This window comes from Ambystoma mexicanum, chromosome 6q (genome assembly GCF_040938575.1).
Source record: "Ambystoma mexicanum isolate Mex_15411 chromosome 6q, UKY_AmexF1_1, whole genome shotgun sequence".
Lineage (NCBI taxonomy): Eukaryota > Metazoa > Chordata > Amphibia > Caudata > Ambystomatidae > Ambystoma > Ambystoma mexicanum.
The window spans coordinates 1,608,064,236-1,608,208,414 of NC_090937.1; the positions used below are offsets into that span (position 1 = coordinate 1,608,064,236).

General features: G+C 48.9%; 1 protein-coding gene across 1 annotated transcript; it reads right to left on the minus strand.

Annotated features, from left to right (window-relative positions):
• Window positions 1–16,795: 16,795 nt before the first annotated feature.
• Window positions 16,796–114,955, minus strand: LOC138515385 (plasma kallikrein-like). The gene is made up of 8 exons (XM_069630246.1): window positions 114,851–114,955; window positions 78,067–78,144; window positions 73,400–73,547; window positions 44,524–44,621; window positions 26,172–26,316; window positions 19,896–20,008; window positions 17,462–17,630; window positions 16,796–16,883 (listed from the first exon to the last, which is right to left on the minus strand). The coding sequence occupies exons 2-8, from the start codon at window positions 78,122–78,124 to the stop codon at window positions 16,796–16,798; spliced, it is 819 nt and encodes a 272-aa protein (XP_069486347.1). The 5' UTR covers window positions 78,125–78,144; window positions 114,851–114,955.
• Between the last annotated feature and the right edge of the window lie 29,224 nt (window positions 114,956–144,179).

The window sequence follows — 144,179 nt, forward strand, 5'->3', positions numbered from 1 at the left end:
ACTTCTGCCTTAAAGGGAAGGCAATCAAGAAGGGCCGTCCATTCCCCAACGACGAACGCTACAATTCCAGGTACATTGGGGCTGTAGAACTATTGTAGAAGGAAAGAAGACTTGCAGACAGTATATGGACTGGGCTTGTGATACATCTTTGCTTTACAGGTTGCCCAGGTGGGGGGATCTCCACACAGAACTGTGTCTAGGTAGCGGGGCCAAACAAAGGGGAGTCTGGGAATCTCTCTACCAGCACGAACACAGCCCAATGACCTGTTCTTGGGTGAATAACCCCTGGGAGAGCCTCTACCAAGTCTTTAGCTCACTGCCCCTTTCACACAGAGGTAGCGGGGCCAGTATTCTGCCAATTGTTCCAACCAATCGCTTTCCTCCTATTTTCTATTGCTGGTTTCCTTGTTTTTGATCTGTTTGACATTTTGACAGTATAGTTGATGCACTTTAATGAGGTCTGAAAATACTTGTGGTACCACTATAGAACTGTATATATTTAACATTGTTGATTTTCGGAGCACAAAGTGAGTTATTGTGATAGTGTACATAACCTTGAATATTAAGTATATAAATACTGTGTTTTAACTAATACAATGTGTGGACATTCCTACTTAAGAACCAGCCTGAATCACCTCCTGAGAAGCTAGGCCTTGATTGCTCGACCACGATACCAATAATAGAGAATCTTGGCTGGGGTCCTCTGTGCCTCTCCTCTACCATATAGAGAGCAGGAGTACAGGCACCCACCTCCAGTCAGTCTAGAAAAAATAGACACCCCTCGAACGGAAGGCAATGTAGGATAATTGGTTGGCCGAAGACCAACCGCATCATTCTCAAAGTTAGGAATATATAGCCATTAGTCATTATATAGTTATTAGCTTAACTAGAGTGGGGCCATTTTAATGTGACCAAAATCACCATTTTGTTTTCTCTTCATTTTCTCTAACGCTGCCTCTTTGACTCATGTAAAACTGCTTTGCTGAGATATTATTCTGCTTCAATGGTTCAAGGTTGCTAAAAGACATGTTGAAACATAACGCCTAAGCCAGACAGAAATGCCCGGTTCCCTCCTTCACATATCCTTGGAGGCAAGGAGCAAGGCATTCTAATCAGAACGCAGATGCCAGCGAGTCTCCCTAAAAGAATAGCAATAATGGTTGAATTATGTTCTTCTTTGCGGCCCCCCCTCTTGAGCACTGTGAGGCCTGGAGAGCAAGCTGACCTCCAAAGCGTGAATAGAAACCAGGAGATAGCAAGGCCTGGGATGTGCCATTCCCGTACGCGCAGCTTGTCCATGAAAACAGAAGCGCTGTTTTCTTTTAAATAAAGAATGGTGTCTGAAAGTCCGAGATTGCAAACTGTTGCTAAATATAATGGTCTAATGTGTTATACTCGTCACCATGGTCAATCATCGCCTCCAATTCAAAGGGAATGAATTAGGGGCGGCATCGAATTTGTCTGATTGTAAGATGCTCATTTTGTATATATGTAACTGATGTACGATTCTCGCTCTCTTGCGTCCCCCGGGGTCTGTTAGACACACGTTGCGGGACGTGGGACCATTTGGCCAACTGCGACTATTTGCTTTGCAATAAACCCTAGATTTTGGGAATACAACCTTATGTCTGGCGTATCAGTTCGTGTGTGGTGATTGTGCCTTGTTTCGACATTCGAGGGTCCCTCAGGGGCCCCTTCACTACCTTCCTTATTCTGCTTCCACTTGTAACCATGGTGTCATCTTCGACTCATGACACAACTTCTCGCTCTTCAGCTCCAAATTGGCCTCTGCAGCCAGACTCAATCTCCTCACAATCAGGGACATCTGTCTTCTTCCCTTCAATACTGCTAAACCGCTCATCTTCTCCTTAGCCCTTTCTAGATCTGACTTTTGTGCCAGTCTCCCTATGGCCTTCCCAACCATGCTTTTTCACCTTGGACTAAGTCCTTAAATTTGCGATCCACACACTTTTCAACCTTTCTCTCTCTACCTCTACTTCCTCTGTGTTAGGGAGAATTCTATGGCTAATTTCCCTCACCTGGTGAGTCCCCCAGCAGCTTTGCTGGATTTCTGGAGTTTATTTTTCCACTTGGTATGAGTGTGAGCCCTTTTCCCACACTTACATGTGTTTTGCCATGTGTGTTTTTACTGTTTGTGTGATAGTGGGCTCTGGGGGAAACCACTCCATGAACCCCCCACTTTTTATGTGTGGTACACAGCACCTTCCCTGCAGTAACACAGGGTTATCTTTGAGACTTCCCCCTGACTCCTTTTCTGGGGCTGACGACTGTCCTCCAGAAAACAGGTAAAGTTGCCATTTACTTTACACAGTCACTTAAAACTACAGACCCAGTACACCCCATCTTACATGGGGTACTGGAAAGGGTTAATTCCCATCCCTTTTATTTATTTATTTATTTTTTAATTTATTTTAATTTTTGTAATGCGCCAACATGCCCGTGGGCCTCAGGGCGCACAAAGAACAAGAACAAGACAAAGACAAACAAGCATAAGAGGCAGAAGGAGAAGCGAGTCAGGAGATTATTCCAGGTTAAATAAGTGAGTCTTTACGGCACGTTTGAACGCTCTATAGCTCTGGATCTGCCGTATACCAGCTGGAAGTGTGTTCCATAAAAGGGGACCCTGAGCATCCAATGTAGTACCTCCAAATTTGGCTGTCCTAAATTTAGGATAATTGAGAGTGACCGCAGAAGAAGAGCAAAGGTTCCTCACGTTAGGTTTGATGCCTATACGGGATGACAGATAGGTTGGGCCGCTGAGACTGAGGCATTTATGGGTCGTAGTAAGCATCCTATGCGTTATGCGGTGTTTGACGGGTAGCCAGTGGAGTTTTTTCCTAAAAGTAGAGATGTGTGTGCAACGTGACTGATTGAAAATATTACGCACGGCATTGTTCTGTGCCACTTGTAAGGATTGGATGTTAGAGGCTGTGGTGCCTGCCAGGAGGCTGTTACAATAGGCCAATCTTGAATTTATCAATGCAGTGGACAATAGAGCACAGTTCTCTTCGATATGAATGGTCGAATATATCTAATTCTCTTGTTTATAGCACCACAACTAGATTTAATGCTAGAAATATGGGATTTCATGGAGAGTTCTTCATCAAGTACTACTCCTAAGGTTTTGACTTTCTTTTGAACTATGATGGTGTTATTGGCAATATGGAAAGAGGCGTAGTTAGGATCAAGTTTTGCCCGGATGTTTTTAGATGCCACAATAAGGAGTTCAGTCTTTTTATCATTAAGAGCAAGAGAATTACAAGCCATCCAATCTTGCATGGCCTTATATATTCGGTTAATGGTTTCCGAATCGCTGCTTTATGAGCCACTCAACTGAATAACAACCGGAGTGTCATCAGCGTAATTCGTATATTGCACTCCTAGTTTGTTCAAAAGATCGAGAAGGGGCCGGATGTAAAGGTTGAAGAGCAGCGGCGACAGACAGGAACCCTGAGGGACTCCACATGTCTGAGAGATAGGAGAAGATTGTTTATCACCCACGCAAACCCTTACAATTCTGGGACCCAGAAAGGAAGCGATCCATTTGGATGCAATTGCAGAGCAATTGGTGACCTCTCCGAGCCTTGACACTAGTAAGCTATGATCAACTAGGTCAAAGGCTGCGGAGAGGTCCAATAGCATGAGCAGAGCAGCTTGGTTTTTGTCAGCTATGCTAGCAAGTGTAGATTTGAGATCCAGCATAGCTGTCTCAGTTCCGTGACAAGCTCTATATACCGACTGACGGGTACCCAAGATGTCGTATTTTTCAACATGGGCCTGTAGCTGTAAGTAGGCTAGTTTGTCAAGTATCTTGAGAACATAGGGTACGTTAGTTATGGGTCTGTAATTGTCACTGTTGGCTGGTTTAAGGCCTTATTTTTTCAGTAGAGGAGTGATCCATGCTGACTTTAGCATGTCCGGCACCAGACCCTCATCAAAGGAGAGGTTAACCAGTTTGGTAATCCATGGGACCAGGGTCTCTAAGGACTCCTTAAGAATGCTGGTGGGGCCGTCATCTGCTGGACAAGATGTGGCTTTGAGGTCCTGAATGATTTTGAATACTTCATCTTCAGTATAGTGCGTGAAAGAGAATGGAGGGATAGTATTTTCACAGGTGTTGGGTGAAGTGGTATCAGTAGTGGATTGTGTAATGGCACGTTGCCAAGGGCTTTACTGATTTTTTCTTTATGAGAATCAATCTTAAGTAGAAAGGCATCATGAATGCCCTGACCCCACTTATCATCCTTGATAATATTGTTCGTCGGAGGAGGCTGATTTTGGAATTCGGCTAAGATTTTAAATAGCTCCCCGCTGTTAGATTTAGCATTCACTATTCTTTCGTTATAGTGTGTGGCCTTTGCTTCTGTAATGAGCTTTTTATAGTTGAGGATGGATTCTTTATATTTTGACAGGGTATTATCGTTGGGGTCTTTCCTCCAGGCTCTTTCAAGAGCTCTTTTTTCTTGTCTGGCTGTAAGAATGTCATTATTGAACCACATGTTCTTTGTGGTTTCAGTCTTTATTGTCTTCACCTTCAGAGGGGCAAGGTCGTTAACTGCTTCTTTGATGTTGGTTGACAGATGGTTAATCAATTTTGTGGGATCCACAAAGTATTCTAGGGATTGAAACTTAGTTGACAGTAGTTCAGTAAGTTTCGGGGCTGTTAGATTCTTTAGGTTGCGAGACATTTTTTTGAATACGTGGGTTCGTATTAAGTTTGGGAGGAGGAGGCGGTAGTGAAATCTTGGCTTGGATGAGAAAATGGTCCGACCAAATACACAGTGTGACCAAGATACCGGAAATGTTGGTATTTTGGGACAAAAGCCAGTCCAAGGTGTGTCCCTTGCTTTGCGTGGGATACTCCATCCACTGGGTGAGGCCAAAGGAGGTGATGGTATCCATAAGGTTGGTACCTGCTTTGTCCTGCTGGTCATTAGCCCAATAGTTGAAATCACCCATGACAATAACAGGGCCTTTGGTGGCACAGATCTGGGCTAGGAGATCACTAAACTGTTCTTCAAAAAGGGGTATTATTTTAGGGGGACGATAAATCATGAGTTTGTTTAGCGTAGTGTGTGGGGAAGTTTTTATTTTCACCCATAGACTCTCACAGCCTTCCGGAGAAATGTGGGGAATTTCATGACATTCAAGGCTTGATTTACACATCATTGCAACTCCACCACCTTTGCCCATCAAACGGTCTGCTCTGAAGAGAGTGTAGTTGGCAGGCAAGGAGAGTGTGGCCAGGGTGGGAAGGTCAGGGTTGAGCCAGGTTTCGGTTATACCAAAAAATCAGGCTTCAGATCATTGGTAAGGTCGGAGATTTCCACACCATGCTTGTATAGCGAGCGTGTGTTAAGAAGAGAGAGAGACAAAACTAGCAACGGTGCACTCTTGGGTCTATTCATGTTGGACTGGCTCGGTGTTTTCTTTAAACACATGAGTAAGCAGGAGCAGAAAGTATCTAAAACTTACTTTGTGGGAGAGACGATGTGCGAACCAGCTAGTCACTGGCCCTGTAAACGCAAGAATTGCCTGCAAGCCGGCGAGCTGCGGCGATGACCGGTGAAGACCGGCACGACCCAGAAGCGCCTGAACACAGGAAATATACCCAAAGGGTTCTGGGAAATGTAGTTCAGAGAAAACTACTTTCGGTTTTTGCAATCCTTAACATCACAAAACGAGAGTGCTTTGCTCTCTGCTATTCACACAACCATTCATGCAAGTAAGTGCCTGGATACTCGTATCTAGCAGTCAAAGAAATGCTTCAAAAGTGAAAGTTCAATGGGCTAAATGAAAGTACATCTTGCGATCGTGCACTGTGGGTCTACATGTGCAAAAACGAAAATGCTTTCCTAGAACAAACTGCAGAGCAGCAGTACCAGCAGTTTTTGTCTGTGCCTCTCTGAGCTTTGTTTTGCTCTTTTAACATTATGCTTGGCTGGTGGCAGTGGTATCTACCCTAACTTTTCTACCGCGATTATATTATATAAACGTGGTACTGTTCCAGGCTATCATAATAGCCCCGAACATAAACCCGCTTGACCAAATGCTCTTTCTTTTGGTTCTGGTCGGGTTTATCGCCATTTCTTTTTGTTAAAGTCCTTCTTGTGTTTTACTTTGCGTGGCAAACCAGGTTTGCCTTCTTTGTTCACCGTCTTTTGGCGGGCTTCTTCAAAGAAGCCCTCCTCTTGACGCCTGGGTGTCTAGGTGGGCTGAATGTGAGGGAGGGGTATAGTCACCCCCTGCACAGGGTATCCTTGGAAACCCAAGTCGCACATTGTCATGATTGGCTAAGGTGGTTGTCCGGGCCGGATAACCCCCCTGCTGGGTGATTGACAGCCAGGCTGTGTGAATGGGGGATTTTCGCATAAAAGTCAGGACTCTTGGGCTGGAAGTCAGAGTCACCACTGGAACTGCAAGGAACCGAAGAGAAGCAGAGAAGAAGATGGTTGCTGCAACTACCGAGTCCCGGTGGAGCCCTGCTGCAGTCCTAAGCTATCTACCCTTCGACGACAAGAGAAGATCCAGTCCGGAGTCTCCTTCCCTTGAGCTTGATGGGATTAACAGCTCATCTTCCACAGGCAGAGGATCCTCTTCTTGGTCGAAATCACTGCACACAGCTGTAGTGGTCCAGATTGCCATTTAAAGAGCCTCTCCTGTTTTAAAGGAGCACACCTGTTATTCACTGTTGCTTTTGCTGCTGCTGGCCTCATCCCTGGGTAGTGCAGATTGCTCCAGATGTCCTTCTTCTTGTCCCCATGACTGAAGTCACAGGAACCGTGAGTCTGCAGGAACTACCAGGAACAACTGTCGTGGCACCAGCTTCACTTGAATAAGGTACTGTTTCCGACCTCGAGGAACTAGGGTGAATCCCTTTTCTCATCACCAAAGGCTTGTCCTTATCTTCCGTCCCTCTTATAACTTTTGCTTCCTCTTGTGACAATATCCAAGTACTCCTGGCAATCTCGAATCATGAACTGTGCTAACCGTGTGATCCTCGACAACAGGAACCCTGTTCCACTTGACACTGGTGCAGGCCTATTGACTTTTATTCACTTGTAGGGAAGTGTCCTCTGATTCTATCTGCCTTGACAAAAGTATTGCTTGTGATTTTTATCCCCAACTCTCTTGTGTTGATTCATGTGCTAAGTGTGTTTTAACTCTGGTAACATTTCTTCCTGTGGATACGCGTATCTTTAGTAAGACCGAACTGTCATTACTGTCAAAAAGTGATTGCATTTGTCCCCCCGGTAACGTCTTTGTTTCACAACACCGGTCTGTCAAAACCAAAGGTACTTATCTTGAATTGTGCTGCACAAAGTGAATTGGTTAAAAGAAGTGAAGTGTTTTGCAAACAGATGGTCTAGAAATAAATGTACTTTTAACTTTTCGACCAGAAACCTCGAGTCAGTGTTTGCTTGAGTCACAGTAATTCTGGTCCCTTTGTGTAATCTCTGCTATTGCTCATATACTCTTGAGATAAGCCTGGCTGCTCCGCTACTGCTAACACTTTAACAGTGTAGTACAAGCTTGTATCAAAGGTGAAATTGTATTGCCACTTATAGTCTTAATGTTGTGTAGTGGTCCCTAAGGGCACTGCACAGGATTCTGCCTAACACTCTGCCCATCGCCAGATTGGCTCACTAGCTATGAAACAAAGGGCTAATTATAAACTTCTTCTTATCATCTTCAAACTACCCATTAACTCGCCCCACCCTACCTATCTTCTCATCCCACTACAATCTCTCCTACTCACGGTTACTATCATCTTTGGTTCACCTCCTTGCCACCACTCGAGTGCCCGGCACTCCTTCTAGTTTCTGCTCGCTCTCCCTCCTCGCTCCCCTACACTGGAATGCTCTTCCTCTCCCCCTCTGTACTATTCCAACTCTACCACTTTATAAATCCAACCTCGGAGCACTCCTCCTTTCTGAAGAAATTGTTTCCTACCACTGTACGCTACTGCATTACACTGTTTTCCTGTACCTGCACCCTTCAGGGATAGTTCTACAAAACTTTTCCGACATGCCTCCATCATTAATTCAGCACGTCCTCCACCATTCTGCTCCTATGTTATTCTGCCCTGTCCTCGTCCCTTGGTTATGTTTCCACCTTCCCTTGCAGCATCTGGTCTTCAAGTCACATTCTCTCACACCCTTGTAAAGGATGCATGTCCCCCGCATTTTATGAATGGTCCATTTTTTAAAGATTTTGTGCCACAAATGCATTTCCTTTCTTTGATTTTTATTAATGAAATAAATAAATCACACAGACTATATGTTACTATGTGCTTAATCACTGCTGCAGTTGTTCCAAAGCGCTGATCCTTGTCCCGTGTATTGTGCCCCCACCTGGTAAGTTAGCCCTAAGTCTGCTGATATGTTTATTATAGTACACATGATTTAATAAGCAGGGTCTTTCCACAAAAAGGGAATCATAGCCTGGCACTACCAGCAGGAAGCCATGGTTGCAGGAGTGGTCCCAAAAGTGGACCCTGGGTCCGACTGCCAGATGGCTAGTCTAAGGTGGAAAAAGTCTTCTTGGGATAGTACCAAAATGTCGCCTAAAAAAAAGCGACCAGTACTATTAGTCCAACTGCGACTCACATTACGCAGACTAAGGGGAGCAGGGATTGCGGGGGTGTCATGTGCGCCTCTTAGTCAGTGTGATGTGAGGCAGGGGTTGCAAGGGACAATAAAAGAAAAAAGTACAAAAATAAAAATAAGAAAAAAGGACCTGCGGGTGCCAGTTCAGACCCACGTTAGCGGGAGAGAACTGACGCCGCAGGAGCCGTCAAGGTAAGTGGGAAGGGGGGAGGAAAGAGGGGAATGCGGGGCACAGTGATCTATTTGATCACTGCGCGCTCCAGGATGGTAGTTGGCTTTTTGAAAGTAGACATTATGGGCGGCACAGTGATCACATAGATCCGTCTTCGTTGCACCGGCCCAAGTTACTAAGAGTAGAGTTCTGACCCCGAGCCTGCCTTGGTGTGTGAATGTACTCTGTGTCCTGTCTCTGACCATTAGAACGAACAGCTGATGCAATGCAACTATAGATACCTCTATTAAAGCCATTTCCCCGTGCCTTCATCAGTTTATCCGCTTTGGTATAGATTCTTTAGGCGAGGCGAAAGAGGACCACCTGTTTCCTATTCGCGAACCTCTGATAGGGTTCGGAATGCACTCTGTCCTCTGTGATGAGGTTCAACTTTTTTTAAACAATTTTATTATTCAATAATATCTCTAAAAGTTAATGTGTGAAGAATGATCTTTTTAATATTTGCTTAACATATTTGTTAACACCGGGGTTACCCGTGGCACAAACTAAGTATACACACTAAAAGGAGGATTCCACACATATCAGCTATTAGAGGTATTATCGTATGAAAATATCATCTACAAACTCGAAGAGTTGAATGGCACCACAGAACAAGGGATAGTGTGAACCCCCCAACATTTGATAGGTGTTCGCGGATCTTAAATTGAAAGGGCACAGTTTGAAGTCGCTTACCTTTATGGAAAGCCTAGCAGCTTAACCCCCTAAGTCTTGGCTGAGCACAGGGCCTGCAATCTCTCGTCTACCTCCCAGCCCTTTCATTTCTAGCCCCAGTTCCTATCGCTTTCGAGCGAAGGTGTAACCATGCACCCAGAAATGCAAAATCGATTTAGAAGAAAAATGATCGCCAAATGCATTTGAGGAGATGCTTCGGCAGAGTTTGCACTCATGCAAATACACGGTCATATTTAAAGGTGATTTTGCAGGTCGAGCAAATAGACACAGAAACACCCACAACACCTGCCAGGCAGGCATTTGCTGACATGGAAATGTCAAGGCTGTGTATTTGCATTCCCCTTGTAACCCCTTCTCACTGAGCATGTCTTCTCAGCTGGCCTGTTGGGCTGGTGGACCTTAGCTACGAAGCTTTAAAGGCATAGCCTGAGCACTGACCTCTGAATTCGCGAATCCTATGCACTAGAATCCTTCTGCCCTGCTGTCTCCATAGCCTCCCCTTTTCTGCTAACCAGCCCTATGCAGCCCTTAGTGACTCCTTCTCTCCTCATATGCTGCATAGTCACCTACTTTATGACTTTCAAGCCCCCCCTCCCATCTCAGGATGTCTGTACTCCAAAGGTTATAAGGCACTTCCCGGCTACACCTGCCATCTTCTAATCTAGAGCATTCTTTTCTAACTTAGTCATCATTTTATCAACCCTATTGCCCCCAGCGACATTGACAACACACATGTCACAATGGGTGGCCCTGGACCAAAGGAATGGCAAAGCTCTGAGAAGGCAAAGGACTTGAATCTAGGGTAATCCAGGGCCTGGTGCAGATCCCACGCCCGGGGTCCAGCCGTCGCTCACTCACTTTTCTGAAACTCTGTGGATTTCTTCGTGAACCCGGAAAGGACATGGTCCAAATGAGTCATTCCGCTGGGAATCCCCGACTGACTGCTCCGAAGGGAACAGGTGCGCCTGCAGACAGGTAGAAAAGATGGTATTCAGTTATCCATCATGAACAGTAGGACAGATGCAGATGGTGGCAGGGGGAAACATCAGCTCGCTGCAGGGGAGACTGGCCTCCAGGGAGGATAGCAACTTGGTTCCAGGGACTTTCAATGTCCACTTTATCAGAGCTAGACTACCCAATATGCTTCCACTTGATGCAAAATCTGAGACCAGCATTACTTGGAGACGGGTGACTCAGATAAGTGACTCAGGTATGGGAGAGCCTTAATATGGGCGGGTCGGTGGAATGTATATATGGCACAGTTATATGGACACGGGCTTGTCTCTTTTATAAAAGGTTTTCAGATGTATATAGCAAAGGAGTTACCACAGTAAAATAAACTACCTAAGGGCAATCCTACACACGTGCACATTTCTTATCAGAAGTTCATTTAATGTGTTGTGCAAAAATGAAAATAACAAATAAAAATTCAAAACAATACGTCAGACATCATCGGTGCCACCTGAAAAAGGAGCCAACATCTTACCCATGAATGGAGACATTACAGCATGTACAAATGAAAGGGGTTACAAAAAAGACAATCATTCTTAAGAGCATGGAAATAAAACAGCCGCATTACACAAGGAAAGTGGTGTAAAGAACATTGTAAATTAATAAATGAATTGGCCAAACGCCAACTAGTAAAAGGATAGTATGTAATCCATTGTGGGGAATTCCTCGACTCAAGCCACTCGCGTCTCTGCTGACTGGGTCACTGAGATTTTTTTAAAAAGGACAGCCTTCATCAGGAGGGATAAGAGCTGTAGGCAGCAAAGGAGTCGTAGCCTCGAGAATTAGCGAGGAAAATATCTGTTATGCAATTAAAGGCGTGCGTGTTCCATACTGATAATTTGCCTGTCCCAATTAATGGAGTGATTCATTTCATTTCTCTCTCCTCTTTGGACTCCCTGTCTCTCGCCTAACTCCCCTAAAATCCATCTACCACTCCTCTATTCGTACTCTATGTCTCCTCGGCCCTCGAGACTCCATTTCTTCCTCCCTCTCTCAACTCAACTGGCTTCCCTTCCTCTCACAACTGAAATTTCATTTCCTCTTCCTTGTCTACAAAACTCTCCATGACCTGCCCCCCACCTTTCTTCCCTCCTCTCTTTTTATTCACCCTCCCGCTCTCTCCGCTCTGCAGACCTCTACCTCCTCTCTGTACCACCAGCCCCATGTGCCTCTTCGCGCTTCTGCTCGTTCCAACTCTTGGCCCTCCAACACTGGAACTCCCTCCCCCTCCCCATCCGCTCCTCCCCCACGTACTCCTCCTTCCGTTCCTCCCTAAAAGCCCTTCTTCTTCACTCCCCCCGAATCCCCTTCCCTACCCCTCTCCCCTTCTAAATCTTCCCCTCCCCCTCCTTCCCCTACCTCAGGACCTCAAATTCGCCACTGATTAAGGTCACCAGACCACTTCCCCTTCCCTTCCCCTTCCCCTCCCCCTTCCTCCCACTCCCAGACCACAATACAAACTCTGGAACCCCCTTCACCTTCCCCCACTCTCCCCTCCTCCTTGTAAATTGTTCTACATGTTGATCTAATGACTTGACTCATGTTGTAATATGCTTCTCTTACTCTTGTACCTGTTGTTATATTGTAAAGCACTTCGGCTTAAAGCGCTATATAAATTCAATAAACAATCATAAACATGTAGGCACTCTCTGTTTTAGGTGAAAATCACTGTATGTAGATGTCCTGTCACTCGGTATGCTGTGCCCTGTATTCAGACCAGAATAGTCTCGGAGATAAATCCTGTGTGGAGGATCTGTGCTGGCTTTTGGTGCATGTAGTGTCTCTTAGTGCTCTGAGAGACCGCGCATGTAGCGTCTTGCAGTGTTCAGAGAGGCCGCGCTTGTGTGTCCCTCAGTGTTCTGAAAGGCCACGCATGTAATGTCTCTCAGTGTTCTGAGAGACCACACATGTAGCATCTCTCAGTGTTCTGAGAGGCCGCGTATGTCGCGTCTCTCAGAGAGGCCGCGCAGGGCAATAATAATGTGCTTCAGTGCAGTGTGGGACGCATCATCCTGGCTGTTTTGTGATTGATGAAGACAGAACACAGGGGGGGTCAACGGAGCTGCCCTACTTCCAGTTACTAACACGTCATAAGAACATGTTCTACTCTCCTCAGACAGTCAGAAAGTGCAGAACGCCATCTGTAACCACCAAAAGAGGTCTGAATTTGGGGTCTCTAACCGCTGATGAAGGATGCATTCCAAGCTTGCCTTTATGTTGTGTACACACTGGGCACACGGCAAAGGAGATGTGGATAAGGTGTGGCACTGGAAGCCCCGCATGAGGTCTGATGGAATTAGAACCCTTTACATTGGGGTCTGTTGTGTGCTAGGTGACCTGTGCGGTTGTAGAGACACTTGCTTTCAGCTCTGGTCCCCTAACTTGTGTGGCCGTCACCTACGACACAATAGAGACCCCTGGTGAAGGTCCACCATTTAGTTATACTCAATTCTTCTGCGATCACCTGATGATTGCACTATTTATTTAGCTGTGATGGTAATGAATTCTAGTATCCTTCAAGAAAAAGGCCTGCCTATCATCAGTATTTATATACAAAGGTACCCAAACTTGTTTTCAGCAACTGTTGGGGACAAAGAGACTAAAAAGAATAGGAACAAGTGACAATGTGAGACTGGAGGTAGGGAGATTGTTTGCGGTGTCAGTCATATGCCTCGTTGGGGTGCGCACTTTATCCCTGCACAGAACGGAGTCGTAAATCTCTCGTGCGACTTACAGCTGTAGAGCCAATAGAAATTGGGGTGTATGGAAACAAACAATGCAGGACCAAGTACCTTTGCTCTATGTTTTTGGGTGTTTCTTTTCTTATAGGACATTACCTTTGTACGGTCAGTGGAAACTGCACTAAAAATACTGCATTGAGTAGGCTGGTGATCACATAACCAGGCCCGGTCACTTAGCTGCTCTAATCACCAGCATTTTTTCGCCTTTCAGGCAGCTACTCAGGACTCCAGGCCAGGTCGAGGCAGAAAGCATTTCGTAGATTGTTCACGTGACCAGGCCATTCCACTCAGCTGCTACACCCACCACCAGATTTCGCAACTTCCAGGCAGCTCGTCAAGCACTCTAGCCCAGCTCCAGGCAGACAGTATTCAGTAGGCTGCTGGTCAGGTTAGCAGGCCCTGCCACTCCGCTGCTCCACCCACCTCCAGTTTTCAAACCTTCCAAGCATCTGCTTAAGGGCTCTAGGGCAGCTCCACTCAGGCATCCTTGAGTAGGCTGCTGGTCACGTGACCAGACCCTCCCTCTCAGCTGTTCTGCCAACCACCAATGTTCACACCCTCCAAGCAGCTACTTAAGGATTCTAGGCCAACTCCAGGCAGACAGCGTTGAGTAGGCTTCTGGTCACCAGACTACACCTGGCCACTGAGCTGCTCCGCCCACCAACAGTTTTTATGCTTTTCAGGCAGCTGCTTAAGGACTCTAGGCTAGCTCCATACAGAATTGAGTAGGCTGCTGGCCACCTGACCAGGCCCTACCACTCAGCTGCTCTGCCAACCACCTACTTCACCAGGCCTCCTTAGGTGTCCTCATTGCTGGCGCCCTCAGCAAAGGACGTACAAAGACAAGGACATCACCTATTTGTGCTTTTTTGAGCCTCATTGGGCATCCTTATCACTGGCGTCCTCAGCAAAGCAAAGGATGGACGAAGACAAGGACCCTCCTGGTTTGTGCCTTATTGGGGCCAGACCTTGCTATCCTGCCTTTTACCTGAAAAGTAGTCACTACTACTGCTACTTGTCAAAAGAAATCACCATGTGCCTCCTCCCTCTACTGCTTATCACACCCTCACAAAGGTTTGAATGGCCAGGCGCCCTGGGCAGCCACAGCAAACTACCCTTGCAAACTTCATCAATATCGCCCTTTGCCCCATCTAACACCCAGGGACCACGCACACACACCCTCTCATGATCAATGCTCGCTCAGCAGTCACTCACACTGCAGAGATTGTCTACCTCATCTCGTACAACAACCTTGACATCCTGTTCAACATTGAAACATGCTCTATCCCTTTCTCCCCCTATGTTGTTGACATCCTACTACTGCACGGCTACTGAATCCAACATGCCGACAGGCCAGGAAGGGCAGGGGCGATGTGACAATCATCGACAGGAGTGATTTTCCACACTCCATCATCCCCTCTCTCAGAAACAAGCTCATTCAAGTCAATCACCTGCTGGTTCCCTTTATCTCACAAGGAATCCACCACCTTCAGCCTTATCTACAGGCCACCTCACAGGAGTGTCTCTTTCATTGTCGACATCTCCAACTTACTACCCCCTCTGCCAAATTAGCACACTCTTATAATATCTTTCTCAGAAATGTTAACGCCCCCATGTCTCAAGCCGACCGCCATACTCAAACCACACTTTTCCCTCTAATCTCTCAGCGCCATCTATAGGATTCTTATTACATAGTCCAAAATTGCTTACTACTCCACCACCATCATGGCAGCCTCCAACAGGAGCAAATCTCTCTTTGAAGTAGTAAAGCATTGTACCAAACGTTCACCAACCCCGTGGTACCAGCAACTCAGAAAAAATGCAAAGGAATCAATATTTTTTATCATCAAATTAACCTTCCACAGCATTAGAGCGCCCTGCACTCCAACAGTTACACTGACCCTCTGAGCCAAATGTTCTCCTCTCTTCCCTAGACCTCCTAAAAATAATTGCCTCCCTCAAACCTACTTCCTACTCTGAGGATATCATCCTGGCCTCCATCATTAATCAACTGATGGGCCGGTGCTCAGTGCGCTCCTCAGCATCATTAATGCCTCCCTCATAGAAGGGACATTCCCGGACACTCTCTAGACTGGTCTAATATGGTCTCTTTTAAAAAAAACAACCCTAGACCCAGAACACCTGCCAACTACCAGCCCATTACCAACTCCCTGTTTATTGCCAATATCATTGGAAAAGTAGTCGCTACACAACTACTCTCCAGAATCAAACAACTTCACCTATCAAATGACCATCAGTCAGGGTTCTGCCCCAAGTGTAGCATTGAGACAAATTCCATGCAGTTGGTGGATGTTGCCCTGCAAATCATTGATAAGGGCAACTCACGACTCATCATCCGCCTTGACCTTTTAACTTCATTCAACACTGTTGATCACTGTATCCTCCTCTACCTCCTTGCCCACTTGATGGGGCACTCTGGCGCTGCCCTTAATTGGTTTACCTCCTACCGCTCAGGCAGACACCAGGACATGCAGATGAACACATTGCATTCTAAGCAAATACCAGTCTCCTATGGTGTACCCAAGGCTCCATCTGCTCACCAATCCTTTTGAACCTTTACATGGAACCTCCAAGCACAATCGTCAAAGATCCCGATATAACCATCCACCAGTACTCTGGGATACTCAGTTGTACATGACAGTAAAAAGCCCACATGACGTCAGTCTTCTCTGCGATTACCTAGACATCATCCAGTCCTGGATGTCGATTGTTTACCTCAAAATTAATCCATCCAAAACTGAATTCGCCCTCATTGGGACTCCTGAAAAACAACAATTCATCCAACAATGGCTCAGTGACATGTGCCTCGAGAAATTGGATTCACAACGCTTGGATTCAGCAAAATCCTTAGACTTCACCATTGACAGCAGCTTATCCTTCCAGAAACACATAACTAAGAAGGCCCAAATGGCTTTGATCCAAATCTTCACCCTTCACAAAATCAAACCGTTCATCCTGCCACAGGTCTTCTGGACAGTAGTGCAGGCACTTGTTGTCCTGCACATCGATTGAGGGGGAAATGCCCTCCTGTCAGGGCTCCCAGCTGCTCACTTGGCTCCCCTAAAATCAGTCCACCACGCTGCAGCACGTCTTATTATGGAAATTTGACTGAATCACCCCTCTCCTACGCAAACCTCATTAGCTCCTTTTGCAGTCCAGGGTACTGTTAAAGACTGCTTGTATCATCTACAAAGCAGTAATGAATAGCAGACCAGCATACCTGACAGCTTAGCTCCACATATCTGGTGGAGCATGCTCCTCGTACAACAACTCGACAACCGGCTTGGAATTGTCCGCATAGAGGGGACCTGAAAATAATCCTTCTCTTGTCATGCGCGCACCCTCTGCAACTCGATCCTGGTATAGGCTCAGAATGATCCCACAATTCTCCATTTTCATAAAGCTCTCTAAACATTGGCTTTTTCAACAACACTTGACCAAGAGCGAATCAATGGATTCACACACCGAAGCACAGACCTGCACTCGCATTACTGCGCTACTGTTAAAAGATGCCAGCCCAAACGCTGGCTGCACACATTCTGGACAGAGCTCCGCTGATCGCGAATTAGGCCCGCACTATAAAGAATACCATGAAATAAAGTATTAAAAGAAAAGAAAAATGCATTTGAAAACATGTGGGTTCCCCTCCAATGATCTACTTTCATAATTGGGTCAGGCATTTTGCCGAGGCCAAATCATGGGTGAACTATTAGCAGTACATGGATCTGAGGAGCAAGAACAGTGGGGATGTGAGCAGTGAAGAGCCGGAGGATGTAATGCAATTCTGTTCTTTAAGATCGAAGTAAAGCAGAGAAGATGTCAGATTCCTGTGGCATCTAATTCTAAGGCCGGTGTGCTGGATACCCTTAATTAACTTGTGTCATAATTGATTGCAAAATTGCAGTTAGAGTTGTTCCAGATATCGCTGATTGTGGAAATGGGTGCTATCTGTTTTTCTGTGCACGGGGATGATCAGTCTATATATAAAACCTTACAAAAGGACTATAGAAAAAATGGAAGGCCTTCTATTATACCAGCTAGCTTACACTGCATTGCATGGTGTACATAGAGAGAGCTAAAAAGCCCATTCCAAATTCCAGGACTACACAGATCATCATGTAAAGGCTATACCAATCAGACTGGGCATATCTCACCTGAAATTATTTACGCTCCAATTATTGGTGGAAAAGGTGAAAAAGTGGCAATGAGGGTTCTCTGTGCAGGCCAGCTGGCATTTAACCACATCAGATGCTTGAAACTCAGTGATGAGTGTGCCTTCTAAATTCATGTCAGGAATGAGGACTCCTGCGCACCCCTGGTGACCTGAAACAAAATAGAAGTAAACTCAGTAGGATCTTGAGTCAGGCCACTAGCTAGGAATCAAGCCAATGCGCCAGTATCCATATGAACACACACGCCATACACCTGTTCCTAAAGGCTGGAACATTCAGCTAGGTCCCAAACTCAAGGCCAGGGTCTCATTTATCTCTGGCAAGTGAAGCAGACCGTTTCTATCGTTAATAGGAGCACATTCAGCTAGGTCTCCAACTCAAGGCCAGGTTCTCATTTATCTCTGGCAAGTGAAGCAGCCAGTTCCTATAGTTAGTAGGATGCTCTCTTTTTAGTAGCTGGTCAGAGCACAAGGTTGAACTTCAGAAACGTCAAAACCACAATGTTACAGGTACTACAAATCAATGGAGTTTCAATGAATACAAATGTAAATGTGCACAAACTCTAAAAGAAATAAGAAGTACCTGAGAAAGGGATAAGGGCTACCAATTAGGGTCAGGCGAAATATGAATGAAAGGTACAAGAAACTTTAGTCAAAACAGCACCTCATTAAAAATGTGTAAGGACTCCCTGCGCTCTGGGCTGCCTCATAAACATTTGAATGGATCCCTTTTAGATCTGAGCTGAAGGTCTGGATCCAGTCGAAATAGTTAAGTAACATGCTTGAAAATGATGCGACTGCCGTGTGTTGTGAAGGCTGCGTGACCAGACAATCTTTAAAACTGCCATGGGTCCCCCAGCCCCAGTGCCAAGGCCTTTTTCGGTGATTTCGGTATGGCGCCATTCAGTGCCTTCTAACGTTTTCTCTTTCATTAACCCCTTAGATGCCAAAGGCGAAGTATCTCATCCTTGGCAACAATCCCAAGGACGAGATACCTCACCGCTGGCACTTAAGGGGTTAAGCATTGGCCAAAGTGTTTCAAAAAACAATCTGATTGCAGTGCCGCTCATGTCAATATTTTCAGCTCCATGGCACTGCAGAGTCACTGCAGGGTTAGAGTTGACCCAAGGACCGCTTCATTTTTTCTCTACAGCTGCATTCATGAGGCAGGCAATTGTGCAATCAAGCCTTACGAAGGTTGATGAATGTCTGAGAAGGCCTACAGCAAGACAAAATCAGCATTCACGGAAAGACTTCGCAGCTTCATTCCTCTGACCACAGGGTCATCTGTAGGCTCTTTGCTCTCCATATACATGCCCCACCAGTAAGGAATGTCTTCACTTCAGAACCATCAGAGAGTTTAACAAGGTGGCGGCCCATTATCTCCCCACTATTATTGTCCTTGAGTCCAATGGTGGTGTCTGATGAGCTTTAGGAATGGTCGAAGCCAGGGGTCTGCATCTGCAGTTTGCAACATGCATTGGGCCTATGATTCCCATGATCCCTCAGCATTGACTATGCTGGCTAAAGTTGGTGGTAGTCGTAGTACAACCCATCTGGAGAGCCAAAGGTTGGAGACCCCCTGGTCTAAACCATTAAAGAAATAAGAAAAACTCCCCAACCATCTTCCAATAACACCCTGGAAGCTCTTCTTCTCCCCTCCAGTCTTGATGTAACTTCTTTCTTTCCCAAAAGCTGCAACTGTCACAACCATAGCATTGATGCCCACACCAGCCCCCACTGCATATGTCCTTCATGGGCTAAATATGCATCCGTTGTGATCTGCTTTGTATTGCTGTCCAGTGTAGTGTTCCTGATCGCAAGCTACAGATGCATTGAGTCTTTTGGGCATTAATCTCCCTATCATGAGGATTCTTTGCGCACTAGCGGCTGCGCCCCGGACAACACACCAACAAACATTTAGGTGATAATATCACAGCAGCCGGCTGTTTCGTCTGAATTAATAGGCCTGAGCGAAGCAGAGGCATTTATCGAGGGTTGCCGGTGCTATTACCCCGTCGTTAGAGTTTGCCACAGGGGCATTATCACCATTATCTCCTGTGGTCAGGGGTGCATGGCAAAAATACTAGGTGTGGCACAAATACTATGTACACCTAGTGGCTTAAATTGAGGTGGTATGGCTTACTGAAACACCTGCATCCAAGTATTTAATCTACTTTCACTAAAAGACAGCTGCATACAAGAGTGTTTCAGCAAGTAAAACTGCCGGTTAGCAGAGAAGCGAGAGAGGGAGGCATGACACCACGCTGCATTGTGATTGGCTGCCACTTATGGTGAAGCAGCTGCTAATGGAAGCTAGGAATAGGCAACTCATGAACGTCAGTGAAGTCTAAGATCAGGTGATGAAGTAGCATCAGTACGGTGGGACCGTTATCCACCCACTGCCCCACACTTACAGCCATCACCAGTGCAGCAGTCCCGCTGGCTGAATCCAGACTCGACGCCCAACTGGAGGTGTATGGCAGAAGGAGATACGATGGTGAAATTGAACTTCAGGAAACACTGCGGGCTGGAAGTAAGAGATAAAGAGAACATGGCGTCAAACTTCTCATTTAACGGAGCCCGCCGGTGTGTCTGACCCGGTCACCTGTCGACATAAAGATACCCATTAGTGCTACCTCTTTGCTGGTGCTAATGTGAACATGTGATGAGGTTCAATTCTTTGGACACGTGCACCTTCAATGAGAAGCAGAATCATATGTTACATGAATACATTCATGAGTGTAAAATGACTCATCATGCCAATTGGGACCATCGTAATCCTCCCACCCATCCAGTCCCAGGTCTGGGATGTTATCCATATAGTAGTGCCACAGCAGCCATGCGAAGAATAGCAACATTGAGTTCAGACGTCTGCGATCAAAGACTTGGGGCCTCATTACACGGACGGCGGTAAGGGTTAACGGTCACCGTTAATGGCAACGGTGACCGTTAACCCTTACCGCCGTACTACGAGGTCCCTTAGTGGGTTGGTGCTCTAACGCCTGCTTTTTGCAGGCGTTAAAAACCAACCCGCTAAGGGACCTCGGAGCTAATTACGGCACCGCAAAATTGCGGTGCCGTAATTAGTGCCTTCCCCATTTCCATAGAGCCCTATGGGGCAGAAATGGGAATGGGGAAGGGCAATGGCGGAAGGGGGATTTACCGCCCCACAGACCTTGGGATGGGGCGGTAAAACCCCTTACCGCCAAGGCGGGACCGGTAATTTACCGGCATGGTCCAGGGTGCTAATAGCACCCTGGATCACCGCCTTCCGTGTAATGAGGCCCTTGCTCTCTCAAATGTTCCTCTGCCATTTTTAAGACCTGCATTAGAGAGTGCAAGGAGGCGTGGGCAAATGGGTTTGAATCATATGTCTGTATTGTATGATGGATTAAGCATTCTGGGGTCACCACCATGGTAAACAATGTTGAATCATTGTTTCATCCTACTCCATTCGTCCCGGATCAAGGCCCGAGTTACAGTGAAGGCCTAGGCAGTTCATCCAGTGATAGTTTAGCTGAAAATATTCTTCAATATGACCTGAACAAACTAAGCATCAGCCCGGGAACTTGTATGCAAGGCGTAATGCTTGGAAAAGGATGCTGAGATGGAGATGCAGCTGCCTTACTGTTGCCCTTACTGCCTATAGCTCCTCTAAGCTGTATGTTCACGGAGACGAACACCACCTTCTCAAGCATTCATAGGCACAAGCCACAGCATTCTCCTGCCATTGACTCCCTCTGCTAAGGAAGCTATAGTTAAGCTAGTCTCAATATTGTAGTCCAGCTCTGTTTAGGTTATAACCATCGTGCAAGGATGACCGTATAAACCTTTCAGTTCATCACACCCATTGACACAGACACCTCCTCAATATAACAAGAACACGCCTGCACCTCACCCACCACACTGGACTGTTGAGCAAGCCTGATCCTCAGGCCTCCTCTCCAAACCAATGTGTTCCAAAGCAAGCTTCTCATCTCTTCCACACACTTCATCTTCAACCCACCCAGATCCTCCCCCACCTCAACCCAAGCCACACTCACAATGCTGGAAGGCTTTGAATGCAAAACTATCTCCCTCATAAGGTTCCTACTCCTAGACTTCAAATCTATCCTTGGTCCTGCTTCCATTACCTTACTGAATGCATCCATCCATAGGCATGCTCTCGGACCCTACACTCCTCGTCTCTCAACAAGCTGCCCCTATATCTACTCTGCTATGTCCACTTCCTCACCTTCTCAGTACTTGCCTCACTATGCATGCTCTCGGACCCTACACTCCTCGTCTCTCAACAAGCTGCCCCTGTATCCACTCTGCTATGTCCACTTCCTCACCTTCTCAGTACTTGCTTCACTACGCATGCTCTCGGACCCTGCACACCTCGCCTCTCAACAAGCTGCCCCTGTATCCACTCTGCTATGTCCACTTCCTCACCTTCTCAGTACTTGCTTCACTACGCATGCTCTCGGACCCTGCGCTCCTCGCCTCTCAACAAGCTGCCCCTGTATCCACTCTGCTATGTCCACTTCCTCACCTTCTCAGTATTTGCCTCACTTCCCTGCAATGCAGACCCCTGGGTATGGATATCAAGGCCACTCCATCTGGGTTATTGAGGCTCCACCTGCTAGCAAGATAAGGAGCGTCCCAAACTGCCCCGCAATCCCTTGTTATGGTGATCGTTGCATAGTCAGACTTACTTGCCCCAATCACATTATTTTTCCAGTCTAATGTGGCCCCATTTAAACCCATTATTTTCACTGCCAATATAAACTGATTCTCTCATAGCCATATTCACTTCCCTGTTGCACAGCCCATCCCTCACTTGCTGGAAAGCCAAACATATCCTGCTACTGGTTTCTTTCCATTGTATAAGCATATTTAATTTACATCTATGTCTGCTTACCCGCTGTACAGTCAGAAGCTCCTGGTACCAATTTCCAAATCAGATTGGCATAGCTAAATTCGTGTTATTAATCACATATCAATTGTTGCATGGAGTAACTTACTTGATTACCTCATCAAATCTTATCTGAGACTAATTGTTGCATAGCCATATTGTCTTTTTCTTAATTCAGATCACTTATTGCATAGCCACACTTACTTTGCTGCTGACTTATTGACATTGCTGCATAGTCCAATTTACTCTAATGCTGGTATAAATGTAGTGCCCTGCGTAACCTGATCCACCGGCCCACACCACATACAGAGGTATTTCACCAGTGAGTTTTATTAGTAGATCTATAGCCATACCTTTTCATGCTGCTGACTCACTGATTGCTTATATAAATGAATTAATTGCTACATGGCTGATATATCTCCATGCATCATAACTGCACTTTCTGTTGCTAAACTCAAATCACTTCTTCTATAGAGTTTGCTTAGACTGTTTACTGCATAGCTAGAATTAGATGCACCTGACTTAAATAAACGTTTGTGTAGCCTTGGTTTAGGTGATGACCAGTTAAACAAATTCTTGCCTAGCCAATTCCGCTCTGTTCCTGAACCAAATCATATATCGCAGTGGTTGAAAAGACCCAAATCTACACCTTCTCAGCCAAATCAACAGCTGCATTAGCAAACTCAATCCTTTCTGTAGCCTGATTCGTGTAACCATTGCATAGCCAGATTCGTACCTTTGCTGCTGATTCATGTAACCATTACATAGCCAGATTCGTCCTTTGCTGCTGATTCATGTAACCATTACATAGCCAGATTAGTCCTTTACTGCTGATTCGTGTAACCATTGCATAGCCAGATTCGTCCTTTGCTGCTGATACGTGTAACCATTGCATAGCCAGATTCGTCCTTTGCTGCTGATTCGTGTAACCATTGCATAGCCAGATTCGTCCTTTGCTGCTGATACGTGTAACCATTGCATAGCCAGATTCGTCCTTTGCTGCTGATTCGTGTAACCATTGCATAGTCAGATTCGTCCTTTGCTGCTGATTCGTGTAACCATTGCATAGCCAGATTCGTCCTTTGCTGCTGATTCGTGTAACCATTGCATAGTCAGATTCGTACCTTTGCTGCTGATTCATGTAACCATTGCATAGCCAGATTAGTCCTTTGCTGCATTGACTCAGCAACTGTAACTACAAAACTATCTCCACTGCAATCCAGTCCAGGGTTTGTGTAATCCGAGTCCTCTCAAAGGCAAACTGATCTATTGCTGAAGTAAATCCCCGGCCTAGCCAGATCTACACATTGTCCTGTCCAGATCCAATGTTTCATAGCCGGGCTCAGCTGTTGTCTAACTCTATGCAATTCAGGCTCACTTATACTATCAACTAGTTACGATTGCTACACAGCCATCTCCCTTTCAGATAGCCAGATTCACTTACTACTGAATCTGATAATTGGTTTCACAGCCAGGAGTATCCATTGCTAATTGTGATCTTTGAACCTACTGCCAGATTCCTTCGGCATGGGCAAAACACAGGAACGTGGTTACACAACCACATCACCTCTCCTTTCAACTTGCTCTACCACTGCAAACCAAACGCTTTACACAGCCACATCTCCTTCTAACCTATTGTCTCATAGGATGTATGTACTGTCTCAACCTGATCAGCTATTTCACTTCCAGGACAATTTAGAATACTTGGAGATGGTGTGCCTACTTAATCAGAACAACTATTGCATAGCCTGACTCGGCAATTGTGTGGTGTGCTTTACCACTGCACAGGCCGACCTACTTGTCCTCTCAATCGAAGTAATTTCTTCTAAGTCAGGCTTCGTACATTACCAGCCGTGTCTATTTCTGAAACCCATCACTTGTTGCAGCCAGTGGATTTGACATCCCAGTTAGATATTTTATTTTGTGCATAGCAAGATTCACCGGCAATCCCTGATTTACCTTCTGCTTAAGCAGGGGTGTTGCTAGGTCTGGAAAAGACCCGGGGCTATGCTAATGTCGGAACTGTTTGGACTCGGGGCTAGCTAGCCTTTTGGTTGTAGCTCTTGAGATTCTATCCGGGGCTACAACCAAAAGACCAGGGACTATAGCCCCTTTAGCCCCCCCTAGCAACCCCTCTGTGCTTAAGCAAATCAATTACTGAATTACTGCAGAATTGTCACATAACTTGACTCCTTTGATCCTCCAGCCTATCGTCTACCAACTAAAATATTGTGCAAAGGTTAGTGTGACATATTACTCAGGGAATCTCAAAACCGTTCACACCTTACAGACCTGGTGCCCCGCCAACCATTACCAAGTGCATGACAAGACGCCATCATGCCTAGAACATGGAAAGATTGCAGGATTAGGGCAGAAGAAAGAAGCAGATAAGTGAAGGAGCCCGCTTGCACAACCTCCACAAACAAATGAGTGAGGGATATTGGAGGCAGCCATATTCATACCCACCTAAAATCCCTGTCAACCTTTATCACCAGATACCTCCTCAAACAAATGCCTGCTTCTGCATCGAAGAACCGTCTCACCAGTTACGCCAATAACTGAGAGCATGGGTAATAGACACTGCATCAACCCCCAAGCAAACGTACCTTTTACACCACCGACCGAGGCATCCTCCAGAAGGATATCACCCCAGGAGTCAACTTTGAGTCTTCCTCTCATCAGGAAACAGCAAGCCACTGACAACCCCCAGTGGCACCAAGACAATCAAACAGATGCACTAAAAGCTGACTCCCCTTGCTTGAGAACGAGAGTAATAACTAAGAGCGCTCAGATAACCCTGACATGAATAATGAGCAAATCGGCCACCTGCCAGCCAATGCTGAAGAGACATTTAGGAATGATCAGCAGTAGGCGTCTCCACACCACTGCCTGTTTCACTGCGAAACACTGCTCCGACATCCGCTTCTATGAGAGGAGAAATCAGACATACTCAACATCACACAGACATGGCTCTCAGCTGATCACTCACCAATCAAAAAATAAACATCGCGCGGGGCTACAAAATGAAGTTTTCCAACAGGTCAGCCAGGAATGGTAGAGGAATTCTCCTTGCTATAGACGTTCCGTCCAACTTATAACTCCAAGATTTAATAATGTCCTAGTCTGCATATCTCTGTTTTTAATTAGACAAAGCCGTCACACAATAAGAAAGACAGGAAACAGGACTTTTCTTGCTACCGGCCTGCCTACAGGAACACCATCCCAGTGGCAATCCAGACCGTGCCACTGCTTTTGCTCAAGGCGTTACCCAAGACCTCACTCTCCGTAGATGATCTAGGTGCCACCTATGCTCCTTTCATTCCCTCTTCGCATCCCATCCCAAGTCCTGGACATCCTGTGCCACGTGTTGTATATACCTTACCTTCTATGTTACCCCCAGCAACATGTACACCACTCTGTTGTTGCCTAGCCTGTGTTTGCTATATAAAATACAAATACAACCTTTTTGAACTAACACACATCAACACTAAACTTCCACAATATAGGAATGGAAAACGAGAAGTAAGGCATGGGACAGACAACTAGTTGGCTTTGCAGAGCCAACAATGTAGTTGTTGCAGGTGAAACAGGGCTGCAGTTCTCACTGAATCAGCAGCACACTGCTCTAAATAGTTGAGAAGGTTATGACGGCTGCTGGGTGTCCGATGGGCCTGCCCCTTTGTCCGCTTCTCATAAATATGACCCTTATTTTTTTAAATTAAATTCTAACCCTTTTAATCTGTTTCAACAGCCTTTTACCCAGTAGTGCCCTTGCCAGCTTGACTGCTCTTACCCATTTGTACTTTTATTGTAGCTAAAGAACTGGCAGTATGGGGACCTGGCACAAGCATCCTGGCAAGATGCCATGTTATCTTCTGCGAGCGTCAGGTAGTCGTTTCCAAGAAAATTGACGTCTGTAAATGTTTTAGGGTAACAGCCTAAAAAGAAAAAAAAGACTCAGCATAAAGACATCAACACTGTTTCTAAATTTGTTAAGTTGAAATAACAAAATAACAAATTCCATGCAATACTTAATCCATAGTGCCCATTTTAGGAGACTTAGATGCCTAATAGTCAAATGCAGTCCCTTTAATATTTGAATAAAATACATCTACGCTCTACACAGTTTTCTACAGCACATGAGGTATGCAACAGACTTTGTCTTACAATATATTTCTGCCAAGAAGGGCTAAGCAGCATTCTCTCATTAAGGTAAACCTTTAGCTAATCAAGGAGGAAGATGCCCCGGGCTAAGCATTCTGCTGGGCAATGTCAACATCCAGACAGGAACTTGCAGGTTATCAGAGCCTAAACCCTTTGCATCCCCTACCAACTCCTAGCCTATTGGTTCTAGACATTAAATGAACTAGGCCTTTTTGTCCGTTCCCATGTAACAGCTGGGGCTGAGCTTCTTACTATAGGACGGGATAATAAGCTACTTGCACAGGGATGGACTAAGGCTATGGCCAATCAGAAGCGTATCTTAAGCTGCCTAAGCAATATAAAAATGGATACATTGGGCCTCATTATAAGCTTGGTGGTCCGGAAATAAGTCTGCCGGTAGGTGCACAGTACTCCCGGCAGGCCTGACCTGCTGGGAGTTCAGGCCCCTGCCAGCAGAGTTTTCACTGAAGCACCGGCACCATTAACACCGTTGCAGGAGCTTCAGCGATCCCATTCCCCTGGAGTCCTATAGTCCTATAGGACTCCAGGGGAATGGGGATTTACCGTTCCACCAGCACTCATGATATCCCAGTGTAACTGGGACATCAGGCGGTGGAAACGGTGTTACATGGTTGGCGGTAGCCCGTCGCCTACTGGTGGGTTTTATCGCCGATCCCGTAATGAGGCCTATTGTCTGCAAATATCAGAGGAATTTGAAAGACATTGCTCAAATAATCATGGGTGCGCTTGTTCAAGAAAGGCATGTTTTGGTGTAACAGCTGAATCATTGGCACTCAATGATTGTATAGAATAATATGTAACAATAGTCTGGCTAAAGTATTCTGGTCATCAGCAAGGTCCAAAGCCTAAGCATTGTATTGTCAAGGTCCAATGGCCAATGGGAATCTATGTGGGCTGTACATGCAGCTTAATGCCTTGCATATTTCGAAGGGATTGTGTCCTCCGACGTATTCCTCATCTTGGATATCTCCTTCCAGCTCTGCTGGCCTCGGAAAATGTTTTCTCTAGAGGGCGCTGCGCGTCGACGTCCTCCGAGTCGATGTCCCTCGACAGCCGCCGTATCGGCGTCGACGTCATCCTGCCTATAAAGCCCGCGCGCAGCGTCCGTTGCTTAGTTCCGTTTTTTCCGCGCTTACTCAGTGCCTCGGAATACCGTTGCTCAGTTCTTAGTCAGATTAATCCTATTTACCTCGAGTCATTCGATCCGTACTCGATGGCTTCCTCGTCGGAACCGACAACTCCTCGATCCGGCTTCAAGAAATGTCGAGATTGTGGGAAAAAGATGTCGTTGACTGACCCTCACAGAGTTTGTCTGTGGTGTTTGGGAGCTGAACACCATTGTTCGGAATGCGAGGACTGTATGTCCATGATAGCTAAGGCCCTGAAGGAGCGTAGGGGGAAGCTGGAGAAAGGTAAGACTTTTAAAGCTTCTTCTTCGTTGACGAAGTCGAGACATTCGTCTCCTCGTCACCATTCGCGCTCCAGGTCTCGGAGTGGGTCTCATCACTCCTCGAGATCGAAGCACTCGAAGAGGAGACGTCGAAGATCCCCTTCTCCGTCTTCCTCTTCCTCTGTTTCGCCAAAAAGAATCCCTTGCCCCACGAAACATAGTTCCCGGGCTGAATGGGAGGAATTCCGCAAAAATATGATGAGCGTCTTTGAGAAAGCGGCCTCGACCCCCTCGAAGACTGCCGAGAGCGATGCTCTGATCGAAAGAACCAAAGGTCAAAAACGCTGCGAGTCGCAGTACCCGGCGAAGAAAACCTCTCGAGCGCGTCTCAAACCCTCGAGTAAGACTATGACCTCCAAACCTTCCTCGAAGGTTCCGTCGACGCCGTCGACGAGGGTTCCGTCGACGTCGAGGTCGATGTCTTCGACGCCATTGTCGAAGGGACTTTTGACACACAGGTCTGTCGACTCGACGCCAGCTTCGACACCAGCGTCGACACCAAGAAAAGTCACGGTTACGACACACCCAGTGACTATCCCCAGGTCCTCGACGTCGATGGCTTCGAGATTGTCGAGTAGAATTCCAATTCTGTCGAGGTCTTCGAGGCCTCCGCCTTTGTTTTCGACGCCACGCTCGAAGCCTTAGACGTCGGCGTCGACATCGACGTTTTCGAGGCCGATAATGACAAGTTTGGCACCCTCTGCCTTGGAAATGGGATTTACTCCCTTTATGAGTTCAGAACAATTGAGAACTATGTCCTCAATTTTGGAAGAGGGTGAATTGTCTGAACAGGAAGACACATTTGGGTTGCAGGGACCTGTAACCCCAATTAGAGGGGAATTTTCCTCTGAAGAGCGCAGGTTAAAGGATCTTCATGATTCCTTACATGAGGCAAGTGGGTTAGACACTTCCCCTGAGGTGGAGTTTGCTAAGCCAGACCCGGGGGAGCATGCTGAAACCCCCTATAGAGCCTTAATGGCCAGGATCACAGAGTTCATGGGATGGTCTGCACCTTCACAATCTTTCCAACAAGATGACCTCACGGATATTCTTGACAAAGGCCCACAGGAGGATCCTGTGGTGCCTTTTCATAAAGCTCTTCAGAGAAAGATCATGACAAACTGGGAAACCCCAGATGTAGTACCAGCAGTAAATAAAAAACTGTCTACAAAGTACAGGGTATCTTCTACAGACCCAGAGTTTTTGTTTAAACACCCATCCCCATAAAGTCTGGTGGTACAGGCAGCATCCTCTACCGATGTCAAGACGGCTTATCCTACCGTCCCACAGGACAGGGACGATAAAAAATATGATGCTATGGCAAAGAAAGTCTTTTCAGCATGTAGCATGGCGTTAAAATCTGTTAATGCTACTTGCACCCTTGCTAGGTTCAGCCATACACTTTGGGAGTGTGCTTTTACAGCGGCTGACTGCATCCCGGAGGGAGAAGAAAGGGATGCATTCCTGAATATTATACAGGACGGTAAAGACGCTATGTGCGAATCCCTCCAGACGGGCATTGATTCGGCTGACAGTATCAGCAGAGCAATGGCGGCAAGTACATCAACCAGGAGATTTGCTTGGTTGAGAAAGTCTGGTTTTGCCCCAGATGTGCAAGCCAGGCTCTTGAACATGCCATTCGATGGCTCTTCTTTGTTCGGGAAAAAGGCGGATGACAGATTAGAGAAACTGCAAACTTCAAAAGCAGCAGCAAAATCCCTAGGAGCTGCAATCCGTCAGACTCCTTTTCGTCCCACAGGAACCTCTGCGAGGGGCAAGTCCTTTCGCTTCTACTCCGCATTCGGAAGAGGTAGAGGACGACCGACTCAAAGGGGACAAAGAAGAACTACCCGAGGTGGATGGGGTAGATATTCAAAAGCCGCAGCAACAGCAGGTACCTCTTTACCATCGGCATCTGCATCAGCCGCCCCAAAACCACTCTGAGGACTTCCCTCACAGGACACCTGTAGGAGGCAGGTTGACTCAACATCTGGCGGTATGGCAGGCTATCACGTCAGATGCTTGGGCATTGGAAACAGTTGCCCAAGGTTACTGCCTGCCTTTCCTACGTATACCTCAGAGTCATCCACCGGGGATCAGCTCTCAGAAAGCTCCAGATCCGCTCCTCTTGCAGGAAATTTGGGACCTGCTAGAGAAAGGTGCCATAGAACCGGTACCTGTAGCGGAGAGGGACAAGGGCTGGTACTCCCCTTACTTTCTCATTCCAAAGAAAGACGGAGGACTGAGACCCATCTTGGACTTGCGAGAATTGAACAAATTCCTCAGAAAAGACACATTCAAGATGGTCACTCTTTCTCAGATCCTCCAGGCCCTTCAGTTCCAGGACTGGTTGGTATCTCTGGACCTTCAGGACGCTTATTTCCATGTGCCTATCCATCTCAAACACAGGAAATACCTGAGGTTCGCAATTGGCAACTCTCACTATCAATTTCGAGTGCTGCCATTTTTGGGCTGACCTCCGCCCCGAGGGTCTTCACCAAGTTAATGTCGGTAGTGGCTGCAAGTCTAAGGAGGGAAGGGATTCACGTCTACCCCTACCTGGACGATTGGTTGATCAGGGCTGTTTCTCCGGAACAAGCTCAGATCCAGCTAAATCACGTGTGCCACTTCCTTCACAGACTGGGCTTCTCCCTCAATTTAAAGAAGTCACAAATGATACCATCGCAGAGACTCCAGTTCATAGGAGCGATCCTGGACACTTCCCTGGGAAAAGCCTTGCCACCAGAGGTGAGGGCTCAAGATATTCTACAGATGGTTACCAAGTTCCAACATGCCCAACGTCTCCCAGCCTTCGACTTTTTGAGGTTGCTAGGCCTCATGGCATCCTGCATTTTCCTAGTGCCAGAGGCTCGCCTGAGAATGAGATCCCTCCAGTGGGCACTGAGGACTCAGTGGTCACAATTCTCAGGGAGAATGACAGATCTTCTTCAGGTTCCCGGCAGGGTGGCTCGAGACCTTCAGTGGTGGGCCTGTCAGGAGAACATTCTGAAAGGAGAACAGTTTTGGCAACTCTGGCCGGAGATAACAGTAGTCACGGATGCCTCACTCACGGGGTGGGGAGCCCACGCCAACGATTTGACCATCATCGGTCGTTGGTCTCCATCGGAGTCCAGACTACATATCAACCTGTTAGAGCTGAGAGCCATCAGACTTGCGCTGAAGGCGTTCCTGCCAGCTGTACAAGGGAAGAACGTCCTGATAATGACGGACAACACGGTGGCCATGCATTACCTCAACAAAAGAGGAGGCGTAGGATCACTACCCCTGTGCAGAGAGGCGATGCAGCTCTGGTTTTGGACAATCCAAGAAGGAATCTCTCTATCGGCAGTTCACCTAGCCGGAGAGAAGAACTTGACAGCGGACGCTCTGAGCAGGCAGAACACAGTCTCCCATGAGTGGGAGCTAGCTCAGGAAGTCCTTCAAGAGATCTTCGCCCTTTGGGGAACCCCTCAGGTCTGTTCGCCACCAGCCTAAACAGGAAATGCGACCTGTTCTGCTCAAGGGAATTTCCCCCGAGAGGAGCTCTGGGAGACGCGTTCATAGTGGACTGGGAGTTTCCGCTTCTGTACGCGTTCCCACTGGTCCCTGTCATTCCTCAAATGATCAGGAGGTTGAGAAGATTCCGGAGAACCATGATCCTAATTGCCCCGGATTGGGCCAGGAGAACGTGGTACCCGGACCTTCTAGACTTGTCCATCTGCCCTCCAATTCGACTTCCACTCAGAGAGAACCTACTCTCACAGAAGGGAGGTCAGGTTCTCCATCCAGACATCAAAACCCTCAACCTTCACGCTTGGCTTCTAAAAGGCTGAGGTACAAAGATTGGGACCTCCCTGATGATGTTATGGAGGTGTTGCTTTCGGCAAGGAGGCCAGCAACAAAGTCTTTATACCGCTGCCGTTGGAACAGATTTTGCAGCTGGTGTAGAGAACAGAATATCGACCCTTTTTCATGTGGTACACCAATGGTTTTTTTCCTTCCTACTACATTTGGCAAATTCAGGCCTTCAAGTTGGCACCATTAAGGGCTATCTCGCAGTGCTATCCATCTTTAAGCGTACTGCGGAAGAACCATCCTATTTCAAATTACCCTTGGTAATACAGTTTCTAAAGGGGTTAACCAATGTTTATCCCCCAAGACCATTCCAAATTCCCCTATGGGATTTAAACTTAGTACTAACTTTCCTGATGGGTACACCTTTCGAACCTCTCCATTCTTGTTCGTTAAGATTCCTTACCCTTAAAACTGTTTTATTAATAGCACTTACATCTGCTAGAAGGGTGAGCGAATTACAAGCTCTTTCTTGTAAACCCCCTCACACAATATTTCACAAAGACAAAGTTGTCCTGCAAGTGAAGCCTAATTTCCTCCCAAAGGTGGTTTCTGAATTCCATATCACTCAGCAGATTACCCTACCATCTTTCTATCCTCCTCCTCACCCGGGGAAAGAGGAAGAGAGGTTACATAGACTAGACCCTAGGAGGGCTTTAAGTTTTTACATCAGTAGACTAGCCAGAATAAGACAGGCAGACCAGCTGTTTGTAGGTTACGCAGGTCACAAGCTGGGGTTACCAATAACTAAGCAGACCATTTCCAGATGGATCATTCTAGCCATTCTGGAATGTTATAAACTGGCAGGGAAAGAGCCCCCTCAAAACCTTAGGGCTCATTCGACCAGAGGTATTGCAGCTTCATCGGCCCTCAAAAGAGGCGTGCCGGTTAAAGACATATGTGTGGCCGCTACATGGTCGTCTGTCCATACCTTTACACGTTTTTACAATTTGGATTCCTCCTCCAGTCAAGAGACTAGGTTTGGAAGGGCTGTACTGCATTCTATTCATCAATAGAAGACAGCGTGAAGTCAGTACTCCCTCCTCCGATAATAGAATACTGCTATGGGAGCCTATCTAAGATGAGGAATACGTCGGAGGACACAATCCCTTCGAAGAACAAGTTACTTCTTACCTTGTAACGTTCTTTCGACGGGATGTTCCTCCGACGTATTCCTCTTCGACCCTCCCATCCATCCCCGCAGTTCTACTTCCCTTGTTGTTGCAGTTTACGCTCCTTCAGGGTGATTAGTTAGTCCAGAAAGTATTATTGTGGGCTACAAAACGGAACTGAGCAACGGACGCTGCGCGCGGCCTTTATTGGCAGGATGACGTCGACGTCGATACGGCGGCTGTCGAGAGACATCGACTCGGAGGAGGTCGACGCGCAGCGCCCTCTAGAGAAAAAATTTTCCGAGGCCAGCAGAGCTGGAAGGAGATATCTAAGATGAGGAATACGTCGGAGGAACATCCCGTCGAAAGAACGTTAGAAGGTAAGAAGTAACTTGTTCATCTGTATCACACACACAGCCTACACAGGAATCTATGCCCTACCAAGACCTCCCTACTCTGAGCCCCAAACATCAGGGAGCAGACTAAAGCAAGGAAGGTCTCCTCTTGCCTCGGAGCGAAACTATGGAATTCACTCCTATTCTGTCCATCACACACCATCCCTTCTCAAAGTAAGAACCTTACTGAAAGCATGTTCTTTTGGAGCAAAGTCTCCCTTCTGGAGCTTGTTCATGTTGCTATACACTCATGTAGCACATTTTTTTTTTAAAAAACGATTTTATTGATTTTATTAAAAAAATAACAACTCAAACCAAACTTACAGTGGATACATAATGTCAATCACAAATACACATAAATTGTTGTATTCCAGCCCACTGTATCTCCCCTTTCCCCCCCCTCCCAAGCCTACTCCCCCACATTTCCAGTCTCTACCTCTTGCGGTGGGGATTCCTCTTCGGCAGAACTCATTGAGTCTCCATTACTTGGTCCATCATACGAAGGCCCAAATAGTTCAGCTATCAGTTGCCTCCAACCCGATAGGGCTCCGGCTTCTCCTTCCCTCATGTAGCACATTAACAAATATGTGTGGTTGAATAGTCTATGTAATACATATGCACACTTCAATGGTCTTTAATGAATGTGTATAGAACAGCTATATGCGTGATCTAACGGTCCTTATACATCTTCATTGTATGTGTGTGCAATGCCCTGCAGTAAACCGTTTTGTAATAAGGACTGGCCAGTAGCATATCTACAGCCGGTCTGCATATAAGCAGAGTTCAGCGGTCTACATGGAACTATTCTGTAAATAGCCATGGTTCGTGTGAAAGATAAAGTCAAATCTCCAAAGCTGTTTGCCCCTCTAAACCAATAGGACCCTTTAGTTGTGAAATATGAGAAGGTAAAAAGAAAATCACAAAAAAACAAGGACCCAGAACCTACTGTGATATCATTAGGATGCATGGGATCGGGAAAGTTGACATGTGATGAGACCTTGAAATTGATGTTAGAGTTAAACCAAATGAATCCTGTAGACATCACCCACGTTCACTAGGGCATACTTCATTTCCATGTGTGCTGGGCTACATAGTCAGCAGCCATGACAGCAAAGTGCTCAAGCTGACATCTTGGGAAGGGTCAAGCAGTCCAATCTATTAAACTTCACACTGAACCTAAGTTGAGTTTCTCAAAATGATGAAGGATCTAAGAAGACTCTGTCCAAGAAATGGCACAATGGATTCTTGGGGATCCTTCTAGGCTGGATCCATGGAAGAAAAGATGCACTGTGGAACGGGATCAGTGGGCACCGGCCATCAGCTAGTCATGGCTGGTTCTAGTCTGGCAATCCATGCATCCGTCTTACACACCAAGAAGGTGTCAGATCTTAATTTAGACAATCAGCAAGCGGGAGGTAAAAGAGTTGTGTCCTGGATCCCTTAGATATGCTTCCAGCTCCAAACTGCATGGCCCATGGTCTTGTTAGCTTTTGACTGATTGATTGATTGATTCATTGGGCCTCATTACAACCTTGCCGGTCCGGAAACAACGGTGTTGGTAAGCTTACCGGCACCGTTGTTTCTGGACCAGCAAAGTACAACTCTGCAGGGCGGGTGCCCTCCCCTTCCCCCCCGGCAAGACTGACCTGCCGAGCGGACCAGCACCCACCCACAGAGTCTTGGGGGGAACAACATTTTTACCGGTGCCTGACTTTCCGGCCACCAGGGTTGTAATACCCTGGTGTTACCGGCAAGTCAGGCGCTGGTAATTGTTTATGGGTCCGGCAGCTACCTGACATTTTACCGGCACTGTTACCGCCGGACCCGTAATGAGGCCCATTGATTTGTTATTTATAATGCGCCTATACACAAGTGTTTCAAGGCACAACCAGGCAAGGGAGGGGAACAAAGGGAAGAAAAGACAAACAATCTTACTAGGCCCAGTGTCATTTAGATTGTGCAAGTGCGCAACAAGAAGTGCAAGGGAGAGGGTACAGGGGGAAGTGCAACCAGAGCAGCAGGCTGGACTACAGGGAGCAACTCAGCCAGAATGTGCAAAGTAAGCAGACGGCAGTGCAAGGTGGGCCAGGTGGGAAGGGCAGGGGGACAGGCCAGAGGGTTGTGGGGGGGTCTGGTGCCCTGGAAGACTCAGAGGACACCAAGCAACCAGTCAGCAGAACGGATGAAGGAGCAATGGTAGGTTAGTAGGGGAGAGGGAGCAAGAAAGAAGAGTAGAAAAGGAAGATCTTGTGGAGCTTCCAGAACTTAAGGAGATCCGGCTCAAGGCGGAGAGAGTCAGGGAGGCCATTCCAGAGGGAGGCACCTGCAAAGGAGAGCGATCTACCCCCCAGTCTCTGCTTGGAGAAGCAGCTGACCACAAGAGAATTAGAGGTAGACGAGCAGAGGGCTCTAGAAAAGTGGAAGGAAAGTGCTTAGGAAGAGATAGTTGAAGATAATGAGGGCCACGGCTCCAGAAAGGCTTGTCGACAATGGAGAGGGTCTTGAACATGATCCTTGCAGCCACAGGGAGCTATTGGAGGGGAGAGTTAGGCATATTGAGAAAGAGGCTGTTGCAGTAGTCCAACCTAGAGAGAACCAGAGCTCTGGAGACAGTGAGCATCTGGGGGAAGGTGAGAAAAGATAGAGTACCTCTGAGGAGGTGCAGCTGGAAATGGGCCTTATTGGTGAGGTCCGAGATGTGGGGGGAGAGTGGAGTAGAGGATGATCCCACAGTGTTTTGCCTCACCAGAGGGTGCAGGGAGAGGGGCTAAGAAGAGCAGCCAGAGTGAGTGAGGGAAAGCGGGAGAGGGGGTCCCAATGATATGGATCTCAGTATTACTGACATTATGGCAGAGATCGTTAAAGGTGCACCATGCCTGAACAGCAGATAGACAGTCAGGGATGAGCAAGGAGGAGGGCGACGGTAGCCTGAAAGAGAGCTGCGTGTCATCCGTATATGACTGAAAGTTAGAGGAAAAGGTAGAGATCAGGAGGGCCAAAGGGACCAGATAGACATTGAAGAGCCAGGGTGAGAGGATAGAGCCCTGGGGAACGCTACATGTGGAGAGAGAGGTGCGGAGATGAGGGACCCACGTTGAACCTGGGAGGGTCGGTTCCAGAGGAAGGAGTTCAGCCATGCCTGCCGGGCCTGATCCGTTATGCCCAGGGTCTTGCGGAGACGATTAATCAGGATGGCGTGGTTGACAGTGTCAAATGCAGAGGAAAGTTCAAGGAGAATGAGGACAGCAGGAGAGATGGAGCCAAGGTTTGAGAGCAGATCTTCACAGTTGTTCTGGAGACCAGTTATTGTGCCTCTGGCTGATCTGAAACCAGATTGATGGTTAATGGGACAACCAACAGATTCAGTGTGGAGTGTTAGCTGGGAGATAGCCAACTTCTCCAGTAGTTTGTCCAGGAAAGGGGTGATAGTTTGCCGGAATGGAGGTTTCGGCAGAAGGCTTTTTTAGTAGAGTGTGCAAAAGGGAGTGCTTGGGAAGGGAGGGGAAAGAACCAGCGGTGAAGGAGTGATTACAGAAATCTGCAAAGGCTGGCGCAAGAGAAAACATTTTGTCCTTAATGGTTCTGGAGGAGCAGGGGGTAACCTGTTTGGATGAGACTTTCATAGACCGGACTTGCCTAGAAACATCATCAGGTGTTACGGCGAGAGGGAGGATAGGAAAAGGGGCAGCTAAGGAGGCCCTGAGAGAGGTATAGGGAGAGAGAGGAGAAGAAGAGGGGAGTGCAGACAGGCTCTCCTGGGTTTTATTGGTGAAATGAGAGGCCAGAGATGTACAGAGGGCCTGAGTGGGTGTATAAGAGGTAGATACTTGTCAGTCCCCTTAGATTCCTCCCCAGAATCCCAGACCTCCTCTTCCTCCTCACCTGAAGTACTGGCATCAAGCTTGTTCCTCACCAGGCATCTTCTGGATCGACAGTCCTTTATTTTATGGAGGTAGGGCCTACCCCGAGAGGAAGACACAGTGGATGCCTGTGTATAGTGCAGACCTTTGGCCCCTCTCCCGAGATCGGCAAAGCGGGGAAAAAGCCTCACATAAGCATAAAAAAAACAGGTAGCAAGAGGAATGGTAGTATAGCTTGATATTTAATAGGCTCCAAAACTGAAGTCCGTAGCTGAACAAAATATTTCAACCTGGAAGGCAGGCTCAGATTCGCAATGAGGACACAGGACAGAGCAGGTTCTGAGCGAGGACAGAGTGACCCCAACAGGAGCCGGAATGAAGGAATGGAGACGGGACTCAGTGAATGTGGAAAGGTCAGAAGTGCGAGGAGCAAGGAGAGTACCGCGCAAGCATAGGGGAGCGAAGCGAAAAAGAGAGAAAAGTGATGAGACGCCAAGCAGAGGAGATCAGGGCGCTTGGAGAACCCAGCGAGGAGCAGGATAAGAGAGATAGCAAGAGCTCTGCTCCGGCAGGAACTGAGAAGCCGCTGGCAAAGAGCGAGAGTGGGAAGCAAAAAAGGACAGGGTGTTCCAGGGTGGAACAAAGAGGTAACAGCTAGCGTAGCGTACCGCAGCAAAGGGGGGAAGCAACTGAGGTTACAATGTGCCGAATGCCAGGAGAGGAGGGATTAAGAGCCTTCTGGCAGCAGCCATGTTGGGGAACAACTAGACCGCTGAACCAGCGCAGTGAGAAAATGTGATGGGACAGTTCAATGGCGGCTCATCCTCCATCGGTGCCATAAGCACCACTGACCCTGCGCATGACAATACTGCAGTGGGATTGGCAAGCTCATTACAGATTTTGAAAAGTTTGGCCATTTTGATAGAAGCCGCAAAATGGGCTTTAATATGGACTTTCTTCTTAGAGAAGATGGAGAGTCTGTGTTGCCTTTGGAGAAGGAGGCAAGCCAGTTTGTCAGAGGGTGCACGCAATGCTTCCCACTTGCGCCCAGCTACTCTGCACTTGCATTTCAGAGCGACCAGATCAGAGTCATACCAAGAGTTGCACTTGGTGGAAGACTTCAGGCAGATCCTCATGACAGGGTCAAGGATATCCAGAGTGTTAGAGATGGACTGGTGAAGGTTGGCAAGGGCTGTGTCAGAGTGGGAGTCAGGCCGCAGGAGTAGAAGGGAGAGAGAAAGTGAAGGAAAAGGTGGCCACTGACACTAGCTTCATATGTCGAATGACCATGAAGGAAGGCAGCAGTTCTGGGTGGGGCTTTGCCAAGGGGACAGGAAGCTTCAAGTGAGAAGAAAGAAGGAAGTGGTTAGTCCGGGAGAGAGGAGTAGTAAGAGGTTTAGAGAGGGGGGTGTCTGAAGAGATGAGAAAATCCAAGGTGTGTCCCGCTGAGTGTGCTATGTATCAAATCCAGCGTCTCCTGTGGTCACACAACACTGCGACGTTGGCCTGCGCAGGCTTTGCCACCGAGGGTCTGATCCTCCATTCTTAAAGCATCCGATGCGCGGAACGTAGCGCAGCAAGACCTTGAGGATCAATTATTCAGGTGGCCAGGACACGGCTATCACCATCGCTGTTGGATCCAGTTCCTGGGGGTGGACCAGCGGGGGAGGATCACCTGAGTAGAGAAACCCAGAGTTATGCTTGGGGGAACACCCAAGCATAGAGGACAGTAACATCACAGGAAGGATGGTGAGGGATCCTTTTCCAACACAAACAATTGCGCACATCACAACCAACGGCCAAATAAAACTGTTTACCCTACATGTTCCAACCCTAGGGTCAGGCAAAGTAAGGCAATTGACCCAAACCACACACACCTGACTGCCCTTCCTTTTCCCCACAGTGATAAAATGTGGAGCAAGAGAGCACAGTAAGAGCAAGATGAGCATGGCAGACAGCACTACAAGACGGCTAAGCAGCCGCGGCAGTTCAAAAGTAGGAGAAAGGTTTCAGGAATCAAGAGGGCGACGAGGAGAGAAGTTAACCTTTCCCTTTTAGAGAGGGGGGTGTCTGAAGAGATGAGAAAATCCAAGGTGTGTCCCGCTGAGTGTGTCTGACCAGAGGGTAGAATGGGGAGGGAAAGAGAGTTGCATAGGTTGCGGAAAAGCCCAGAGGAGGGGTTTGAGTTTTGCAGATGGATGTTGAGTTCGCCAAGGAGAAGAAGCTGGGAGGTAGAAGAAAGGAGAGAGGAAGAGGGAGACCTGGCCAGGTGGCCTGTAGATGGTGGCAAGGTCAGAGAGAGGCCAGGGGAGATAGAGAGCCTGCAGACCAGGCATTCAAAGGAGGAATAGCTCTGAGTGGTGATGATGGAAGCAGGGATCCACTCAGGAAAGATCAGGACCACTCCACCTCCGGGCCTGTTGGGCCTGGGTTCAGAGAGGCTCTTGTAGCTCTGAGGGAGGTGCTCTTAGCCTGCGCAGGCTTAGCCGCAGAAGGTCTGATCCTTGTTTCTTAAAGGATCTGATGCATGTAACATAGCGCAACGTGCTATGTATCAAATGGCCAGCGTCTCCTTCAGTCTTGCGTCGCACAACCGTGTGCCGCATAGAGCCTGATCCTTAGTTGTTAAAGGATCCAATGTGTGGAATGTAGCACAATGTGCTATGTATCAAATCCAGCGTCTCCTGTGGTCACACAACACTGTGACGTTGGCCTGCGCAGGCTTTGCCACCGAGGGTCTGATCCTCCATTCTTAAAGCATCCGATGCGCGGAACGTAGCGCAGCAAGACCTTGAGGATCAATTATTCAGGTGGCCAGGACACGGCTATCACCATCGCTGTTGGATCCAGTTCCTGGGGGTGGACCAGCGGGGGAGGATCACCTGAGTAGAGAAACCCAGAGTTATGTTTGGGGGAACACCCAAGCATAGAGGACAGTAACATCACAGGAAGGATGGTGAGGGATCCTTTTCCAACACAAACAATTGCGCACATCACAACCAACGGCCAAATAAAACTGTTTACCCTACATGTTCCAACCCTAGGGTCAGGCAAAGTAAGGCAATTGACCCAAACCACACACACCTGACTGCCCTTCCTTTTCCCCACAGTGATAAAAGGTGGAGCAAGAGAGCACAGTAAGAGCAAGATGAGCATGGCAGACAGCACTGCAAGACGGCTAAGCAGCCGCGGCAGTTCAAAAGTAGGAGAAAGGTTTCAGGAATCAAGAGGGCGACGAGGAGAGAAGTTAACCTTTCCCTTTTAGAGAGGGGGGTGTCTGAAGAGATGAGAAAATCCAAGGTGTGTCCCGCTGAGTGTGTCTGACCAGAGGGTAGAATGGGGAGGGAAAGAGAGTTGCATAGGTTGCGGAAAAGCCCAGAGGAGGGGTTTGAGTTTTGCAGATGGATGTTGAGTTCGCCAAGGAGAAGAAGCTGGGAGGTATAAGAAAGGAGAGAGGAAGAGGGAGACCTGGCCAGGTGGCCTGTAGATGGTGGCAAGGTCAGAGAGAGGCCAGGGGAGATAGAGAGCCTGCAGACCAGGCATTCAAAGGAGGAATAGCTCTGAGTGGTGATGATGGAAGCAGGGATCCACTCAGGAAAGATCAGGACCACTCCACCTCCGGGCCTGTTGGGCCTGGGTTCAGAGAGGCTCTTGTAGCTCTGAGGGAGCTGCTCTTAGCCTGCGCAGGCTTAGCCGCAGAAGGTCTGATCCTTGTTTCTTAAAGGATCTGATGCATGTAACATAGCGCAACGTGCTATGTATGAAATGGCCAGCGTCTCCTTCAGTCTTGCGTCGCACAACTGTGTGCCGCATAGAGCCTGATCCTTAGTTGTTAAAGGATCCAATGTGTGGAATGTAGCACAATGTGCTATGTATCAAATCCAGCGTCTCCTGTGGTCACACAACACTGCGACGTTGGCCTGCGCAGGCTTTGCCACCGAGGGTCTGATCCTCCATTCTTAAAGCATCCGATGCGCGGAACGTAGCGCAGCAAGACCTTGAGGATCAATTATTCAGGTGGCCAGGACACGGCTTTCACCATCGCTGTTGGATCCAGTTCCTGGGGGTGGACCAGCGGGGGAGGATCACCTGAGTAGAGAAACCCAGAGTTATGCTTGGGGGAACGCCCAAGCATAGAGGACAGTAACATCACAGGAAGGATGGTGAGTTTAACGAAGTCCCTGAGGCTTTTATAAGCTGTTCCCAATCATAATCTCTTCACCCATTGAATCTCCCTTATCCAAAGGTAAAACCAACAACCCATTCAGATCCAATTCATAACCTAGGAGCACGAACCCCATCAGGATTAAAAATCGTATCTCTCAGAATGCTTGCTTTTCTGTTCCTTATCTGAATACTCCCAATTATTCTTATTCCTGTCACTATGACTGGTAGCTTCCGCACTCCCAACCTGTTCAGATAGAATACTACGATCCCCACAAACTATATCAATCCCACCCCTCTGATTGTCATTTTTTGAATACCCAATCCACTATGATAGATCACTACCGTTCCCACAATCCACTCTGTTCTGTTCTCCACCCCGGTTATTCTCGCCAATTTAACACACCCTTCAAAATCTACCCTTCTGAGAGCACCTCAAACCCAAATATGAAGGATATGAACCCCTACAACACCTCTTTCCCTTCTGATTCTGTAGGATAATCTGACATTCAAACTTTCCCCTTTTCCAACACAAACAATTGCGCACATCACAACCAACGGCCAAATAAAACTGTTTACCCTACATGTTCCAACCCTAGGGTCAGGCAAAGTAAGGCAATTGACCCAAACCACACACACCTGACTGCCCTTCCTTTTCCCCACAGTGATAAAAGGTGGAGCAAGAGAGCACAGTAAGAGCAAGATGAGCATGGCAGACAGCACTACAAGACGGCTAAGCAGCCGCAGCAGTTCAAAAGTAGGAGAAAGGTTTCAGGAATCAAGAGGGCGACGAGGAGAGAAGTTAACCTTTCCCTTTTTGACCCAGACCCGCGGAACCTCTGAAGAAGAGAGCCTAAGACTGCTAACAATAGCACAAGTGTCTTGTAACAGATGCCAATGGTACATGGGGCAAGCTTATGCCGAGGGAAGCACCCGCGTCCGTGGTACCGACCTTGACTCCAGGAAAAGCAAAAACCAAGCGGTTCATTCCAGCTGGTGAGTTGAGGGGAGAATTGAAAAGAACTGGGCTGTGTTGAGCGACAGAATCGCAAAGTGGCATGTTTGAACCAAGATGAATGAACTGCGTAAAGAACTGTAATTACTATTGAAGGGGAAATCAGCTACAGAGGGAAACCGGCACCACGTGGGTGCTAACTCAAGAGACTCTGGTTGAGCCCCATATCAGAGAAACTACAGTTACCAGCAGGCGGTGGGAGAGCCAGGGAATAGGTCAAAGTGGTCATACTGAGGGTCAAGCAAAATCCCCGTACAATCGAAAGACGTTGATCTATAAACTGTTTGAAGCAAGGGAATTGACTCTCCAGTAAGAGTAAATCAGGGAATTGTATCCCGCCATATTAGAAATCAAGCAAAGTAAATCCTGCAGATACAACTGAATGTGAAGTTGGCAAGAGCGAACCCGTCGGAGGGATGCTGATGAATAGAAACAGTGTGTTGACAGGAGTGAACCCGTCGGAGGGATGCTGATGAATAGAAATAGTGTGTTGACAGGAGTGAACCTGTCGGAGGGATGCTGATGAATAGAAACAGTGTGTTGACAGGAGTGAACCCGTCGGAGGGATGCTGATGAATAGAAACAGTGTGTTGACAGGACTGAACCCGGCGGAAGGATGTCCATTGGAACTGTTTGAAAGACATTAAGATTTGTGAAAGAGGGATCTTGTGAGCAAAGGTGAAGCCATAGTGAACCCAGCAAAGGGTCAACACCCAGAAGAGGGGGACCCATGGGTGAAACCGTCACCCTACATGAAACAATGGTAAACAATTGAGAAGGGTCAGCGCCCAGAAGAGGGGGACACAGGGGTGAACTCATCACCCAGTAAACATTGGAAACAAACTTTCATTTGTTAAAGGAACTTGGCTTTGGAAGCGGAGAGGACCTTGAAGCGAGAAACATAGCTATCCAGAGTCTTTATATCAGTAAAGAACTTTCTAGGGATTGGTGCCCAGAAGAGGGCAATCCCGGGGTGAAAATCATCACCCAAAGGCTATGGAAAAGAGACTGTGTATTTGTTTTGTTAGTTGAATATATCAGGTCCTTTAAGGCAAGAGACTTTCAAGACACCATGACTTAGCCATCGATGATCCTGAGAACTGCCATTGGAAATGTCGTCTCGTGCTGAAGAGGCACAAGACTATACTGTGCTCCAAGCTCTCATGTTTACCCCGTGTCCAAACCGTGGGGAAGGGAGACCCAGGCTACTGCATCCTGACATATTATTTGAGAACACTTCTTTCTTTTCTTGAGAATTATCTCACAACCCTTTTTGTATTAGTTGCAAGGCTTGGAAATAGGTTTCTTGGTATAGGCCCTTTTTATTTTGACACAACGCCTTATTTTTCATTTGATGGTCGACGCTTGCTCCCATCTTAGATATAGGTTTCGATTAGGCGTTTTTCCAACATGCATACAGCGTTCATTGTTCAATAAACACCCTAGAACTTTGATAACTTGTGTCTGTCTTGTTGTCACCATGAATTTCTCACATAGGCACATAGGAGACACAACACCAGCATAATAAGTGGACCGAGATAGCCAGGCAGCCGGCAGTGCCAGATGAATTGGTGGATTTCTCTGCATGGGCACTCACTAAGTCTTGGGAGGATAGCTCAGGGGGATCACGCTTGCCTTGGAAGCCGGACGGAACACAGGTTCAATCCCCGGTCCGTGCTTAGAAACCTCTGGGTATTAAGCAAGCGCGTTATAAACAGCCAATTATAATTATAATAATTATTGGGAGAGCAAGATGAATATCTAGGTTCTTGTAGTAAAGTCTAAGGCTTTGGGGCGTGATGCTGTGGTGAGCTACACAACTTCACAGAGATTTGAAGGTCATACAGAGTGTGCACAATCTTTCCTTATGATGAATTTGGATGAAACAGTGATGCAAATGAAGGTAGGTAAGTGTGGTTCCAAGCCTATTGGCATTGTCCTGCTGCTGCAGTGAGAGCGTGCCTTGGAGCTTTAACCTTCAGAGACGTTTGGTAACGAGACTCATTTTCCATCAAGAAAGTCCACGGTGTTTGTGTCATAATTCAAAAAAGCACCAAATTACTTTAAAACAAAGAGTATGGTCTCTCTTTCTCTCTTCTACCAGGTACGTACGTCTCAGATTTGTTGCATTCTTGGCTAAGGTAAATCCAGAAGTAGAAATTGGAGAGCTGGACTTGTTAGTCACATTGGTCTTCAAGTAACAGGTAAACCTAAATCAAACAAAGAGAAAATATGGGATAGGATTATTTCAGTTAGGCCAAGTAGTAGTTTAAAAGTACAACAAATAGTGATTTGATTTCAGTGCATGATTAACCTTAAATGTGTAAATAATTCAAATTAAATGGGAATCATCCTGAATACATGTCAGATGTGACTGCACACCCTTCTATTTCCAGTCCTGCAATCTAGAAGTAACATACGGTATGAACCGTTGCTCTTAAGGGTGCAGTGGTATGGTACCCAAGCTTCCCGGCTACCCAAGCTACCTTGGTATCCAAGCTTCTCAGCTACCGAAACTGCCCTGGTACTCAAGCTTCCTGGCTACACAAGCAACCCTGGTATCCAAGCTTCTCGGCTACCGAAACTGCCCTGGTACCCAAGCTTCCTGGCTACCCTTGCTACCCTGGTACCCAAGCTTCCCGGCTACCCAAGCTACCTTGGTATCCAAGCTTCTCAGCTACCGAAACTGCCCTGGTACTCAAGCTTCCTGGCTACACAAGCAACCCTGTTTCCCAAGCTTCCCGGCTACCCAAGCTACCCTGGTATCCAAGCTTCTCGGCTACCGAAACTGCCCTGGTACCCAAGCATCCTGGCTACCCTTGCTACCCTGGTACCCAAGCTTCCCAGCTACCCAAGCTACACTGGTATCCAAGCTCCTCGGCTACCGAAAGTGCCCTGGTACCCAAGCTTTCTGCCTACCCAAGCCACCATGGTATCCAAGCTTCCTGGCTACCCAAGCTGCCCTGATACCCAAGCTACCCTGGTACCCAAGCTTTGCAGCTACCCAAAGTGCCCTGGTACCCAAGCTTCCCGGCTACCCAAGCTAAGCTGGTACCCAAGCTTCCCGGCTACACATGCTACTCTAGAACCCATTGTGCTCTTGGACCTAAGCTTCCCGTGTAGCCAAGCTACCTTGCTATCCAAGCTACCCTGGAACGCATTCTGCTGTTGGACCTAAGCTACCCTGGTACCCAAGCTATCCTAGTACCCAGGCTGCTCTGGAACCCATTCTGCTTTTAGACCCAAGTGGCTCTGGGACTCAAGCATGTCTAGTGCTGAAACGTCTCTGGTAACCAGTCTGCCTTGGTTTTCATGCTGTCCTGTTAGCCAAGCTGCTCTGGAACCCAAGCTTCCTGGATATCTAAGCTACCCTGGTACCCAATCTTCCCGGCTACCCAAGCTATCCTGGTACCCAGGCTGCACTGGAACCAATTCTGCTTTTGGACCCAAGCTGCTCTGGGACTCAAGCATGTCTAGTGCTGAAACGTCTCTGGTAACTAGTCTGCCCTGGTTTTCATGCTGTCCTGTTGGCCAAGCTGCCCTGCTTCATGCTGCTCGTGAACCCAAGTTGTCACGTTTAAGCTGCTCTAGTACCCTCCTTGATCATGAACCCGAGCTACTCTGGAAGCCACACAGGTTTCCTGGTAAACAGCCCACCCTTGAATACAAGCTTCCCATGCTCTTGAAGCCAGGCATCCCTAGTAAACTGCTCTGGAACCCAAGCTTCCTGCTACCCAAGCTACCCTGGTTCCCAAGCTGCTCTGGCTCATGCTGCTCTTGAAGCCGAGCATACGTAGTACGCTTGTTGGAACCCAAGCTTCCTGGTTACCCAAGCTACCCTGTTACTTGAGCTGCTCTAGCCCATGCTGCTCTTGAAGCCGAGCATCCCTAGTAGGCTGCTCTGGAACGCAAGCTTCCTGGCTACCCAAGCTACCCTGGTGCCCAAGCTGCTCTGGCCCCTGCTGCTCTTGAAGCCAAGCATCCCTAGTAGGCTGCTATGGAACCCAAGCTTCCTGGCTACCCATGCTACCCTGGTGCCCAAGCTACTCTGGCCCATGCTGCTCTTGAAGCCAGGCATCCTTAGTAGGCTGCTCTGGAACCCAAGCTTCCTGGCTACCCAAGCTACCCTGGTGCATGAGCTGCTCTGCCCCATGCTGCTCTTGAAGTCAAGCATCCCTAGTAGGCTGCTCTGGAACCCAAGCTTCCTGACTACCCAAGCTACCCTGGTGCCCGAGCTGCTCTGGCCCCTGCTGCTCTTGAAGCCAAGCATGCCTAGTAGGCTGCTCTGGAACCCAAGCTTCCTGGCTACCCACGCTACCCTGGTGCCCGAGCTTCTCTGGCCCATGCTGCTCTTGAAGCCAGGCATCCTTAGTAGGCTGCTCTGGAACCCAAGCTTCCTGGCTACCCAAGCTACCCTGGTACCCGAGCTGCTTTGGCCTATGCTGCTCTTGAAGCCGGGCATCCGAAGTAGGATGCTCTGGAACCCAAGCTTCCTGGCTACCCAAGCTAACCTGGTACCCGAGCTGCTCAGGCCCATGCTGTTCTTGAAGCCACGCATCCCTAGTAGGCTGCTCTGGAACCCATGCTTCCTGGCTACCCAAGCTACACTGGTACACAAGCTTTCTGGCCCATGTTGTTCTTGAAGCCAAGCATCCATAGTAGGCAGCTCTGGAACCCAAGCTTCCTGGCTACCCAAGCTACCCTGGTACCCAAGCTACCCTGGTACCCGAGCTGCTCTGGCCCATGCTGCTCTGGAAGCCAAGCATCCATAGTAGGCTGCTCTGGAACCCAAGCTTCCAGGCTACCCAAACTACCCTGGTACCCGAGCTGCTCTGGCCCATGCTGCTCTTGAAGCCAAGCATCCCTAGTAGGCTGTTCTGTTACCCAAGCTTCCTGGCTACCCAAGCTACCCTGGTACCCAAGCTGCTCTGGCCTATGCTGCTCTTGAAGCCAAGCATTCCTAGTAGGCTGCTCTGGAACCCATGCTTCCTGGCTATCCAAGCTACCCTGGTACCCAAGCTGCTCTGGCCCATGCTGCTCTTGAAGCCAGGCAGCCCTAAAAGGCTGCTCTGGAACCCAAGCTTCCTGGCTACCCAAGCTACCCTGGTACCCGGGCTGCTCTGGCCCATGCTGCTCTTGAGCCAAGCACCCCTAGTGTGCTGCTCTGGAACCCAAGCTTCCTGGCTACCCAAGCTTCCCTGGTACCCAAGCTATCCTGGTACGTGAGCTGCTCTGGCCCATGCTGCTCCCGAAGCCAGGCATCCCTAGCAGGCTGCTCTGGAACCCAAGCTTCCTGGCTACCCAAGCTACCCTGGTACCCGAGCTGCTCTGGCCCATGCTGCTCTTGAACCCAAGCATCCCTAGTAGGCTGCTCTGGAACCCAAGCTTCCTGGCTACCCATGCTGCTCTTGAAGCCAAGCATCCCTAGTAGGCTGCTCTGGACCCCAAGCTTCCTTGCTAGCCAAGCTACCCTGGTACCCAAGCTGCTCTGGCCCATGCTGCTCTTAAAGCTGAGCATCCCTAGTAGGCTGCTCTGGAACCCAGGCTTCCTGGCTACCCAAGCTACCCTGGTGCCTGAGCTGCTCTGCCCCATGCTGCTCTTGAAGTCAAGCATCCCTAGTAGGCTGCTCTGGAACCCAAGCTTCCTGGCTACCCAAGCTACCCTGGAGCCCGAGCTGCTCTGGCCCATGCTGTTCTTGAAGCCAAGCATCCCTAGTAAGCTGCTCTGGAACCCAAGCTTCCTGGCTACCCAAGCTACCCTGGTACCCAAGCTACCCTGGTGCCCGAGCTGCTGTGGCCCATGCTGCTTTGCAACCCAGCATCCCTAGTAGGCTGCTCTGGAACCCAAGCTTCCTGGCTACCCAAGCTACCCTGGTACCCTAGCTGCTCTGACCCATGCAGCTGTTGAAGCCAAGCATCCCTAGTAGGCTATTCTGGAACCCAAGCTTCCTGGTTACCCAAGCTACCCTGGTACCCAAGCTGCTGTGGCCCATACTGCTCTTGAAGCCAAGCATCCCTAGTAGGCTGCTCTGGAACCTCTGCGTCCTGGCTACCCAAGCTACCTGGTACCCAAGGTACCCGAGCTGCTCTGGTCCATGCTGCTCTTGAAGCCAAGCATCCCTAGCAGGCTGCATTGGAACCCAAGCTTCCTGGCTACCCAAGCTACCATGGTACCCGAGTTGCTCTGGCCCATGCTGCTCCTGAAGCCAAGCATCCCTAGTAGGCTGTTCTGGAACCGAAGCTTCCTGGCTACCCAAGCTACCCTGGTACCTGAGCTGCTCTGGCCCATGCTGCTCTTGAAGCCAAGCATCCCTAGGAGGCTGCTCTGGAACCCAAGCTTCCTGGTTACCCAAGCTACCCTGTTACCCGGGCTGCTATGGCCCATGCTGCTCTTGAGCCAAGCACCCCTAGTATGCTGCTCTGGAACCCAAGCATCCTGGCTTCCCAAGCTTCCCTGGTACCCAAGCTACCCTGGGACCTGAGCTGCTCTGGCCCATGCTGCTCTTGAAGCCAAGCATTCCCTAGTATGCTGCTCTGGAACCCAAGCTTCCTGGCTACCCAAGCTTCCCTGGGACCCAAGCTACCCTGGTCCCTGAGCTGCTCTGGCCCATGCTGCTCCCGAAGCCAGGCATCCCTAGAAGGCTGCTCTGGAACCCAGTTTCCTGGCTTCCCAAGCTTCCCTGGTACCCAAGCTACCCTGGTACCTGAGCTGCTCTGGCCCATGTTGCTCTTGAGCTAGGCATCCCTAAAAGGCTGCTCTGGAACCCACGCTTCCTGGGTACCCAAGCTACCCTGGTACCCGTGCTGCTCTGGCCCATGCTGCTCTTGAACCCAAGCATCCCTAGTAGGCTGCTTTGGAACCCAAGCTTCCTGGCTACCCATGCTGCTCTTGAAACCAAGCATCCTAGTAGGCTGCTCAGAAACCCAGGCTTCCTTGCTACCCAAGCTACCCTGGTACCCAAGCTGCTCTGGCCCATGCTGCTCTTGAAGCCAAGCATCCCTAGGAGGCTGCTCTGGAACCCAAGCTTCCTGGTTACCCAAGCTACCCTGTTACCCGGGCTGCTATGGCCCATGCTGCTCTTGAGCCAAGCACCCCTAGTATGCTGCTCTTGAACCCAAGCTTCCTGGCTACCCAAGCTTCCCTGGTACCCAAGCTACCCTGGTACCTGAGCTGCTCTGGCCCATGCTGCTCTTGAAGCCGAGCATACCTAGTAGGCTGCTCTGGAACCCAAGCTTCCTGGCTACCCAAGCTACCCTGGTACCCGGGCTGCTATGGCCTATGCTGCTCTTGAGCCAAGCACCCCTAGTATGCTGCTCTCGAACCCAAGCTTCTTGGCTACCCAACCTTCCCTGGTACCCAAGCTACCCTGGTACCTGAGCTGCTCTAATCCATGCTGCTCCCGACGCCAGGCATCCCTAGTAGGCTGCTCTGGAACCCAAGCTTCCTGGCTACCCAAGCCTCCCTGGTACCCAAGCTACCCTGGTACCTGAGCTGCTCTGGCCCATGCTGCTCCCGAAGCCAGGCATCCCTAGTAGGCTGCTCTGGAACCCAGGTTTCCTGGCTACCCAAGGTACTCTGGTACCTGAGCAACTCTGGCCCATGCTGCTCTTGAACCCAAGCATCCCTAGTAGGCTGCTCTGGAACCTAAGCTTCCTGGCTACCCATGCTGTTCTTGAAGCCAAGCATCCCTAGTAGGCTGCTCTGGAACCCAAGCATCCTTGCTATCCAAGCTACCCTGGTACCCAAGCTGCTCTGGCCCATGCTGCTCTTGAAGTCAAGCATCTCTAGTAGGCTCCTCTGGAACCCAAGCTCCCTGGTTACCCAAGCTACCCTGTTACCCAAGCTGCTCTGGCCCATGCTGCTCTTGAAGCCGAGCATCCCTAGTAGGCTGCTCTGGAACCCAGGCTTCCTGGCTACCCAAGCTGCTCTGCCCCATGCTGCTCTTGAAGCCAAGCATCCCTAGTAGGCTGATCTGGAACCCATGTGTCCTGGCTACCCAAGCTACCCTGGTACCCAATCTGCTCTGGCCCATGCTGCTCTTGAAGCCAGGCAGCCATATTAGGCTGCTCTGGAACCCAAGCTTCCTGGCTACCCAAGCTACCCTGGTACCCAAGCTACCCTGGTACCCAAGCTACCCTGATACCCAAGCTGCTGTGGCCCATGCTGCTCTTGAAGCCAAGCATCCCTAGTAGGCTGCACTGGAATCTAAGCGTCCTGGCTACCCAAGCTACCCTGGTACCAGAGCTGCTCTGGCCCATGCAGCTCTTGAAGACAAACATCCCTAGTAGGCTGTTCTGGAACCCAAGCTTCCTGGCTACCCAAGCTACCCTGGTACCCGATCTGCTCTGGCCCATGCTGCTCTTGAAGCCAACCATCCCTAGTAGGCTGCAATGGAACCCATGCGTCCTGGCTAACCAAGCTACCCTGGTACCCAACCTGCTCTGGCCCATGCTGCTCTTGAAGCCAGGCAGCCCTATTAGGCTGCTCTGGAACCCAAGCTTCCTGGCTACCCAAGCTACCCTGGTACCCAAGCTACCCTGGTACTCGAGCTGCTGTGGCCCATGCTGCTCTTGAAGCCAAGCATCCCTAGTAGGCTGCTCTGGAATCCAAGCTTCCTGGCTACCCAAGCTACCCTGGTACCCGAGCTGCTCTGGCCCATGCAGCTCTTGAAGCCAAGCATCCCTAGTAGGCTGCTCTGGAACCCATGCATCCTGGCTACCCAAGCTACCCTGGTACCCAAGCTGCTCTGGCCCATGCTGCTCTTGAGCCAGGCAGCCCTATTAGGCTGCACTGGAACCCATGAGTTCTGGCTACCCAAGCTACCCTGGTACCCAATCTGCTCTGGCCCATGCTGCTCTTGAAGCCAGCCAGCCCTATTAGGCTGCTCTGGAACCCAAGATTCCTGGCTACCCAAGCTACCCTGGTACCCAAGCTACCCTGGTACCCGAGCTGCTGTGGCCCAGGCTGCTCTTGAAGCCAAGCATCCCTAGTAGGCTGCTCTGGAATCCAAGCTTCCTGGCTATCCAAGCTACCCGAGCTGCTCTGGCCCATGCAGCTCTTGAAGCCAAGCATCCCTATTAGGCTGCTCTGGAACCCATGCGTCCTGGCTACCCAAGCTACCCTGGTACCCAAGCTACTCTGACCCATGCTGCTCTTGAAGCCAGGCAGCCCTATTAGGCTGTTCTGGAAACCAAGCTTCCTGGCTACCCAAGCTTCCTGGCTACCCAATCCACCCTGGTACCCGGGCTGCTCTGGTCCACGCTGCTCTTGAGCCAAGCACCCCTAGTATGCTGCTCTGGAACCCAAGCTTCCTGGCTACCCAAGCTACCCTGGTACCCAAGCTACCCTGGTACCTGAGCTGCTCTGGCCCATGCTGCTCCCGAAGCCAGGCATCCCTAGAAGGTTGCTCTGGAACCCAGTTTCCTGGCTTCCCAAGCTTCCCTGGTACCCAAGCTACCCTGGTACCTGAGCTGCTCTGGCCCATGTTGCTCTTGAGCCAGGCATCCCTAAAAGGCCGCTCTGGAACCCACGCTTCCTGGCTACCCAAGCTACCCTGGTACCCGTGCTGCTCTGGCCCATGCTGCTCTTGAACCCAAGCATCCCTAGTAGGCTGCTTTGGAACCCAAGCTTCCTGGCTACCCATGCTGCTCTTGAAACCAAGCATCCTAGTAGGCTGCTCAGGAACCCAAGCTTCCTTGCTACCCAAGCTACCCTGGTACCCAAGCTGCTCTGGCCCATGCTGCTCTTGAAGCCAAGCAACCCTTGGAGGCTGCTCTGGAACCCAAGCTTCCTGGTTACCCAAGCTACCCTGTTACCCGGGCTGCTATGGCCCATGCTGCTCTTGAGCCAAACACCCCTAGTATGCTGCTCTCGAACCCAACCTTCCTGGCTACCCAAGCTTCCCTGGTACCCAAGCTACCCTGGTACCTGAGCTGCTCTGGCCCATGCTGCTCTTGAAGCCGAGAATCCAAAGTAGGCTGCTCTGGAACCCAAGCTTCCTGGCTACCCAATCTACCCTGGTACCCGGGCTGCTATGGCCCATGCTGCTCTTGAGCCAAGCACCCCTTGTATGCTGCTCTCGAAACCAAGCTTGCTGCCTACCCAAGCTACCCTGGTACCTGAGCTGCTCTGATCCATGCTGCTCCCAAAGCCAGGCATCCCTAGTAGGCTGCTCTGGAACCCAAGCTTCCTGGCTACCCAAGCCTCCCTGGTACCCAAGCTACCCTGGTACCTGAGCTGCTCTGGCCCATGCTGCTCCCGAAGCCAGGCATCCCTAGTAGGCTGCTCTGGAACCCAGGTTTCCTGGCTACCCAAGCTACCCTGGTACCTGAGCAACTCTGGCCCATGCTGCTCTTGAACCCAAGCATCCCTAGTAGGCTGCTCTGGAACCTAAGCTTCCTGGCTACCCATGCTGCTCTTGACGCCAAGCATCCCTAGTAGGCTGCTCTGGAACCCAAGCATCCTTGCTATCCAAGCTACCCTGGTACCCAAGCTGCTCTGGCCCATGCTGCTCTTGAAGTCAAGCATCTCTAGTAGGCTCCTCTGGAACCCAAGCTCCCTGGTTACCCAAGCTACCCTGTTACCCGAGCTGCTCTGGCCCATGCTGCTCTTGAAGCCGAGCATCCCTAGTAGGCTGCTCTGGAACCCAGGCTTCCTGGCTACCCAAGCTACCCTGGTGCCCGAGCTGCTCTGCCCCATGCTGCTCTTGAAGCCAAGCATCCCTAGTAGGCTGCTCTGGAACCCATGCCTCCTGGCTACCCAAGCTACCCTGGTACCCAATCTGATCTGGCCCATGCTGCTCTCGAAGCCAGGCAGCCCTATTAGGCTGCTCTGGAACCCAAGATTCCTGGCTACCCAAGCCTCCCTGGTACCCAAGCTACCCTGGTACCTGAGCTGCTCTGATCCATGCTGCTCCCGAGGCCAGGCATCCCTAGTAGGCTGCTCTGGAACCCAAGCTTCCTGGCTACCCAAGCCTCCCTGGTACCCAGGCTACCCTGGTACCTGAGCTGCTCTGGCCCATGCTGCTCCCGAAGCCAGGCATCCCTAGTAGGCTGCTCTGGAACCCAGGTTTCCTGGCTACCCAAGCTACCCTGGTACCTGAGCAACTCTGGCCCATGCTGCTCTTGAACCCAAGCATCCCTAGTAGGCTGCTCTGGAACCTAAGCTTCCTGGCTACCCATGCTGCTCTTGAAGCCAAGCATCCCTAGTAGGCTGCTCTGGAACCCAAGCATCCTTGCTATCCAAGCTACACTGGTACCCAAGCTGCTCTGGCCCATGCTGCTCTTGAAGTCAAGCATCTCTAGTAGGCTCCTCTGGAACCCAAGCTCCCTGGTTACCCAAGCTACCCTGTTACCCGAGCTGCTCTGGCCCATGCTGCTCTTGAAGCCGAGCATCCCTAGTAGGCTGCTCTGGAACCCAGGCTTCCTGGCTACCCAAGCTACCCTGGTGCCCGAGCTGCTCTGCCCCATGCTGCTCTTGAAGCCAAGCATCCCTAGTAGGCTTCTCTGGAACCCATGCCTCCTGGCTACCCAAGCTACCCTGGTACCCAATCTGCTCTGGCCCATGCTGCTCCCGAAGCCAGGCATCCCTAGTAGGCTTCTCTGGAACCCAAGCTTCCTGGCTACCCAAGCCTCCCTGGTACCCAAGCTACCCTGGTACCTGAGCTGCTCTGGCCCATGCTGCTCCCGAAGCCAGGCATCCCTAGTAGGCTGCTCTGGAACCCAGGTTTCCTGGTTACCCAAGCTACCCTGGTACCTGAGCAACTCTGGCCCATGCTGCTCTTGAACCCAAGCATCCCTAGTAGGCTGCTCTGGAACCCAAGCATCCTTGCTATCCAAGCTACCCTGGTACCCAAGCTGCTCTGGCCCATGCTGCTCTTGAAGTCAAGCATCTCTAGTGGGCTCCTCTGGAACCAAAGCTCCCTGGTTACCCAAGCTACCCTGTTACCCGAGCTGCTCTGGCCCATGCTGCTCTTGAAGCCGAGCATCCCTAGTAGGCTGCTCTGGAACCCAGGCTTCCTGGCTACCCAAGCTACCCTGGTGGCCGAGCTGCTCTGCCCCATGCTGCTCTTAAAGCCAAGCATCCCTAGTAGGCTGCTCTGGAACCCATGCCTCCTGGCTACCCAAGCTACCCTGGTACCCAATCTGCTCTGGCCCATGCTGCTCTTGAAGCCAGGCAGCCCTATTAGGCTGCTCTGGAACCCAAGATTCATGGCTACCCAAGCTACCCTGGTACCCAAGCTACCCTGGTACCCAAGCTCCCTGATGCCCGAGCTGCTGTGGCCCATGCTGCTCTTGAAGCCAAGCATCCCTAGTAGGCTGCACTGGAATCCAAGCGTCCTGGCTACCCAAGCTACCCTGGTACCCGAGCTGCTCTGGCCCATGCAGCTCTTGAAGCCAAACATCCCTCGTAGGCTGTTCTGGAACCCAAGCTTCCTGGCTACCCAAGCTACCCTGGTACCCGAGCTGCTGTGGCCCAGGCTGCTCTTGAAGCCAAGCATCCCTAGTAGGCTGCTCTGGAATCCAAGCTTCCTGGCTACCCAAGCTACCCTGGTACCCGAGCTGCTCTGGCCCATACAGCTCTTGAAGCCAAGCATCCCTATTAGGCTGCTCTGGAACCCATGCGTCCTGGCTACCCAAGCTACCCTGGTACCCAAGCTGCTCTGACCCATGCTGCTCTTGAAGCCAGGCAGCCCTATTAGGCTGTTCTGGAAACCAAGCTTCCTGGCTACCCAAGCTTCCTGGCTACCCAATCCACCCTGGTACCCAGGCTGCTCTGGTCCATGCTGCTCTTGAGCCAAGCACCCCTAGTATGCTGCTCTGGAACACAAGCTTCCTGGCTACCCAAGCTACCCTGGTACCCAAGCTGCTCTGACCCATGCTGCTCTTGAAGCCAGGCAGCCCTATTAGGCTGTTCTGGAAACCAAGCTTCCTGGCTACCCAAGCTTCCTGGCTACCCAATCCACCCTGGTACCCAGGCTGCTCTGGTCCATGCTGCTCTTGAGCCAAGCACCCCTAGTATGCTGCTCTGGAACCCAAGCTTCCTGGCTACCCAAGCTCTCCTGGTACCCAAGCAACCCTGGTACCTGAGCTGCTCTGGCCAATGCTGCTCTCGAAGCCAGGCATCCGTAGTAGGCTGCTCTGGAACCCAAGCTTCCTGGCAACCCAAGCTACCCTGGTACCCGAGCTGCTCTTGCCCATGCTGCTCTTGAAGCCAAGCATCCCTAGTAGGCTGCTCTGGAACCCATGCGTCCTGGCTACCCAAGCTACCCTGGTGCCCGAGCTGCTCTGCCCCATGCTGCTCTTGAAGCCTAGCATCCGTAGTAGGCTGCTCTGGAACCCAAATTACCTGGTTACCCAAGCTACTCTGGTACCTGAACTGCTCTGACCAATGCTGCTCTTGAAACCAGGCATCCCTAGTAGGCATTTCTGGTACGCAAACTTGGCTGCTACCAATGCTTTAATGTGCTTAATGGTTTTGCAAACACACCACAAAATAAAGCCCTTAATGGGAGACATTAACTGCACCATATTATATGTTCTTTGCATTTGCAATTAGTAAAGCTGTTTCTTGGTGAGTAATTACTCTCCTATCTTGCTTTGGTTATGTTGCCTGCCAGTTCTCTCAGGAAGAGATTAGCCTGATGGTTCTTGTGTTCGATGATTCACCCGAATCCGTTGCTTTGCTGTAGGTTGTATTTCATTAGGCATGGTGGTCGCTCATTTATCGGTTAGCAGTGCTTGTGTGAAATTGCCATCTGGCAAGTGTGTAGATCTCCCCTTTCATAAGCTCCATGCCAAACGTATAGTGCACACATGTGCCCGGCTGCATCAGTACCCTGATCTGCAGCACCTGCTCTCCAGTGGCGGGGTGCAGGTTCAAGGGTCACCGGTTCCCATCTGAAAGCTGCAGTGAAAGCCAAGTGACTCCAGCGCAGAGGCTGCGTGTAAGACATGCACCCCTGTGCCTAAAACACGGATGTAGGATAGTTGCTATCCAGTGGCGCAGAGCAGGTTCAAGGGTCACAGGAACAACAAAAGGTATTAGTGGCTGGTAACTGCCCCCGGGCCTGGTCCAGTTTTGGTCACTTGCATTCCTTTTTGTACAAGAACGTATCCGTTTTTAAGAACATTGTGGTTATCTATTTGCTTTTCTCCCCCAAGTGCTGCATCGTCATATCTTCCTATCTTTGCATAGTATGTGTTCTTTCTACAGGGGTGGGCTTTTGTAGTTTTTTCTATTCAGTGGTTGTTGCATATAGTGTGTTTAATTAAAGTATGTATATTTTATATGGCCATTCCTTTATTTTGGACTGTTCTACTTTGCTGTTTGGGTCACAACCATACCCCCTCTTGAGAGTGTAGCCTTCCCGTGGGTAACTTTACCACAAAAGGCGACGGAGGTATGTATCTAAACTGTGCATGTTTTACCTTTATGATTGGGATCACTCTTGTTTAGTAGAGGTCTGCTGGCTAAGTAGAGTAGACGGTTTATCCTCTACTCACCTCTATCCTCCTGTCACAGTGCTGGCTCCATTTCGTCAGCTATATTCAAGACAGTGGCGCTATTTAGTGGATAGCATGAATTGCAGAGTGGCTACAATCCTTTTGGACTGGTCTTTTGTCGAGGGGGACAGGGCATCTTTTTTTTAAAACACTTTTTATTTGCATTTTCATAATTACAGACCGAAAAGATAAAGAGTTCAACATTTCCCCTCTCCACCCCCATTATTCTCATTCTCAGTTTAAACCAACAAGGCCTCCCCGCTCCCACCACTATCTTACAATTATTGGCACTTCCTGTCCTCTTACCCCCACGGGGAACATTATCAGCGTTGTCATATACACCAGTACCCTTCCCCTGCCCTCCGCTCTATATTTCTTTCCTCAGCAGATATCTCATGGCGGTTTCAGATCCCTTCGTTCAGCAATTGACCCCACTATACTGTTACTTCTTTCCTCTCTTCATCAGCTCCCATTTCCTGTAATGTCGCCAGTTCTGCAATCCCCCATCTACGGGCATCTTCCTGTCACATCGTTATTGCAGGCCCCTGTGGGCGTTTCCACGCGATAGCCACTCTGCGTTTGGCTAATATTAATAGAAACCGTATCACCTTGTTCCATATTTTGAGCCTCTACCCCCCTGGGATGGTCCCCCAAATGCATATTTTCAGGTTCCACTCCAAATTTAGCCCCAACAGCACATTGCCCTCTTCAATTATCTTGTTCCAATATACTGCTATATCCCCACAGTCCCATATTATGTGCCAGAATCCCGCTGGGCCCCTACCACATCTAGGGATTCGTCCGGCAGCCTGTTATTCATTGCCCGTAATCTGGTCGGGGTCACATATGTTCTGTGCATAATATTAAACTGGACCAATTGAAATAGAGCATTTCGCGATACCTTCCGAACTAGTGCAGATATTCCTTCCCACTCCTTTTTCGATATCTGGTACCCCATGTCCGCCTCCCATTTCTCCTTCCCCTTTAATACCCCTTTTGGTTCTTCTTCCTGTAGGGCTTTAAAAATGTGTGAGATCCTCGCTTTGCTGGCCGCTATTTTTAATAGTACCCGCAACAATAGACTTGTTTCCGGGTTCCTACGGAATTCCATCCCACAATTCTGCCAATCTAAGGACTATTGCTCTGTATGTCAGGAACAAGTTTCTTGGCAAGTCAAACTTTGTGCACCATTCTGCAAAGGTCAATAGTTTCCCTCCTTCGAACAGGTCTCCCACCTTCTCACACTTCTTTTCCTGGAGTCTCTGTACCCCTGCTCTCCCTATTGCTTGTCGCAATTTCCGGTCCACCCCCCAAGGCAAATACCCACCATAAAGCCCTCCAGGCCCTTTTGGAACCCTTCTGCCTCAAACAAAATTGAAGTCCCCTTATTCCCCGTAGGGTTCCACAGCAATTCAACCCACTTCCGGTGTGGTGGCCGGCTCCCCAACAACCCCCTCAAAGCTCCCCCCTCCCCCAGTTGTCCCTATTCCAGGACTGTAGTTGCGCTGCTATAAAATATTTCTCGTAGTCAGGTAGGCCCAAACCCCCTTCTGTTCTAGATGCACATAGTGTCGTTAAGGACACCCTCCTCCTCCCCGTATTCCATAATAATTTCCCTACATTGCTATCCAGCATTTTAAAGAAGATCTTTTTCACCACATATGGTATATTGGTCACCATATCACCATTTTGCGTAGCGCCACTCTACCCACCAGGGAAAGTGGTAAACTCTTCCAAAATTGTACTGAGTCCCCTATCCTCGACAATGCCCTCCCCATGTTGTGTAAAAATGTTTCATCCATTTCGTGAAATATCTGTATGCCCAGATATTTAAACAACACTATCTCCCATTTTATCCCCACCTTCGGTAGGTCTTGTGCGTGACATTCCCGTAGCCCTCGCAAGGGGAACAAGACTGATTTGGACAGGGTATCTTGAGATACATTCCTGCACCTTGCTGCATGTCCCCTTTTGATTCGGAGCATGTTGGGGAGACGAGAGGAATATATAACACGCACAACAGGGAATTCAATCAACATCAGCAGGTGAGAGGTACCTGTGTCCAAATATTTCATTATAGTGATTTGTATATGCGCCACTCACCTGTTAATTCATTTAAGGGTGCTTACAGATTAAACATATATTAACATCAACAATACATAAGGGTAATGTAGGAGAATTTGGATTAAGAGAATAGGGTCAAAGCAATCTATTAGGGTCCACCAGTCATTTGCTGGGGACTTGTAGTGCTAGGAAAGATATCTGTAATTGGGCGTATACTGTTGGTTCGCTGGTCCTTCTTCTGGGCTTCTATAAGCATTTCCTTCTTCAGGGCTTGTTGGAAGCATTTGTGGCTTTGTTTTTTTCTTAATTCTCCGGCAATCTTGTTCCAAAGCCGTGACCCGAGTGATTAGGGTTCTACAAGTATTCTTTATTTTGCACAGTAAACAAACTGCAGGTTTCTCTGATGATGAGGATCTCAGGTTCCAGCAGAGTTAGAGGGTTTGAATATATTTCAGACATCATTGTGGGTCAGTCATAGTGGTTTCATTGAGAATCTCTGCTCAATTTGTAGCCAGTTTAGAGGTTTTAGGGCCTTATGATGTGGTCAGAATGGTTGAGACTGGGGGGAAGCCTTGCAGCTCTGTTCTGTCCTAGTTGTAACTGTTCTAGTAGGTATTTTGACAGACCAAGGTACATAGGATTACTCGGGAGTAAAGACGGTATTAGCTTTTTTATGTGGTTCGTAGATAAAAGAGTGTAGATTATTTTAGTTTGATGTGTGGGGCTGTAGGTGGGCATTGTTGGTGAGTGTGTGCCATTTCCCTGTGGCCAATGTGGGGTGACCTGTCTGTGGTGGATGCCCATGTATTATTGCTTCAATTTTGCAAATTCCCAGTTGCTGAATGGCGGGCCGCTGTCCGGCTTGAGGACTTCTGGAATGCCCCATGTGGAGAAGATGTTGTCTAGCACTGGTATGACGGTGCTGGCTGCCGTCGATCGTACCATGTATACTAAAGGAAATCACAAATATTCATCCATGATGGCTAGCCAATATTTTCTCTCCCCAAAGTGGCCAAAGAAGTCGATTGCAAGGTGGGTCCAAGGGAGCTCCAGCATATCAGACATCTTCAGAGGTTCTGGGTGATTGGGTCTGGATGTGCTCTGACACAGGTGACAAGCACTGATCATGTGTTCCACCATGTGATCTAGTCCTGGGAACCACATGGTGTCTCTCACTTGTCTTTTTGTGGCTACCACTCCGCGGTGCCCTTCTTGGGCTAGATCTATGACCTGTTGCTGCAGGTCATTGGGAATCACTATTCGGTGTCCTCGCATGATGAGCCCTTCTGCCAATATCGACAGCTCCTCTCTTACATTCCTGAATGCCTGTAGTTCTGCTGTGGGACAGTCTCCGTCTTGTCTACTTGTGAAGTCTGTGTCTCTCCACCTTCCAGACCTGATTAAGTCTTGCACCTGCTTTAGCATGACATCCTGTTTGTGTGATCCAGAATCGTTGTTGGCGTGATGGCCCTTGGGGGCCCGTGATGAGTAAGAAAGTTGACATACTCCTCTGCCATTGAGTCATTGGTGGACGTGCCTATTAGTGGGTGTTGAGACATGAAGTCTGCTGCATTGTATTCTCTTTCCGGTTTGTGTACAATTGTGAAGTCAAAGTCCTTCAACGGAGGCCCCACTTCTCTATCCATGGTGGCATCTTGCATTGTGCTTTGCTGTAAATGGTCACCAGGGCTCGGTAGTCTGTCACAATCATGAATGGCTTGCCGAGGAGGAGAATTTGAAAGTGCTGGCAAGCCCATACGACAGCCAGTCCTTCTTTTTCAGGTTGGCAAGTATCTTGTGTCTACTTCTGACAGGCTCTTGCGGGCATAGGCAATCACTGTTCTTGGAGATTCTCGCCCTGGTTGGTGCTGTTCCAGAATCACCCCTAGGCCAACAGGACTAGCATCAACAGTTACTTCTGTGCACATATTCAGGTCGAAATACACCACGCATTCAGCCAATGCAATATCACTCTTTATTTCTGCGAATGCCTCTTCACATTGCTGCAACCATCAGAATACCCTGCCTTGTTTGGTGAGTTCTCTGAGAGGAGCACTAGTGGTCGTGAAATCCTGAAGATACCAGCTGCAATAGCTAGCAATCCCTAGGAAGGCCATGACTTCACTAATGTCCGTCGAGGCTGAAATCTCAGAGATGGCAGCGACTTTGCTTGGGTCAGGGCTCATGCCTTCATGTGAGAAGATATGTCCATAGAATTTGAGATGAGATTTGTGAAAAGGTTACTTTTCAAGGTTCAGTGTCAGGCCAGCCTCCATGAGTGCCGTGCAGATCTGTTGAAGAGCTTTATCATGCTGTGCAGCGGTGGCTCCAAACACCAGGGTATCATCACTGTAGTTAAAATAGTTATTCACATGGCGAATGACTCTCCGCACTCTCTCCTGGAATATTTCAGCTGCTGAGCAGATGCCGAAGCTGAGTCTCTTGTATCTGCAGAGCCTAATCGGTGTGGCAAAGGTGGTGATGTATCGGGATAGTTTATCTATCCTGATCTCATGATACCCTTTGTTCAGATCAAGCTTCGAGAACAATTTTGTATTCGCATTTGTATTTGTATTTTTGGATTTATAACGCTCACTGAACAGAATGAACTGTATAATGGTGCAGATGACAATCATAATAGATAGAGGATAGAGCAAAATTCTTATCAGACCCTCATAATGAAGAGGGTTATCTATCTAAACAGAAAGGTCTTTAGTGCTCGGTGGATCTGAAGAAGCAAACTCATAGTCCTCAGTTCCAGTGGCAGGGAATTCCACAACTTTGGACCAAATACAGTGAATCTTCTATTGCCCTGTCATTTATAGACTGAAGGTGAGATAGCCAAAAAAAAGCCCATCACTGGAGCGTAGCTGCCTCGTGGGGTGATATGGCTGAATTAGCTCCCTCAGATATAAAGGGGCGATACTATTTACACACTTGAAGACGATGCAAGCTGTCTTGAACCTAATACGGTCTTAAATTGAGAGCCAATGTAGCTTGTGACGAAATGGGGATACATGAGCAGTTTTCTTCAGCTTAAATATCAATCTGACTGTTGCATTCTGTGCTTTCTGAAGTCGCTGAAGTTGTTTAGCGGGAATACCCAGTAATTGACAATTACAATAGCCCAGCTGGGCGCTTGTTAAGGCTTCCACCACAACCACCTGATCTTCTGTAGGTATATAAGAAAGCACTTTACGCAGTAATCTCAAAACAAAGTGCACCGCTTGAATCTTGGCACCAACCTGATAGATGCAGCCCAGATGTTTTATCTTGGATACACATTTAGAATTTTTGCCCATGAGCAGAGGGATAGGCAATTTCTTTGCGATATGCCACAGATGCTTTGGCCCAAATAAAATAAGCTCAGACTTTGATGCGTTGAGCTGTAGATATTTTTTTGACATCCAGCCACTAACTTCTTCCAGGCACTGGCCTAGTCGATTAAATGCCTCCTTAAATTTGACAACTCAAATGAAGTTGCCCCATTCAGCAGGCTGATCATGTCATCTAGGTGCATTCCAGGGTGTCTTTTGCGTCCAATGGCCGAGTTTGCTTGCCGCATGTCCACACATATGTGTAGTTTGTCTGGGGATCCTCTCTTGGGTACAGCCACTATGGGGGACAGCTACAGGGTCTGTCCATCGGCCGGCTCTATTATGGCTCCACAAAGTAAGCATTGTATCTCTTTGTTTGTTGCAGATGAATCAGTATTCTCCTCGGCTGCTGAGTCACAGGCAGTATGTATTTATTGATGTGAAGTGTCACAGGGTCTCCTTTAAGACATCTGATGCCTTCAAGCAGAGTTGGGAACGCTTTTGTGACAAACAGTCCGTGTTGCATGGTATAGGTCACGGCCGCAATCTCCATCTCGAGGGCAGAGGGGGGTCCCAGTAAGTTGCTCCCGGGGACTTCCCTGTGTAGTATGTGCATTTCAGCTTGTCCACACTTCTCCTTGTAGCACATTGTTGTGAAGACCTTCCTGTGATTCCGCACTGGCCCTCTCACTGCCACTGAAAGACTTTCAGGTCAGTCTTAATTGATGGGAGATGTCATTCTGCGATATTCGGGGACACACATGATATTCAGGGTGGCACTGGTGTCAATGAGAAATTTGGCCTGGTGGCCTCCTACTAGTAGGGTGATGCCGCCATCAGATGACGTCACCACTTCATTCATCATGTATGCATAATTGTGTTGGGTGATCCCTGTAGAAGGTGAGGGTGATGTAGAACTTCCTGTCACTTGCCTAACAGGTCTCACGGGGTCCCTCCGGTTTGTAGGGGTGGAGTTGTACCTCTGCGACCGTTCGGACGGAAAATTGCAGACAACCGCCAAATGATTCTCTCTGCCACACTTGGCACATGTTTGCCCAAAGACGGGATATTTCACGCCTTCCTGATGAGGGAATGGGAGGCCACATCTATAACATCACCTCCCTCATGAAGCTGGCCCTCTGGATGCATTACCGCTTGTAGACCTCAAGTTGTTGACGAGACCTGATATATTTGCTCCTTTCCAGGGGTCTTGGTGGTTTCAATTTGTGATACTTGCATGTCTGCTTGGGACTCCGTCCTAGCCAATTGTGGTATGGTGGCTATAGGAAGTGGCTCTCGAAGTAGCTTCTTTCTAAATGATGGCGACAGGCATCCACCTATGATCCTCAGTCTAATGGCCTCTTCATTCATGAATTCGTGGACTTCACAGTCTGCCACCAGTTTACGACGGCGGGTTGTTAAGGCATCCACGGATTCAGCCCCTATCTGACACGCCATGTTGCACATGTGTCTCTCATGATCAATGTTGCGCTGCGGGTAAAAGTATGTGCTCAGTGCTTCCTTGAGGCTTGAGTAAGTCTTGATGTTATCTGTAGGAAGCTAGGTCTGAGATCCTCTACTTCACCTCCCACTAGATTCACCACCACCAGCCGCCTGACGAACTTTTCGGGCCCGGTTTAGCTGATGGGAATGTAAATAGTTTTCAACCTCCTGATCCACCTCTCCCATCGTGGCCCCCAGAGCTTGCTGGTCACCCATATCACCCATATCAACTGGCCCAGTGCGGCGAAAGGCTGGTTCATTGCATGCATGTTCATCAGTTGGCTCACCTCTGACATCTCTGCGATTGGGTGACAGTTGGCTGCACCTCATGACCTCGTTTGCAGCGTGTCTCACAGTGAGGGCCTTCATTTTCAGAAACGAAACCCCTCCTTGTTGCCATTGTCTAGTTGTCTGGGTTCTCTATGGGTATTCCTTGCTGAGAGAATGTGTGCAGGGAGAATGCCACTAGACATGCACACACACGCAGGCCCTGGCCTACAACAACGACAGGAGTCTCTGCTTAGCTTAACCTTTCTTTATTTGCTCCAGCGGCAAACTAACATCTGGTGAGGAATCCCTTCTGCGCATTTGCGTGCCTCGCGCTTTCTGATTTGTCCATGTGATTCGTGATGGAGCTCCATTGCTCTGTTAACTGTGTCCTCTCCAGGACACGACACAGCAAAAAGCTTGTAATTTCAGATCCGAGAAAACCTGTCTGTCCCTGCTTTCCTGGCATGCTAGATCTCGGCTAACTTCTCTGCATCTTTTTCGTGCTCCTCTGTTGGTTCTCCAGTGGCTCTGCCTCACCTACTTAGATCGTACTTACCCGCCTAACTCCCGTGCTCACAGCCAGCTGACACTCACTGACGTTAATCCTTCCATGTTGATCAATGCCTTATTGTTATCATTGAAGTGAGCGGCAGCTCCACCTATGTATTTCATTTAACTTGCAGCTCCCCGGACTACATGCCATGTTCCCAGCTACACTGACAGAGTGCGGAAGGTTATTCTTAATGAACACTCCTAAAAGACACAGCCCGCCTGCAAGCTACAGGGCTTTCTTCCCCAGAGGGTTTCCCTGGAGCCCTTCCGACCCTGAGTTATATTGTGGGGTGCTGCAAGGGTTTCAAGGAGGATCTTGCTAACGTCACGAGCTGCTGTATCTAGAAAGGTTAGTCCATTGTTATATATTATGTAATAAAGGTATCATTTTGTCATTTAGTATAACACAATGACAGAGTGGGTTACCAGCATCTAACAATGGAACTCCTACACCGCCTCTGGAACACCTTAAAGTCTCAGAACTGAATATTATGGCCAGACTTGGAAAAACATCTGTTTTAAATGGTGGTTTATTGCCAACACCAGAAACGTTCTGTGTCATCTTTTGGTGGGCATGAATTGAGCCGCTGCCAGGAACATCCTCAATATGATGGAAGACCTCCATCACAGACCCCGATACCTTGGGAGCTTGAAAAGCATCCCTGCCCATCTACGCATGCCACCATGGTTCTGTTAAGCTGTAACCGCTGTCTGCTCCAGGCAGAGCCCCGCTGCTTCGCAATAAACAGAGATTCGCTTTATAAAAGCTTCATTCTGGCTCTGCAATCCCTTTGCTCTAGGCTGCTGTAGGCTGCCACTCTTCACGATCCAAGGTCCATAAAAACATTATGCTGAAAGCTGCTTTCTTTAAACATGGCAATTCACTCTTGGCCTGATTTTTGATTGGTGTTTGTACAGCAATTCTTTAGGACAAGTTGGAAATTGCACGCTTTTGTCTTGCAAATTGGCACAGAGGACTAGCCCTACACCTTGTACAGTCGTATCATTTCAGATGATAGATTGATTGATTGATTGATTGTTTATATAGCGCTTACACACAGGTGAAGTGCTTCAAAGCGTTCTCTACTGGAAGCTCCAGCTAGTCCTGTAAGTGGGAATCACAGAGACATAATATTTGCATTCTTAATATACATTGGTTTATCCACTTAGAGACTCCTCAGACCTTCAATGTGTGGCTCAGGGAATGAATCCATCCAAGAGCTCCAGTGCCTTATAATCACACATGCATCTGTGGACTGGATCTTCTAGAGTTTTCACTCTACCTTGCCATCCAAAGTTTAATCAATGTCCATTGAAGGGGCGTGGCTGGCATCTCCTTGGGTACTGGGTGCTCGCATATCATGAGGGAAGATAGGGGCTGCAAAAGGCCTCTAGCCTCTTTCACATCATTCGTTTATGTGTTTACTTATTAAGAGCTGTGCTGCAGCAATATTGCCATGACATGGTATTGATATCATCATACATAATTCTCCTGCTCAGTAAAAGTGGCCCAAGTTTATGCCTGTCCTTGTTTCTATCCAGGCTGATCTGCCAACGGAACAGCCACAAGGGTCGGACTGGGGCATACAACTGTCTCGGGTACCAATGAAAACGTGACCCACAGTTGCAAATCGCAATTCCTACCTCTGGTGATAGATTATTTGAGTAGCGCCCAAGTGGGAGGTTCTGATGAACTGTGATTCAACAAATTGTACATTTTAAAGAATATTCAGTAACTCTGGTCAAAACTACTAGCCACAAGGTGAGGTAACTTATCAAACCGGCTCAGATTGCCTAAAAAACTGGCCCTCACTAGCACTTTCCGTTCTTTGTTCGGGCATTGCCCTATAGGCCAGTCCCAGTCTGAGTCAATCCCCCATCACTAAAGGTAAACTACAGTACATTAAGAGTAGTATGGTAGTCAAAATACAATGATTATCCCAGACTGCAAAACTGAACAAAAGTAGCATTGGCGCCCTGAGGAATGACCTGAAGCATGCATAGGGCCGAAACATGTAAAGTAAACTGTCTATGAGAAGTACTTTTTAGACAGCATTCACTAAAATGAGGAATAGACTGCGGTTCACGATTCCATAGGCGAGCACTTATGTATTAGATTAGATGGATGTTGGAATACATGGTCACTGCATATATAATTGTAATGCTTTAAACACTGGTGTTCTATATAATTCTGTTTTATATTTGGAGAGGGGAAGGTAGTGTATGATTTGAGTCATGTATGTACAATGGTATGAGCAAACATGAACGTACAATAACAGAGCAGCACATGTGTTAATAAGGAAACTTAAACGACCGAGATTATAGAGGCAAGAGACCATTTTGAATGTGTGTGTGTTTAGAATAGGTAGGTACAAGTCTCTTAGCAATGTCCAGGCCCCTCTCATATTATGCACTAGATAAAGGGTCTTATGTCTGCTCAACACATTGCTCCCCTCTTTTGGGCACTGTCATTTGCTCGAGGGGGGTCTCCTATCCATAACCTTGACATGTTAGCAACATGCATGGACCTTCAATAGCCTGGGCAGTGATCACCATATGCACTGCTATGGTGTGTATAGTTATTGATCTTGTACTTATGTCTTGAGATAATAGTGGCACCAAAGTCTTAAAGCAATGATTGACTACGAACGACATAACCTGTTTGAGAAACAGATCAACATCATTTTAGTGTGTAAAGATCCACTTCGCACTTGGGAATTAGACTATAGAGTCTGGACAACTGCACATGTTGTAGCTGTGGACTCTCCAAACCAGCTTAGACCCTGAAGACCCGTAAGGATAACAGTGCCAATTAAAGTCAGACTCTTGTCATTATGGATTTTTCCATCAAAGGTCACCAATCTGTTTTTCTCCATCAGCCCCAATCAAAGGCCTCACAGTGATCTAACTCAGTGTATGAGTGCCCGGGAGCTCCAAAGACTCCCTGGTCAGGGTGTCCCAAAGCTAGCCTGGACCCTGTTTCCTCAAGCAGAGTGCCATCCTCTGCTCACTGGTTGGTAGCAGCTGTTTGTAAGTTTAGAAGGTTGCACACTGTTGCATTTCAGATTCACGGAAGACAGGCATTTTCCTTGCAAATTCCTGCCAAAATACAAACCTTAATTCAGTAGGCCAGTGACACTTTAGAACAAGGCTGTGTTTACCTAATAAGCATGGAAACAAGGGTGTGCCAGGTATGATAACAGCCTTAAGTGGGCCCATCTTGGAACCCCAGAAGAGCCGGGTCTGGCCAGATGCGTGAACGAGTGTCTGGGGCTCACTCCTAAATCAACATGCTGTGTATTTACCCTGGAACGTTTGCATGTGCGGAAACATTCTTAAATGTTTGACTCTGTAGGGTGTCTGAAGTGAGGCCAGCAGTAGGGTTGTCTGCCCCATAACTCGATCACTTGTTGCGACTTGTCCTGAAGCAGCAGGAAGAATAACTCATCTAAGGAAGACGAAGGGTCTTCTCCTTTATTCTAGACTCCTATGTTGAAGTAGTGCAAGCAAAAAAGTGATGGGTGGAAGGATTTGAATTAATCTGAACAACTGGCATTGCTCTGGGCAAACTTCTACATCACCATCTTTTAGCCCGTCTGTCTCAATGCAAAAGGGGTTCAGCCATATGCAAATCAGTCAGGTACTGTAACCAATGAACTGCTAGGACAGGTCCCCTCTGAACGGAAACACAAGCAATCCCAGAGATGTTTCAGCTTTGTTGGGCCTCCTCAGTGAGGTGCAGCTTGGTTCCCTATGGCGCAGCAAGCAAGGGACCCATGTCCTGGCATACCCTCTCTCACAAAGTGAGACAAACTTTACCCACAAAAGTGATGGATGGAAGTAGTGCAAGAACATGCACAGTCCAGACCTCTCTCCAACACCAAAGGGAACAACCCCAGATCTCTTTCCTCTGACTCAGAAGACAGAGTCGGTTTGCTCAACTCTGGACTCCATTTCTCATTGGCATGGCACTAGTAGCCACCAGGAACTTCATATCACTTGCAACACAAAAGCACAGCTAGTCAAGCCTATTGCCCATTTAGTGATCGCTCAACTCACTGAACTCTTCAATCTGTTCTTCGACTCCACTTGCTTTCCCTCTGTTTTCAAAACAGCCACGGTCATCCCTCTCATAAAAAAGCAAGGGACTGACCCAAACCTACCAGCTAACTTTCAGTGTCTCTTCTTACACACTACTGTAAAGTGCTCAGAAAGGGTTGTGTTCAACCGTCTTACTAGACATCCACAACCTTCCAGTCCCCCTACAAGCATGTTTCCGATCCTGTCCCTCTACGGAAACTGCTCTCATGAATGTGTCCAACTTCATTGTCTCTGCTAAGCACTCCAACCTATCTTCTATACTAATTCTCCTTGACCTGTCTGCTGCCTTTGACACTGTCGATCACTCGAATCTCCTTAATACTCTCTTTCTTCTTGGGATTTGTGACCAAGCCATTGCCTGGAATTAATCCTACCTGGCACCTTGCCAATTCATGTCTCTTGGAACAACAACACCTCTCAATTGACTCGTCTAACGTTTGGTGCTCCTCACATCTCTGTATTGGGTCTGCTCCTCTTTACACCGTACGCCTCTGCTCTTGGGGCTCTAATCTTCTCCTGTCGGTTCTCATACCAACTCTTTGTGGATGACACCCACATCTCCTTTACTGAACTCTCCTCTGATCTCTCTATTAACTTTTCCAACAGTCTCTCTACCATTATATATGGGATGGCTTTGCACTCTCTGATGATAAACTCTACCAAAACAGGGTTGCTATTTGGCCCAGCCAAAAGCTCTCTCTCATGTCTTCCTCTGCCTATCCAGTTCTCACCTGACACTCTCACCTACTCTTCTTCAGCTTGAAACATCAGCATCATCTATGACCGTTCTCATGCCTTCTCTACTTTCATCTCCAAAACTGGAACAGTAGCTCGCCTCAACCTCCTAAATATTAGAAAAATCAGACAGCACCAAGCATCTCTTAGCCCCACTTGTCTTCTCTAAACTGGACTACTGTGCCAGCATCCTCTTTGGTCTCCCCAGCTATGCTTTCAGTATCAAAACAAGATCACTAACTTCGCTGCCGGGACTCTCTTTGAACTCCCTCACTGCACACCTGCTTTCTCATACCGTCATCAGGCTGGATGGCTGATGATGCAAAACAGGTACAGATTTAAATGTCTCCCCGTGGTTCCGTAATCTATGCATTGTAAGGCACCACTGTATCTATCCTCCTCTATCCAACTCTACACACCTTCTTGTAATCAATGCTGTGCTTCCACAACGGCCCTTGGGGCTCCTCGCCTTCCCGGGTCTTCCTCTCACTTCCGCTCTTTCTCTCTTCTTGCTCCACTTGCATGGAATTCTCTACCCCCGGACATCTGAGAAACAGTCCACATGGAAAACTAAAAGCCTACCTCCTCGCCTCCAAGAGGGTCCTCTTAGCCTACGTCTCATCTGCCTGCTGGCTAACATTTTTCCTTCGCCTCTGATCTGCCTCTGTTCTTCACTTCCTCTACCTCATTCTCAGATTGCCCCTCAAACACACTATATTGTAAGAAGCTTACTGCTTCCAGTCAATTCTGACTTCTTATCTATTGCATGTTCCTTTGTGATAAAAAAAGCACTGTTCCTTCCGCATATAAATAAATAAATAAATAAATAAATAAATAAATAAATACATATAAAACTATGACTACTACAACTGCATTTTACCTGCGCCTGAACGTCTGGGCCTCTGCCGGAACTTTCTTCTACACTGAGACCACGATCTCAGGAACACAAGTAGCTGCATAAAGTCAAGTGCATCAAGCATTTTTGCTGGCTCCAATGAGGTCCTCTACTGTCCTTGACCTCTCTCCTTGGCTGGGGTTTGCTGCCTTCTTACAATGCACTTTTCTCAAGTGGTCAAGACTTTTTTAGGTCCTTTTCTCAACGACCATAAATTCCCTGGACATTGAGGCATTGCTTAACATTGGGTGGATAGGAAAGCTTTGGGCACCACCAGAGCACAACCGCGACTCTCTTACTAGTTTGACATCTCCTTTTTATCATAATCAAAGGCTTACTTTTTGGGTTCATCCCATTGGTGTATGATTTGCTCACTCTTAAAAACCGAAAGTAAATACATTTCACACAGAATTCTAAAGAACTATTCTGAGCACATCGTGGCTGGCAATCCACATTCCATAAGCCTCCTTTCTATACAGTTACTTACCGGTATCAATGCATACCATCAATGCTATGTTATAATGCATTCCACCCAATCAGTTCTTCTAAAAAGAAAAACTTAGTGTGCAGCGAACTCATTGGAAGCAATATTTAATATATAACTGGGCTGCACCGCTGGGCGTTGCACCTCCCATAAGGCCCCTCTCAACCGCTACGTGACTCGGTAAGATGGTATTTTGAGGATGAGATCCCCAAACACGGACTGATATCGATTTGTTTGACCATGTTGTACTAAGACTCCTTTTAAACCTTGCTCAATCTTTGGCAGTTCTGAATGGCACATAAGGCTAAGTCCCTAACGGAAGTCATTACACTAATGAATAAGTTCCCCTTTGGATGGAATTTACAGCCAAAATGATCACATCTGCTGCTGATTAAATTAGAGCTTTGGATCCTTGTAAATTTAGACCCATTTTGCTTCCACCCTCCTCAGAGAAGATACGAGAGCAGGTGGCGGCTGTACAGCTTCAGCTGTATGTGCTGTCACATGACTTTCTGCACTCTAATGGGGCTGGCTTTTGGTTAGGAACGCACTGGATTCAGCAACTAGTACCAATAGCCTCAGGCTTTTTGCTTACAAGCGCGGTGAAATGATTTGGTTTTTCAGAGGCCATTAACCCTATCGACCACCAACTGCTTCTATCACATCTGATTTATTTCGCTGTTGGAGGATTGGCCTTGACTTGGAAATTCTTCTTCATGTTGATGTCTTTACTGCCTTTTTCATCTGAATGCACCTCGCTACTGTGGTGAGTTCCTCATGGTTTGGTGTGAGCTTCTCTGCTATTCAATGTTTATGTATAAGCATTGCTCAAATCAATGCAGTCATTGGAATTGGTATTAATGATGTATGCAGATGACGCGTGTAAAAGGCTCTATTCCTTTGTTGCTGCCGTAGATATCTGGACGGGCAGGTATCGTTAAAAGCTAAATTGTTCTAAAGCCAAGATCCAGGCTCCCTTTTGTATCATTGCAGATCCTTTAAAGACCTAATACCCACTGTGTTTAGAAGCTTGTGCAGGTCTAGTGCTAAGAGGGTGAAAAATGTAGGGGAATTGATGGACTCATCTGACAACTATTTTGCCCATATGTCCTCAATCGAATGTTCGTGCTTTTGCCACCTTCACGCTTCATGTTGGAAGCTTCAATTTCGGTCACCTTCGGTAGGAGTCCAGGAAGTAACCAGCTTATAATGATAATCTTTATTGTGATTTAACTCAAAAGAGTTTTACACAAATGATGATGACAATAATCGACATTTCATGGCAACTTAATCATTGTAACCTCATCATTTAACCGTATAAGAAAACAGGTTATTTAACAACGACCAATTTCATCATTTACAATCAAACTTAGGCTAAAAACTAAAACTAAAAACAGACGACCAAAAAGCTAAAATCTCCATATACTCAAAGGTTAATAGCAATAAAATGAGATATTCATCGAGACAGCAATATCAGCATAACCGATAACAAATCAAGAGCGTAGCAATATCAGCGTAACCGATAACAAATCAAGAGCGTAAGCAGCTTAATCTCTAGCTGCCTGGACCGTTGTCATTCTGTGCTGCTCAGACTCACTAAGAAGCAAACTAACTGCTTCCAGCATGGACCACATTTCAGCAGCCATTTCATCTTGACCATGGCTGACAGTAGAAAACCAGTTCAAATTAACACCCTGCTGTTTAATTTCTTAAATTCTAAACCTCTCAACATGTGGTTTTCCTGCCTAAATAAAGTCAATGATATGGACCAACTTGGTCCTTATGTTCTGGTGGAATTGTTTGCTGATTCCGGTAATCCGCTGAACTTGTTTCCGCAGCAGAGCATTGATAGTTTGTGCTTCCGTTTTCCGAAATAAGATGCCTACACATTTAAGGGCATCTCTGAATCCGCTAACTTCTAGAATTTTAAAGACACAAGTATTTGCTTCTTAATGAGCCAAATTGTGGTCAACTTGTCGTCAGCTTTCTCAGTTCGGACCCGCTACAGCACCTGGATACCAGCAATGGTCTTGCACTACTAACCAGAAATAGAGATGAGAGTCAGGCAATATACAGAGGAGCCCCGCAACCTCGGTGTGGATTGATCTCTTTGAACCCAAAACGTAGCATTCAGGAACATCCTTGGTTCTATAGCTCTTGCTTGGATGTATGGAATGTATGAGGTCACCAGGAGAAGGCTGTGGGAGTGTCTGAAAGGTTTGTGTGTGAGTGAGGTTGTAACCCGGGTAGTTGAAGAGATGCAAGCCTGGGTGGTGGGAGCCAGTGGGTTCCTGCAAGGTTCATGGGTTCCTGTCTTGTTCCCTTGAAACTACTTGATGCATCTTGAAAAAAGGAACTTGTGATCAACCAACCTACCTGATGTCCCAAGGAGCGTCCTTCATAACACTGTTCTAACAGGAAGTAAAAGGAAGTGACTGGCAAACAATGCTAATAAGCTCTTTGGTGCAACAGATGTTACTTTTCAGAGTTTATAAATATAAACACACTTATGCAGGGCAGCATGCTTTGTAAGGCCCCATTATGCATTGTCGTGCTCATTACCTGGGGTCATGAGTGTTATTCTTGGACAAGAAGGTGAAGGCTGTGCACAGGGGATGGAAGGTGCAGGCGAGCTGGCAGTACTCGGGGTCAGGAACTGATATCCTCTCCACATCATTCCCAGGAAATGCCACATTGGGCAAGAGGTCCCCTGAAACATCCAAGGAGACACTCATATGGCAATGTCAATACTGAGGCTTTCAGAACCTGCCCACTAGTGCCATGTCTTCTTCTGTTCTAGTCTATGGGTGTTCTGGATTAGTATTCATGTAGACTACTGCATGATATGGGCCTCAGTGGCTATTGCTTCTAGATATGTCCCAGTGCTCTCTTGATTCTCCAGCCATGTTTCTTTTTAGTCTGCAGGTTGCACACCGCTTCATTCTGCCACCCAAGGACTGAAAGCCAACTAGAGAACAAGGCTCATAACAAAGATTTCAAAGACATATGTCATTCCTAAGTCCTGACCTCATAAGACTGATTCTTTCCAAGCGCACCATAATAATACATGTATAATGATTACCTATTAAAGATTCATACCTAATGAGCCCCCAATGGACTGAATTGCTGCAAGTGACTAGGGTACACTGCATGTACCTGAAGGGATGGCATCATAGACCAGATATAACAGGAAACATAAAGAGCAGATCTACACGCTGAAGATGCGATGCCGCTCGGGGTAGTGCGTGTGACATAAACTGAAGGTCTGTAGGTGGATATGGGAATGGAGCATGGAGTGGATGATGTGACATCATAACTAGTATTGCACCTAGAAAATGGAGCACAGCCGGGGGGGGGGTAGGAGGATCTGCCATGGAGAGGGCCTCTGCATTCCGATGAAGAGTTTTCAGCCCAGAAGAAAGAATGTGACTTCATCATCAGGGTTACATCCAAAGGATAGAGCACAGCCCTAGGAAAGTGGATGCGACAAGGAGCGGATCTGGGATCTCCATGATGGGTATGACGCCAGTACTGTGTATGCGACTTGAAGAGAGGATCTAGATAGCAATGATGTCTATGCATCGCTTGAAGAGTGGATCTAGATACTGATGATGTCTATGCATCGCTTGAAGAGTGGATCTAGATACCGATGATGTCTATGCATCACTGGGAGAATGGTGGTGACATGAAGAGCGGATCTGGGTTCCGGATGATGGGTATGCAGCCCAGAACTGTGTATGTGACTTGAAGAGTGGATCTAGACACCAATGATGTCTATGCATCCCTGAGAGAATGGTTGTGACATGAAGAGCGGATCTGGGTTCCAGATGATGGGAATACAGCCCAGAACTGTGTATGTGACTTGAAGAGTGGATCTAGACACCAATGATGTCTATGCATCCCTGGGAGAATGGTTGTGAAATGAAGAGCGGATCTGGGTTCCAGATGATGGGTATGCAGCCCAGAACTGTGTATGTGACATGAAGAGTGGATCTGGACACCAATGATGTCTATGCATCCCTGGGAGAATGGTTGTGACATGAAGAGCGGATCTGGGTTCCAGATGATGGGTATGCAGCCCAGAACTGTGTATGTGACTTGAAGAGTAAATCTAGATACCGATGATGTCTATGCATCCCTGGGAGAATGGTTGTGACATGAAGAGCGGATGTGGGTTCCAGATGGTGGAATACAGCCCAGAACTGTGTATGTGACTTGAAGAGTGAATCTAGACACCAATGATGTCTATGCATCCCTGGGAGAATGGTTGTGACATGAAGAGCGGATGTGGGTTCCAGATGATAGGAATGCAGCCCAGAACTGTGTATGTGACATGCAGAGTGGATCTGGACACCAATGATGTCTATGCATCCCTGGGAGAATGGTTGTGACATGAAGAGCGGATCTGGGTTCCAGATTATGGGTATGCAGCCCAGAACTGTGTATGTGACTTGAAGAGTAAATCTAGATACCGATGATGTCTATGCATCCCTGGGAGAATGGCTGTGACATGAAGAGTGGATCTGGGTTCCGGATGATGGGTATGCAGCCCAGGACTGTGTATGTGACTTGAAGAGTGGATCTAGATACCGATGATGTCTATGCATCCCTGGGAGAATGGTTGTGACATGAAGAGCAGATCTGGGTTCCAGGTGATGGGTATGCAGCCCAGGACAGTCTATGTGACTTATAGAGTGGATCTAGATACCGATGATGTCTTTGCAAGATGATGGCTATGCAGCCTGGAAGAGTGCATAAGAAATGGATAGCAGATGAAAATCACGATGGTGGCTATGCAGTCCAGAAGAGGAGTATCGCTACACCCAAAGGAAAGAACCTAGCCCGGGGATAGTCAATGTGACATGAAGAGTAGACCTGCATTTAGATGGTGAGACTGCAGCCCAGAAGAGTGGATGTGACATGAGGAGAATGGTGACACCCAAAGGAAAGAACAAAGCACAGGAGAGTGGATGTGACATGAGGAGCATGATGACACCCAACACGATAGAGCACAGCTCCCGAAGAGTGGATGTGACATGAGGAGAATGGTGACACCCAAAGGAAAGAACAAAGCCCAGGAGAGTGGATGTGACATGAGGAGCATGATGAGACCCAATACGATAGAGCACAGCTCCAGAAGAGTGGATGTGACATGAGGAGAATGATGACACCCAAAGGATGGAGCACAGCCCCCGGAAGAGTGAATGTGATATGAAGAGCAGATCTGGATGTCGATGATGGGTGTGTAGCCCAGGAGGGTGCATGTGATATGAGGAGTGGATCTGGATGTCGATGATGGGTGTGTAGCCCAGGAGGGTGCATGTGATATGAGGAGTGGATCTGGATGTCGATGATGGGTGTGTAGCCCAGGAGGGTGCATGTGATATGAGGAGCGGATCTGGATGTCGATGATGGGTGTGTAGCCAAGGAGAGTGCATGTGATATGAGGAGTGGATATGGATGTCGATGATGGGTGTGTAGCCCAGGAGAGTGAATGTGATATGAGGACTGGATCTGGATGTCGATGATGGGTGTGTAGCCAGCCCAGGAGAGTGAATGTGATATGAGGGGTGGATCTGGATGTCGATGATGGGTGTGTAGCCAAGGAGAGTGCATGTGATATGAGGAGTGGATCTGGATGTCGATGATGGGTGTGTAGCCCAGGAGAGTGAATGTGATATGAGGAGTGGTTCTGGATGTCGATGATGGGTGTGTAGCCAAGGAGAGTGCATGTGATATGAGGAGTGGATCTGGATGTCGATGATGGGTGTGTAGCCAAGGAGAGTGCATGTGATATGAGGAGTGGATCTGCATGTGATAGATGTCTATGATGGGTGTGTAGCCAAGGAGAGTGCATGTGATATGAGGAGTGGATCTGGATGTCGATGATGGGTGTGTAGCCCAGGAGAGTGAATGTGATATGAGGAGTGGATCTGGATGTCGATGATGGGTGTGTAGCCCAGGAGAGTGCATGTGATATGAGGAGTGGATCTGGATGTCGATGATGGGTGTGTAACCCAGGAGAGTGAATGTGATATGAGGAGTGGATCTGGATGTCGATGATGGGTGTGTAGCCCAGGAGAGTGCATGTGATATGAGGAGTGGATCTGGATGTCGATGATGGGTGTGTAGCCCAGGAGAGTGCATGTGATATGAGGAGTGGATCTGGATGTCGATGATGGGTGTGTAGCCAAGGAGAGTGCATGTGATATGAGGAGTGGATCTGGATGTCGATGATGGGTGTGTAGCCCAGGAGAGTGCATGTGATATGAGGAGTGGATCTTGATGTCGATGATGGGTGTGTAGCCCAGGAGGGTGCATGTGATATGAGGAGTGGATCTGGATGTCGATGGTGGGTGTGTAGCCCAGGAGAGTGAATGTGATATGAAGAGTGGATCTGGATGTCGATGGTGGGTGTGTAGCCCAGGAGAGTGAATGTGATATGAGGAGTGGATCTGGATGTCGATGATGGGTGTGTAGCCCAGGAGGGTGCATGTGATATGAGGAGAGGATCTGGATGTCGATGATGGGTGTGTAGCCCAAGAGAGTGAATGTGATATGAGGAGTGGATCTGGATGTCGATGATGGGTGTGTAGCCCAGGAGAGTGAATGTGATATGAGGAGTGGATCTGGATGTCGATGATGGGTGTGTAGCCCAGGAAGGTGCATGTGATATGAGGAGTGGATCTGGATGTCGATGATGGGTGTGTAGCCCAGGAGGGTGAATGTGATATGAGGAGTGGATCTGGATGTCGATGATGGGTGTGTAGCCCAGGAGAGTGCAGGTGTGTAGCCCAGGAGAGTGCATGTGTTATGAGGAGCGGAATCGGAAAGAAGATAGCTATGCAGTCAGGAAGAGTGAATGTGACACGAGGAGCCAGGTTGCGACCCCAAATGTGGCACAGCCCTGGGAGAGTGTATGTTACTCAAAGAGCGGATCTGCATCAGAAGAAAAGTGTGCCGCCCGGAAGAGTAGATGTGAGATGAAGAGCAGATCAGAATGCAGGAAAGGGTGAGCATCCCGGAATTGTGAATGTGTCATGATGAGCAGGGTAACAGCCAAAGGATAGAACCAGCCCTGGGAGAGGGGATACCCATATGTACACATTCTCCCACCCAACAACAGCAACCGAGCAACACATGAACATTCATTCATGAACTAGGACCCACCAGGACAAAATCCATGACTTCAAAGCCCAGGCTCAAGATTGAGTAATGGGTTTGCTTACCAGAGATGGTGCGTGAAAGGAAGGCCAGGAGGAGGCAGGGGATGGCAGCTGTCCACATGGCGCAGTGCTGGAAGATGGCTGCAAGATAGAACGTTTCTCTTTGTAAGTGTCTGCTTTTGACTCCTGGCTGCACACACACTTAGCATATGGTATTTCCCCTTCTGTGATGGCATGGCAGGCAGAACAACGATGGTCTGGAGGGGTGGCCAGAGCAGTAACAGTAGGTATGATTAATTGGAAACCTTCCAGCCATCCATCTTCCATGTTGTACAGTTATAATGGCTAAACAGACAACAGCAGACATCATCCCCCCTTTAGACTTAGGTAGAGTTAGACGAGGCAGACTATGCTCTGAAGAGTTGTAGGTGAGGAGAGGAAGTGTCCAAACCATCACAGTGCAGTACGTGCTAACAAAAAGGAATGCCTATGTACAGCTATACAAAAATATCACAATGGTGGTGCTCTTTACTCACACGCAGTACAGACTATAAAGACCTGCAAGGGTAAAAGTACAGTAGAGACAGACATAATATTATACTACAACAGACACATTGGATAGCTCTGAGTTGCAAAACAGGGGGATGTGTGACAAAGTCCCATCTGTGTACCTTCGTCTAGTGACCAGGAGCCAGAAGACAATCTGGGTGCCTAGACAAACCAGTAAAAGAAAAATCAATTTCCCACAATGCCCCTCAGAACCAGAAACAAAACCTGGAACCGGGAATAAGAATTAGGGGCTAAGGAGAGTGTTAACCTGGCAAAATACCCAGCCCTGTCACTAAAGACAGGGAAGATATCTGAAAACCTGTCAAAGGGCCCAAACATCGCGAAATTGTACAAGGAAACCACCCTGAGGTGGACTACATCTCCCACAATACCCTTCCTCCCAACCAGTACGGATCAGTGAAATTAAAGGATGCCTTCAAGGACAGAGAGACCACAGTAAAACCCTTCCAGGACAGGGAGACCATTGAGGAAATCTTAACATCCCTGCAGACAGCTGTTGGGAATGGGAGACAATCTTCCCACACCCCAAGCGGTTTAGGATAAGGCAGAAGCTGTGAGAAGTACTGTAAGAGACCAGGAGGGAGAGGGGCACTCTTAAATCCCTCTACACTATCACATTATTGCATGCTTTGTAGGTGTAGTCCAAATATAGGAACAAACCAGTGGCGGCTGGCACATTTTTTAACTGGAGTCTGGTGTCTGTGATATGCCTGAGCGACCAAGCGTAACAAGGGATCCCACAGCACTCAAGGAGTGTTTGGGGGGTTCTCCCCCGAGAATATGTTTAAATAATGGGTGAAAATGGTGCATTTTAGTGCACACTTTCAAGAAAAATTGTGTAAAAAGACAAACAGTTTGCAATTGGGTTTTGTAGGGTAACTCATGAACAAAATCCAATAGATGCAAGTCATCAACAGTGCACAGGAGCATTTCTCCAACACATGTTCATGATGCCTTTTCCCACAATATGTGGCAGTATAAAACATTTTCACACAGTCTGTGCCCATACATTTCCATGCTGACTGCAACATTATACCCTATTATTCTCATATAAGAACATTTGCATGTTTCTTTGTGCATAATGCCAGTAAGGATACTATAAGAGCACATGGCCATGTTTGTTCTGCCAATGGCAGTATCCCCACATAAGAACATACTACAGTTGGCTTTACCATTAAAAATGCAGGCCAAAGTATGAAAACATGTCCAAACTGGCTGCACTAAAATGGCAGTCGAGCTACATAATAACACTTAACATGCTTGCTTTAACAAAGATGCCCAATACGAAATGCCATCCCGCAATACGAAATGGCTAGACTAAGTGCATAAAAGTGACGGTTTTGCTTCATAATAACACTTATCGTGCTTGCTTTACCAACGATGCCCAATACAAAATGCCATATCACAATGCGAAATGGCTGAACTGGCAGCATTAAAATTCCAGTCTAGCTACATAATAGCACTTAACCTTGTTTTACCAAAGATGCCACATACAAAATGTCATACCACAGTAAGAATAATTCCACTGATCCTGCTTGCTTTATCAAAGATGCTCAATACAAAATGTCGCGCCACAGTAAAACAAATTGCTAGACTGGTAGCATAACAAATACCAGTCTTGCATCGTAATACCTTCATGCTTGCTTTATCAAAGATGCCCAACACAAAATGACATACCACAATAAGAAATAGACTAAGTGCATAAAGGGGACGGTCTAGCTTCATAATAACGGTTATTATGCTTGCATTACCAACGATGCCCAATACAAAATGCCATACCACAATAAGAAATGACTAAACTGGCTGCATTGAAATGCCAGTCTAGCTACATATTAACAATTATCCTTGTTTTACCAAAGGTGCCTAATACAAAATGTCATGCCCCAGTAAGAATGATACCACTGATCATGCTTCTTTACCAAAGATGTCCAATACAAAATGTCATACCACAATAAGAAATGACTAGACTGGATGCATTGGAATGCCAGTCTAGCTACAAAAATAACACTTATGCTTGTTTTTACCAAAATGCCAAATACAAAATGTCATGCCACAGTAAGAATAATAACACTGATACAGCTTGTTTTATCAAAGATGACCAATACAAAATGTCATTCCTCAGTATTAAATGGTTAGACTGGTTGCATTAAATAATGCCAGTCTTGCTTCATAATGACACTTATCATCCTTGCTTTTTCAACCATGCACAGTAACAAATGCCATGCCAGCTCCATGGTGTGCCAACGCCTTGCAGTCAGATATAATCACAATAATGATAAATGTGATTATGTGTGAGTGCGAGGTGCTGGGGGGCACTGGGGTAAGGCATGTTTTTTTTACTGGCCATCTATCATAGATGCCCAGTAACAAAAATGACATGATTTTCCCCTGTGTCCCGAGCTCCTCACACATGCAGGCAATCAATATGGTTATGTGTGTATGCCAGGCACTGGGGGACAGGGATGTTTTTTCTTACTAGACATCTATCATAGATGTCCAGTAAACAAATACCATGCCTATTCCCTGGGCCTCACAGCATCCAACACACACACACACAGTCAAAGCTATTATGTGTGTATGCAAGGCACTGGGAGATTATGTGTGTATGCAAGGCGCTGGGGGGCATCGGGCTGGTATTGTCTTATTTACTAGACATCTATCATAGATGTCCAGTAAGAAAATACCATCCCTGTCCCCTGGGCCCCACACCACCTCAGACGGACAGATGATTTTGGTCGGTGGGAATGGGGTTTGTGCAACAAAGGCATTTTTAAAATACCTTTGTTGTACAAACCTCCTATTCCCACTTGTCAAAATCACCTCGGACTAGCACAAACACACACACACACACACTCACACACACACAAACACACTTACACACCACACACACACAGCAAGCACTTGCTGTCTCATTAACAGTCACAAGCACCCATCATGCACTCACTTATAACACAAGCATACATGCATCCAGACACATATTTAAATAATAACTAAACATACAAACACACACATTTACACAACATACACACACAGCATACACACAGCAAGCTCTCTTTCATTCACACGAGCATCCATCATGCACTCACTCATGACACAAGCATACATGCATCCATACACATATTTAAATACTAAATAAACGAACATAAAAACACACACATTTACACAGCATACACACAGAATGCACTCTCTCATTCACACCTGCATCTATCATCATGCATTCACCTAACAACACCAGCATGCACACATCCATACACATAATTTCATTTTTTTTAAAAGAACATAAACAAACTTACCTTCTGCCGCGGGTCAGGAGGTTCCAGTGCTCAAGCCTCCTGCAAGCATGAACAGGAATCAGGTAGCTTCCTGGTTCCTGCACATGCATGCAAGGGGCCTGAGCATGGGTCCGGAGACACCCCACTCCAGCCTGCTCTGTCTGTATGTGCGAGGAGGCGCAGGAGTGCCACCTTGCACATACAGACGTGCAGTTCCCCAGCCAGCATTTCCAATGAGCCATGCGAGGCTGGGGAAGCAACCGCTGCAGCCTTACATGGCTGATTGAGCTTGCACGGCTGGGGAAATGTGACTGTGAAAGGAAACAGTTTCCCTTTCCCTTTCACAGTTAAGAGCACTCCCTCAGCTGAAAATAAACAGCTGGGGGAGAGCAGGAGTGCAGCCATATTGAAACATAAGGCCTAAACGTGGCGCTGCAGCCAGTATCACAGGCTGCGTACATGAGGAAATTAATAGGTTGTATCCCAAGCACTGATGAAAAAGGCCAGAGCTGAAGAGATCTATAAAACCTTCATCGTCTTAAAGGTTGCCAGCCTTCATGTTCTGAGAAGAATGTGCCCTGCAAGGCCACAGGAGGAGGGCTGAGCGTCTTTGTACGATACAATCCCACGAGAAGGAGGGCGCGGCCTCCGACCCCCACCAATCCCAACTCTAAATTATAGCACCAAAATGGCCTAGCCTTAAGACCTCTGAATTACAAGGAACCAGCCAACCTGTTAGACCCATGATCGATCAAGAAAGATCAGAAAGCAGGGCTTTCTTGCCTTCACTTCACTACAGGGAGGGATGAAATTGTAGCCCAGAGCGAGGGTGGAAGACCTTGAAGAGGTGCCGGCCTATCTGGGATCAAGTGAATTAGTATGACCTCAGCTTTTCCCTTGGGCCCCTGTCTTCTTATACCAGGTGCACTGCTTCATAGATATTGATGTATTGTTTATTTTGTACATAATTGCCAATTACCCGCCACCTCATGACCGATGACGACTACAGCATCACCCACATGGAAGAATATGGACAGAAGGGGCTGGGACCAATGGGCTGGCATCCCCTATGGAGCAGGCTGCCTATGTATAGGGTCTTACCAACCAGCTGTGTGGGTTTATACTGTATGTAATGATGTCACTGATGACGCTATCTACCTTTGTAATGTGCGGCTCATGCAGATTTAGACAGAACGTTCGCAGGCAGCAGAGCTCTTTGTTGGTGCACTCCTATATTCTAGGAATAAACTACTTGTTATCCTTACAAGAGGTGTATTGGGCTTTTTTCCCTAGCCGGTTGCATTTTTTCTGGTGTGAGTGTTGAGGGGCTTTCCTACACCCCCCTAACACTCTTGCCTTCCCGACAGCAGCAAAGCACGATATCCTCCACACAAGCAGCCTGTTCATCTTCTCCCTGCACACAGAGTTTAAAAATGGCCACCAGGGTTCTTATAGATATAGCCCAGTCCTCTTAGTCTGCAGCTGTGAAGATAAAGAGTGTGAGTTCTGGGATTGGCTGGGCTCTCTCACTTCCTGATAGTCAGACCGAGGCTATCAGCCCTTTTTCTAAACAGGGATGGGGCATGTTGCTACATAAGCCAAATATCCCAGTTCCACGGCTGCCCCTGTTTGGAGAGGACTGGGGAGGGAAGATTGCTGGAGAGGAGTGATGCTGCAGAGACTTTGGAGACAGGAGTGGGCTGCAGAGGGGGGCTAGAGAAGTGGCAGCAGGAGGAGGTGATCTCTACAGAAGACAAAGTGGTGAGAGTTAAGGGGGAAAGAAAGGAGGGAAAGAGCACGGAAGTAAAACCAGGAGTTTAGTGGAAGGCAGTAGTAGTAGCAAAGGAATGGAAGGAGGAAGTAAAACCAGGAGTGTAGTGGAAGGCTGTAGTAGTAGCAAAGGAATGGAAGGAGGAAGCAAAACCAGGAGTGTAGTGGAAGGCAGTAGTAGTAGCAAAGGAATGGAAGCAGGAAGCAAAGCCAGGAGTGTAGTGGAAGGTAGTAGAAGTAGCAGAGGAATGGAAGGAGGAAGCAAAACCAGGAGTGGAATGGAAGGTAGTAGAAGCAGCAGAGGAATAGAAGGAGGAAGCAAAATCAGGAGTGGAGTGGAAGGCAGTAGTAGGAACAGTGAAAAAGGAGATGGTGAATCATACAGAGATGAGCAAGCCCTCACAGGGGAAGTGGGAGTAAGAGCCTCAGAGTGGGGAGAGCCTGAGAAGAACCCAGAGTTGGAAGTATGAAGAAGAGCCCCAGAGCAGGGAATATGCGGAGAGCCACAAAGTGGGAAGAGCTTGATAACACCTCAGAGTGGGGAGTGAGCAGAGGGAAGAAATACCCCGAGTGGAGTGGAAGGTGGTGGGGACAGGTCGAGGTGGTGGTAAGGCGACAGTAGGGAATCAGCAGGAGGGGGGGGTATGAAAAGAATGAGGAGACTGAGAATGATTTGTCTTCAGATGAGGAGAGTGACGAAGATTGTCCATGGGTTATTGAGCATTGGAAGAGAAGGAAGGAAGCAACAGAGAGAAAAGATCAGGATTTTATTGAAAAGAGAGACAAGGAGCCAGAAGCAGGGTAGCACTAGATGTAGGAGGATGTGGAGGGCAGATCAGGCCCTAGGCAGGTCTAACCATCAGGAGGAGGTTCCAGCAGGGGTCATGGAACCTAGTGACAGTTCAGAGAGCTGGTGGGAAGAGCAGAGACAGGAAGGAAGGCTAGCAGGGTTTGGTCCTTTTGCCTCTCTCCTTGCTGACTCCAACACAATCTCTAAGAGACACACAAGGGTCCTTGAGAACACCAACAACTGGTTTAGTCTTAAGGTACAGGACCATGGAAAGCTTGCACCTATGCTCGGAGGAGCAGAAAAAGGGTTTGCTACATACTGGAAGGAGGAATGAGGTAACTCCTCTGGAACTTTCGAGCAGTGACAACTAAGACTCAAAAGCTTGCCTTGACCCCTCATTCTGATACTGGGAAGGCCGTTGCAAGAGATACTTGTTGGTGGAGGCACACCTTTATTTTGTTACTTCTTTGGGGAAGATCAGATTTATATTTAAGTTGGCCCACCCCTGTACACAGCCCCTAATACAATTGTTGAACATCAAGCATCAGATCTTGGCGTACTTCTTGGTTCCAAATGTCCAGTTCGTGACGGATGCCAAAAATGGGCTAATGATTAAAAGGGGGTGGGGAAGGTGGGGATGGAATAAACTGGGATCAGGGCATGGAGTGGTTGATGTGGAGGACAGTGAAGGGAAGTGAAGGAGAGAATTGCAGAGCAGCAGCGAGTTGGGGGAGAGAAGAGGAAAAAGAGGGTGCCAGAGCAGCAAAGAAATGGAGTGGAGCACGGAAGAAGGTGGAGGGAGTGCAAGTGAGGATGAGGAGAGAAGGATAGTATAGGGGAGAATGGATGAAAGGGAGATGTGACGGAGTCCATAGGTGGAGGCCAGTACATGGGACTGGTAAGACCCTGTGGACCGGGCACTGCTTGCTTCATGATCCAACCTTCCAATCACATATCCAGCCTCCTATACCCGGGCACCTCCAGACATATATCGACTGCATGGGAGAGTCTAGGAGTGGCCACGGCAAAGGCGAGCCCGCTGGTGGAGGTATGGGTCAGAGCATTGGCATCCTGAGCAATTGCAGAACCTGGATAAAGCGCCACCAGGGAGAGTGGAATATGTTTCCTGCTATTCGGAGATGATGCTTTATTTATATATTTATTTATTGAGCATTTATTAGACGCCTATACAACAGAATGGTGTCTCCAGGCGCCACAAGCCAGAGTGGGGAGGGAACGAGGGGAGTGGCAGAACGGTATATATACAATCATTGTCCTACTAGGCCTTGTGGCATTCGGATGTGCAAATGCAGTGAAGAGAGTGCAGAGAAGGGAGGGGTGGTGAAGAGGGAGCAGTCTATGGACAAGTGCTGGTGGGAGCCCAGGGGGAAGTGCCAAGGGGAGCCAAGGGAGGCCACTGGCTAAGTGCTAGGGTGGAGGAATCCCAGAGTGGTAGGCAAACTGCTAGGAAAGGGGGCCTAAAAGGGCAGTGCTGAAGTGGCGGGTGTTGCTGGTGTTGACTGGGCAGAGGGCCTGGTCCAGTAAGATTCATGAAGCGCCAGGCCATCAGTTTCAGTGGCAGTGGAGTGTTTAGCAGGGAAGGGAAAGAGGTAAAGAGGTAGCGAAAAGCAGAGTGTTGAAAAGTTTCAGGAACTGAAGGATGTCAGGTTCAAGTCTGAGAGGGCCTGGGAGGCTGTTCCAAAGAGAGGCACCAGCCGAAGGGAGAGACCTGCACCCCCACTCTTTGCATGGAGAAGCATTTGACAAGTAGAGAGTTGGAGTTAGAGGAGCCAAGGGCTCTACCAGCGATGTATTTAGGGAGGGAAGGTTGGATTTATCAAGATGCCAGGGCCCCGGAAACCCTTGTGGATGGTGCACAGGGTCTTGCATTTGATCCTTGCAGCCACAGAGAGCCAGTGGAGAGATTTTAGGGCTGGAGAGATACGATCCCTGGGCTTGAGGCCAAGGGTAACCCTTGCAGCCCTATTCTGAATTAGCTGAAGGGGGCAGAGGGAGGGAAGTGAGAGATTAAGGACGATGCAGTAGTTGTAGTCCAGCCTAGAAAGGACCAAAGCTCTGGAGACATTGAGCTTCTGGGGAAAGGTGAGGAAAGGGACAATGCCTCTAAGGAGGGGAAGCTGGAAGTGGGCCTTCTTGCAAGGTCCAAGATATGAGAGGTGAAGGAGAGAGCATAGTCGAAGATGTCCCCAAGGTTTTTGGCCTCTCAGGATGGTGAGGGTAGTGGGCCCATTGAGGGCAGCCACAGGGCACGAGGGAAACAGGATGCAGATGGCCCAATGAGAATACTACATTTGGGGCTAAGAGCAAAGATTTCAGCCTCTATAGAGCAAAGATTTCCACCTCAGATTCGGAGACCCATATGCCCACAACGAGACAGTTTGAACATTGAAAGGAATTTGCTCTTCTAGCCCATGTTGGCTGCAAACATTTGAAAAGCAGCACAAACTAGCAAATACCGTTTACACGCACCCACTCACACACAGCCTCACAGACATCCGGAAATCAGCAACTGATCGAATGGGAGAATAACAGAGGACTGGCAATGCCAAGTGCTGGTGACTGCTGCAGCGGGCATCCAACTCCAAGATGCCATCAATGGTTCAAATAATTCCACTATGTGGAGTCTGGCCAGGCCCCAATCACAAATGGTTGACACATGAGAGATTTGGAGTTCCCTGATGTGAGCACCAGTCAGAAAGCCCTCACATGATCCTAACCGGCTGATCATCCAAGCAATCCACGGATCATCCCAAGGGAGCATAATAAGGGGCAGGACGCAAGAAGAATGTGGTAGACCGGAGTACAGAGCAGCAGCTGAGGATTACTGCATGGTGGAGAGACAAGCAGGCAAGGAGCAGAGCAAGATAAAAAATGAGGTGGAGAGGAGTTATCAAGAGGAGGAGGGGGGAGATTTGAAAGATTATGCGAAGAGGAGTCATCAGAAGGAGGAGCAGAGAGCATTGAAAGATGAGGTGGAAGAGACTAGGTGTTACCAGGACAAGGAGACTGAAAAGAAAGAGGGGGCGAACAATAGATTGAGAGGAGGAATTAAGGAGGAAGAAGGAAAAAGGGAATATGAAGGAGAATTGAGGGGGAATTAAGTGGGAGGAGGGGAGAACTAGAGCATGGAGGAGTATAGGAAGAAAGTAAAAGAAAAAGGGAGAGAGGAGCCAGAGGAGCAGGGCCTAGTCAGAGCCTACATTTCTACAGAGACCCCTAGCTTGGTGGAAGAACAGCACTCGGAATGGCGTGACAAGATGCAGAAAAGGTGAAACCTAAAAACCAGTCCAATATGGTATAAGAGCCTGATTTGTATAACCCAAAGCAACAATGTGTTAAGGCAGAATTCCATGTTTGTGTGATTTTTGGATTGTTTCCTATTTGGTTTTCTGGTTCACTGGCTTCTTTTTGACATTAGAATGACTCCTACTGAATTCCCCATGCGATGGTAGCCATTGCTTTAGTATATCATCCTATGGTAGTACAGGGGTGTTTTTAAGCCCTCCACTTTGGCTTCACCAGGGGTGCAAGTCTATTTGCCACATGTGTAGGCCAATTTCCTTTTTTTGGTAGACATGGGGGTACTAGTATATTTTCCTAAATCCTTCACTGGGGCGTTGGGTTTCTTTGGCCTAAAATAGCCGTTGGCACACATGGACTCACTTTGAACCCAGCTCAGCACTCTCCATATTCTGGACAGGCCATTGCACATCCTATATGAGTGAACCTGGAGCTTTGGCAATTTGGTTCCTAAGGCAACCTGATTGATTGGCCTCCAAAACATGTTTTAGGTGCTCTGGTGAGTGTTCGGAGGCAGGGCATTTTACTTTTTTGACTGGCACTCGTCACTCCCAATGTACACTTCTGTGTCACGTGACAAAACCCCTCCTCAATATCAATAAATCATTGATACACAAAGGAATCTGGTTTCATTACATTGTAATTAGTTTATAGAAGAAACCTAATGTGAAAACACAGCTGTTGCTGCCCAGGTAAATGGTTCTTATGTCACCTACTCTTAGGGAAGGAGTTGCCTGAAGGCAGTTTGAAACTGTCCATACTGGCACACTGCCTGCCGGGTTTTGAGTGACATTGTACATTTTTGGAATGCAGTTATAGAATGGCTGCAACCTCAGCCACTCAAATGGGGTACAGCTTCTTGTTTCTGGAGAATCTTAAATGAAGAGGAGCTAGGTGTCAGTGTAGGCATGCCCAGCCCCCAATACTGAAATAGACAGGAAAGTATACAATACAACAGACACCCAATAAACAAAGCACAGAAAGGATACACAAGGAAAGGATTGTACCTCTTACAAACTTTAGGCTAACCAGTAATTAGCTGATAAAGTGTTTTAAACAAAGTCAGCTTCTAATGCGTGGTAAAGGGTCCACAGTTCCTCGGCCACTGCCTCCTCGCCATTATGCAGTCTTCAGGGGTTCATACTGCAATAAAGAGCAGGTCCATGTCTTATCTAACAGAGCTGGCGTTAGCATCTCTTATTAGTGCTGGCCTACAGCTAGGGTGACAGTGTAGACAGGGCGTTTGGCCCAGTGCACGTACAATTTGAGGCAACTCCTTTGATTGCTTTAGTGTGGGCACAGTATGGCATGCTCGTCAGAGCCACATACACACATACATTCCAGTGTGCTATTGTATGGACATGGGCCACATCAGACACAACAAGGATAGGTGCTGTTACATAGAGGAGCACCACATAGATGGCATTAACCAACAGGGTGGTGACTTGAGCAGCGCACAAATCATCGCTGCACCCATCACTGCAAAGATTTGCCATGGACTACTGTGTGCCTGGTCACATTGAGGTGCCATCTGGTGGGGGCGCTAGACAGTGGTTGGCTTGTTAAGGAAATGAAAAGAGCTTTGATGCCAAGCAGATGCATTTAGTCCATGTCCCAAAGCAGACTAGAATAATTAAGCAAGAAAATGACAGTTAACCTTACCAGGCATGCACCATGTCTAGAGAAAAAGTAATATACAAAAAAATGTGTTGGCCTGGTCAAATAAAAAGACATTAAAATAAAGAACATAGATTAAAAATAAATGTGTCTGGCAGGTTAGTTCTCTTGGAGGAATGGGTAGATTTGGTCAGCTAACTGATGCTGTTCTGCCCTTCAGAATAACAATGCCCCATCTTCACCTCTTAATACTGAAATGTTAAGCACATACTGTGTAAAAAAATGGCGTGTTAAATGAGACATTACTTATAAATTGTCCCCACTTTAAAGACTGTCAACACAAAGAGCGATGGGTGCCCGGCGTGTGCAGAACAGTATGGAATATGCATACCTTTGTTTTTAACAAAGGAATGCTTCACTTTTTCTCTCACCCGCGAGCTCAGAGGCAGCTGTCTGGGTGGGCTCCTTCATGCGGCCACCTCCCTCTCCCTCTGAACTCCTTAGCTCTGCTGCCCGGGCAGTTGCCCGCTTCACCCTCTCCAGGAAGGGCTCAGGGATCAAGTACCTTGATGAAGAGCCCTGTCATTCACCCCCAGCAAGTGAAAATATATGACTCACAAGATTGTTTTGACCATTCTGAGACGTGAGTACTTACCTTTGGGCCCCAGGGTTTCTGGGTTAATCACAATACCTACCCTCAGAGGTCCTCATGGTCTGTGGTTATTGGATTCTGCAGGCCCAGTTCCACAGCCTTTGGACTTACATTGGCCCGAATCATACTAAGCTTGCTTCCTTCCTGGGGCTGCTAGGTCTTGACCCTGGCACTGGAACTCTTCCTGTGGGTCTACTCTGGCATTCCCCTGGGCATATTGCTGCCTTCTTTGTACCTTAGCTTCCCGATTCCTATGGAAACGCCTCCTCAATCTCTGAAAGCCTCACCAAAGTGATTCTGTTTAAGCTACTCATCTGAACAGAGATATTTTTCCTGAGTTTCCTTTGATCTCTGGAGTTTTCCTTCAAGACTTAACTGTTAACCCTGATTCACAATACATGTGTATATCCCTCTTATTGCACTCCTGCCTATTGAGTGAATACAGATCTCCCATATGAGAACCCACAGGAAACAAATGGGTGGTGCAAATCTCCCAGATTAGATCAGGGACAAGACTGAGGAAACATACAATGAAAGAACGAAATGTGTTGATAGTTCAATGTAAACTCTACATCTGCTGCAGAGAGCTGTGTTGCACATATACCCAAGGGAGGCTGTAAAGTTGATACCTATATATTTTCATAAAGTCAAGCTTATCATTAAAGTATTCAAAAGCAATTTAGTTGACAATTGCCTTTATGACACCCATGTAAAGGTGCTCTGTTGCTTCCCAAAGCTAGGCCGATGCTCAGTATATACCCTAGTAATAAAAAAAACGTGCACGTGCTCATGAAATGAGGGTGGCACTGGCAGGAATGTCTCTTGCTCTTGGAGGGACGCTATTTGCCAGCTCACTACGTTGAGGCACTATGAACTAAACATTAATACAATCCAAGCTGGGCTGCTGATACTTTGGGGCTCCATTGAATGCAAATTCACTCAATGTTTATTCGAAGCAGAGCCACATAAATACTCACGCCCACAGAGCTCTTTTTTATTTATTAGATCAGTTGTGGAGGCGGGCAAGGGTCACATGGCTGTGGGTCTCCACCTTTTTTCCTCACTTTACCTTAAAATCTGTCCATTATCCTGTCCATGGCGTGGCTACCTCGTGCACAATGTTGACTGGGCAGAGCCTTCACCTATTACTGAAGGCGTTGATGCTTGCAGCAGAATGTAACCTGACCATTAGTTCACTGTATCTTAAGTATCATGTATGTTAGGGGGAAATGAGTGCTCAGAGAATAGAACATATTTTACTCCAGCCAGGTCTAGTCCCTTTTCCCCATAGGTGAAAAGAAAGCAGTCTGAATGGAAACACCATGAGCCTTGGTGACATGGCTCTTTGTATGCCTCGGTAACCTGGTGTGTTGAATTGACTTCTATCCTGCAGGAGAAGAAAGAAGAGTAGAGGCTAAAGCGCCCACTCAGCCCTCACACTTCTGCAATCCTAGAGCCAACACAGTCATAAAGGTAAAACAGGCACCAGTCGAGAGATGTACCTCCTTCGCCTTTCGTGGTAACGCGGGCCGAGGGAACCTATACTCTTAGGAGAGGTGTGAATGTGATTCACTATTGACACAAATGGCAAAGGATTACAGCTCGAAATCAAGGGAATGTCCACTCAAAGTTCTATAAAAAAATATATATAATTTAATTAAACACACCGTTTGCAAAAAAACTAAATAGAACAACTATACAAAAACTCCCATGCAGAAAGGATAGAGGATATGCAAGAATACAGGGGTGAAGAGGCAATTTCAAGGACCACAATGTGCTTTGCATAAAGATGTCTTGAGAAAAAGGTGTACTGGTGAACTAACCAGTCTCTCTAGCCCAAATGTGCCAAGGGGGCAGTTACGGGTCAATGGTACCTTCTTGGTGTTTCTACTATAGCATACCGTGCTGTTTGTGCAGTTAAAGATTGTTCAAGTGCAGCAATCATGAAGTCCTAGACGGTAAGCATGGCGATCAGTGGTTGAACTGTGTTTGTTATGGTTCAAAGGCAATGCAGGGAGACAAGCAGATATTGAGGGTCACCAGAGTCAGTTTGATGGCAAGTTCGAAGAAGCTGGTGTCTGGATACGCCGGTCAGCCGGACAGGTATGATGAAGTACTTGATGCCATGCAGATCATGAGAGTCAGTCCGATGTTCGAGTGGATAGCGAAGACACTGGTGACTAGTGTGCAGATTTGGTCTGAGCAGTTTGATGCAGCGTCCAATGATTGGGGCTCGAAGATCCACCAGGATTAGTTGAACTGGTGATGATGATTACAGCGAAGATGCTGGAGGAATGAGCTGTGGCTTGTGGCGGCAGATGCAACAAAGGAGCTTGAGGTTTGAGCCGAGACAATGATGCACTCAGCTAGTGCGGTGGCGAACAGCTTCAAATGAACAGTTTGAGTTTGAAAAGCTTAGTGAGTGCCAAAGGCAGCTCACCCGGATCCTGCTGGCTTGTAAAGCGGGGATTCAGGCTAGACTAAATTTCGATCCTTTTGATGCAAGAAAGCAGAGGGCTCTGGGATGTCTTGTCTCTCGGGAGGCAGTAAGTCCAAGTCAAATTCAGTCCTTGATCCCTGGCTCCCAGCAGAGCGAGGCCTATGCACACTCTAAGGGGTCTTCTGCCAAGAGGAGGTCCTTGCAGCAGTGCGGCAGGCAGAGAGGCAGGACTTGTTCCAGCAGCAGGTTCACCCCCAATGTGCCCTGGGGATGGGAAGAGAACAGAGCTAGCCTTTGCCTTGGATCTTCAGTCCTCACCTCACTGGTGGAGGGCCCTTGAAAGTCAACTCTCCCAACAGAGGTCTGATTAAATCTTTCAGGGTTGAAGTACAAAGGATCATCTAAAGAAGTGGTGGCAGAACGCTTCTTTGAAAGGCAAAAGCCTATAGGTGATAGGATTAAAGCTACCCTGGTTCAGGGATCCAACCCCTGTGCTTGAAAGAAGTGGACTCTGCCCTTCTGACATCACACTCAAAGTGCTTTGCTCTAGAGAAAGTGGAAGGGACAGGAATGAGCAAGAGAGCCAGAGAGAATGGTGGAAGTCTGTCCCCAGTGTATAGATCTCGTCTGTCTACACTAACCTCACCCCTTCCCTTCCCAATGAGATTAAAGGCCTTTAGAAATGCAGCACCCTGCTGTGAGGCTACTGCCTTTAAATAGGTGTGCTCCTTTGACGCCTGTGCCCATGATAGCTTCCTGTAGTGTGGCTGTCTCTGGCAGATGCCTTTACCTACCATCACAAAGAGATCAAAGGGGAGGCCTGGCCATTTACCTTCCTGACCTGCCATTTGGCAGGTCAAGCAGGTCTGGCCAGTATACACAGCTGAGCTGGCTCCCTCGAGCTGACACGTGTGTGATATCAAATTGAATGTGGTTGCAATAATCACAATCAGTGCCATGCACCATTCTTTAACTCAGACATAGCTTATATTAAGAGGTTACCGTCCCACCATAATGGGCTACTTATGTGTTTTTGCTGTGTGTTTAACATTTTTTGTGTTCACAGACTGTGGAGCCTCACCTACTCCATAGGCATAATCTTTTTACTGTGTGTTACACAGCACCTTCATTGCAGTGACACAGGGTTGATTTTTGGCTTCCCAACCCCGACTCCATTTTCTGGGGCTGACTACTGTCTCCCAGAAGGTGTAAAGTTGACATTGACTTTATTAGTCTCTTTTAAAACTCACAGACCCACTACAAACTATCTTAAATAGAGTTCTGGAAAGGGTTAATACTTATCCCTTTTGTCTATTTCTCTTGGTGCATTGTTTCGCTGCCTTTTCATTAAGACTTGGCTCTTGGCAGTGGTAACTACCCTATTTTTCCTACCGTGGTTATCTTAAATAACCCTGGTATTGTTTTAGGCTATCTTGGTAGCCTCAAACTTAAACCCGCCAGACCATATACGCTTTTATGTGGCTCCGGCTGGGTTTTCTTTTTGTAAAAGTCTTTCTCATGTTTTTCTCTGCGTGCCAAACCAGGTTTGGTTCCTTTGTTCACCGTCCTTTCATGGGAGGCACCTGAATGTCTGGGGGGGCAGGATGTAAGGGAGGGGTTTAGGACTCCATGCACAGGGTCTCCTTGGAGACCCATGTCGCACTCTGATCTGATTGGCCATGGTGACTGACCCGGCGGGACAGCCACCCAGCTGTGTGATTGACAGCCAGGGTGTGTGAATGGGGGAAAACTGCATAAAAAGCAGGTCTCTGGGCCACTGGAACAAAAGAACCAATAGGGATCTGACAGAAGAGGACCCCTACAACGACTGACCCGCTCGGTGAAGCCCTGCTGATGGTCCGAATCTTCATACTCCAAGAGACATGGAAGATCTTCAAGGAATCTTCTCCCCTTGAGCTGGTGGGAACAACCAGTTTACCAAACTGCTCGCCAGGTCTCCCTTCTCTGGTCGAATTTTCTGTACAGAGCTACAGTGAACCGGATAGCCAGGAGAAAGGGACCCTGCTTGCGTTTTAAGGAGCGTGCCTTTTATTTGTTGCTTTGCTCTGCTGCTGGTTTCTTCCCTGGGCAGTGCAGGACCCTCCAGTCTTCCTACTTCGTGTCAGTCCAACAGTCGCTTCAGGACCGTGAGCCTGCAGGACCTGCCAGAATGTCCACCTCAGCTTCCATTTAAGGTCCTGTTCAAATTCGGTTGTTTGTTTCGTTCAGCCGCGGTGAAAGGGTGTGAAACCGTTTGCCAATCCGAAGGCTTGTCCTTCTCCATTCTTTAAACTAACTTTTCTGCCAACCAACTTCATCCAGAACTCTTGGCAGACTTAACCGTAAACTACCCTGAGCTGTGTGATCTTGAGCAAAAGACTCTGATCCATTGACTTTGGGCCAGGCCCCGTTTGAATCTGATTTCCTCACTGTAGTTCCTTTCTCTAGATTGCCCTGCTTACTTACTTGTTGGTGTTACTCAATTTCTGCCTAACTTTGTCTTTCCCTCCCTTTTGAATAGCAGGAGTGCCATTTTGCTCACACTTCGTTTTGAGCCTAACTTGTCCAGAATCTATTGGGTGTGGTGTAGTGTATTAAGAGTGTGATTTTTCAACTGCTTCACTTTAGTGAAATGTTTTACAACTGATGTGTAAATAAATGTATATTCTTTTACACAGAAATCTGAGTCAGTGTTTGTTTGAATCATAGTAATTGCTGTCCTTTGTGTAACTATTGATACTGTTCATTTACTCTTGAGATAAGTATGGCTGCTCAGCCATCACTACCACTTTACTGTGTAGTACAGGCTTGCACCAAAGGTGAACTTGTACTGTCACTTGTAGTCTTAATTGTGTGTGGTGTTCCCAAAGGGTAGTGCATATAATTCTGCCTAACCCAGCGCTCTATATGCCTTGGTAAACTCGCCCTCGGTAAGCCTTGGTAACCCTGTCATCTGTATGCTTTGGTAACCTTGTGCTATATAAGCCTTGGTAACCTGGCACTCTTTATGTCTTGGTAACCTGGCCCTTGGTAATCCTTGGTAACCTGGCCCTCTGTATGCCTTGGTAACCCAGTGATGTATATGCCTTGGTGACTTGGTGCTTTGTATTCCTTGGTAGACCAGTGCTGTATATGCCTTGGTGACCTGGTGCTCTATATGCCTTGGTAACCCGGTGCTGTATATGCCTTGATTACCTGGCGCTCTTTATCTCTTGGTAACCTGGGCCTCGGTATGCCTATGTAACTCTGCACTCTTTATCCCTTGGTAACCCGGTGCTCTGTATGCCTTGGTAACCTGGCGCTTTTATCCCTTAGTAACCCAGCACTCTGTATGCCTTGGTAACCCGGCGCTCTGTATGCCTAGGTAACCAAGCACTCTGTATGCCTTGGTAACCCGGCGCTCTATATGCCTTGGTAACCCGGCGATCTGTATGCCTTGGTAATCCGGCAGTCTGTATTCCTTGGTAACCCGGCGCTCTGTATCCCTTGGTAACCCGATGCTCTGCATGCCTTGGTAACCAGGCGCTCTGTATGCCTTGGTAACCCGGCACTTGGTATGCCTTGGTAACCCGGTGCTCTGTATGCCTTTGTAACCCGGCACTTGGTATGCCTTGGTAACCCAGTGCTCTGTATGCCTTGGTAATCCGGCGCTCTGTATGCCTTGGTAACCGGCACTTGGCATGCCTTGGTAACCCGGCACTTGGTATGCCTTGGTAACCCGGCGCTCTGTATGCCTTGGTAACCCGGCACTCTGTATGCTTTGGTAACCCGGCACTCTGTATGCCTTGATAACCCGGCACTCTGTATGCCTTGGTAACCTAGCGCTCTGCATGCCTTGGTAACCCGGCCCTTTGTATGCCTTGGTAACCCGGCACTCCGTATGCCTTGGTAACCCGACCCTCTGTATACCTTGGTAGCCCAGCACTCGGTATGCCTTGGTAACCCAGTGCTCTGTATGCCTTAGTAACCCGGCGCTCTGTGTGCCTTGGTAACACGCCACTGGGTATGCCTTGGTAACACGGCACTCTTTCTGCCTTGGTAACCCGGCCCTTTGTATGCCTTGGTAACCCGGCACTCCGTATGCCTTGGTAACCCAGCGCTCTGTATACCTTGGTAACCCGGCCCTTTGTATGCCTTGGTAACACAGCGTTCTGTATGCCTTGGTAACCCGGCGCTCTGTATACCTTGGTAACCCGGCACTCGGTATGCCTTGGTAACCCGGAACTCGGTATGCCTTGGTAACCCGGTGCTCTGTATGCCTTGGTAACCCGCTCTGTATGCCTTGGTAACACAGTGTTCTGCATGCCTTGGCAACCCGGCGCTCTGTATTTGTTGGTAACCTGGCCCTCTGTATGCCTTGGTAACCCGGTCCTCGGTATGCCTTAGTTACACAGCCCTCTGTATGCCTTGGTAACCTGGCCCTATGTATGTCTTGGTAACTCGGCCCTGTGTATGCCTTGGTAACCTGGCCCTCTGTATGCCTTGATTACCTGGCCCTCTGTATGCCTTGGTAACCTGGCCCTCTGTATGCCTTGGAAACCCAGCCCTTTGTGTGCCTTGGAAACCCGGCCCTTTGTGTGCCTTGGTAACCTGGCCCTCTGTATGCCTTGGTGACCTGGCCCTCTGCATGCCTTGGTAACCTCGCCCTCTGTATGCCTTGGTAACCCTCCCCTCTGTATGCCTTGGTAACCTGGAACTCGGTATGCCTTGGTAACCCGGTGCTCTGTATGCCTTGGTAACCCTGCGCTCTGTATGCCTTGGTAACACAGTGTTCTGCATGCCTTGGCAACCCGGCGCTCTGTATTTGTTGGTAACCTGGCCCTCTGTATGCCTTTGTAACCCAGCCCTCTGTATGCCTTGGTAACCCGGTCCTTGGTATGCCTTAGTTACACAGCCCTCTCTATGCCTTGGTAACCGGGCCCTATGTATGTCTTGGTAACCCGGCCCTGTGTATGCCTTGGTAACCTGGCCCTCTGTATGCCTTGGTAACCTGGCCCTCTGTATGCCTTGGTAACCTGGCCCTCTGTATGCCTTGGAAACCTGGCCCTTTGTGTGCCTTGGAAACCCGGCCCTTTGTGTGCCTTGGTAACCTGGCCCTCTGTATGCCTTGGTAACCTGGCCCTCTGAATGCCTTGGTAACCTGGCCATCTGTATGCCTTGGTAACCCTCCCCTCTGTATGCCTTGGTAACCTGGCCCTCTGTATGCCTTGGTAACCCGACACTTGGTATGCCTTGGTAACCCGGTGCTCTGTATGCCTTGGTAAGCCAGCACTCTGTATGCCTTGGTAACCCAGCCTTCTGTATGCCTTGGTAACCCGGCGCACTGTATGCCTGTCACAACCTCATCCCCACTGAGGGTTCACGGGGCCCAAAAGACCTTATTCGGTTCCCCTCGGATTCCTTGGAGCCAGTCCTGGCGCTGTTGGCATTGGAGACACATACTGAGACAGGGTTTCAATGGGCAATGGATAAGGATGGCCGCCCCCCATGAGGAATACTGGGGAACTGCATTCAGCGGTTTAGCATCCAGGGTGGGGCCCGCCACATAGGCACCTGGGATACCACCGGGCTATTCAAACCACGCCCGATTAGAGGCACGCACTTCGCGTTATTCTGCTCTTGCAGCGTGACGTTCACCGGGTCTTGCTCTGCATCCTGACCTTCTGGGGCAAGAAGAGGCCAGAACCATCACCATCCTTATCTGCTCAGCAGCATCCTTCTGCGATCGAAGTCCTCCAACGCTCGTTGACTCTCTCCTGTTTTATCACTAGACGGTAACGGGAAAATAACGGAACATCTTGGGAACTACTTACCAGTTTGTCATGAAGACCATCACCTCCAAGACATCTTTCGTCCCTTGGAGTCCTAAGAACCATTCATCTTCAGTTCTTCTCGGCCTGCAAGACAAACAATAGCACAGGTTAGCCATTTGCAAGGACGCTCTCTGCGCCGCTTGGTGTACCATCTTACCTTCTTGAACTTGGCCCCGGCTTCCATCGCAGCTTCCAGCACCTGACAGAAAAGGGAAAAAGGTTACTTAGTGCAAACCCTGATAAAGACATTGCTTTTCACCTTTAAAGACTTATCTGAGAAGGTCTGAACTCCGGCCCTCGCCAGTGAAGAAACTTGGTGGAACGGTGCCTTTAACAACGTGCCCCTGCCCGGTGCGGCAGGACGGAGAGCACATCCTTATAGAAATCAAGGTGAGAGACGTCCTCTGGGGAACTGTATGGGGAACCGGGAGGTGGGTCACAAGGAAGGGACAGCAGTTAAACTTCACCTCCTGTCTTCTAGAGCCGATCCTCGACAGCCCGAACTCCAGGAAAGGTGAGAGGTCCAGAAGAGCATCCCGGCTCATCGTGAGGCATCCCTGTGGAAACAAGGTGAGCGTTACAGAACGTGAAGCCCATAACTTAATTATCCACCTGGGCGCCTAGCATGGAAACTTCGGAAACAGATCAGTTAGCCCAGTTGTTGGGGCAGTTGCGCTCGGAGGGCCATTCTGCACGGCAGGAAACTAATGCGTTGCGAAGGGAGTATATTGTGACCAAGGAGAGGACGGATGACCTAGGGAGGGAACTCCTCCAGTTGCAAGCAGGACAAGCTCCATTGCCCGGAATCAATCAGTCCACCTCAGCCACAGCAAGCAATCCAGTTCAGATCAACCTCCCTGGGGCAGTGCCTCTGGCTCCTCCGGAACGGTTTTCGGGAGACCCCCGCCGATACACTACCTTCATGAACCAATGTCGCCTCCACTTTCTGTGCAGGCCTGGGGCATTTCCCACGGACCAATCACGTGTGGCCTTTGTGCTATCTTACCTTAGTGGGAGTGCGGCAGACTGGTCAGTACTGTTCGTTAGCCACAACAACCCTCTGTTACAAGACTTTGATGGGTTTCAGCGGGAGCTGGAGAAACTCTTTGCCCGACGCTACCATGGGCAGGCTCTAGACAAGAAACTTTTGTCCCTTCGTCAAGGGAGCCAGGATCTGCTGACTTACATCGCAACCTTCAATAGACTGGTGGTCGAGGCAGAATGGCCTGAGGACAAACGGACCACATTGTTTCACCGGGATCTTCGTGGCGAACTAAAGGACATTTTGGCCCAAGTGGTGGACCCACCCCGGGATTGTGCCGAGTTCATTAGTTTGGTGGTCCATTTGGATCGCCGACTGCAAGATAGGAATAACGATCGTGGGAAAGCAGATTTGCGCCCCTTACTTGTACGACCTAAAGATCAAACTCAGCGGGGCCCCGACGGGACTAGCGAACACATGCAGATAGGAGGAGTCAGGCCCCCTCTAACCAAGGCTGAACGAGATAAAAGGAGGTAGTTGCAATTGTGCCTGTATTGTGGAAAAGCAGGTGATTTCCTAAGGGATTGCCCGGTTAAACCAACCAGAAGAACCGTCAGAGCCACGGATAAAGAAACCCCTAATGAGGAATCGGGAAACAACTAAGCCCAGCAATTGTAGGGGTCCAATTGTCGAGAAAAGAAATCTAGTTACAGACCTCCCATCTTGCGCTACCTGTGATCCTAATTACCCATCAACAGCCGTCCGACATGCTTTTGCTGGAAGCCTACATCGACAGAGGAGCGGTGGGGAATTACATCGATCAAGACCTTGCAGCAAAGATGGGGCTAGTCCTTTGTCCCAAGCCAACCGCAGAGACAGTAACCACTGTTGATGGTACTGAAATTGCCACGGGCCCTGTGTCGGAGTGCACCACCGAACTCACCCTCCTGTGCGAAGATGGGCACCGCAAAATCATAGCCTTTGATCTGATCAAAGCCCCCCAATTTCGGCTGATCCTGGGAATGTCATGGCTGGTTGCTCATAATTCATGAATCAACTGGTGAGCTTGCGAATTGGTTTCCGCCCACAGCTGCACGCACACCAGTTATCCGAATGGGTGAAAAGTGAAACACGCAAGTTCTCCGGTTTGGGAGGGAATGACCTATGCTCTCGGAGGGGTTGTGACCCTGCTGGTTCATTACCAAGATTTCCAAGATGTTTTCCAGAAGGAGCAAGCAAACACGTTGCCCCCCCACAGACCCTACGACTGCCAAAATGATCTGCTACCAGGAACCCAGATTCCATGTGGGCGCATTTACGCACTCACTGAGCCCGAAAATCAGCACCTGAAAACGTACCTGAAGCAGTACCTGGCCAACAGTTTCATCCGCCCGTCCAAGTCATCGGCCTGGGCGCCGTTATTCTTCATACCCAAAAAGAAGGCGATTTGAGAATGTGCATTAACTATCGTGCATTAAACCAAGTAACCATCAAAAATCGCTACCCATTGCCTTTGATCCCGGAGTTACTGGACCAGGTTAAAGAAGCCCAGATCTATACGAAACTGGAACTGAGAGGGGCCTATTATCTGGTGCGCATCAAAGAAGGCGATGAGTGGAAGACGGCATTCCGTACTAGGTACGGCTTGTTCGAGTACCAAGTAATGCCATTCGGCCTATGCAACGCCGCTGCGTTCCAGTATTTTATGAACGACCTCCTTCGAGAACTCATCGACGTCTGCGCTCTTGTATACATCGACGATATCCTGGTGTATTCAACATCTGAGCAAGAGCACATTGGGCACGTACGGGCAGTCCTGACCAAACTTCGAGAACACCATCTTTACGCCAAGCTGGAAAAGTTCTCGTTCTATGTCACGGAAGTGGAGTTCCTGGGCTTTATGCTGTCCCCCAAAGGCATACGAATGGACGGTCGTAAGGTGGATGCAGTTCTCAATTGGCCAGTCCCCACTTCAATCAAAGGAGTCCAGAGCATGTTGGGATTTGTGAATTTCTACCGTCGATTCATCCCTGGATTCTCCCAAATCGTACACCCGATTACTTCATTGCTCAGAAAATGCAACAAGACTTTTAACTGGACTGAAGAAGCTGAAAGAGCATTTCAAGAACTCAAGACAAGGTTCACCACAGCCCCCATTTTGTGACACCCACGTCCAGACCATCCTTACATTGTGGAAACTGATGCGTCCAGTCTGGCAATGGGGGCGGTTTTGTCCCAAAAAGACCCACTAACAGGCCAACTGCATCCGGTGGCCTTTTGGTCACGAAAATTCACGCCAGCAGAGCTCAATTACGCCATCACAGATAACGAGTTATTGGCCATTAAAGCTGCCTTCAAGACCTGGCGACACTACCTGCTGGGGGCCAGGCACACCGTCACCATGATAACAGACCACAGAAATCTCCAGTATCTAAAGGGAGCGAAAGCTCAATCGTCACGGCAGCTGCACTGGGCCCTTTTCTTCGCAGAATATGATTTTGTAATTACGTACAGACCTGGGGTTAAAAACGGCAAAGCTGACGCACTCTCCCGCATGGGGACGGACGAAATGGCACACATGCCGCTGGAGCCGGTGGTCATTATCCCAGAGAATAGAGTCCTAGGCATCACAACCACCATGACCCAAAGTGAGCTACTATATGAAATTCGGCAGGTTTTTGCCCAGGAACAGCTACGAGAGTGGGGCTCCAGAGGGGAGCATTACTATATCAAGAATCAACTACCATACAACCGAAACTGGCTATTCGTACCAGTGAAGGAATTGCAAGGACAGGTCATCTCCGAGCACCATGACTCCCTCATTGAAGGCCATCCAGGAATCGCCAAAACCTTGGCCAAGATAAAAAGGAACTACTGGTGGCCAACTTGGCGTAAGGATGTAATCGAATTTGTGTCATCTTGTGGTATCTGTGCCCAAAATAAATCTGTCAAGCAAAGACTGGCCGGGCTCCTGCAGCCGTTGGACATTCCGCCAGCTCCATGGCACACCCTGTCACTAGATTTCATCACCGATCTTCCTCCATGTCAAGGCTACAATATCATCCTGGTGATCGTGGATCCATTTTCTAAAATGGCTCATTTCTTCCCATTCAAAGGCCTACCGACTGCATCCGGCCCTGCCAAAGTCTTCCTGGAACACATAGTGCACCTGCATGGATTCCCTTCAGTTCTAATATCAGACTGTGGGACACAATTTGTGTCTACCTTCTGGAAGAAATGCTGCTCATTGGCAGATAGACATCCGTTTGTCCACTAGTCACCACCCTCAGACCGACGGACAAACTGAGAGAACGAATCAGACTCTCGAGCAGTACCTGCGCTGCATGGTTCATCAAGGTGAAAGAGATTGGAAGGAACTTTCATGGATCGTTGAGTACGCTTATAATAATTTGCTGCTTAGCAGTACGGGACAAACGCCATTGCTTACGGTGTATGGAAGACAACCACACACTTCTGAATTTGACATCCCCACAACCCTGGTACTGCCAGCTGTCGAGAACCTGCACACAACCATCACTCAGGCCTTCTTAAAAGCTCAAGAACACCTGCAACAAGCTAAGGCACGCCAGAAAAGATGCACGGACCAGCTTCACTCCAAAGCCACCGTATATCAGGTGGGAGATATGGTGTGGCTTGCCTCCAAGCATATACCAATAAAAGGAACGCAAACATTTCACCCACGGTTCTTGGGACCATACCCTTTGGAAACCATTATGAACTCAACAGCTGTAAAACTGACACTACCAGCCCACTTGCGAATACACCCAGTATTCCATGTATCTCTCCTGAAACGAGTCATGCCGGGTTCCCGTTTAACGACCCCAACTGAGCCGATCACCATTCAGGGAGAACCGGAATACGAGGTAAAAGACATTTTGGACTCTAAATATGTGAGTTCTAGACTGTATTGCCTAGTAGATTGGAAAGGATATGGACCCCAGGATAGAATGTGGGAACCCAGTGAGCACATCCATGCCCTGCGCTTACTCCAGCATTTCCATTGAGCGTTTCCCTCCAAACCAGGACCAGGTCGAAGAGCCACTTTGAGAGGGGCCTTAGGGGGGGAGTGCTGTCACGACCTCATCCCCAGCGAGGGTTCACGGGGCCCAAAAGACCTTATTCGGTTCCCCTCGGATTCCTTGGAGCCAGTCCTGGCGCTGTTGGCATCGGAGACACATGCTGGGACGGGGTTTCAATGGGCAACGGATAAGCATGGCCGCCCCCATGAGGAATACTGAGGAACTGCATTCAGCGGTCTAGCATCCAGGGCGGGGCCCGCCACAAAGGCACCTGGGATACCACCTGGCTATTTAAACCACGCCCGATTAGAGGCACGCGCTTCGCGTTATTCTGCTCTTGCAGCATGACGTTCACGGGGTCTTGTTCTGCATCCTGACCTTCTGGGGCAAGAAGAGGCTAGAACCATCGCCATCCTTACCTGCTCAGCAGCATCCTTCTGCAATCGAAGTCCTCCAATGCTCGTTGACTCTCTCCTGTTTTATCACTAGAAGGTAACGGGAAAATAACGGTACATCTTGGGAACTACTTACCAGTTCGTCTGGTAGACCATCACCTCCAAGACATCTTTCGTCCCTTGGATTCCTAAGAACCATTCATCTTCAGTTCTTCTCGACCTGCAAGACAAACAATAGCACAGGTTAACCATTTGCAAGGACGCTCTCTGCACCGCTTGGCGTACCATCTTACCTTCTTGAACTTGGCCCCAGCTTCCATCGCAGCTTCCAGCACCTGCCAGAAGAAGGGAAAGGGTTACTTAGTGCAGTCCCTGATAAAGACATTGCTTTCACCTTTAAAGACTTACCTGAGAAGAAGGAGTTGCAGCCGGTCTGAACTCTGGCCCTTGCCAGTGAAGAAACTCGGCGGAACGGTGCCTTTAACGACGCGTCCCTGCCTGGTGCGGCAGGACGGAGAGCGCATCCTTATAGAAATCAAGGTGAGATACGTCCCCTGGGGAACCGCATGGGGAACCCGGGAGGTAGGTTGCAAGGAAGGGACAGCAGCTAAACTTCACCTCCTGTCTTCTAGAGCCAATCCTCGACAGTCCGAACTCCAGGAAAGGTGAGAGGTCCCGAAGAGCATCCCGGCTCATCGTGAGGCATCCCCGTGGAAACAAGGTGAGCGTTACAATGCCTTGGCAAACCAGCGCTCTTTATGCCTTGGTAAAGTGACCCTCTGTATGCCTTGGTAACCCTGAACTCGGTATGCCTTGGTAACCCAGCGCTCTGCATGTCTTGGTAATCCGGCGTTCTGTATGTCTTGGTAACCCGGCCCTTTGTATCTAGCTTTGGTAAACCGGCACTCCGTATGCTTTGGTAACCCAGCACTCTGTATGCCTTGGTAACCCGGTGCTCTGTAAGCCGTGGTAACCCGGCACTCTGTATGCCTTGGTAACCCGGTGCTCTGTATGCCTTGGTAACCCGGCACACTGTATGCCTTGGTAACGCGGCGTTCTGTATGCCTTGGTAACCCGGCGCTCTGTATTCCTTGGTAACCTGGCCCTCTGTATGCTTTGGTAACCCCACTCTCTGTATGCCTTGGTAACCTGGCCCTCCGTATGCCTTGGTAATCTGGCCCTCTGTATGCTTTGGTAACCTGGTCTCTGTATTCCTTGGTAACCTGGCCCTCTGTATGCCTTGGTAACCTGGCCCTCTGTATGCCTTGGTAACCCAGTCTCTGTATTCCTTGGTAACCTGGCCCTCTGTATGCCTTGGTAACCCGGCCCTCTGTATGCCTTGGTAACCCGGCCCTCTGTATGCCTTGGTAACCTGGCTCTCTGTATGCCTTGGTAACCTGGCCCTCTGTATGCCTTGGAAATGTGTTTCTTTAAGACTGGATGGAGCTTGACCACTGAAGGAAAGTGGAGAGAGCTGATTGATGGCAGTTTTCAGAGCAGTCCAGGCTTTCCACTCATCGTTCAATGACAGAGAGGTTCTGACCCAAACTGGCAACCAAGCGTGTTCTAATGACTCTAGGCAAAGTGTTTGCCTTGCTCTCTGATTCAGAAGCATAACATGGACATCTCTGCCCTTGCAAAAACCCTCCTATTGTGGTAGTACCTGATACATGATGCCTGCTTATAGTCGAAGAGTATTGTGCACCTGCAGAGTCCTCAAATGGCTTCATGACAGACGGTTTGACTCAGTCAGCCCTGTTTCTAGTTGGGTGGTTTTAGCTGACTCCTTTGATTTGCATCCGAGGACTTTCATTTCCACTTTGGGCACATAAAGAGGCAGGAATGGGCACACTACCTGCACTTTGCTACAGCTCACTGGTTGCTAGGCAATCATGTTCAGACCCAGGCCGGGCCCACACACGTGTTATTATATTGTTGCAAGGCTCTCGGTGCCAGACTTACTGAATACTGAATCGGAAGAGACACTGGCTCCCATCAGCTAGGCAGGGGCTCTCCGACTGTCTGGGCTTGGATCCGTCGCCACAGTCTCTCATTCACACCATGACATTCTGCTTTACAAAACATGCTTCTGCATACACTTCCAAGCACATCTGAACACACACCATCAGGCTTTGCACTCAAGGTGCCTGCCAGTGTTGGTTTAAAGCAGTATTTTGAGAGTTAATTACTTAATTCGAGTTGTAAACACGCTACTGGTGTAATAGAAATTACCTGCCATCAGCCACTCGATTTATAAGCACTATGCGTGTCCTTCGCTGAAATTCTGTTAAAGACAAGCATTGGCAAAGCCAGTGAAGTCCTGTTTAAAACAACAACATTGCGTAGGTTTCATGCTTTTGCCAGGCACTGCTATTAGGTGCCCAGGAACTCCCACCATTTTGCACTTGCTACCAACAATGGGTAGTTAATACCACTATGGCTGTTCTTGGAAAGTGCCTTTCCATGCCCACACAGAGGGCAGGACTGTTGGTAATGCCAATGCTTGTTTTACAGTAGCATGTGCACTGTTCATGAATCCATTACCTTTTAGAAATGGGTGTGGAAGTTTTCTTTTTGTGTGGTGGCATCTCTGAGCAGAGGGGCATTAATGGAGGTGCGTGTGAAGAGGACTGTATTTGTTGTGCATACATTAATATACAGATGATGCTGTCAGGTGTTCCTTTTCACAACGTAGAAACAAGGTGTTGCAAAGATGCATACACTTCTAGCCTTATATGTGTATTTTCAAAGAGTACTTTGCATCTGCAGAGTCATCATATTGCTTCGTGTTGGATGCTTTTGCCCATTCAGCCCCGTTTTTTGCTTTGCATTCTGGGACGTGTAGTGCTGCATTCATAATTTCCCCAGGGTGCAATTAAAGCAGGAATGGGTAGGCTACCTGTACCTTGCTACAGCTCACTGGTTACTAGGCAATCACGTTCCTATCCAAATGCAAATGCATTATTTGCTTGCAGGCTGCTGGTGCCAGACTTCCTGAAAACAGCTGGTCAGAAAGGAGAGAAAGAAGAGCTCCAAACGGAAAGGCACGCCTCTTTTAAATTGTGCTGTAAAATGCACCATTTCATTCCAATAATGTGCATACGTTGTTTGGGGGGTCCCTCCAAAATCTGGCACAGTATTTAGGAGTCCTCACTACATTTTCTCGCTGCCACTAATTTGAGGGAAATGTTAATGCCCCGCCAGCTACAGACCTGGAGTCATGTAGCATCCCAGTGCCCGCTCCGAACCCATCCCCCGCCGCCAGCGCCAAAAGCTGCCTCTGCCACATATGGGGTGGGCTGTGCAACCAGGGGACTGACCCCAGAACGAGAAGATGAGATGCACCAGTTATCCTCCCAAACAACGAATGATGTAAAGCAAAGGGACCTGTGATGTTGCCCCGAAGCCCGGGTCACTGAGGCCGATTTTCCTTGCGCGCCCCCAGGGATGTCATTTCACCAAAATGCCAGGGGTAGCGGAAGTGACATCACATGACCCTTGACCCCGATTACCTCACAGGAAGTGATGTCATTTGACCCCACCCAAAAGTGATATCGCGGGAAGCGATGAAAAACGACCTTTCACCCATTGACAAAACAGGAAGTGGCATCACATAGCTTTGTACACTACGAAAAATATGGTTACGATAACACTATAATGTGATTTACATTTCATACAAGAATGGATCGCCATATGTAACGTTAAGATCAGTGTGTATAGGCCCATATTACCAAATTATTGTGAATCCAAGCAGACGTCCATGACCAAATGGTAATGATGTGTTATTATATAGCACTTACGCTTAAGCGCTTTATATAGAAAAAATAAACACCCAATATCACCCAACCTGTGCTGGTACTCATTTATCGACCTCAGAAGGATGAAAGGCTGAGTGGGGCGTTTAAGAACAGACTAAATCAGTGACTCACCCCCTGAAGTGTTCCTGAAATAAACCATTAATGAGTCTAGCAATTATTGTATAGAATTCCAGAAAGACACATTGGGCCTCATTACACGTTGTGCGCTAAAAACCGCATATTAGCGGCATGGCGCTATTAACGTGTCCGCCCTCGTAAGAGGGCGCTAATTACGTACCTTTACGAGTACGCGGACACGAGCATAGCGCCATGCCGGTAATGACCCTACCGCCATGCCGCAAAAGTCCCAAAAAAGTCCCTTACCGGCTTTGACGAAAGTGCAGATAGCACCTCCGCCCTCACGCTACATGCAAATTGCGGTGACCGCCATTAGCGGTCACCGCTATTAGCGGTGACCGTAAAATTGCGGAACCGGAAATAGCGTCATAGCGCCGGAACGGGAAAGAGCCCGGCGGCCATCTTTAAAAACACAATCCATTGCCATCCTCTGCCCCCTGGACCTGTATTGATTCGTGAGCCGTGCCAAACAATTGTGGACACCTGCATCATGCCCAAGGCACTCAAGAAATCAACTGACAGGCAGCGCAAAGAAAAATACACCAATGAGGAATTGGTGATGTTGACACAGACCCTTGCGGAGAATGCTGAGGTGGTCTTCGCGAATGACATGCGCCGGCCAACCCTGTTGAGGAAGAAAACCATCTGGGAGGAGGTCGCTGCCAAAGTCACTGCAGTGGGCACCAGCACGCGCACTGTGCGCGAATGCAGGAAGATGTGGGACGACCTCAGGCTGCGGGTGAGGGCCATCCTGGCTGAGAACCACCTCCTTGCCAGTGCTGGTGGAGATGGATCCCCAATCCGGATGAAGGAATGGGAGGAGACGTGCGCTAACATGATTGCCGTCGAGTCAATAGAGGGAGTAGGCAGCATGGAGCTCGGCGTGGGTACCACTTCTGATGGAGGTGAGTGTACACATGACAGGATGCAATGTGAATGTACTGTACCCCCCATATGTGAGCACAGACTCCTCTCATGCATGGACACACATCCACACATGCATCCATCCCTCACCATGCCTGTGTCAGACCCACACACACACACACATGCACACAACACCACAGACAAGTCCCAAACACAACCATGCATGGATGAGGCACTGAACTGGCACATCACCTGCATCCACAACCACTAAGTCCCAATTGCCACAACTGCATCATATATGTAATCTGCATCAAGTATATTGAAACGCAACCAATGCCATCCCCCGTCTCGTCCCTGACAGGCTCACATACAGATGGGGAGGATGCCGCTGATGCAACACAGACAACAGCTACATGCAAGAGGCCAAGGGCACAGGACCCGGCGGATACCCCAACAACATCAAGGGGCAAGGGGGGCAGGCCGCACCAGACGAGTGCCAAACTTCGTCGGAGTGCCACTGCCACGGCAGTACTAGCTGCACCACCAACTGCGGCCCCACCACCGGTGGTGAACCCACCCGCACCGATGCCAGCCACCGAGGGCCCACCATCAGCTGCGGCAAGCTCCACTGGTGAGGCAGCCGCCACTGCCCCCTATCCGATCTGGAGGACACCCTAGACCAGGCCATGGAGATGCACACCCCAAGCCCCCCTGGATCACCAGAGCCAGTGCCAATCCAGACCCCTGCGTCTGATTCCACAGTTGAGGACACCAACCCTGCAATCATGTCCCCCATGTTGGCATCACCTGCTGTAGTGGATGCATCCGAGGGCACAGCCTCAAGTGCACAGTCACCCAGCACAGCCCTCCAATTGACCACCATCCTGCAGCGCCAACAAGAGCTGTCTGTGCTGGTTGGCCAGCATGTTGAGGAGGCTGCCAATCGCAGTGAGAACATCGTGGAGGCGTTGAGGCACTCCACAGAGCGGATGGACGCCAACACCAACAGGCTGTGCGATGAGATAGGGAGGCTCAGGGAGGTCCTGGTACGCATGGCTGACACTATGGACCGCCACATTTCCCAACAAGGCCAGTCTGCCCCATCCTCATCTTCTGGGTCGAGACAAACAAGCCCCCTCCGTCGCTCAACGCGCACCACCAGGCGCACATCTGCCAACCCTCTGAATCCCCCCGAGGACTATTGAAAATAGGGGGTCGATAGAGATCCCTATGTGTGCATAGGCCAGGGCAAACTTGGCAAACACATGAGGGACTGTTGTGGGGGGGGGGTGGGAAGGGTGTTATGGGTCTGTTGTGGGGGTGGGGGGAAGGGTGTTATGGGTCTGTTGTGGGGGTGGGGGGAAGGGTGTTATGGGTCTGTTGTGGGGGTGGGGGGAAGGGTGTTATGGGTCTGTTGTGGGGGTTGGGGGAAGGGTGTTATGGGTCTGTTGTGGGGGTGGGGGGAAGGGTGTTATGGGTCTGTTGTGGGGGTGGGGGGAAGGGTGTTATGGGTCTGTTGTGGGGGTGGGGGGAAGGGTGTTATGGGTCTGTTGTGGGGGTGGGGGGAAGGGTGTTATGGGTCTGTTGTGGGGGGTGGTGGGAAGGGTGTTATGGGTCTGTTGTGGGGGTGGGGGGAAGGGTGGTGGGATGTTTTGGGACTTGCACTTTCACACCTTAATGTTACACAATACACTGGTTTCTGATCTAAACACTGGCTTGGACAACTTCATTGTGTGTGTGTACTTTATTGGGGACAGGGTCCATTGTGTGCTCGAAAACATACACCAGTGCATTACTCCCCATTACCATGTGACAGTACGAAAACATGTTCCTCAGAATATTTGGTTGATCAGATGCTGTCTCACAGCACGTCCCTCCTGCCCATCCCCTCTTGCAAGACCTGCATCCCCTTCACCTCCGTCCTCATCACCATCATCATCCTCATCAGGTGCTTCTATTTCAACGTCAGAGGGCAGTGGCACATTCCGTCTGATACACATATTGTGCAGCATGACACATGCCATGGTGATCTTGGCCACCTTCTCATGTCCATACAGGAGAGCACCACCAGACCTGCTAATGCACCTAAAACGTGACTTCAAAAGTCCAAAAGTCTGCTCGATCACGATGCGGGTACGGGTATGTGCACGATTGTATTCCTCCTCGTGCCTGTTCTGTGGGTTCCGTACAGGTGTGAGGAGCCAGGTCTTCAGGGGATAGCCCGCATCACCTGTATGGGGGAATGAACAGGGTCCTGTTACGGTTCACCTCAAGAGCGGCCTGTTCACATCACACTAATTGACATTGCATTGTGATTCAAGTACTGAATTGACAGCATACATGCAGATGGTCTGTGTGGCAGCAACGTGCAAGGGGGAGGTTGACCCTGCAAGTAGTAATGCAACATTAATGCCTCCAACAGTATTTGACATGTCCTGGGTGAGGCCAGGTCTTAGGTGTCCCTGTCCCAGGCAAATTTGGTACCACACTGCGAGTGTACTGACATTCTGACACCAATGTGGCCATGCTGTGAGGCATCACTTCAGTGGTGCTATAGGTGTGTGGTTCAGTGCTATGTCTAGGGGTGATCCCTTTGCATGCATTCAAGTGCGCATTGCTGGATTGATGTTGTGCTGCGCTGATTGTGTATTACTATCTTGACGCCATGTTGCAGATTCGTGTGAGATGTGGCGTGGTAGGATGTTCAATGTGGATGGATGTGTGATATTTTGCAACCTGCATTGTTGTCGATGTTGTGCAGCTTCAAATTGCATGTGGGTTCTTCTCAAGTACATCATGGCCTTCCCGGATGCACATTGGTGTACATCTGTATGTCCATTTCTCCTACGGACGACAGTCAACACCCAGTTGCAGTATGTATCTCCCCCCCCCAATCACTCCCATTTGCAGTATGTATCTCTCCCCCCCCCAATCACTCCCAGTTGCAGTATGTATCTCTCCCCCCCAATCACTCCCAGTTGCAGTATGTTTCTCTCCCGCCCCCCCAATCACGTTGCCATGTGCTTGCCCTGCTACTCACCGAGTAGCCACAAACGTTGTCCGGGGTGTCACTCCATGTAGCGTGGGATAGTTGAGTTCCGCAGGACCATGGAATCATGTGTTGATCCTGGAAATCTGGCACAGCAATGTGTGATTATCTTGTTGGCGTCACATACCATTTGGACATTGATAGAGTGGAATTGCTTCCTGTTTCGGTACAATACTTCATTGTGATGTGGGACCACCAATTCCACATGTGTACAGTCGATGGCCCCAATGCAACTTGGGATGCCTGCCAGTGAATAGAAGCCAACTTTTGTGTTTGCAATCTCCTGGGCAGTCCGTGGCATGGATATGTGTTCAGGTGCATGCTTCAGGAGTGCATCGAGTACCTGGTTCAGCGTGCGTGAGAATTCTGGTTGTGAGATGCCATGCATGTGTCCCACTGTATGCTGGTAGGTGCCTGTGGCCAGAAAGTGGAGCACACTCACCACCTTCAGTAGCGGGGGGATGGCAGTTCTGATGTCTATGAGGCTCACAATGTCGTCGTGGATCATGTCCACGATGCTGGTGATGGTAACCCTGTCCAGACGGTACAGGGTGTGTATCTGCTCAGGGGTTAGGTTGAATGGACTGGCTCTGATCCTGGGGATTGGTGGGTGCCTCTGTGGTATGAATAGGTGCCGTTGTGGTGCTTGCTGTGCCTGTCTTGCCCTCCTCCTCCTCCTCCTCCTCCTCCTGCGTCTCCTTTGTGCTGCCTGTTGTAGTAGCAGCTGCGCTGCAATGAGGTCCCCCAGGCCATGTACTGCTGCCAGTATTGGAGCCATCTTTGTGTGGGAAGGGGTGTGGTGTGCTCCTTTTGAGCTGCTCCATTGCCTCCACCTGTGCTGATTGTGTCCACCTGTGGCAGGTGGGAACACTGCTCATTCCTCTTAACGGGTGGTCCGCGATGCCGGTATTAGCACCATGGCGGTAAGGGGTTTGGGTGGATTTACCATGCCGCTATTAGCATGTCCACTGGCCTTGTGATGCTGTGCTAATAGTGGCATGGCGTAATTTACGGGATGGAGGGTCGCGCGCACACAGCCTGCCCGCTATTAGTGGCACAGTAATTTGCGATGCCGCTAATAGCGGTGTGCCGGGTCGTGATCCGCATGGGGATTTAACGTTACCGGTATTCCATTACCGGTAACGGTAAATCCCTACCGCCATCCGTGTAATGAGGCCCATATCATTTGGTTTCCTATTCTTTCTTATTTAGGGTCAGTACTGAAAGTGTTAGACTTGTGACCTCATGTTCTTATTTTTCTTCTTTTTTTAAGGGGCCTGAACAAGAAAGCCAGCCACTCCAGAAGTAAAGGGCCACAGCCCAGGAGCTTGCATTACAAAAAACAAAAACAAAAAAAGGTTACAAGGGAGACCACAGAGGTCGCAAGGGAGACCTCAGAGGTCACAGTTGCGACCTCTGGCGACCCCTAAATGACGTCCCTGCGCGCCCCCTCACTACCCTGCTTCTATGCAATGGCACTGCCACTGCTTATCCTGTGCTCTATGGGGACACCACCACACCCAGGGGTGGACTGAGGAACTCTGGAGATTTCCCAGTAGGAAATATGTGAGTTCCCTATAGGCCAGTCCACCGCTGCCCAGGGCGCAGAGGCCTACCGGGACCCTGCCCAGGGCGCAGAGGCCTATTGGGAAATCTCCAGAGTTCCCTATAGGCCAGTCCACCCCAGGTATCGACTGGCCTATAGGGAACTCTGGAGATTTCCTGGTAGGCCTCTGCGCCCTGGGCAGGGGTGGACTGGCCTATAGGGAGCTCTGAACCTCTGCACCCTGGGAACTCTGGAGATTTCCCGGTAGGCCTCTGCATCCTGGGCAGGAGTGGACTGGCCTATAGGGAACTCTGGCAATTGCCCGGTCGACCTCTGCACCCTGGGCAGGGGCGGACTGGCCTATAGAGAACTCTCGAGATTTCCATAGGCCTCTTTTGAGTGGTATTTCCACATTTTCTCATTGGAAAAGGGTTGGGATCGTTCAAAATGTGTAATACGGGGCCACTTTGAAAATGATTTCCAGGGCCTCTTTTGGTTCCCAGTCAACTCCTGACCACACCCTCGGGCTTCTCGATGACCCCCGCCCCGTTCCGTTCTCCATTCCGCACCCTCCTTCCCACCTAACCCTGGTCCCACTCCAGACTCCTTGCCTTGTGCGCCTGTCTTCCGTTTCTGCAAAAGGCCGACTCGGCCAAGGTGCCCTGTCAAAGAAACGTCAACGATGAAAGTGCCGTGAACGAAACAGCGACAGAGAGAGAAGTGCCACGAAGTGCTACGCGCTGTGCACACATTCGGCAGGATGTCTGGCAGTTTGAGTGAAACACCAGTGGAAGGCCAAAGGGATTGGATGTGCGATGGACCAGACGTGTGTCCAAGGCGCCTGGTACACAATACGCCAAGCACCCCCTCACCTCTGCGGTGGTGACTTGGGCAGTATAAAAGTTTCATGACATGTCCACACCCCAGCCCCCGATGTGATGCGCGCTCTCAAACTTCCTCTCCTTCTCACATAACACAGTGACCCGGTGCAGCGGCGGGCTTCACATCGCTGTCCTCACACGCACTCATTCACCCATCCTCACGCTCATCCATCGCTATATGCTTACTAAATAATCCATTCGCCCACTATCACTTGCCCTGAAACTGTCATTCATTCACCCATCTATACAATAATTCACCCCTTCAGTCCATACCCTTGCCGTTTCATCTGTCCTCATAATCATTCATTCAGACACTACTCCTCCCTCACACATTCGCATTCCTTGATCCGTCCGGCCTGTGCCCTCTCTCTACACCGCCGGTTTGCCCCTGATATCCACGCCTGCCCGTGTCTGTGAGCACGAAGACAGACAGAGCTTTGCCCACCGAGCAGCCACACCTATTGGCTGTGTCTGTGCGTGACTGTCTGCCCACCCATACGTGTATACTTCTGTATACAAGCAAAGGCCAGGGTGCATCCAGGCTGAGACCTGATGGGAAGCATCTAGAAACAGGACTGTCCTTAAAGGAAGAGGCCAGCAGCGTGTGCGAATAAGGGCATTGTATGGAGCACTCACACGTCACGGGGTCACATCTGTCTCTCCGTCTCTTAATTAGAAAGACGACAGCTGCTGAGATTCCGTTATCATTGGCGAGCTTTCTCGAGGTTTTTCTCTCTAGGGCAACGGGTAGTGGAGCTCAGCTGTAAAACGCCGCGGAGTAACACAGGTTCGAATCCCGGGTCTGCGCTTAGAATCCTCTTCTGTATTAAGCGCGTTATAAAAAAAACAATTATAATGATATAATATATTGCATGTCGGAATGGGGACAGGAGGAGGCTTCAAAACCCACCTGTGTATATGCGCCTCGTCTGCTGTGTCCTGTGCGATGCCCCTGCAGCTGTTGCTGTGTGTGCACAGTCAGAGGAGGAGAGGCTACTTATGGGAGGGAGGAGGGAGAGGATGAGCGGGGGAGAGGAGAAGGCCAGAGGAGAAGAGGCTACCTATGGGAGGCAGGAGGGAGAGGCTGAGCGGGGGAGAGGAGAAGGCCAGAGGAGAAGAGGCTACCTATGGGAGGCAGGAGGGAGAGGCTGAGCGGACGAGAGGTGTGGGTGAGAGGAGAAGGCCAGAGGAGAAGAGGCTACCTATGGGAGGCAGGAGGGAGAGGCTGAGCGGGGGAGAGGAGAAGGCCAGAGGAGAAGAGGCTACCTATGGGAGGCAGGAGGGAGAGGCTGAGCGGACGAGAGGTGTGGGTGAGAGGAGAAGGCCAGAGGAGAAGAGGCTACCTATGGGAGGCAGGAGGGAGAGGCTGAGCGGGGGAGAGGAGAAGGCCAGAGGAGAAGAGGCTACCTATGGGAGGCAGGAGGGAGAGGCTGAGCGGGGGAGAGGAGAAGGCCAGAGGAGAAGAGGCTACATATGGAAGGCAGAAGGGAGAGGCTGAGTGGGAGAGAGGAGAAGGCCAGAGGAGAAGAGGCTACCTATGGGAGGCAGGAGGGAGAGGCTGAGCGGGCGAGAGTTGTGGGCGAGAGGAGAAGGCCAGAAGAGAAGAGGCTACCTATGGGAGGCAGGAGAGAGAGGCTGAGCGGGGGAGAGGAGAAGGCCAGAGGAGAAGAGGCTACCTATGGGAGGCAGGAGGGAGAGGCTGAGCGGGGGAGAGGAGAAGGCCAGAGGAGAAGAGGCTACCTATGGGAGGCAGGAGGGAGAGGCTGAGCGGGGGAGAGGAGAAGGCCAGAGGAGAAGAGGCTACATATGGAAGGCAGAAGGGAGAGGCTGAGTGGGAGAGAGGAGAAGGCCAGAGGAGAAGAGGCTACCTATGGGAGGCAGGAGGGAGAGGCTGAGCGGGCGAGAGGTGTGGGCGAGAGGAGAAGGCCAGAAGAGAAGAGGCTACCTATGGGAGGCAGGAGAGAGAGGCTGAGCGGGGGAGAGGAGAAGGCCAGAGGAGAACAGGCTACCTATGGGAGGCAGGAGGGAGAGGCTGAGCGGGCGAGAGGTGTGGGCGAGAGGAGAAGGCCAGAGGAGAAGAGGCTACCTATGGGAGGCAGGAGGGAGAGGCTGAGCGGGGGAGAGGAGAAGGCCAGAGGAGAAGAGGCTACCTATGGGAGGCAGGAGGGAGAGGCTGAGCGGACGAGAGGTGTGGGTGAGAGGAGAAGGCCAGAGGAGAAGAGGCTACCTATGGGAGGCAGGAGGGAGAGGCTGAGCGGGGGAGAGAAGGCCAGAGGAGAAGAGGCTACCTATGGGAGGCAGGAGGGAGAGGCTGAGCGGGGGAGAGGAGAAGGCCAGAGGAGAAGAGGCTACCTATGGGAGGCAGGAGGGAGAGGCTGAGCGGGAGAGAGGAGAAGGCCAGACGAGAAGAGGCTACCTATGGGAGGCAGGATGGAGAGGCTGAGCGGGCGAGAGGTGTGGGCGAGAGGAGAAGGCCAGAAGAGAAGAGGCTACCTATGGGAGGCAGGAGGGAGAGGCTGAGTGGGGGAGAGGAGAAGGCCAGAGGAGAAGAGGCTACCTATGGGAGGCAGGAGGGAGAGGCTGAGCGGGCGAGAGGTGTGGGCGAGAGGATGCCTTGGTAACCTGGCGTTCTTTATGTCTTGGTAACCTGGCCCTAGGTATGCCTTGGTAACCCGGCGCTGTGTATGCCTTGGTAACCCAGTGATGTGTATGCCTTGGTGACCTGGTGCTCTATATGCCTTGGTAACCCGGTGCTGTATATGCCTTGATTACCTGGCGCTCTTTATCTCTTGGTAACCTGGGCCTCGGTATGCCTATGTAACCCTGCACTCTTTATCCCTTGGTAACCCGGTGCTCTGTATGCCTTGGTAACCTGGCACTTTTATCCCTTAGTAACCCAGCGCTCTGTATGCCTTGGTAACCCGGCGCTCTGTATGCCTAGGTAACCAAGCACTCAGTATGCCTTGGTAACCCGGCGCTCTATATGCCTTGGTAACCCGGCGCTCTGTATGCCTTGGTAATCCGGCAGTCTGTATTCCTTGGTAACCCGGCGCTCTGTATCCCTTGGTAACCTGATGCTCTGTATGCCTTGGTAACCAGGCGCTCTGTATGCCTTGGTAACCCGGCACTTGGTATGCCTTGGTAACCCGGTGCTCTGTATGCCTTTGTAACCCAGCACTTGGTATGCCTTGGTAACCCAGTGCTCTGTATGCCTTGGTAATCCGGCGCTCTGTATGCCTTGGTAACCGGCACTTGGTATGCCTTGGTAACCCGGCACTTGGTATGCCTTGGTAACCCGGCGCTCTGTATGCCTTGGTAACCCGGCACTCTGTATGCCTTGGTAACCCAGTACTCTGTATGCCTTGGTAACCCGGCACTCTGTATGCCTTGGTAACCTAGCGCTCTGCATGCCTTGGTAACCCGGCCCTTTGTATGCCTTGATAACCCGGCACTCCGTATGCCTTGGTAACCCGGCCCTCTGTATACCTTGGTAACCCAGCACTCGGTATGCCTTGGTAACCCAGTGCTCTGTATGCCTTGGTAACCCGGTGCTCTGTATGCCTTGGTAACACGCCACTGGGTATGCCTTGGTAACACGGCACTCTTTCTGCATGGTAACCCGGCCCTTTGTATGCCTTGGTAACCCGGCACTCCGTATGCCTTGGTAACCCAGCGCTCTGTATACCTTGGTAACCCGGCCCTTTGTATGCCTTGGTAACACAGCGTTCTGTATGCCTTGGTATCCCGGCGCTCTGTATACCTTGGTAACCCGGCACTCGGTATGCCTTGGTAACCCGGAACTCGGTATGCCTTGGTAACCCGGTGCTCTGTATGCCTTGGTAACCCGCTCTGTATGCCTTGGTAACACGGTGTTCTGCATGCCTTGGCAACCCGGCGCTCTGTGTTTGTTGGTAACCTGGCCCTCTGTATGCCTTGGTAACCCGGTCCTCGGTATGCCTTAGTTACACAGCCCTCTGTATGCCTTGGTAACCTGGCCCTATGTATGTCTTGGTAACTCGGCCCTGTGTATGCCTTGGTAACCTGGCCCTCTGTATGCCTTGGTTACCTGGTCCTCTGTATGCCTTGGTAACCTGGCCCTCTGTATGCCTTGGAAACCCGGCCCTTTGTGTGCCTTGGAAACCCAGCCCTTTGTGTGCCTTGGTAACCTGGCCCTCTGTATGCCTTGGTAAGCTGGCCCTCTGCATGCCTTGGTAACCTCGCCCCCCGGTATGCCTTGGTAACCCTCCCCTCTGTATGCCTTGGTAACCTGGAACTCGGTATGCCTTGGTAACCCGGTGCTCTGTATGCCTTGGTAACCCTGCGCTCTGTATGCCTCGGTAACACGGTGTTCTGCATGCCTTGGCAACCCGGCGCTCTGTATTTGTTGGTAACCTGGCCCTCTGTATGACTTTGTAACCTGGCCCTCTGTATGCCTTGGTAACCCGGTCCTCGGTATGCCTTAGTTACACAGCCCTCTGTATGCCTTGGTAACCTGGCCCTATGTATGTCTTGGTAACCCGGCCATGTGTATGCCTTGGTAACCTGGCCCTCTGTATGCCTTGGTAACCTGGCCCTCTGTATGCCTTGGTAACCTGGCCCTCTGTATGCCTTGGAAACCTGGCCCTTTGTGTGCCTTGGAAACCCGGCCCTTTGTGTGCCTTGGTAACCTGGCCCTCTGTATGCCTTGGTAACCTGGCCCTCTGAATGCCTTGGTAACCTGGCCCTCTGTATGCCTTGGTAACCCTCCCCTCTGTATGCCTTGGTAACCTGGCCCTCTGTATGCCTTGGTAACCCGACACTTGGTATGCCTTGGTAACCCGGTGCTCTGTATGCCTTGGTAAGCCAGCACTCTGTATGCCTTGGTAACCCAGCCCTCTGTATGCCTTGGTAACCCGGCGCACTGTATGCCTGTCACAACCTCATCCCCACTGTGGGTTCACGGGGCCCAAAAGACCTTATTCGGTTCCCCTCGGATTCCTTGGAGCCAGTCCTGGCGCTGTTGGCATTGGAGACACATGCTGGGACAGGGTTTCAATGGGCAATGGATAAGGATGGCCGCCCCCCATGTGGAATACTGGGGAACTGCATTCAGCCGTTTAGCATCCAGGGCGGGGCCCGCCGCGAAGGCACCTGGGATACCACCGGGCTATTCAAACCACGCCCGATTAGAGGCACGCACTTCGCGTTATTCTGCTCTTGCAGCATGACGTTCACCGGGTCTTGCTCTGCATCCTGACCTTCTGGGGCAAGAAGAGGCCAGAACCATCACCATCCTTACCTGCTCAGCAGCATCCTTCTGCGATCGAAGTCCTCCAACGCTCGTTGACTCTCTCCTGTTTCATCACTAGACGGTAACGGGAAAATAACAGAACATCTTGGGAACCAATTACCAGTTTGTCATGAAGACCATCACCTCCATGACATCTTTCGTCCCTTGGAGTCCTAAGAACCATTCATCTTCAGTTCTTCTCGACCTGCAAGACAAACAATAGCACAGGTTAGCCATTTGCAAGGACGCTCTCTGCGCCGCTTGGCGTACCATCTTACCTTCTTGAACTTGGCCCCGGCTTCCATCGCAGCTTCCAGCACCTGACAGAAGAGGGAAAAAGGTTACTTAGTGCAAACCCTGATAAAGACATTGCTTTTCACCTTTAAAGACTTACCTGAGAAGAAGGAGTTGCAGCCGGTCTGAACTCTGGCCCTTGCCAGTGAAGAAACTCGGCGGAACGGTGCCTTTAACGACGCGTCCCTGCCTGGTGCAGCAGGACGGAGAGCGCATCCTTATAGAAATCAAGGTGAGATACGTCCCCTGGGGAACCGCATGGGAACCCGGGAGGTAGGTTGCAAGGAAGGGACAGCAGCTAAACTTCACCTCCTGTCTTCTAGAGCCAATCCTCGACAGTCAGAACTCCAGGAAAGGTGAGAGGTCCCGAAGAGCATCCCGGCTCATCGTGAGGCATCCCCGTGGAAACAAGGTGAGCGTTACAATGCCTTGGCAACCCAGCGCTCTGTATGCCTTGGTAAACCGGCGCTCTGTATGCCTTGGTAAAGTGGCCCTCTGTATGCCTTGGTAACCCAGCCCTCTGTATGCCTTGTAACCCAGCGCTCTGTATGCCTTGGTAACCCTGAACTCGGTATGCCTTGGTAACCCAGCGCTCTGCATGTCTTGGTAATCCGGCGTTCTGTATGTCTTGGTAAACCGGCACTCCGTATGCTTTGGTAACCCAGCACTCTGTATGCCTTGGTAACCCGGTGCTCTGTAAGCTGTGGTAACCCGGCACTCGGTATGCCTTGGGAACCCGGCGCTCTGTATGCCTTGGTAACCCAGCCCTCTGTATGCCTTGGTAACCTGGCCCTCTGTATGTCTTGGTAACCCGGCCCTTTGTATCTAGCTTTGGTAAACCGGCATTCCGTATGCTTTGGTAACCCAGCACTCTGTATGCCTTGGTAACCCGGTGCTCTGTAAGCCGTGGTAACCCGGCACTCGGTATGCCTTGGTAACCCGGCGCTCTGTATGCCTTGGTAACCCGGCACACTGTATGCCTTGGTAACGCGGCGTTCTGTATGCCTTGGTAACCCGGCGCTCTGTATTCCTTGGTAACCTGGCCCTCTGTATGCTTTGGTAACCCCACTCTCTGTATGCCTTGGTAACCTGGCCCTCCGTATGCCTTGGTAATCTGGCCCTCTGTATGCTTTGGTAACCTGGTCTCTGTATTCTTTGGTAACCTGGCCCTCTGTATGCCTTGGTAACCTGGCCCTCTGTATGCCTTGGTAACCCAGTCTCTGTATTCCTTGGTAACCTGGCCCTCTGTATGCCTTGGTAACCCGGCCCTCTGTATGCCTTGGTAACCTGGCCCTCTGTATGCCTTGGTAACCTGGCCCTCTGTATGCCTTGGAAATGTGTTTCTTTAATACTGGATGGAGCTTGACCACTGAAGGAAAGTGGAGAGAGCTGATTGATGGCAGTTTTCAGAGCAGTCCAGGCTTTCCACTCATCTATCAATGACAGAGAGGTTCTGATCCAAACTGGCAACCAAGCGTGTTCTAATGACTCTAGGCAAAGTGTTTGCCTTGCTCTCTGATTCAGAAGCATAACATGGACATCTCTGCCCTTGCAAAAACCCTCCTATTGTGGTAGTACCTGATACATGATGCCTGCTTATAGTCGAAGAGTATTGTGCACCTGCAGAGTCCTCAAATGGCTTCATGACAGACGGTTTGACTCAGTCAGCCCTGTTTCTAGTTGGGTGGTTTTAGCTGACTCCTTTGATTTGCATCCGAGGACTTTCATTTCCACTTTGGGCACATAAAGAGGCAGGAATGGGCACACTACCTGCACTTTGCTACAGCTCACTGGGTGCTAGGCAATCATGTTCAGACCCAGGCCGGGCCCACACACGTGTTATTTTATTGTTGCAAGGCTCTCGGTGCCAGACTTACTGAATACTGAATCGGAAGAGACACTGGCTCCGATCACCTAGGCAGGGGCTCTCCGACTGTCTGGGCTTGGAACCCTCGCCACAGTCTCTCATTCACACCATGACATTCTGCTTTACAAAACATGCTTCTGCATACACTTCCAAGCACATCTGAACACACACCATCAGGCTTTGCACTCAAGGTGCCTGCCAGTGTTGGTTTAAAGCAGTATTTTGAGAGTTAATTACTTAATTCGAGTTGGAAACACGCTACTGGTGTAATAGAAATTACCTGCCATCAGCCACTCGATTTATAAGCACTATGCGTGTCCTTCGCTGAACTTCTGTTAAAGACAAGCATTGGCAAAGCCAGTGAAGTCCTGTTTAAAACAACAACATTGCGTAGGTTTCATGCTTTTGCCAGGCACTGCTATTAGGTGTCCAGGAACTCCCACCATTTTGCACCTGCTACCAACAATGGGTAGTTAATACCACTATGGCTGTTCTTGGAAAGTGCCTTTCCATGCCCACACAGAGGGCAGGACTGTTGGTAATGCCAATGCTTGTTTTACAGTAGCATGTGCACTGTTCATAAATCCATTACCTTTTAGAAATGGCTGTGGAAGTTTTCTTTTTGTGTGGCGGCATCTCTGAGCAGAGGGGCATTAATGGAGGTGCGTGTGAAGAGGACTGTATTTGTTGTGCATACATTAATATACAGATGATGCTGTCAGGTTCTCCTTTTCACAACGTAGAAACAAGAAACAAGGTGTTGCAAAGATGCATACACTTCTAGCCTTATATGTGTATTTTCAAAGAGTACTTTGCATCTGCAGAGTCATCATATTGCTTCGTGTTGGATGCTTTTGCCCATTCAGCCCCGTTTTTTGCTTTGCATTCTGGGACGTGTAGTGCTGCATTCATAATTTCCCCAGGGTGCAATTAAAGCAGGAATGGGTAGGCTACCTGTACCTTGCTACAGCTCACTGGTTACTAGGCAATCACGTTCCTATCCAAATGCAAATGCATTATTTGCTTGCAGGCTGCTGGTGCCAGACTTCCTGAAAACAGCTGGTCAGAAAGGAGAGAAAGAAGAGCTCCAAACGGAAAGGTACGCCTCTTTTAAATTGTGCTGTAAAATGCACCATTTCATTCCAATAATGTGCATACGTTGTTTGGGGGGTCCCTCCAAAATCTGGCACAGTATTTAGGAGTCCTCACTACATTTTCTCGCTGCCACTAATTTGAGGGAAATGTTAATGCCCCGCCAGCTACAGACCTGGAGTCATGTAGCATCCCAGTGCCCGCTCCGAACCCATCCCCCGCCGCCAGCGCCAAAAGCTGCCTCTGCCACATATGGGGTGGGCTGTGCAACCAGGGGACTGACCCCAGAACGAGAAGATGAGATGCACCAGTTATCCTCCCAAACAACGAATGATGTAAAGCAAAGGGACCTGTGATGTTGCCCCGAAGCCCGGGTCACTGAGGCCGATTTTCCTTGCGCGCCCCCAGGGATGTCATTTCACCAAAATGCCAGGGGTAGCGGAAGTGACATCACATGACCCTTGACCCCGATTACCTCACAGGAAGTGATGTCATTTGACCCCACCCAAAAGTGATATCGCGGGAAGCGATGAAAAACGACCTTTCACCCATTGACAAAACAGGAAGTGGCATCACATAGCTTTGTACACTACGAAAAATATGGTTACGATAACACTATAATGTGATGTACATTTCATACAAGAATGGATCGCCATATGTAACGTTAAGATCAGTGTGTATAGGCCCATATTACCAAATTATTGTGAATCCAAGCAGACGTCCATGACCAAATGGTAATGATGTGTTATTATATAGCACTTACGCTTAAGCGCTTTATATAGAAAAAATAAACACCCAATATCACCCAACCTGTGCTGGTACTCATTTATCGACCTCAGAAGGATGAAAGGCTGAGTGGGGCGTTTAAGAACAGACTAAATCAGTGACTCACCCCCTGAAGTGTGCCTGAAATAAACATTTAATGAGTCTAGCAATTATTGTATAGAATTCCAGAAAGACACATTATTTGGTTTCCTATTCTTTCTTATTTAGGGTCAGTACTGAAAGTGTTAGACTTGTGACCACATGTTCTTATTTTTCTTCTTTTTTTAAGGGGCCTGAACAAGAAAGGCAGCCACTCCAGAAGTAAAGAGCCACATGGTGCTGGCCACAGCCCAGGAGCTTGCATTACAAAAAACAAAACCACTCTTGGGTGCGGGGGGTTTAGAGGTTGCAAGGGAGACCACAGAGGTCGCAGTTGCGACCTCTGGCGACCCCTAAATGACGTCCCTGCGCGCCCCCTCACTACCCTGCTTCTATGCAACGGCACCGCCACTGCTTATCCTGTGCTCTATGGGGACACCACCACACCCAGGGGTGGACTGAGGAACTCTGGAGATTTCCCAGTAGGAAATATGTGAGTTCCCTATAGGCCAGTCCACCGCTGCCCAGGGCGCAGAGGCCTACCGGGACCCTGCCCAGGGCGCAGAGGCCTATTGGGAAATCTCCAGAGTTCCCTATAGGCCAGTCCACCCCAGGGATCGACTGGCCTATAGGGAACTCTGGAGATTTCCTGGTAGGCCTCTGCGCCCTGGGCAGGGGTGGACTGGCCTATAGGGAGCTCTGAACCTCTGCACCCTGGGAACTCTGGAGATTTCCCGGTAGGCCTCTGCATCCTGGGCAGGAGTGGACTGGCCTATAGGGAACTCTGGCAATTTCCCGGTAGGCCTCTGCACCCTGGGCAGGGGTGGACTGGCCTATAGAGAACTCTCGAGATTTCCATGGGCCTCTTTTGAGTGGTATTTCCACATTTTCTCATTGGAAAAGGGTTGGGATCGTTCAAAATGTGTAATACGGGGCCACTTTGAAAATGATTTCCAGGGCCTCTTTTGGTTCCCAGTCAACTCCTGACCACACCCTCGGGCTTCTCGATGACCCCCGCCCCGTTCCGTTCTCCATTCCGCACCCTCCTTCCCACCTAACCCTGGTCCCACTCCAGACTCCTTGCCTTGTGCGCCTGTCTTCCGTTTCTGCAAAAGGCCGACTCGGCCAAGGTGCCCTGTCAAAGAAACGTCAACGATGAAAGTGCCGTGAACGAAACAGCGACAGAGAGAGAAGTGCCACGAAGTGCTACGCGCTGTGCACACATTCGGCAGGATGTCTGGCAGTTTGAGTGAAACACCAGTGGAAGGCCAAAGGGATTGGATGTGCGATGGACCAGACGTGTGTCCAAGGCGCCTGGTACACAATACGCCAAGCACCCCCTCACCCCTGCGGTGGTGACTAGGGCAGTATAAAAGTTTCATGACATGTCCCCCCCCCGCCCCACCCCAGCCCCCGATGTGATGCGCGCTCTCAAACTTCCTCTCCTTCTCACATAACACAGTGACCCGGTGCAGCGGCGGGCTTCACACCGCTGTCCTCACACGCACTCATTCACCCATCCTCACGCTCATCCATCGCTATATGCTTACTAAATAATCCATTCGCCCACTATCACTTGCCCTGAAACTGTCATTCATTCACCCATCTATACAATAATTCACCCCTTCAGTCCATACCCTTGCCGTTTCATCTGTCCTCATAATCATTCATTCAGACACTGCTCCTCCCTCACACATTCGCATTCATTGATCCGTCCGGCCTGTGCCCTCTCTCTACACCGCCGGTTTGCCCTTGATATCCACGCCTGCCCGTGTCTGTGAGCACGAAGACAGACAGAGCTTTGCCCACCGAGCAGCCACACCTATTGGCTGTGTCTGTGCGTGACTGTCTGCCCACCCATACGTGTATACTTCTGTATACAAGCAAAGACCAGGATGCATCCAGGCTGAGACCTGATGGGAAGCATCTAGAAACAGGACTGTCCTTAAATGAAGAGGCCAGCAGCGTGTGCGAATAAGGGCATTGTATGGAGCACTCACACGTCACGGGGTCACATCTGTCTCTCCGTCTCTTAATTAGAAAGACGACAGCTGCTGAGATTCCGTTATCATTGGCGAGCTTTCTCGAGGTTTTTCTCTCTAGGGCAACGGGTAGTGGAGCTCAGCTGTAAAACGCCGCGGAGTAACACAGGTTCGAATCCCGGGTCTGCGCTTAGAATCCTCTTCTGTATTAAGCGCGTTATAAAAAAAACAATTATAATGATATAATATATTGCATGTCGGAATGGGGACAGGAGGAGGCTTCAAAACCCACCTGTGTATATGCGCCTCGTCTGCTGTGTCCTGTGCGATGCCCCTGCAGCTGTTGCTGTGTGTGCACAGTCAGAGGAGGAGTGGCTACCTATGGGAGGCAGGAAGGAGAGGCTGAGCGGGCGAGAAGTGTGGGCGAGAGGAGAAGAGGCTACCTATGGGAGGCAGGAGGGAGAGGCTGAGCGGGGGAGAGGAGAAGGCCAGAGGAGAAGAGGCTACCTATGGGAGGCAGGAGGAAGAGGCTGAGCGGACGAGAGGTGTGGGTGAGAGGAGAAGGCCAGAGGAGAAGAGGCTACCTATGGGAGGCAGGAGGGAGAGGCTGAGCGGGGGAGAGGAGAAGGCCAGAGGAGAAGAGGCTACCTATGGGAGGCAGGAGGGAGAGGCTGAGCGGGGGAGAGGAGAAGGCCAGAGGAGAAGAGGCTACCTATGGGAGGCAGGAGGGAGAGGCTGAGCGGGCGAGAGGAGAAGGCCAGAGGAGAAGAGGCTACCTATGGGAGGCAGGAGGGAGAGGCTGAGCGGGGGAGAGGAGAAGGCCAGAGGAGAAGAGGCTACCTATGGGAGGCAGGAGGGAGAGGCTGAGCAGACGAGAGGTGTGGGTGAGAGGAGATGGCAAGAGGAGGAGAGGCTACCTATCGGAGGGAGGAGGGAGAGGCTGAGCGGGCGAGAGGTGTGGGCGAGAGGAGAAGGCCAGAGGAGAAGAGGCTACCTATGGGAGGCAGGAGGGAGAGGCTGAGCGGGGGAGAGGAGAAGGCCAGAGGAGAAGAGGCTACCTATGGGAGGCAGGAGGGAGAGGCTGAGCAGACGAGAGGTGTGGGTGAGAGGAGAAGGCCAGAGGAGAAGAGGCTACCTATGGGAGGCAGGAGGGAGAGGCTGAGCGGGGGAGAGGAGAAGGCCAGAGGAGAAGAGGCTACCTATGGGAGGCAGGAGGGAGAGGCTGAGCGGGGGAGAGGAGAAGGCCAGAGGAGAAGAGGCTACCTGTGGGAGGCAGGAGGGAGAGGCTGAGTGGGAGAGAGGAGAAGGCCAGAGGAGAAGAGGCTACCTGTGGGAGGCAGGAGGGAGAGGCTGAGCGGGCGAGAGGTGTGGGCGAGAGGAGAAGGCCAGAAGAGAAGAGGCTACCTATGGGAGGCAGGAGGGAGAGGCTGAGCGGGGGAGAGGAGAAGGCCAGAGGAGAAGAGGCTACCTATGGGAGGCATGAGGGAGAGGCTGAGCGGGCGAGAGGTGTGGGCGAGAGGAGAAGGCCAGAGGAGAAGAGGCTACCTATGGGAGGCAGGAGGGAGAGGCTGAGCGGGGGAGAGGAGAAGGCCAGAGGAGAAGAGGCTACCTATGGGAGGCAGGAGGGAGAGGCTGAGCGGACGAGAGGTGTGGGTGAGAGGAGAAGGCCAGAGGAGAAGAGGCTACCTATGGGAGGCAGGAGGGAGAGGCTGAGCGGGGGAGAGGAGAAGGCCAGAGGAGAAGAGGCTACCTATGGGAGGCAGGAGGGAGAGGCTGAGTGGGAGAGAGGAGAAGGCCAGAGGAGAAGAGGCTACCTATGGGAGGCAGGAGGGAGAGGCTGAGCGGGCGAGAGGTGTGGGCGAGAGGAGAAGGCCAGAAGAGAAGAGGCTACCTATGGGAGGCAGGAGGGAGAGGCTGAGCGGGCGAGAGGTGTGTGCGAGAGGAGAAGGCCAGATGAGAAGAGGCTACTTATGGGAGGGAGGACGGAGAGGCTGAGCAGGGGAGAGGTGTGTGCGAGAAGAGAAGGCCAGAGGAGAAGAGGCTACTTATGGGAGGGAGGAGGGGGAGGCTGAGCAGGGGAGAGGTGTGGGCGAGAGGAGACGAGGGTACTTATGGGAGGGAGGAGGGAGGAGGGAGAGGCTGAGCGGGGGAGAGGTGTGTGTGAGAGGAGTAGGCCAGAGGAGAAGAGGCTACCTATGGGAGGCAGGAGGGAGAGGCTGAGTGGGAGAGAGGAGAAGGCCAGAGGAGAAGAGGCTACCTGTGGGAGGCAGGAGGGAGAGGCTGAGTGGGAGAGAGGAGAAGGCCAGAGGAGAAGAGGCTACCTGTGGGAGGCAGGAGGGAGAGGCTGAGCGGGCGAGAGGTGTGGGCGAGAGGAGAAGGCCAGAAGAGAAGAGGCTACCTATGGGAGGCAGGAGGGAGAGGCTGAGCGGGGGAGAGGAGAAGGCCAGAGGAGAAGAGGCTACCTATGGGAGGCATGAGGGAGAGGCTGAGCGGGCGAGAGGTGTGGGCGCGAGAGGAGAAGGCCAGAGGAGAAGAGGCTACCTATGGGAGGCAGGAGGGAGAGGCTGAGCGGGGGAGAGGAGAAGGCCAGAGGAGAAGAGGCTACCTATGGGAGGCAGGAGGGAGAGGCTGAGCGGACGAGAGGTGTGGGTGAGAGGAGAAGGCCAGAGGAGAAGAGGCTACCTATGGGAGGCAGGAGGGAGAGGCTGAGCGGGGGAGAGGAGAAGGCCAGAGGAGAAGAGGCTACCTATGGGAGGCAGGAGGGAGAGGCTGAGTGGGAGAGAGGAGAAGGCCAGAGGAGAAGAGGCTACCTATGGGAGGCAGGAGGGAGAGGCTGAGCGGGCGAGAGGTGTGGGCGAGAGGAGAAGGCCAGAAGAGAAGAGGCTACCTATGGGAGGCAGGAGGGAGAGGCTGAGCGGGCGAGAGGTGTGTGCGAGAGGAGAAGGCCAGATGAGAAGAGGCTACTTATGGGAGGGAGGACGGAGAGGCTGAGCAGGGGAGAGGTGTGTGCGAGAAGAGAAGGCCAGAGGAGAAGAGGCTACTTATGGGAGGGAGGAGGGGGAGGCTGAGCAGGGGAGAGGTGTGGGCGAGAGGAGACGAGGGTACTTATGGGAGGGAGGAGGGAGGAGGGAGAGCCTGAGCGGGGGAGAGGTGTGTGTGAGAGGAGTAGGCCAGAGGAGAAGAGGCTACCTATGGGAGGCAGGAGGGAGAGGCTGAGCGGGGGAGAGGAGAAGGCCAGAGGAGAAGAGGCTACCTATGGGAGGCAGGAGAGAGAGGCTGAGCGGGCGAGAGGTGTGTGTGAGAGGAGTAGGCCAGAGGAGAAGAGGCTACGTATGGGAGGGAGGAGGGGGAGGCTGAGCAGGGGAGAGATGTGGGCAAGAGGAGACGAGGGTACTTATGGGAGGGAGGAGGGAGACGCTGAGCGGGGGAGAGGTGTGGGCGAGAGGAGAAGGCCAGATGAGAAGAGGCTACTTATGGGAGGGAGGAGGGGGAGGCTGAGCAGGGGAGAGGTGTGGGCGAGAGGAGACGAGGGTACTTATGGGAAGGAGGAGGGGGAGGCTGAGCAGGGGAGAGGTGTGGGCGAGAGGAGACGAGGGTACTTATGGGAAGGAGGAGGGGGAGGCTGAGCAGGGGAGAGGTTTGGGCGAGAGGAGACGAGGGTACTTATGGGAGGGAGGAGGGGGAGGCTGAGCAGGGGAGAGGTGTGGGCGAGAGGAGACGGGGAGGAGAGGTGTACAAGAATGGAAGAAATATCAGGAAGGAACATCTATTATGTAAAGCAAGTTTTTATTCATGCTGGGTTCCTACCACTTCTAACCTCTGTAATATACGGTGAAGCTGTTACCCAATGCAATATGCTTATAATACATGGCCGCCTGCAATAACTATATAAAAGCCTTATGATACAGGCAAGCTGCAATATCACAAATGACCTATAATAAGAAAGTTACATCACAACTGTAGCGTGGTCAGTTAATAGCTTCATTTGCGACATCACAATGCCTCCCTCTAGAGGCAACAAAGAGAATTGCAGCTGTCACTGCATCCCTTACTTTATGTAATATGAACGCCCATGTTAATGGTCCCATGATGGGCTTGTATTGAGTTTCTGTAACTTTCGTGTTGTTGTTTTTTTCGCATGAGTAATTGTGCTTTGCCTGTAGGTGTGATTGCTTTGACTCGGTTGAATGAGCAGTTTGGTTATATCCACTAGCGCTCTATTACTGTGTGTTTGGATGTTCTGCCTTCCGTTTTTTCTATTGGTTGCAATGTGTATAGATTTTGGCATGTTCTTCTATTTTGCACAAATTAAATTGATTTCAAAACACATTTCCACGAAATCACGGTCGTGTTTTCACTGCATTTTTGTGTTGTACGTCCCAAAGTGTTGCGCAGAATCCTAACTGAGCCTGCTGTGGGATGTTATTAATTTCTCTGTGGCCAAGTAATTGTCGATATATGCAGGGGCGTTGCTAGGGGGGGGGGCTAAGGGGGCTATAGCCCCTGGTCTTTTGGTTATAGCCCCGGATAGAATCTCAGGAGCTACAGCCAAAAGACTAGCTAGCCCCCAGTCCCAACAGTTCCGACATCAGCTTAGCCCCGGGTCTTTTCCAGACCTAGCAACTCCCCTGGATATATGCATTGTTTTTCTGTATCTTCTCAAGTAAGGGGATGTTGGAAGTTTGGGGTTAGCTATCGGGTAGGTGGGATTAGTTGTTTGTTTTGCCTTGGTGCATGATGGTTTTAGCATCCGTGCAGCGATTGCTTGCTCTAGGTAGCATGTAAGTAAGGTCCAGGTGGGTTGGCATTTTCATTTTGTTGCACGATGATTTTATAGGTGTCTGACAGGTATGGGTGTTCTGGAGATCCAGTTTGGCTGCAACAACTGACAAGTGCCGAGAATTCCTTTTTCTAAGAAAGGAACCACCATTGTCAAGTTGAGGGGGCGCAAATGTCCTGAAGTGGGCCAGAGACAAGGACATAGCAAACCGTCCAAGCTTTAAATGTGCCTACTTCCATTGCACAGCACAAACACTGTTTCATCTCCACCCTTACCATTTCTTTCACCATGGATTGTGCAGGCCTCTCTAAATCTTTGCATGTGCGAATGCTGCAAGTAGTGTGTGTTAAACATATAACACACGGAGGTCCAATGCCTGAGGACTGGCCGTCAACGTGATAATACTACCATCTTTACTGAGATGCTCTAGCAATGCCAGGGATCACGAGGAGGCCTTAATAGAGTGAGGTGGGGCTGAGGCATAGCTCTGGAGTAGATAACGGCCTTCTGAAACAATACAGGCACTGTGAGGCAGAGGCGCTGCTGCACAGAATTCCAGAAAAGAGTCCCACTGCTCTGTACTAATGCAGCAAGGTGAACACGTCTGATTCCATGCGAGGTAGGCAGCGTATTCCCTCCGAGTAAGTAGCCCGGTTTAACTCCATCATTGTCTTGTCTGCAGGCACCGGGACCCATGGTGGCATTTTTCACTGTTTGACACTTTCATTAACTGAAGGAGAGATCTGTACACGGCCGCATTTGCATGAACCTTGCTGCTAGCTTTCCAGCCAAAGCATTAGCAAACACTGCTCTGCAGGGACCCCTATGAAATGCAAACTATGGAGCCCATTTGGCTCGGGTTTTGAATACATGGGCAGATGGCTCATTCAGAGGCACAGGCTGGGGAATAATCAAATAGCCTAATATACATCACATTACATCATAGTTGAGACAAAACAGGGATAAAAACATTTTCAAACTCATAATGTATAAGGTCCTGTTTTTAATTTATTTAAATGTTCATTTATAACGTGTTTAATACCAGCCTTGTGGTTTCTAAGCGTGGGATTGTGGTGCTACGTTGTCTTGCTTCCAAGATAAACACGTTGCCCCTGGGCTATCCTTCCTCCTAATAGCACGGCTAGGATGAGCACAAGAGCATGCTTAAAGTAGTGAAGGTACCGGCCGCCATAAGCACAGAGCATCCATTAATCTATCTCCCACAGCAGTAGGACACGGAAGAGTCTGCCTCCATTAGCACAGAGCATCCATCAATCTATCTCCTTCAGCAGGTAGGACATGGAATAGTCTGCCACCATTAGCACAGAGCATCCATTAATCTATCTCCCACAGCAGTAGGACACGGAAGAGTCTGCCTCCATTAGCACAGAGCATCCATCAATCTATCTCCTTTAGCAAGTAGGACACGGAAGAGTCTGCCTCCATTAGCACAGAGCATCCAATAATCTATCTCCTTTAGCAGGTAGGACATGGAATAGTCTGCCTCCATTAGCACAGAGCATCCATTAATCTATCTCCCACAGCAGTAGGACACGGAAGAGTCTGCCTCCATTAGCACAGAGCATCCATCAATCTATCTCCTTTAGCAAGTAGGACACGGAAGAGTCTGCCTCCATTAGCACAGAGCATCCAATAATCTATCTCCTTTAGCAGGTAGGACATGGAATAGTCTGCCTCCATTAGCACAGAGCATCCAATAATCTATCTCCTTCAGCAGGTAGGACATGGAAGAGCCTGCCTCCATTAGCACAGAGCATCCAATAATCTATCTCCTTCAGCAGGTAGGACATGGAAGAGCCTGCCTCCATTAGCACAGAGCATCCAATAATCTATCTCCTTCAGCAGGTAGGACATGGAAGAGCCTGCCTCCATTAGCACAGAGCATCCAATAATCTATCTCCTTCAGCAGGTAGGACATGGAATAGCCTGCCTCCATTAGCACAGAGAATCCATCAATCTATCTCCTTCAGTAGGTAGGACATGGAATAGTCTGCCTCCATTAGCACAGAGCATCCATCAATCTATCTCCTTTAGCAAGTAGGACATGGAATATCCTGCCTCCATTAGCACAGAGCATCCAATAATCTATCTCCTTTAGCACGTAGGCCATGGAATAGCCTGCCTCCATTAGCACAGAGCATCCATCAATCTATATCCTTCAGCAGTAGGACACGGAAGAGTCTGCCTCCATTAGCACAGAGCATCCATTAAACAATCTCCTTTAGCAAGTAGGACATGGAATAGTCTGCCTCCATTAGCACAGAGCATCCAATAATCCATCTCCTTTAGCACGTAGGCCATAGAATATCCTGCCTCCATTATCACAGAGCATCCATCAATCTATATCCTTCAGCAGAAGGACACGGAAGAGTCTGCTTCCATTAGCACAGAGCATCCATTAAACTATCTCCTTCAGCAGGTAGGACATGGAATAGTCTGCCTCCATTAGCACACAGCATCCATCAATCTATCTCCTTCAGCAGGTAGGACATGGAATAGTCTGCATCCATTAGCACAGAACATCCAATAATCTATCTCCTTTAGCAAGTAGGACATGGAATAGTCTGCCTCCATTAGCACAGCCTCCATTAGCACAGAACATGCATTAATCTATCTCCTTAAGCACGTAGGACATGGAATATCTTGCCTCCATTAGCACAGAGCATCCATCAAACTATCTCCTTCAGCACGTAGGCCATGGAATAGCCTGCCTCCATTAGCACAGAGCATCCAATAATCTATCTCCTTCAGCAGGTAGGACATGGAAGAGTCTGCCTCCATTAGCACAGAGTATCCAATAATCTATCTCCCACAGCAGTAGGACAAGGAAGAGTCTGCCTCCATTAGCACAGAGCATCCATTAAACTATCTCCTTTCGCAAGTAGGACATGGAATAGTCTGCCTCCATTAGCACAGAGCATCCATCAATCTATCTCCTTCAGCAAGTAGGACATGGAATAGTCTTCCTCCATTAGCACAGAGCATCCATTAAACTATCTCCTTTCGCAAGTAGGCCATGGAATAGTCTGCCTCCATTAGCACAGAGCATCCAATAATCTATCTCCTTAAGCACGTAGGACATGGAATAGTCTGCCTCCATTAGCACAGAGCATCCAATAATCCATCTCATTTAGCACGTAGGCCATATAATATCCTGCCTCCATTAGCACAGAGCATCCAATAATCTATCTCCTTAAGCACATAGGACATGGAATAGTCTGCCTCCATTAGCACAGAGCATCCATCAATCTAACTCCTTCAGCACGTAGGCCATGGAATAGTCTGCCTCCATTAGCACAGAGAATCCATCAATCTATCTCCTTCAGCAGGTAGGACATGGAATAGTCTGCCTCCATTAGCACACAGCATCCATCAATCTATCTCCTTCAGCCGGTAGGACATGGAATAGTCTGCATCCATTAGCACAGAGCATCCAATAATCTATCTCCTTCAGCAGGTAGGACATGGAATAGTCTGCCTCCATTAGCACAGAACATACATTAATCTATCTCCTTAAGCACGTAGGACATGGAATATCCTGCCTCCATTAGCACAGAGCATCCATTAATCTATCTCCCACAGCAGTAGGACACGGAAGAGTCTGCCTCCATTAGCACAGAGCATCCATTAATCTATCTCCTTCAGCAGGTAGGACATGGAATAGTCTGCCTCCATTAGCACAGAGCATCCATCAATCTATCTCCTTCGGCAAGTAGGACATGGAAGAGTCTGCCTCCATTAGCACAGAGCATCCATCAATCTATCTCCTTCGGCAAGTAGGACATGGAATATCCTGCCTCCATTAGCACAGGGCATCCAATAATCTATCTCCTTCAGCAGGTAGGACATGGAATAGTCTGCCTCCATTAGCACAGAGCATCCATCAATCTATCTCCTTCAGCAGGTAGGACATGGAAGAGTCTGCCTCCATTAGCACAGAGCATCCATCAATCTATCTCCTTCAGCAGGTAGGACATGAAATATCCTGCCTCCATTAGCACAGAGCATCCATCAATCTATCTCCTTCAGCAGGTAGGACATGGAAGAGTCTGCCTCCATTAGCACAGAGCATCCATCAATCTATCTCCTTCAGCAGGTAGGACATGGAATAGTCTGCCTCCATTAGCACAGAACATCCAATAATCTATCTCCTTCAGCAAGTAGGACATGGAATATCCTGCCTCCATTAGCACAGAGCATCCAATAATCTATCTCCTTTAGCACGTAGGCAATGGAATAGCCTGCCTCCATTAGCACAGAGCATCCAATAATCTATCTCCTTCAGCAGGTAGGACGTGGAATAGTCTGCCTCCATTAGCACAGAGCATCCAATAATCTATCTCCTTCAGCAGGTAGGACGTGGAATAGTCTGCCTCCATTAGCACAGAACATCCAATAATCTATCTCCTTCAGCAAGTAGGACATGGAATATCCTGCCTCCATTAGCACAGAGCATCCAATAATCTATCTCCTTTAGCACGTAGGCAATGGAATATCCTGCCTCCATTAGCACAGAGCATCCATCAATCTATCTCCTTCGGCAGGTAGGACATGGAATAGTCTGCCTCCATTAGCACAGGGCATCCAATAATCTATCTACTTCGGCAGGTAGGACATGGAATAGTCTGCCTCCATTAGCACAGAGCATCCATCAATCTATCTCCTTCGGCAAGTAGGACATGGAAGAGTCTGCCTCCATTAGCACAGAGCATCCAATAATCTATCTCCTTTAGCACGTAGGCCATGGAATAGCCTGCCTCCATTAGCACAGAGCATCCATCAATCTATATCCTTCAGCAGTAGGACACGGAAGAGTCTGCCTCCATTAGCACAGAGCATCCATTAAACAATCTCCTTTAGCAAGTAGGACATGGAATAGTCTGCCTCCATTAGCACAGAGCATCCAATAATCCATCTCCTTTAGCACGTAGGCCATAGAATATCCTGCCTCCATTATCACAGAGCATCCATCAATCTATATCCTTCAGCAGAAGGACACGGAAGAGTCTGCTTCCATTAGCACAGAGCATCCATTAAACTATCTCCTTCAGCAGGTAGGACATGGAATAGTCTGCCTCCATTAGCACACAGCATCCATCAATCTATCTCCTTCAGCAGGTAGGACATGGAATAGTCTGCATCCATTAGCACAGAACATCCAATAATCTATCTCCTTTAGCAAGTAGGACATGGAATAGTCTGCCTCCATTAGCACAGCCTCCATTAGCACAGAACATGCATTAATCTATCTCCTTAAGCACGTAGGACATGGAATATCTTGCCTCCATTAGCACAGAGCATCCATCAAACTATCTCCTTCAGCACGTAGGCCATGGAATAGCCTGCCTCCATTAGCACAGAGCATCCAATAATCTATCTCCTTCAGCAGGTAGGACATGGAAGAGTCTGCCTCCATTAGCACAGAGTATCCAATAATCTATCTCCCACAGCAGTAGGACAAGGAAGAGTCTGCCTCCATTAGCACAGAGCATCCATTAAACTATCTCCTTTCGCAAGTAGGACATGGAATAGTCTGCCTCCATTAGCACAGAGCATCCATCAATCTATCTCCTTCAGCAAGTAGGACATGGAATAGTCTTCCTCCATTAGCACAGAGCATCCATTAAACTATCTCCTTTCGCAAGTAGGCCATGGAATAGTCTGCCTCCATTAGCACAGAGCATCCAATAATCTATCTCCTTAAGCACGTAGGACATGGAATAGTCTGCCTCCATTAGCACAGAGCATCCAATAATCCATCTCATTTAGCACGTAGGCCATATAATATCCTGCCTCCATTAGCACAGAGCATCCAATAATCTATCTCCTTAAGCACATAGGACATGGAATAGTCTGCCTCCATTAGCACAGAGCATCCATCAATCTAACTCCTTCAGCACGTAGGCCATGGAATAGTCTGCCTCCATTAGCACAGAGAATCCATCAATCTATCTCCTTCAGCAGGTAGGACATGGAATAGTCTGCCTCCATTAGCACACAGCATCCATCAATCTATCTCCTTCAGCCGGTAGGACATGGAATAGTCTGCATCCATTAGCACAGAGCATCCAATAATCTATCTCCTTCAGCAGGTAGGACATGGAATAGTCTGCCTCCATTAGCACAGAACATACATTAATCTATCTCCTTAAGCACGTAGGACATGGAATATCCTGCCTCCATTAGCACAGAGCATCCATTAATCTATCTCCCACAGCAGTAGGACACGGAAGAGTCTGCCTCCATTAGCACAGAGCATCCATTAATCTATCTCCTTCAGCAGGTAGGACATGGAATAGTCTGCCTCCATTAGCACAGAGCATCCATCAATCTATCTCCTTCGGCAAGTAGGACATGGAAGAGTCTGCCTCCATTAGCACAGAGCATCCATCAATCTATCTCCTTCGGCAAGTAGGACATGGAATATCCTGCCTCCATTAGCACAGGGCATCCAATAATCTATCTCCTTCAGCAGGTAGGACATGGAATAGTCTGCCTCCATTAGCACAGAGCATCCATCAATCTATCTCCTTCAGCAGGTAGGACATGGAAGAGTCTGCCTCCATTAGCACAGAGCATCCATCAATCTATCTCCTTCAGCAGGTAGGACATGAAATATCCTGCCTCCATTAGCACAGAGCATCCATCAATCTATCTCCTTCAGCAGGTAGGACATGGAAGAGTCTGCCTCCATTAGCACAGAGCATCCATCAATCTATCTCCTTCAGCAGGTAGGACATGGAATAGTCTGCCTCCATTAGCACAGAACATCCAATAATCTATCTCCTTCAGCAAGTAGGACATGGAATATCCTGCCTCCATTAGCACAGAGCATCCAATAATCTATCTCCTTTAGCACGTAGGCAATGGAATAGCCTGCCTCCATTAGCACAGAGCATCCAATAATCTATCTCCTTCAGCAGGTAGGACGTGGAATAGTCTGCCTCCATTAGCACAGAGCATCCAATAATCTATCTCCTTCAGCAGGTAGGACGTGGAATAGTCTGCCTCCATTAGCACAGAACATCCAATAATCTATCTCCTTCAGCAAGTAGGACATGGAATATCCTGCCTCCATTAGCACAGAGCATCCAATAATCTATCTCCTTTAGCACGTAGGCAATGGAATATCCTGCCTCCATTAGCACAGAGCATCCATCAATCTATCTCCTTCGGCAGGTAGGACATGGAATAGTCTGCCTCCATTAGCACAGGGCATCCAATAATCTATCTACTTCGGCAGGTAGGACATGGAATAGTCTGCCTCCATTAGCACAGAGCATCCATCAATCTATCTCCTTCGGCAAGTAGGACATGGAAGAGTCTGCCTCCATTAGCACAGAGCATCCAATAATCTATCTCCTTTAGCACGTAGGCCATGGAATATCCTGCCTCCATTAGCACTGAGCATCCATCAATATATCTCCTTCAGCAGGTAGGACATGGAATAGTCTGCCTCCATTAGCACAGGGCATCCAATAATCTATCTACTTCGGCAGGTAGGACATGGAATAGTCTGCCTCCTTTAGCACAGAGCATCCATCAATCTATCTCCTTCGGCAAGTAGGACATGGAATATCCTGCCTCCATTAGCACAGGGCATCCAATAATCTATCTCCTTCAGCAGGTAGGACATGGAATAGTCTGCCTCCATTAGCACAGAGCATCCATCAATCTATCTCCTTCAGCAGGTAGGACATGGAAGAGTCTGCCTCCATTAGCACAGAGCATCCATCAATCTATCTCCTTCAGCAGGTAGGACATGAAATATCCTGCCTCCATTAGCACAGAGCATCCATCAATCTATCTCCTTCAGCAGGTAGGACATGGAAGAGTCTGCCTCCATTAGCACAGAGCATCCATCAATCTATCTCCTTCAGCAGGTAGGACATGGAATAGTGTGCCTCCAATAGCACATAGACACAAGTTTGTCTGCATTAGCAAATACAGTAAGAGATAGTCTTTCTTCATTAACATACAATTTTTGAAACAATAGAGAAGGTGAAAAGGTTAAAGGGAAAACGCAGTGTAAAGCGCCCCCGACGAGGTCTTTGAGGTACCGCTATCCCCCAGTACGACCCGCCCAGGTGTTTACTATTTCCATTTTCACCCGGTATTACTTCGCAAGCTCTTCTTTTTTGTAAGCAGATTGCAACATGGAAGCAAACGCATTTACCAAAAAGAAAGAAAACTAAAGACTAAAATGGCAACAAAGAAATATGAAAAGTAGCTCATGAAGGAGCTCATTTCGGTTTCCATAGTGGCAGAGCAGCAGTGGGGACAGCCTGGCAGGAGAGTGAGTGGCACGAACAATCGCGGCAGCATGCATGTTTTAGTTCGAATTCTGGATGCAAGACTACATGGTAACGCAGCAGAGGGAGGGAGATAGGGAGCCAGGAAATGGGGAGTTACAACGCACAGCTGTTAGCCAGATGTGGAAAGCCTAAGTTCATCTCCTATCTATATATATTGTCCTCTGTTCCTCACCTGGTTCGTTTTTCTATTGCACATGTTTTGATTGTTAGGCACCAGCTTGTGGGAGTGTCCTGGCTACCGTATACTTCTTTATATATATATTTAGTTTCGATACAGAATGCCCTCATAAAATATATACAAAACACAAACAAATAGGAAAGCAGGGTTGCACTACCAGATACAGTCCAAATTCCAAGCCGGCTGATTGGCTGACTGCTAGGAGCAATGTGTTAATGAAATGTTTGTATGCTGAGTTGTATTACTGACAGACTATTGCCTCATCCCAGAGTAAACATAGGATGACTGCTGGAAGGCCAGGAGTGCTAGTTACCATCAGAGACGAGCTAGAATGGGAAGGTTTATCAAAGGACAAGCCCAGGCAGATCTACGAGCAGGAGCTGATAAAATGATATGATACGATATTTATAACACGCTTAATACCCAGAGGTTTCTAAGCACGGACCCGGGGATCGAACCTCTGTTGCTTCGTGTCGTCTTGCTTCCAAGGTGAGCACGTTGCTGCTGAGCTATCCTCCCGAGTCGATAAAAGAGGAATATAGGTGAGAGTAGGCACTTGCAAAACCCAAGACCGTGTTCCAACTTGGGTGTCCTGTCTGGCAGTCCATCTCTGTAGTGCAGAAGTGTAGACTCTGAAAGTCTTCAGACCTCATATATCTGCTATGTCAGGTTGAGTCCATCTACTGGGACGTTGTTTTCCCTACGGCCAACAGATCCCCTGGATGAGTTCCGGCTCCCTGCATTGCCAGATGACAAACGATACCCCAGTCCGAGGACAGATAATTCCCTAGTACAGTAAGGTTTACCCAAAGCTCTTGGAAGATCTCGTCTAGATATATTCCTACCCCTACAAATAAGTTTTTTTGTACCCAATTATGTTTACGGTCAAACCTGTGGTGGTTTCATTAAATATTTCTGTAGGGTGCTTGGTACGTGGTGATTGTTGCCATGGCAGAAGTTGGAAATCTGGAATGGGTGGTCGGAGAGTGATAGAGTTGACGAAGGTACGGACCATCCGTGACTGTGCTGGTGGGCTTCATGGAGAACTGGTGTACAAATAAACCTACCTGTGTATACATTACTGGTGTCCACGGCATACTTCCTATAGTAGGTTTCACACCCAGACTCATACCTGAGGTCATGTTAGTGTGATCTGTTCATTTTTTTCTAAATATATGCTACCTCCAATCCCCAACAAGAGAGCTGGTTCCCCTAAAAGTAAGAAGCGCTGTTGAAGAGTTCCTGACTGAATTCAGATTTAGCCCTCAGAACATGTTCTAGCTCATGGCCCTGTGCTGTGATTGCCAATCCTGAAGCTGGGTTTCAACTGCACTTCAGACAAGGTCTCAGAAGCCTGAGCTGTGAAGAACGTTGAACAATATCTAGGCTTTCTATTTCAGTATCCTAGACAAGCTACGCATACAACATTATAATCCTCTCGGGGGATAGCCCAGGGGCAACGTGCGCACCTTGAAAACAAGACGACATAAAGCAACACAGACACAGGTTCGATCTCCAGGTCGCGCTTAGAAACCTCTGGGTATTAAGTGCGTTATAAATAACATATCATAAAAGTGAAATGGTGCCATAGGTTCTTAGCATATAAGCCTCAGCTGCATTTAATAAACACATATCAAACCCACTGTCCTGTTCAGTGTGCACATCAAAGATCTGCAAATGTGTAATAACACTTTCATTTTCATTCAAACCTGTCCCAAACACTCTTCTACGGTAGCCGTCTCTGATAGGGTCACTCGCCATTTTGGGGAAGGATACTGGTGTTTATTTTGCATTATAAAGCGGTTTCTGTACTTTACCATGTAACCTTCACACTAGCTGAAGTGCAGCTGTCATGGGTTTTGACCCATGTTGAATCAATAGACTGGGTGGATGTGGGGATGAGCTATCGCCGCCCACATTCACGCCAGAATAGGAGAACTGCGCAGTTGGCACGAGACCACTCCAAAGATACAACCTTCTTGTGGGGAATTCATTTTCTTAATCCCAAAAATGGTTGCATTACCAGTACTCACCACTATCAGAAAGCCAGTGTTTTAAAACCACCAGACTTTTGTGTAAAACTGAACAAATGAAACAAAACCAGACCAAGGAAAGACTTGCTAAGAGGTGGATAAAATGTAAAACTATATTCTGAAATGACTTGAAGTAAGTAATTATTTAATGTATATGTAAACATTGTCAGTTTGATTTGAATGTAGAAAACTGGGAACAAAAAGTGACATTTAGCTGAAACCTGGCTTAATGAAACTGAATTCTGCCTGACAACTACCCCCGACAGGAGTTGATACTGGATCAACAGCTGTGTTCCCAGGCCTGGCTGCATCCTGAGGTCACATGGCCCTGTTGATTAGATTAGGGGTGGAGCAGCTGGGGACTACAGGGAGTTGAACAAAGGCCTGTCCTGGACTCAGGCAAATGTTATATTGGGGGGCCGTAAAGTGGCTTCCTCATAGGGGAAACTGGGAGGGGCAGTGCCTCTGCTAGCAGCTGAGCTTGGGGGAAGTGGATAAACCAGTTATTTCACCCTGTGATGTGGGAATCCACACCCCTTTTTAAAGATAGATAACTCAAAGTGCGGACTTGTCAGAATTATATAAGTAATATCATTATTTTTGTGATTTTTCTGTGAACATTTTGAGATGCGTTAGGACCCTGTGGTGTATTCTGGGGGGTAGCTAGAGGAAAATAGGGTCTCACTCCAAATGTCTGCATGTTAAAAATCTGACACTTCATCAATTAATGTCCATACTCCTTGCGCACATGTGTGTAAATTAGGGTAAATGTCCGATATTGCAAAACCAGTTAAAAAGCGCAAAATGTTGTCATTTTTTAATGCAAGCCCCCAGGAAGATCAGAGGCGGACAAGCATGGACCATAAGGAATATATAATGTGCACATGTAATTTCAACAAATTGTATATCTGGGAAGGATGTATTTGAATCAAATATAGATTTGTGGGCAAACTGACCAGGGGAGGATCCTCTGACCCATAAAACCTACAGCATCACTCTGACTCACATTTCCTTCCCCAAATCATGGGAAAGGGGAGAATTGGGCCAATGACAAGTAGAGAGGGGCAGGCTTAGCTAGGCCCAGGCACACACCCATTTTCAAAACACATAAAAAGAGACTGCTGGGACAGGTAGAGACATTCAAATCCAGTTGCTGCGGAGCGTTTTGCCGGACCACACAACATCCAGAAGATACCAGTTCCAGACTGACTCCAGCTACACACTCCAGAACCTAGAACTTATACTTTAGAACCTAAATCAGAGGCCTAAAACCACAAGCTGAATTCTCTGCAGCAGGCCTCAAATCATTGCAAGCTACTCACAGCCGGGCGAGCTGCTTGAATCCCTTGCCAAGAACTTTTGCCAGGACCAGTGCAGAGGTCCAGGAGCCGTGCAGAGACCGCTGTATCCGGACAGACCAGACCAGAGATCCAGAGTGACCCAGACCGCTGTGAGCAGAACCAGAGAGCTGACCCAGATCACTGTGAAGTGCCGAGACCAGAACCGGAGTCCAGTCCAAAACCTGACCAGATCCGTGGCGAGGCCTATTTCAAATTTATATTGTGAGTACCCAGCAGAACTGTGCAGAACCAATCTCTCAGTTAAAATAATCTAATCCAAACTATTTTAACCTAAGTAGAACAGCCTCCTCGAAATCGTGTCATCTGTCATTTGTAAAGCTGCACAACTGTAACCTGTCAATTCTGAAGCTGTAAGCTATCACCTGTCATTTTGAGTTAACTTTAAATCCGAAAAACTACCTTTATTTAATCGTCCGTATCTCTGGAACCGTTTGGGATAGAAACAAAATCTAACTTTCCTCTGAAAGCTTAGAATCTCAGCTTTCCGACGAACCTAGAAACTTGCTAAACCTTATACTTTTGCCGTAATCACGATTCACGCACTCGCGAATTTTACCGCGATTTGCGATTTGGTTAAAAATCCAGCCACGTGTAACCATCAGCAGTCATTTCTTTCCTTGCTAAAAATTCGTTTGCCTCTTAATCACCATCTCTGAATCATTGCTAAAGTGAGCCTGAACTCATCTGAAGTATCTCTCACTCACCCTGAACCTCCTAAAGGGAATTAAAAGCATTTTCAGCATATTTCTCACTTCATTGCCACCACATTCAAAGCACTTGGGCCTGTGTTTTAAAACTCGTACCGATTTTCTCTAAGCTTGCTGGGGGGGAACTGAATTTCGTATTGTATTTCATTGCATTCCTGAGAACTGTGTGCTCCTCTTTCCATCTACTTCCATGTCTTACATTGCATAGGGGAGGGGGGTGAATTGCCAGAGAAAAAGTGATTATATTATCTTTTGCTAAAATCATCTCAAGTATTTCTGTACTGCATTTTATTCCTCATTGCTTTTCCCTTGAAATCATAAAAGTATTTTTGCTACTTGATCCATCCTATACTAACTCCTCATTGATTATAAAGAAGTGTGCTATTGTCAGATTACCCATTGTTGATTAACATTATATTTATAAGGGCGATATCAATTATTAATTTATTATAAAAGCGTGGTATCTATATTTTGTCTTATTTCTCAAATAAACCTTTTAAACTTGCAAAACAGAACTACTTCTTGGCTCAGTGGGGTCAGGGGGATTCTAAGAGAGGGGTGTTATATAGGGGTAGTCATCCAGAACTCATGAACTGGACATAAAGATATATCAATAAGGGTTTCCATTCCGTATCCCAGACTAGGCATTGATTTAGCTGTAGTGTTGAATTGAATCTTCTTACAAATTGGGGGCTCGTAGCCGGGGATTCCGGATTAGATCTATCACTTGTGCAGATTAATACAGTGTGCTAACTGACAAGATACATACATCCGGTCGGATCACCACGCTGTGTTACGCTGTAAAGCACTCCTCAAAAGGACGCTCTAAGGGAAAGGTCTGTTTTGCAAAAATAAAATACAAACTTCTGTAAGTCAGGAAGGAACTCAAATTCCAGAATGACGACCTTGGTAGATATGAAAATAGCCAGAGAGCACTTCTTACATAAGCTATTTGTGAGAGGTGAGTGGACTCATCAGGACCAGACGGTCTGGTTGCAGGCAATCGCACCCCAGATCACTGAAACAGGGTCAGATTTATGGAGAGACCAGGGTGCCTTACATGTGGCCCTGAATGAACTATATATGGCCCCTAAGGCCAAGGATGAGCACAACAAGATTGCCAGGGCAGCGGCATATTTATATTTACATATGGGAGCCATGCAGGACAAATGTGCTGAAGGAGCACCAAGACAGTCTGGACTCCTTACTGCAGAGCCAGAAAAAGCTGGAGCAACAGATCAATTTCAACAGGGCATGCACAGAGCAGGTAGCCACCCAGCAAATCCAACTAGATAGAGAGAAAGAGGAAAGCAATAAATTGATTTTGAAAGACCTGGATACCCAGGCAGAGTTTGATGAAGAACACCAGAAAGCTGGTGCCTTCCAAAGGCAAAGGGACGACCTGGCGGCACAGATGCAGACTCTTAGTCAGGAAAGGGATACCTTAGGCCAGGAAGTCTGCCACTTAAAAAGGAA

Bases quoted from the DNA above. Each gene is read 5' to 3' on its own strand.
- LOC138515385 (XM_069630246.1), bottom strand. From the start codon at position 78,124: ATGTGGACAGCTGCCATCCCCTGCCTCCTCCTGGCCTTCCTTTCACGC. The intron at 26,317-44,523 runs GTACGTACCTGG...TTTTCTTTTTAG, and splicing joins GAATGCAACAAATCTGAGAC to GCTGTTACCCTAAAACATTT. The intron at 16,884-17,461 runs GTGAGATATGCC...TATTCTTTATAG, and splicing joins TGGAGCGTAAATAATTTCAG to TGCGGGCCTAATTCGCGATC.